The sequence below is a fragment of the Bufo gargarizans genome, chromosome 7 (genome assembly GCF_014858855.1).
Source record: "Bufo gargarizans isolate SCDJY-AF-19 chromosome 7, ASM1485885v1, whole genome shotgun sequence".
Lineage (NCBI taxonomy): Eukaryota > Metazoa > Chordata > Amphibia > Anura > Bufonidae > Bufo > Bufo gargarizans.
The window spans coordinates 159,830,168-159,959,644 of NC_058086.1; the positions used below are offsets into that span (position 1 = coordinate 159,830,168).

Consider the following 129,477-nt stretch of genomic DNA (forward strand, 5'->3'; position numbering starts at 1 on the left):
ACCTGGACACAAACTGACTCCCCCGATCCGACACAATCTCCTTGGGCAAACCGTGCAACCGGAAGACCTCCCTGGCAAAAATCGTGGCCAACTCTTGTGCAGAGGGTAACTTCTTGAGAGGAACACAGTGGCACATTTTGGAAAACCGATCCACAATCATGAGAATGACCGTATGGCCTCGGGATGCAGGGAGGTCCACAATGAAATCCATCCCCAGGTGTGACCATGGACGCTCCCCGGTGGCTATGGGTTGCAAAAGGCCCAACGGAAGGTGCCGAGGGGACTTACTCTGGGCACAAACGGAGCATGCCGCTACATATGCGGCGATGTCGGAACGTAGAGAAGGCCACCAGAACAGACGTGAAACAGCCCAGGACAGCTGATTCTTTCCAGGATGCCCCGCGGCCTTGGAGTTATGGTAGGTTCGCAACAACCGAGTGCGCAACTCCTCAGGCACAAAACATCTGCCGTTGGGTCTCCCAGAGGGAGCACCAGATTGAGCCGCCAAAATCTGCTCACCCAGGGGAGAGGTCAGGCTGGTGCGAATGGCGGCCAGGATCTGATTCGGAGGTATGACCGAAGTCGGAATCGACTCCTCCCCGGACAGCTCGGAGTACTGCCGTGATAAGGCATCTGCTCTGATGTTCTTGGAACCGGGTAGGTAGGAGACCACGTAATTAAAACGTGACAAGAACAGAGCCCATCTGGCCTGACGTGGTGTCAATCTCTTGGCCTCAGAGAGGTAGGTCAGATTCTTGTGGTCCGTCAGGATGAGAACCGGAACCACCGAGCCCTCGAGCAAGTGCCTCCATTCTTTAAGGGCCTGCACGATGGCCAATAACTCCCTGTCACCAATCTGATAGTTGCACTCCGCGGAAGACAGTTTTCGGGAGTAAAACCCACAAGGAAGCAGAGGACCCTCTGGTGTTCTACGCTGAGACAGAAGGGCGCCTACTCCTGTCTCAGACGCGTCCACCTCGAGAACAAAAGGCAACCCAGGGTTGGGATGCGACAGAATCGGAGCCGACACAAAGGCGGACTTTAGAGCCTCAAAAGCTCGGATGGCCTCGAGCGGCCAGACCTGGGGATTACTGCCCTTCCTGGTCAGATCCGTGAGAGGCTTGGCTAGCATGGAAAAGTCCCTGATGAACTTCCGATAATAATTGGCGAAGCCCAAAAAGCGCTGCAGGGCACGAAGACCACTGGGCTGGGGCCACTGTAAGACAGCCGAAACCTTCTCAGGATTCATGGAGAACCCCTCAGCGGAAATGATGTAACCTAAGAAGGTTACCTGGGATCGGTGAAATTCGCATTTCTCAAGCTTACCGAACAGCTTGTTCTCTCGTAACCGTTGCAACACTCGTCTGACATCCAGAATGTGGGCCTCCATGGATTCAGAATATACCAAGATGTCATCCAGATAGACCACCACACACTGCTGCAACAGGTCACGGAAAACATCGTTGATGAATTCCTGGAAGACTGCGGGCGCATTGCACAACCCAAAGGGCATAACCAAGGATTCATAATGACCGGTCCTGGTGTTAAACGCGGTCTTCCACTCATCGCCCGCCTTGATCCTTACCAGGTTATATGCCGCCCTCAGGTCGAGTTTGGTAAAGACCGTGGCCCCTTTGAGGCGATCGAACAGCTCGGAAATCAAGGGTATCGGGTAAGCGTTCTTGATCGTGATGCGATTGAGACCCCTGTAATCGATGCAAGGCCTCAACTCACCGCCCTTCTTTTTCACAAAGAAAAATCCAGCCCCTGCCGGGGACGAGGATTTGCGAATGTGTCCGCGTGAAAGCGCCTCCCTCACATACTCCTCCATGGCCTCATTCTCCGCTACCGACAGTGGATAGACCTTGCCACGAGGAGGAACGGCACCAGATTGTAACTCTATGGCACAATCGTATGGGCGGTGCGGAGGTAGGGCAACCGCACGCACCTTATCGAATACATCCCGGTACTCCTCGTATTCAGGAGGCAACAGAGAGTCCGAGGAAGTACACAGCAACTTGACAGACCCATGGATGCAACTAGCCCCACACTGCGGTGACCACGAGAGGATCTCGGCCGATCTCCAATCGAAAGTCGGATTATGCTTCTGGAGCCAGGGGTACCCCAAGACCACCGAGTAGTGTGGAGACGAAATAACCTGGAGACAGACCGACTCTCTGTGAACGGCACCAATGGCCATCCCCACTGGAAGGGTCTCATGAGTCACGTGTGGCGGCAGAAGGGGTCTGCCGTCTATCGCCTCAAGAGCCAGTGGGGAACCTCGAGGCTGCAGAGGAATGGAATTGGCGGCAGCGAACACACTATCAATGAACAAACCACCAGCACCAGAGTCCACCAACGCCTGGGTCGTCACCGAGCCCCCGACCCAGGAGAGGACAACAGTAATCAGTGGTTTGTCAACACGGGAAACCGGGGACGAGGAGACTCCACCCAAGATCTGCCCCCGACAGGATCTCAGGTGCGAGCGTTTCCCGGACGGTTCGGACATGCCAACCGAAAATGCCCACCGAGACCACAGTACATGCATCGGCCCTCGCGTCTCCGGAGTACCCTCTCCCCCTCGGACAGGCGAGCAAACCCCAGCTGCATGGGTTCACCCCCAGACAAGTCATCCCCAGGAGGCGTGGGAGGAGAGGGAGGCACGGGTGGGACAGCAAACGTAGGCGCCAATCTGTTAGAAGACCTCCGCAGGCTCTCCTTAAAGGAAGGTCTCTCCCTGAGTCTGGTGTCAATCAAAATCAGGAAAGAAATAAGAGACTCGAGCTCCACTGGTAGGTCCTTAGCTGCAACCTCATCCTTCAAGGCATCCGAGAGACCATGAGAGAAAGCAGCGACCAGAGCCTCATTATTCCAGCCCACCTCTGCTGCCAGGGTACGAAACTCAATGGCGTATTTAGCTACGGATCGTGAACCCTGTCTGATGGACATAAGGAGCTTCGCAGCAGAGGCAGCACGAGCCGGCACATCGAATACCTTCCGAAGAGAAGCAACAAAACCGGAAAACTCGGCAACCACCGGATTGTTGTTCTCCCATAAAGGGCTGGCCCAGGCCAAGGCCTTGTCCGAGAGCAGCGAGATCAAGAAGCCCACCTTTGATCTCTCAGTAGGAAAGGCATGTGGCAGCAACTCGAAATAAATGCCCACCTGGTTAAGGAAACCTCGGCACTGAGTTGGCTCTCCCCCAAAGCGCTGTGGAAGGGGGGCAGAACCGGTCATACCCCGAAACACCGCAGGCGCAGCAACAGGTGTCGGGGTAGACTCTGGCGCAACAACCGGAGCGGCAGTAGGAGCGGGCCCAGGAGCGACAACCGACCCATCGGCAACGGAAGCTAAATGAGCCGTGCGTTCAAGCAGGGTTTGCAACGCCACAGCGAACCGACCCAACAGGTGATCCTGCTGATCAAGTCTGGCAACCAGCGTAGGTAGCGAGGATGGCACTGTACCGTCAGAATTCATGGCTTGGTCCTAATGTCATGGAACCATGAGCCAGACGTACAACAAGAGATAAGTGGAAATAAGAAGGCTTTATTGAAAATCAAGCTGTAAGGCAAAAGTCCAAACGGATGGCTAAACCGAAGCAGGGTCTTGCGAAGCCAGAGGTCAGGAACCAGAAGGGTAGTCAGACGAAGCCTGGATCAGGAACCAGCAGGGTAGTCAGACGAAGCCAGGATCAGGAACCAGAAGCAGCAGCAGTCTTGGAAGCATGTGAACACAGGAGGACCAAGCAAGGAACTGAAGCCACAGACCTCCTATATATATGAGCTAGGCATCCAGCTCCTCCCAGTGGGAAGGAGAAGCCGCAGGGTGGGAGGCTACAAGAAACCCAGAAACCAAGATGGCCGCCAGCACATGTCAAACGAAGGAGAACAGCAAGAAGGTAAGACCATGACACCTGCAGACACGCGCCTAAAATCTTTTACAGGGTCAACTCACCTGCAGGCCCTCACCTAATTATACCTAATAGGTAATTTGTGCGCATACTGCCTTGCCTGGATGTGGTAGACGTAGCCGTTTTTCAGGCTCCCTTTCCAGAATCGCACACTGATTCACCTTTACCAATGGTCACCATGGTTTGCGCTGAAAAAAATTATCGAAAGTTGATAGGGAAGACATCTGAATGGATCGTTGCCGTCACGGGGACGTGCGATCGGCCAGAGGTTATCTAGAGTCACCAAAACGGCAGCAGGCCTTCGCCCATAATGTTTTAGATGGTCAGATCAGCAGTCCATCAATCATAATTTTTCAAGGCTGTGTATGATGCCCTCCTTTATGTGTAACAAAGGGTGTATTGGAGTGCCGATTCCTTGTAATTTTTGGCAGCCATTTCACTTAGTGCATAGGCTTTATGTGTGTAGGAGTCCCACTGCATGAACAATTGTACCACAATGTGAATAAAACCCTCCTTTATGTGATATACAGGTTGTATCGGAGTTCCTCTTCCTTGTAAATTTTGGCAGCACTTGCACTTTATATACAAGTAAATATATAGGAAAGAATGTTTCCTAACAATTTTTTCTCTAAAATCGATTTTATCGATTATTTTATAATGTTTCAGTCTGTAAAAGTGGCGTACTACTTGGACAACATCGTTCCCAGCAGAAATCTGGGAGTCCAAGATGCATCCAGTCATCCTCCCCATGCTTTTCCCGAACCATTTCGGTGGTGTTTCCATCAATTTCTGACCTTTTCCTATAAACCAGGCACCCTCCCCTCTTCAGAGCAGGGGGTGCCTGGTTTAATGCTCGGGATCTCCCATTGACTTCCATTATACCGAGCACCCGAGCATCCCGATTTGTTTGGCCAGAGCACCCGAGCACTTTTGTGCTCGATCAACACTACTCCTGTACTTTCACTGCGTTTATCACCTCTGTACTATGGCATCACTGTTTTTTATACTTGTACAGTGACATTACTTTGTGAAATTACCCGTCTGCCGTGCCATTTTTATTTTACTCATCTACAGTGACATAAACATGTCTCTCTGTCTCTCTGACATCCCTGTATATATAGTGCAGAAATAATCAGTCAGCACTAAAGGTGGTACTCGTATCTTGGGTTGCAGGCCCATACATCCATTTAGAAGAAACACTCATTTTTTAAAAGCAATAAATCTTTACTCTATTGCCATAAACAAAATACAGGCAGTTACATGTTTGTTTAAAAAAAGGTGTTTAGCCCAAACGTGTCTGTATTTTGTTTATGGCAATAAAGTGAAGATTTATTAGCATCAAAAAGTGAGTGCTGATCCACTTCTTTAACCATAATGTATTTCTCATACACTCCAACACTAATGCATTGGAGTGTAAGAGAGAAGCTATCTGATGATTGCTTGTTATAGATCCAAATGGGAACTACAGAAAAGTGTGGAAAAAAAAAATAATGTTTTAAAAATAAAAAATATAAAAATTCAAATCATTCCGCTTTCTGCATAATGTAAATAGTAATATGTAAACGAAAAGAAATACACATCATGGGCATCACCACATGCGACAACGACCATAGTATTAAAATATAAAAATAATTATCCCATACAGGAAATATCAAAATGGCCAATTTATTATTTTTTGGTCACATTACCTCCCACAAAAAAAAAGTGATCACAAAATCATACACACCCCAAAATGGTATCAATGAAAAGTACAGATCACCCTGCTAAAAATGAGCTGAAAATAACTGATCACTAACAACTTAGCAACGTTAAAACGTAACTTTTAATACAACTTTATTTAAAAAGGTGTAAATCAAAAGACAAAGTACATAAACAAACTGTAAAGTGAAGTTTTTAATTGGTTCTTCCCCTTTAACTTAATGAAGCTATTTAGTGACGTTTATACCTGCCCACTTTTCTGCAGTATGAGGTAACTGTACATGCCTACTGACCTTTAGTTTGAGCTAGGAGGGGGCAGGAGAGTAGAAAACACTTAGTTTTGAAATAGAGAGCTCAGCTCCATTGAAGACATCATCAGGGTAAGATTTCTGGCTACCATCACCTCTTTTTGTATCATATGGTATTGGCCGAGTGTCATGTTGGGTGCTGGTCGACCTGAAGTCTGTCCATCTGTCTCATGACTTGCGGTGACTATTACTTTACTTTATCTTTGTATATCTATATATATATATATATATATATATATATATATAGATAGATAGATACAAATATATATATTTCTGATCTCACAACATTTGGTGTCAGAAGTGATATTTGGGCAAAAAATACACTTATTGTTTATGAAATGATACAAAGAGTTGGTATGGTCTGGTTATCTATGGATGGGATCTTGGGCAACCATTAGACAAAGGAAATGTGACAGTTTAGGCTGCCACATGGGATCACTACAAGTGGCTAAATAAATATACGTAGAGATCATTGACGCAGTCAGAAAGTCTGCAGGAACTTGGGCAGTTGAGAGTCGGCCCGTTGTAGATGTTGTTCATCCAATAGTTAATAAGGGAGCGTGCCCAGATGTTTAGGAAATATCATGACGCATCTGTGTATTTTTAAGCTTTTATTTTCCTAGTGTAGTAGATCCATGACTTGCACTAGAGACTGGGAAAATGTAAATATTAATACAATTAAAGATTTAGAGAAAAATAAGGGTTAAGGGAAAAGTGTACAGATCCCTTTAACTGTGGGTCCCTTTAAGCAGGGCTTTGGTTGTTCATATAGGTAAGCTGCCAGCCTCTCCCAGCTTCTGTGCTGAGTTGATACGAACACACTTATATTTTGGTTTTTAGAATGTGCAGTTATACCTCTTTGTTCAGAGAAAAAAAGAGGGGGAGAGAGTGTGGGGAAAAAACAAAAAATATGCTGATATAAGAGAAAATGTAGTGATGAGTTAAGTAAGTTATTAACTCCTTAAGGACACAACCTTATTTCACCTTAAGGACCAAGCCATTTTTTGCAAATCTGACCAGTGTCACTTTAAGTGGTGATAACTTTAAAACGCTTTGACTTATCCAGGCCATTCTAAGACTGTTTTTTCGTCACATATTGTGCTTCGTGACACTGGTAAAGTGAAGTAAAAAAAAAAACATTTTTATTTATAAAAAAATACCAAAAGTTGTAAAAAATTCCAAGTTTCAATTTCTCTACTTCTATAATACATAGTAATACCTTCAAAAATAATTATCACTTTACATTCCCCATATGACTACTTCATGTTTGGATAATTTTGGGCATGATATTTTATTTTTTGGGGATGTTACAGGGCTTAGAAGTTTAGAAGCAAATCTTGAAATTTTTCCGAAATTTTCGAAAACCCAATTTTTAGGGACCAATTCAGGTCTGAAGTCACTTTCTGAGGCTTACATAATAGAAACCACCCCAAAATGACCCCATTCTAGAAACTAAACCCCTCAAGGTATTCCATTTTTTCCAGTAACAAAGCAAGGGTTAACAGCCCCCAAAAATGCTATATTTATTGCCCCGATTCTGTAGTTTGCAGAAACACCCCATATGTGGCCGTAAACTACTGTACGGGCACGCAGTAGGGCGTAGAGGGAAAGGTGCGCCGTATGGTTTTTGGAAGGCAGATTTTGCTGGACTGGTTTATTTACACCATGTCCCATTTGAAGCCCCCCTGATGCACCCCTAGAGTAGAAACTCCATAAAAGTGACCCCATCTAAGAAACTACACCCCTCAAGGTATTCAAAACAGATTTTAAAAACTTTGTTAACCCTTTAGGTATTGCACAAGAGTTATTGGCAAATGGAGATGAAATTTGTGAATTTAAATTTTTTAACAAATTTTCCATTTTAATCCATTTTTTCCAGTAACAAATCAAGGGTTAACAGCCAAAAAAATGCTATATTTATTGCCCTGATTCTGTAGTTTGCAGAAACACCCCATATGTGGGCGTAAACTACTGTACGGGCAAACAGTAGGGCGTAGAGGGAAAGGAGCGCCGTGTGGTTTTTGGAAGGCAGATTTTGCTGGACTGGTTTATTTACATCATGTCCCATTTGAAGCCCCCCTGATGCACCCCTAGAGTAGAAACTCCATAAAAGTGACCCCATCTAAGAAACTACACCCCTCAAGGTATTCAAAACTGATTTTACAAACGTTGTTAACCCTTCAGGTGTTGCACAAGAGTTATTGGCAAATAGGGATGGAAAATTTCCCAAAACATTTTAATTCTCAAATTTCTTTTTAATCAATTTTTTCCAGTAACAAAGCAAGGGTTAACAGCCAAACAAAATGCTATATTTATTGCCCCGATTCTGTAGTTTGCAGAAACACCCCATATGTGGCCGTAAAATACTGTACGGGCACACGTTGGGGCGTAGAGGGAAAGGGGTGCCGTGTGGTTTTTGGAAGGCAGATTTTGCTGGACTGATTTATTTACACCATGTCCCATTTGAAGCTCTCCGATGCACCCCTAGAGTAGAAACTCCATAAAAGTGACACAATTTTGGAAACTACGGGATAAGGTGGCAGTTTTGTTGGGACTATTTTTAGATAACATATGATTTTTAGTTTATCTATATTACATTTTTGTGAGACAAGGTTACCAGAAATAGAAATTCTGAAATTACATCTCCATTTGCCAATAACTCTTGTGGAACACGTAAAGGGTCAACAACGTTTGTAAAAATCAGTTTTGGATACCTAGAGGGGTGTAGTTTCTTAGATGGGGTCGCTTTTATGGAGTTTTTACTCTATGGGTGCATCAGGGGGGCTTCAAATGGGACATGGTGCCAAGAAAAAAGGCCATCAAAATCTGCCTTCCAGAAACCATATGGCATTCCTTTCCTTCTGCGCCCTGCCGTTTGTTCATACAGCAGTTTACGACCACATATGGGGTGTTTCTGTAAACTGCAGTATGAGGGTAATAAATATTAAGTTTTGTCTGGCTGTTAACCCTTACTTTGTTATTGGGAAAAAAACTGATAAAAATGGAAAATTTGCCCAGAAATAGCTTTTTTTGCACCGTTTTTATTTTTTAGTTTTTACCGTGTTCATCTGAGGGGTCAGGGGGGTATTTTTATAGAGCAGATTCTTACGGACGCGGTGATACCTAATATGTCTACTTTTTTTTTATTTATTTATGTTTTACACTATATTATCTTTTTATAAACCAAAAAAAAAAACATTTTAGTATCTCCATCCATAGTCTAAGAGTCATTTTTTTTAGTTTTTAGCCGATTATCTTAGGTAGGGGCTAATTTTTTGCGGAAAGAGAGGACGGTTTAATTGGCACTATTTTGGGGGGAATATCACTTTTTGATCGCTTGCTATTACAATTTTTGTGATGCAAGGTGACAAAAAAACCTTTTTTTTGCACCGTTTTTATTTTTTTGACCATGTTCATCTGAGGGGTTGGGGGGTATTTTTATAGAGCAGATTATTACGGACGCGGCAATACCTAATATGTCTACTTTTTAATTTATTTTAGCTTTACAAAATAATATTTTTGAAAAAATCATTTTTTAGTTTTAGTGTCTTAAGTCTGAGAACCAGTTTTTTATCCGATTGTCAGTGGCTAAATTGGGATATGAATTTAGTGCTCCATGGAAGTGTGGTACTCCATGAAGCAACCGTCAATGCAGAGCCCCGGATGATCGGGGCACGTGTCACACTGACTAGTGGTGTCCTTTCGTATTCCCCTCCTGCGACACACTCTGCACTTTTTTTGGGTCCGCCCCTTCTTTCCAGTATGGGGGACCACACCTGGAAAGTGTTGGCCAGGGACGATCCGGGCGCCTCCAGTTCCCGAGGTACTCCAACCTGCTCTTTCCCTGTCAGAAAAGATCAGGTCCTTGAGGACTGCCTCATAGAACTGAAGGAATTTTCCTGTGATGCCAGCGCTCCGGGACATCACAAAAGAGTTGTACAAGGCAATCTGCACCAAGTAGACCGCAACTTTTTTGTACCATGCCCGGGTTTTGCGCATGGCGTTATATGACTTGAGGACTTGATCAGAGAGATCAACTCCTCCCATATACCGATTGTAGTCGACGATACAATCAGGCTTGAGGACCGTTGCCGCGGTACCTCGCACAGGGACAGGGTTGATGCCGTTACCATAAGTTGTGGACAGTACAAGGACATCCCTCTTGTCCTTATATCTGACCAGCAACGGGTTTTGACTGGTAAGGGCACGGGTCTTACCCCTGGGGATAGGTACCTGGAGGGGGTGGGCAGGGAGGCCGCGTAGATTTTTCTGCACGGTTCCACAAGCGGACATGGATCTGGCGGTGAGGGACTGGAACAAGGGGATACTAGTATAAAAGTTATCCATGTACAGGTGGTAACCCTTATCTAGCAGTGGATGCATAAGGTCCCACACAAGTTTCCCGCTAACACCCAGAGTGTTGAATACGGGAATACTCTCACAAAGTTTGTACAGCTTCACGCCATACCTCGCCCGCTTTGAGGGAACATACTGGCGGAAAATGAGTCTCCCCTTGAACGCAATAAGAGACTCATGAACCACGGCCTCCCTTCCAGGTACATAGGCCTGTACAAATTTGGCCCCAAAGTGATCAATGACCGGCCTGATTTTGTACAGGCGGTCATAAGCAGGATCACCTTGGGGGGGACATGCTGCATTATCTGAATAATGCAGTCATTTCCAGATGGCCTTAAACCGGGTACGTGTCATGGCCGTACTGTAAAGTGGGGTCTGGTAGAGGACGTCCCCACTCAGTAATGCCTGACACTAGGTTTCTTGACTAGGCCCATGTGCAGCACGAGGCCCCAAAAGGTCATCTCGGCTGCACTGACCGGGGTACAGGCACAGGGCCTAGCCAAAAAGGAGCCCGGGTGTTGAGCAACAAACTGTTGGGCGTACAGGTTTGTTTGCTCCAACATTAGATATTCAAAGTGGTCACTGAAAAAAAGACTAAAGTAGTCATATTAACTGAAGCCCACTGTAGAAATCTGGATTTCTGGTTGGCCTACAAAATCAGGCATCACGGGCTCAAAACGCTCTGGGGTACACCATTCACCGGCAGGGGGCTCCGGTGGATTTAACTGGTGGGCCGGAAAACTAGTACAAGCCCCAGAGCTTCTCGTACTAGGGTGGGCCACAGGGTCCCTAGCATGGCGGTCCCATTGCTCCGGCTGGCGGTGTCTCTGCCGCCTTGGGGGCTCATCATCATCTCTAGATGATGAGGAGGACATGGATGACAACAGGAAAGTGGGGTCATCCTCATCCTCACTAGAACTCTCGGACTCGGAGGCAAGCTGGGCGTATGCCTCCTCGGCCGAGAACATCCGGCGGGCCATAGGAGAGTGTGTGTCTGTGTGTGTGTGTGTGTGCGTGCGTGTAAATATTTATTCAGTGTGCGTGTGTGTGGGGGCACCTAACAGACAAAAAAAAAAAGACTAACTAAAAAAAGGGCAAAAAATGAGAAAAAATAAAAACCGCTGATCAACCGTACGAAGTTCATCAGCAGTGGGGTGTGCGAAGCACTAACAGTGGCCGGAAGCTAAAAAAAACTGCCTGCGCCCCAAAAAAGTTGTGGGGGGTAGGGGGAAGGAAGCTGCAGCACCCCTGGGGGGTCTAGGGTCACACAGCTGTGCTGTGGATCCCAGACACCCGATTTAGGGTGATGCAATCACAAACTTTTTTTTTCTTTACTTCCACTAACTTTCCCTTTATATCCCTGCCTAACCCAACCTTTCCCTAAGTACCTGATTGAACAGATGGGGGATGCTGGGGCACAGATCGGGTGCTGGGCACAAATGGGGTGATGTCTGGACAGATGGGGATGCTGAGATCCGACGACATGCAGCGCTCCTCTCCTCCTCCTTTTGTGTCCGGGGAGCAGAGGAGAGAGGAGCGCTGCTCTAATTTGAACCTCCCGCCCACCCACCTACCAATGAGAGCGATCCTGAGAGGTGATGTCAAGATCACCACTCAGGATCTAAGGATGGTGATTGGTGGTGTATTATCACACCACCGATCACCATCCTGTTCCGGGTTATCGGGTCCTCAGAGACCCGAATAGCCCGAAAACGGAGCAAACCGCAGGTCTGAATTGACCTGCGGTTTGCTGCGATCGCCTACACGGGGGGTCACAGAATCCCCCGGCTCATTGGCCCCGGGTGCCTGCTCAATGATTTGAGCAGGCACCGGGTTCCGATCACCACCCGCCGCGCCGCGGTGATCGGAAATAGACAGGGCTAAGTACAGGTACGCCCTGTGTCCGTAACAGGTTAAGGCTTGAAATATTGCATGGTTAATTGTTTTCCTTTGATTTAATACAGATTATACACAAGAAGAAACAATGTAAAGATTAATTATAGTTTGCTTTCTTTCACATACAAGGCTACATTCTTATCTCTTTGGGACAATGTGCAGCATATATAGGGGAAAAAAAATTACTTTTATATGTTTGCTTAAATAATAAGTGATTTTAATGATGATTGGTTGTAAATAATATGGGATATCCCTTATATAAGGATTAAGACCACGTGGCATTGTATTGATTTTGTTATTCTGTTATATGCACTTTTTAGTGTTTTGTCTTGAATTATTGGCTTTGCATCTGTTTGTATAACTTTCTGTTTGTAGGAGAGAATGTGCATTATTAGCCAGAAACAGGCAATTGAGTTTATCAGATGTTTCTCTCTCTGTGTTTCTGGAAGCTATGAATAGCTGTGTGTGAATGCATGTTGAGTTACAGGAAAGTTGGGTACTTATATGAAATAAAGTAAAGTGTGTACATACTAACAATGATGCATATTAATACAAAGGAAAATGAATGCCCAACCAGGAGGGGTGGACTTAGATGACATAGAGGAGAAAGAAGAGAAAAGGTGGACAACACAGGACCCAAAGACAGCTTCTGCTTCTCATTTAACTACAAGCCACCCCCATGAAGAAAGAAGTTGTTGTTTTCTTGTCTTTAAGGATGTGTGTTCATTGAGTATACGCCTGATATGGCATATACACTCAGATATGTGTGCCAAGTGCTTTGTGAATTATTGTATGTGTTCTTATGGAAAAGGACAAAGCTTTTAACTAATGATATAACATAGGGAAACTGGGTACATCTGCAAACAAAATACCAAAGGATACGAAGTATGAACCAATATACAACACTGAGCATATTAGTAAATTCCTGAATAAATGCATAATCATGGCGTTAATTGCTATTATCAATAATCAAGGGTGTATAATTAAACTGATATTGCTGGTGAAAAGGTTTACACTAAAGATATCAAAAGGTTTATATTGAAGAAGATATCAACAAATGAAATGACATTCAAACAATGTTTTATGAGTAACTAAAAGGAAGTGAAAAGACCACTGAAAAAATATTGATTGCCATTGTTTATTTAGTGTGTGAAGAATAAAGATGAGGACCACAACCTACTTTATGAATAAGTATTTACTTTGGAAATGTTATCACATACTGGGTCAAATACTAAACAAATAATTGAGAATAGTATATGTATGAAGGTGTACAATGAGATTTAGGTATAGAGTTTAGCAAATGTTTTTACTTTGGCAGGAGACCTCTTGGTTCAATTAGGCAATGTTATTTAAAAGCAGTGTTGGACCCACAAAAGTCATAATAGGACATTTTTTTGTTTTGTTTAACCCCTTAGGGACACAGCATTATTTCACCTTAAGGACCAGGCCATTTTTTGCAAATCTGACCAGTGTCACTTTAAGTGCTGATAACTTTAAAACGCTTTGACTTATCCAGGCCATTCTGAGATTGTTTTATCGTCACATATTGTACTTCACGACACTGATAAAATGAAGTAAAAAAAACCATTATTATTTATAAAAAAATACCAAATTTACCAAAAAAAATTAAAAAATTGAAAATTTCCAAGTTTCAATTTCTCTACTTCTATAATACATAGTAATACCTACAAAAATAGTTATTACTTTACATTCCCCATATGTCTACTTCATGTTTGGATCAATTTGGGAATGATATTTTATTTTTGGGGGATGTTACAAGGCTTAGAAGTTTAGAAGCAAATCTTGAAATTTTTCAGAAATTTTCAAAAACCCACTTTTTAGGGACCAGTTCAGGTCTGAAGTCACTTTGTGAGACTCCCATTCTAGAAACTACACCCCTCAAGGTATTCAAAACTGATTTTACAAACGTCGTTAACCCTTTAGGTGTTCCACAAGAGTTAAATCGCAAATGGTGATAAAATTTAAGAATTTAGATTTTTGGGGCAAATTTTCCATTTTAATCCATTTTTTCCAGTAACAAAGCAAGGGTTAACAGCCAAAAAAAATGCTATATTTATTGCCCCGATTCTGTAGTTTGCAGAAACACCCCATATGTGGCCGTAAACTACTGTACTGGCAAACAGTAGGGCGTAGAGGGAAAGGAGCGCCGTGTGGTTTTTGGAAGGCAGATTTTGCTGGACTGTTTTTTTTACACCATGTCTCATTTGAAGCCCCCCTGATGCACCCCTAGAGTAGAAACTCCATAAAAGTGACCCATCTAAGAAACCACACCCCTCAAGGTATTAAAAAAACTGATTTTACAAACTTTGTTAACCCTTTAGGTGTTGCACAAGAGTTATTGGCAAATGGAGATGAAATTTGAGAATTTACATTTTTGGGCAAATTTTCTATTTTAATCAATTTTTCCAGTAACAAAGCAAGGGTTAACAGCCAAACAAAATGCTATATTTATTGCCATGATTCTGTAGTTTGCAGAAACACCCCATATGTGGCCGTAAACTACTGTACGGGCACACAGTAGGGCGTAGAGGGAAAGGTGCGCCGTATGGTTTTTGGAAGGCAGATTTTGCTGGACTGGTTTTTTTGACACCATGTCCCATTTGAAGCCCCCCTGATGCACCCCTAGAGTAGAAACTCCATAAAAGTGACCCCATCTAAGAAACTACACCCCTCAAGGTATTCAAAACTGATTTGACTAACTTTGTTAACCCTTTAGGTGTTCCATAAGATTTAATGGAAAATAGAGATGCAATTTCAATATTTCACTATTTAGGCAAATTTTCCATTTTAATAATTTTTTTCTAGTTACAAAGCAAGGGTTAACAGCCAAACAAAACTCAATATTTATGGCTCTGATTCTGTAGTTTACAGAAACACCCCATATGTGGTTGTAAACCGCTGTACGGGCACACGGCAGGGTGCAGAAGGAAAGGAATGCCATACGGTTTTGGAAGGCAGATTTTGCTGGACCGATTTTTCTGACACAATGTCCCATTTGAAGCCCCCCTGATGCACCCCTAGAGTAGAAACTTCAAAAAAGTGACCCCATTTTAGAAACTACGGGATAGGGTGGCAGCATTGTTAGTACTAGTTTAGGGTACATATGATTTTTGGTTGCTCTACATTACTGTTTTTGTGAGGCAAGGTAACAAGAAATAGCTTTTTTGGCACAGTTTTTTTTGTTATTTACAACATTAATCTGACAGGTTAGATCATGTGGTATTTTTATAGAACAGGTTGTCATGGACGTGGCGATACCTAATATGTAAACTATTTTTTTATTTATGTAAGTTTTACACAATGATTTCATTTTTGAAACAAAAAAAAAAATCATGTTTTAGTGTCTCCATAGTCTGAGAGCCATAGTTTTTTCAGTTTTTGGGCAAATATTTTGGGTAGGGTATGATTTTTGCGGGATGAGATGATGGTTTAATTGGCACTATTTTGGGGTGCGTATGAATTTTTGATCGCTTGCTATTAGACTTTTTTATGTAAGGTGACAAAAAATAGCTTTATTTACACCGTTTTTTTTGTTTTTTTTACGGTATTCACCTGAGAGGTTAGGTCATGTGATATTTTTATAGAGCAGGTTATTACGGACGCGGCGATACCTAATATGTATACTTTTTTTATTTATGTACGTTTTACACAATTATTTCATTTTTGAAACAAAACAAAAAAATCAAGTTTTAGTGTCTCCATATTCTGAGAGACATAGTTTTTTTCATTTTTTGGGCGATTATCTTAGGTAGGGTCTCATTTTTTGCAGGATGAGGTGACGGTTTGATTGGTACTATTTTGGCATACATACAACTTTTTTGATCACTTTTATTACCTTTTTTTGGGAAGTAAGGTGGGCAAAATTTCAATTTCATCATAGTTTTAAATTTTCTATTATTATTACGGCGTTCACCGTTCGGGTAAAGTAACATGACCGTTTTATAGATCAGGTCGTTAAGGATGTGGCGATACCTAATATGTGTGGGGAATTTAATTTTTTTCATTTTTTCAGTGATAAATGTGTTTTTTGATTTTTACTTTTTTTTTCACTTTTTTTTGTACCCAGACCCACTTGGTTCTTGAAGCTCCAGTGGGTCTGATGTCTGTATAATACAGTACAGTACACTATATAGTGTATTGTACTGTATTTTACTTACACTTTGTCTGAATAGATCTATGCCTTTAGCACAGATCTGTTCAGCACCATGGACAGCAGGATGCCCGAGAAGGCGTCCTGTTGCCATGGGAACCTTCCCTGTCTGCCACAACTGAGCAGACGGGGAAGGGGAAGGAGGGGAGCTGTCTGGGGGATCCCTCCCTCTGTGACCCCATCCTGTCTGGGGGCTGCAAAGGCACAGCAGCCCCCCGATGGGAGAGGGAGGGAGCTCCCTAACTGTTATTAACCTTTTCCATACAGCGGTCCGTACGGACCACGGTATGGAAAGGGTTAAACGGCTGACATCGCAGCACAGATGTCAGCCGTTTATACCAGAGTGTCAATAATGTGCTGACACTCTGGTATAACCACTGCACACCAGTGAATATTCAAGAGGAGACGGGCGGGGGATCGCAATCCCGCCTGCCGCACCGCCTGCAACACCCCCCCTGCACCCCCGAATAATCATTCGGGGGTGCAGGGGGGGGGGTGTGAAAAATCGATATCTCCCGCATTTTAAAGTTTCTGATCCGCGGGGATCAGAAACTGCAGAAAAGCGCAGCAACACCCCCCCCCCCCTGCACCACCCGCCGGCATAATAATCATTCGTGGGTGCAGGGGGGGTGAAAAATCTATATTTCCCGCATTTTAAAGTTTCTGATCCGCGGGGATCAGAAACTGCAGAAAGCGCAGCAAACCGCAGGTCTGAATTGACCTGCGGTTTGCTGCGATCGTCGACATAGGGGGGTTACAGGACCCCCCGGTGCATCTAGCCAAGGTGCCTGCTAAATGATTTGAGCAGGCACCGGGTTCCGATCACTGCCCGCCGGGTGGTAGTGATCGGAACCATACATGACGTACCAGTACATCATGTGTCCTGAAGAGGTTAATCTATCTGAGGCGGGGGTGCTGGGAAGTAAATGACACAAGGAAGTTTTCAAAGGTACTTCACCACATCAATGGCTCAAATTGCCATAGACTGGGTGTTTTTAGACTTAGTTGAAACCCATGGACTGATTTAATCCCAAACGGAATTTATTTTGAAACATTATTCCTTCTAGAATAAGTGGAACTCTTCAAGTTTATATTCAATTCTTTACTAAGTGCAGGCTGTATCAGCTGTTTAGCAGAGCCAGGAGTGACAACCTCAGTGGTGCCCAGGAACTGATTGACAACCTCAACAGTGCCCAGGTGCTGGCCAAGTTAACACCAGGTCTGGTGAGACACAGCTTATGGTGGCCTGCCTGCCACCCAACAAGAAAAGACTTCAACCACCGGATTGACATGCAGAACAAGACCTTGCTGCTCACACTATTGTTGTCCAGGGGTGGACCGCAAAGGTAATCATCTGCCCAAGACTTCCTGCAGTACACCAAACAACCAGCAGGGCTGATAACCTTACAACAACCTGCAGACCAGTGAAGGGGGGAGCTCCCAGCATCACAGCTCCTCCCAAGACAATGTTATGGATTGTCCTACAACCACTGAAAAAAGGCTTTGAAACCCCTCATACATCAACACGTAGGGAGGAGGGGTAAGAGACTGTGTTAGACAAAGTCACAAAGACTCGACTTTAGGTAAAACCAGGAAAGTTCACATCTATATCCTGGTATGAAATGCCAGAACCAAGAAATGGGGAATTGACTTTGATACTTGTGACTGTTGGGAGAACCCTTTAATTTGGATGGGCTGATGCCACTGCCTTTAACGAAAATGAGATGGATGAGAGGAGGATTCTAACATCAAGATCAAGATGCGGCACCAGAGACTGAGCATTTAAGAAGATCAGAAGTAAATAGGATCTTAATTAGTTATGCAGATTCTTGTCATGTAACTGCATTGTTAGTTTTGCTCCTAAAATGTTACATTTTAATTATTTTGTTAGTATTTTGTAAATCCACCTTTGGCTTTCAACACTGCATGAATGCTTCTGGACATGCTCTCGATCAGATTCAAGCATGTCTCAAACAAAATGTTTACCTAGGTCTCTTCTACATGTTCTCAATGTCGGTGCATACTAGTCGGCTCATTTGGCTATGAATACCGCTTTTTCCTCAACTCTACACACGTGTGTTCAATTGGGTTGAGGTCTGGGCGCCAATTCAGCACCCTGAACCATTTCTTCGCCAATCTTGACATATGCTTTGGTATGCTGCTGTAAGACTATGTTGTCCCTTTTCATACTCGAGTCTACGAAATAACTCACCTTGTAGGATATTCACATATACAGTGGATATAAAAAGTTTACACACCCCTGTTAAAATGTCAGGTTTCTGTGATGTAAAAAATGAGACAAAGATAAATCATTTCAGAACTTTTTCCACCTTTAATGTGACCTATAAACTGTACAACTCAATTGAAAAACAAACTGAAATATTTTAGGTGGAGGGAAGAAAAAATATTAAAATAAAATAATATGATTGCATAAGTGTGCACACCCTTAAACTAATACTTTGTTGAAGCACCTTTTGATTTTATTACAGCACTCAGTCTTTTTGGGTATAAGTCTATCAGCATGGCACATTTTGACTTGGCAAGATTTGCCCACTCTTCTATGCAAAGACACTTCAAATCTGTCAGATTGCGAGGACATCTCCTGTGCACAGCCCTCTTCAGATCACCCCACAGATTTTCAATCGGATTCAGGTCTGGGCTCTGGCTGGGCCATTCCAAAACTTTAATCTTCTTTTGGTGAAGCCATTCCTTTGTTGATTTGGATGTATGCTTTGGGTCCTTGTCATGCTGAAAGATGAAGTTCCTCTTCATATTAAACTTTCTAGCAGAAGCCTGAAGGTTTTGTGCCAATATTGACTGGTATTTGGAACTATTCATAATTCCCTCTAGCTTAACTAAGGCCCCAGTTCCAGCTAAAGAAAAACAGCCCCAAAGCAAGATGCTGCCACCACTATGCTTCACTGTGGGTATGGTGCTCTTTTGGTGATGTGCAGTGTTGTTTTTCCTCCAAACATAACTTTCGGAATTATGACCAAAAAGTTAAACCTTTGTTTCATCAGACCATAACACCTTTTCCCACATGCAGTGGCGTTGCGAAGGGGGGTGCAGAGGGTGCAGGCCGCACCGGGTGAGACACCACCAGGGCCGGCCGGCAGCACCCTGCCTGTGTCACAACTTGCACGCTTCTCATTTACGAATCCCAGGCATAGTCATCTGTATTGTCATGCTTAGGAGAGGGAGATGTGTCTGGGATTCAAACTCACAACCTTCTGTATCAGAGTCAAAGCACTTAACCACACAGCTATAAGAGCTGCATTGCCATTGGCTGAAAAAATATGAGACTTCTACTGTAGACTCTGTTATAGCTGGCTAAGTGTACATCTATACACATGACAGCTACCCCAACACACCCAGCACTGCTATATCTCAGCTGTCCCAGCACACTCAGCCCTGCTATATCTCTATATATGATAGCTGCCCCAGCACACCCAGCTCTGCTACATCTAATACACAGGACAGCTGCACCAGCACACTCAGCTCTACTATATCTCTATATATGACAGCTGCCCCAGCAAGGCTGAGTGTGCTGGTGCAGCTGTCATGTGTATTATATGTAGCAGAGCTGGGTGTGCTGGGGCAGCTATCATATATTGTCATGGTCTAACCTTCTTGCTGTTCTCCTTCGTTTGACATGTGCTGGCGGCCATCTTGGTTTCTGGGTTTCTTGTAGCCTCCCACCCTGCGGCTTCTCCTTCCCACTGGGAGGAGCTGGATGCCTAGCTCATATATATAGGAGGTCTGTGGCTTCAGTTCCTTGCTTGGTCCTCCTGTGTTCACATGCTTCTAAGACTGCTGCTGCTTCTGGTTCCTGATCCTGGCTTCGTCTCACTACCCTGCTGGTTCCTGATCCAGGCTTCGTCTGACTACCCTTCTGGTTCCTGACCTCTGGCTTCGCAAGACCCTGCTTCGGTTTAGCCATCCGTTTGGACTTTTGCCTCACAGCTTGATTTTCAATAAAGCCTTCTTATTTCCACTTATCTCTTGTTGTACGTCTGGTTCATGGTTCCATGACATTAGGACCAAGCCATGAATTCTGACGGTACAGGGCCATCCTCGCTACCTACGCTGGTTGCCAGACTTGATCAGCAGGATCACCTGTTGGGTCGGTTCGCTGTGGCGTTGCAAACCCTGCTTGAACGCACGGCTCATTTAGCTTCCGTTGCCGATGGGTCGGTTGTCGCTCCTGGGCCCGCTCCTACTGCCGCTCCGATTGTTGCGCCAGAGTCTACCCCGACACCTGTTGCTGCGCCTGCGGTGTTTCGGGGTATGACCGGTTCTGCCCCCCTTCCACAGCGCTTTGGGGGAGAGCCAACTCAGTGCCGAGGTTTCCTTAACCAGGTGGGCATTTATTTCGAGTTGCTGCCACATGCCTTTCCTACTGAGAGATCAAAGGTGGGCTTCTTGATCTCGCTGCTCTCGGACAAGGCCTTGGCCTGGGCCAGCCCTTTATGGGAGAACAACAATCCGGTGGTTGCCGAGTTTTCCGGTTTTGTTGCTTCTCTTCGGAAGGTATTCGATGTGCCGGCTCGTGCTGCCTCTGCTGCGAAGCTCCTTATGTCCATCAGACAGGGTTCACGATCCGTAGCTGAATACGCCATTGAGTTTCGTACCCTGGCAGCAGAGGTGGGCTGGAATAATGAGGCTCTGGTCGCTGCTTTCTCTCATGGTCTCTCGGATGCCTTGAAGGATGAGGTTGCAGCTAAGGACCTACCAGTGGAGCTCGAGTCTCTTATTTCTTTCCTGATTTTGATTGACACCAGACTCAGGGAGAGACCTTCCTTTAAGGAGAGCCTGCGGAGGTCTTCTAACAGATTGGCGCCTACGTTTGCTGTCCCACCCGTGCCTCCCTCTCCTCCCACGCCTCCTGGGGATGACTTGTCTGGGGGTGAACCCATGCAGCTGGGGTTTGCTCGCCTGTCCGAGGGGGAGAGGGCACTCCGGAGACGCGAGGGCCGATGCATGTACTGTGGTCTCGGTGGGCATTTTCGGTTGGCATGCTCGAACCATCCGGGAAACGCTCGCACCTGAGATCCTGTCGGGGGCAGATCTTGGGTGGAGTCTCCTCGTCCCCGGTTTCCCGTGTTGACAAACCACTGATTGCTGTTGTCCTCTCCTGGGTCGGGGGCTCGGTGACGACCCAGGCGTTGGTGGACTCTGGTGCTGGTGGTTTGTTCATTGATAGTGTGTTCGCTGCCGCCAATTCCATTCCTCTGCAGCCTCGAGGTTCCCCACTGGCTCTTGAGGCGATAGACGGCAGACCCCTTCTGCCGCCACACGTGACTCATGAGACCCTTCCAGTGGGGATGGCCATTGGTGCCGTTCACAGAGAGTCGGTCTGTCTCCAGGTTATTTCGTCTCCACACTACTCGGTGGTCTTGGGGTACCCCTGGCTCCAGAAGCATAATCCGACTTTCGATTGGAGATCGGCCGAGATCCTCTCGTGGTCACCGCAGTGTGGGGCTAGTTGCATCCATGGGTCTGTCAAGGTTGCTGTGTACTTCCTCGGACTCTCTGTTGCCTCCTGAATACGAGGAGTACCGGGATGTATTCGATAAGGTGCGTGCGGTTGCCCTACCTCCGCACCGCCCATACGATTGTGCCATAGAGTTACAATCTGGTGCCGTTCCTCCTCGTGGCAAAGTCTATCCACTGTCGGTAGCGGAGAATGAGGCCATGGAGGAGTACGTGAGGGAGGCGCTTTCACGCGGACACATTCGCAAATCCTCGTCCCCGGCAGGGGCTGGATTTTTCTTTGTGAAAAAGAAGGGCGGTGAGTTGAGGCCTTGCATCGATTACAGGGGTCTCAATCGCATCACGATCAAGAACGCTTACCCGATACCCTTGATTTCCGAGCTGTTCGATCGCCTCAAAGGGGCCACGGTCTTTACCAAACTCGACCTGAGGGCGGCATATAACCTGGTAAGGATCAAGGCGGGCGATGAGTGGAAGACCGCGTTTAACACCAGGACCGGTCATTATGAATCCTTGGTTATGCCCTTTGGGTTGTGCAATGCGCCCGCAGTCTTCCAGGAATTCATCAACGATGTTTTCCGTGACCTGTTGCAGCAGTGTGTGGTGGTCTATTGGATGACATCTTGGTATATTCTGAATCCATGGAGGCCCACATTCTGGATGTCAGACGAGTGTTGCAACGGTTACGAGAGAACAAGCTGTTCGGTAAGCTTGAGAAATGCGAATTTCACCGATCCCAGGTAACCTTCTTAGGTTACATCATTTCCGCTGAGGGGTTCTCCATGGATCCTGAGAAGGTTTCGGCTGTCTTACAGTGGCCCCAGCCCAGTGGTCTTCGTGCCCTGCAGCGCTTTTTGGGCTTCGCCAATTATTATCGGAAGTTCATCAGGGACTTTTCCATGCTAGCCAAGCCTCTCACGGATCTGACCAGGAAGGGCAGTAATCCCCAGGTCTGGCCGCTCGAGGCCATCCGAGCTTTTGAGGCTCTAAAGTCCGCCTTTGTGTCGGCTCCGATTCTGTCGCATCCCAACCCTGGGTTGCCTTTTGTCCTCGAGGTGGACGCGTCTGAGACAGGAGTAGGCGCCCTTCTGTCTCAGCGTAGAACACCAGAGGGTCCTCTGCTTCCTTGTGGGTTTTACTCCCGGAAACTGTCTTCCGCGGAGTGCAACTATCAGATTGGTGACAGGGAGTTATTGGCCATCGTGCAGGCCCTTAAAGAATGGAGGCACTTGCTCGAGGGCTCGGTGGTTCCGGTTCTCATCCTGACGGACCACAAGAATCTGACCTACCTCTCTGAGGCCAAGAGATTGACACCACGTCAGGCCAGATGGGCTCTGTTCTTGTCACGTTTTAATTACGTGGTCTCCTACCTACCCGGTTCCAAGAACATCAGAGCAGATGCCTTATCACGGCAGTACTCCGAGCTGTCCGGGGAGGAGTCGATTCCGACTTCGGTCATACCTCCGAATCAGATCCTGGCCGCCATTCGCACCAGCCTGACCTCTCCCCTGGGTGAGCAGATTTTGGCGGCTCAATCTGGTGCTCCCTCTGGGAGACCCAACGGCAGATGTTTTGTGCCTGAGGAGTTGCGCACTCGGTTGTTGCGAACCTACCATAACTCCAAGGCCGCTGGGCATCCTGGAAAGAATCAGCTGTCCTGGGCTGTTTCACGTCTGTTCTGGTGGCCTTCTCTACGTTCCGACATCGCCGCATATGTAGCGGCATGCTCCGTTTGTGCCCAGAGTAAGTCCCCTCGGCACCGTCCGTTGGGCCTTTTGCAACCCATAGCCACCGGGGAGCGTCCATGGTCACACCTGGGGATGGATTTCATTGTGGACCTCCCTGCATCCCGAGGCCATACGGTCATTCTCATGATTGTGGATCGGTTTTCCAAAATGTGCCACTGTGTTCCTCTCAAGAAGTTACCCTCTGCACAAGAGTTGGCCACGATTTTTGCCAGGGAGGTCTTCCGGTTGCACGGTTTGCCCAAGGAGATTGTGTCGGATCGGGGGAGTCAGTTTGTGTCCAGGTTCTGGCGCGCCTTTTGCTCCCAGTTGGGGATTCATCTCTCTTTCTCCTCGGCCTACCACCCTCAGTCCAATGGGGCCGCAGAACGATCCAATCAGGCCCTGGAGCAATTCCTTCGTTGCTATGTCTCCGATCACCAAGACAATTGGGTTGACCTCCTGCCTTGGGCTGAGTTTGCCAGGAACACGGCGGTGAACTCTTCCTCTGGGACGTCTCCCTTCATGGCCAATTATGGGTTCCAACCTGCCGTGTTACCGGAGGTATTCTCTCCCCAGGATATTCCGGCTGTGGAGGATCACCTTTCCGTCCTACGTGCTTCTTGGGTACAGATCCAGAGGTCCCTTGAGGTCTCTGCGCAGCGCCAGAGACTCCAGGCTGATCGCAGACGAGCGCCCGTTCCTTCCTACCAGGTCGGAGACCGCGTATGGTTGTCCACCCGCAACCTCAACCTTCGAGTGCCCACTCCCAAGCTGGCGCCTCGCTTTGTTGGTCCCTTCCGAGTGCTTCGCAGGGTAAACCCGGTAGCCTATGCCCTTGCGCTTCCTCCTGGCATGCGGATCTCCAACGTGTTTCATGTCTCCCTGTTGAAGCCACTGGTGTGTAATCGTTTCACTTCCTCGGTTCCTCGGCCTCGTCCGGTCCAAGTGGGCAATCGTGAGGAGTATGAGGTGAGCAATATCCTGGACTCACGCCTGGTCCGCGGTCGGGTGCAGTTTTTGGTCCATTGGCGTGGTTATGGTCCAGAGGAGCGTTCCTGGGTTCCCTCCGCAGATGTCCATGCTCCTGCCTTGCTCCGAGCCTTCCACGCACGCTTCCTCAGAAACCGTTCTTTACTCCGCGGAGGAGGGGCCCTTGAGGGGGAGGTACTGTCATGGTCTTACCTTCTTGCTGTTCTCCTTCATTTGACATGTGCTGGCGGCCATCTTGGTTTCTGGGTTTCTTGTAGCCTCCCACCCTGCGGCTTCTCCTTCCCACTGGGAGGAGCTGGATGCCTAGCTCATATATATAGGAGGTCTGTGGCTTCAGTTCCTTGCTTGGTCCTCCTGTGTTCACATGCTTTTAAGACTGCTGCTGCTTCTGGTTCCTGATCCTGGCTTCGTCTGACTACCCTGCTGGTTCCTGATCCAGGCTTCGTCTGACTACCCTGCTGGTTCCTGATCCAGGCTTCGTCTGACTACCCTTCTGGTTCCTGACCTCTGGCTTCGCAAGACCCTGCTTCGGTTTAGCCATCCGTTTGGACTTTTGCCTCACAGCTTGATTTTCAATAAAGCCTTCTTATTTCCACTTATCTCTTGTTGTACGTCTGGTTCATGGTTCCATGACATATATAGAGATATAGCAGAGCTGAGTGTGCTGGGAAAGCTGTCATATAGAGATATAGCAGTGCTGGGTGTGTTGTGGCAGCTGTCATGTGTATAGATGTACACTTAGCCAGATATCACAGAGTCTACAGTAGAAGTGTCATATTTTTTCAGTCTTATAGCTGTGTGGTTAAGAGCCTTGCCTCTGATACAGAAGGTCGTGGGTTCGAATACTAGCAGAAACTTTTCTGAAATACTGGCTAAATTTGATTACACAAACACTGACTCCATATCCAGCGTGGGACACAGGAAGAGGCTGCATCGCATCGCTGACATGGAGGTAAGTATAAGTGTTTTATTTTTATTTTTTATACCCGACTGTTACTGCCACATGGGGGGGGAGCGGGAGGCACTTGATACAGGCACATGGGGGAAGGGGGGGTTGGCACCTGATACTGGCACATGGGGGGGTGGCACTATGATACTGGCACATGGAGAGGAAGGAGAGAGGCACTTGATACTGGCACATTGGGAGAGGGGGAAGTGGCACTATGATACTGGCACATATGGGGGGTGTCAAGGAGAGAGGCACCTCATACTGGCACATTGGGGGCCAGGGGGGGAGATGGCACTATGATACTGGCACATGGGAAGGGGGGGAGAGAGGCGCTTGATACTGGCACTTTTGGGGGGAGACGGCACTATGATACTGGGACATGAGGGGGAGGAGAGAGGCACTTGATACTGGCACATGGGGGGGGGGTTGGCACCTGATACTGGCACATGGGGGGTGGCACTATGATACTGGCACATGGAGAGGAAGGAGAGAGGCACTTGATACTGGCACATTGGGAGGGGGGAGGTGGCACTATGATACTGGCACATATGGGGGGTGTCAAGGAGAGAGGCACCTCATACTGGCACATTGGGGGCCAGGGGGGGGGGGAGATGGCACTATGATACTGGCACATGGGAAGGGGGGGAAAGAGAGGCGCTTGATACTGGCACTTTTGGGGGGAGACGGCACTATGATACTGGGACATGAGGGGGAGGAGAGAGGCACTTGATACTGGCACATGGGGGGGTTTGGCACTTGATACTGGCACATGGGGGGTTGGCACTATGACACTGGCACATGGGGGAGGAGAGAGGCACATGTTACTGGCACTTTTGGGGGGAAGGGAGATGGCACTATGATACTGGTACATGGGGGGAGGAGAGAGGCACTGGATACTGGCACATGGGGGGTTTGGCACTTGATATTGGCACATGGGGGGTTTGGCACTCGATACTGGCACATGGGGGGGTTTGGCACTATGATACTGGCACATGGGGGTTGGGAAGGAGAGAGGCACTTAATACTGGCACATTGGGGGTGGGAGATGGCACTATGATACTGGCACATGGAGGGTGGGAAGGAGAGAGGCACTTAATACTGGCACATGGGGGGAGATGGCACTATGATACTGGCACATGGAGGGTGGGAAGGAGAGAGGCACTTAATACTGGCACATGGGGGGAGATGGCACTATGATACTGGCACATGGGGGGAGAGAGGCACTTGATACTGGCACTTTTGGGGGGGAGATGGCACTATGATACTGGGACATGGTGGGGGAGGAGAGAGGCCCTTAATACTGGCACATGGGGGGAGATGGCACTATGATACTGGCACATGGGGGGGTTTGGCACTCGATACTGGCACATGGGTGGGGTTTGGCAATATGATACTGGCACATTGGGGGGGAGATGGCACTATGATACTGGCACATTGGGGGGGGGGGAGATAGCACTATGATACTGGGATATTGGGGGGGAGATAGCACTATGATACTGGGACATGTGTGGGGGAGGAGAGAGGCACTTGATACTGGCACATGATGGGGGCATCTATGGGGACACTTACTGGCACATTATTGGGGGGCATTACGGGGGACACTAGGCCGGCAGCCTATCAGAGGCAGGACACTGAGGGCATCTACTGGGGCACTATATATGGGGCATTTTATACTGGTACATTATGGGGGGCACTAGCAGGAAGGGGGGAGAGGAGCACTATGGGGGAACTTACCTGGGGCACTATATAGGGTTATTTTATACTGGGACATTATGGGGGCACTATGGGAACATTAGCTCAACTGGGGGCATTACAAGGGGGTATTTTTTGCACTGTCACATCAAAAGGAGAATTATTTCTACTGGGGGGCATAATGGTGGGCTTTATTACTCCCCCTATGGTATGACCCCCTAGTAGCAGCACCAGCCTCTCCCTGCTCTGCTATCCATCTGCCCCTTCTCCAAATCCTTATTATGAAATCTTTCTCATTAGGATAAAACACATCAGCTCCACCGAGCTCCCGGCCAAAGTGTGGAAGTGGCGTCCGAGATCCCCAAGGGCCAAGCCAAGTAATTGTAAGTTTTCATGTGAAATATGTTTGTTATACACATATAGCATACACTACGCCACACAATATACAGTATACCTCTACACTGTATAGTCTGTTCTATAAGCACCATTGTTTTGTGGCAAGAAAATAATCTGGAAGTGCCCCTCCCGAGACCAGGCTCTGACTGCTAGGGGGGGGGGGGGTCTGCTGAGCTAACGGATTCCCCCCTACGGCAGTAGCACCACCATAGCCCACATATATGGCTAAAAAATTATTGCTTCGGGAGGGGGGGGGGGACACACCATTTTCTACCGCACCGAGTGACACCAGACCTAGCAACGCCACTGCCCACATGCTTTTGGGAGACTTCAGATGTGTTTTTGCAAAATGTAGCCTGGCTTGGATGTTTTTCTTTGTAAGAAAAGGCTTTCGTCTTGCCACTCTACCCCATAGCCCAGACATATGAAGAATATGGGAGATTGTTGTCACATGTACCACACAGCCAGTACTTGCCAAATATTCCTGCAGCTCCTTTAATGTTGCTGTAGGCCTCTTGGTAGCCTCCCAGACCTGTTTTCTTCACGTCTTTTCGTCAATTTTGGAGGAACGTCCAGTTCTTGGTAATGTCACTGTTATGCCATATTTTCTCCACTTGATGATGACTGTCTTCACTGTGTTCCATAGTATATCTAATGCCTTGGAAATTCTTTTGTACCCTTCTCCTGACTGATACCTTTTAACAATGAGATCCCTCTGATGCTTTGGAAGCTCTCTGTGGACCATGGCTTTTGCTGTGAGATGCGACTAAGAAAATTTCAGAAAAGACCAACTTGAGCAGCTGAACTTTATTTGGGGTTAATCAGAGGCACTAATAATAGCAGGTGTATGCTGACTCCTATTTACCATGATTTTGAATGTGATTGCTTAATTCTGAACACAGCTACATCCCCACACTTAGTTTTTTTTTTTGTTTTCTTCCCTCCACCTAAAAGATTTACGTTTTTTTTCCAATTGAGTGGTACAGTTAAAGTTCTAAAATTATTTATCTTTGTCTCATTTTTTTTACAGCACAGAAACCTGACATTTTAACAGGGGTGTGTAGACTTTTTATATCCACTGTATCTTGGCATTAAGACCACCATCGATCCTGGTCAAGTATCCAACGCCTTTGGCTGTGAAACAACCCCATATCATCAGGCCTCCTCCACCAGAACTTGACAGTTCCTTCAATTTCTTGATATGTTAGCCCCCTTTTCCCTTGTTTCTTCCAGACCCATTTGCACCCATCAGAGCCCAGTCTATTAACATTCATCTCATCGCTCCAAATCACCCATTTCCAATCTTCTACTGTCCACTGTTCATACTTTTTTGAAAACTCAAGCGAACACTTCTTATAACGATATTGAAGTCGAGGTTTCTTCTTTTTCGGGCCACCATTCCAGACCTGTGTAATGTGCATTACTACACATTATACTCACAAAAAGTTAGGGATATTTGGCTTGTGGGTGAAACCTAAAATGCACACTATCCTTTACAGTTGAACTTAATCTGATCTGTTCAATGTTTCAGTACTTTCTGCACAACTTTGTGTTCTCTAACAAGGAGCTTAACGGCAAAATTTCCAACAGGTGTTTGGTCCATAAATCGCCCAATAAATTTCAAGGTTCAATTAGAATTGGTATTTAAATAGTCATCATCATGCTGTTCATATTTTGACATCATGAGACCAAGATGTCACCTAACAATTGATCAACAGCACCTCGCCATTGCGAGGCTTCAAGAAGGATGTTCTCAGACAGAAGTGGCCACTGAGCTTAGAGTGTCACAGAGTGTCATCAGCAGGTTACAAAACAGATACATAGAGACTGTAAGAGTCACAAAAAGGCATAAAAGTGGAGATACTTTGGCCACATCCCCCACTGATGACCTCTCCATTGTGAACAATGCCCTGCGAAACCGGATGATGAATGCCACACAACTCCATGCACATTTAAGGGAGGTAAGAGGAACCCAAGTGTCACATCAGACCATTCGAAACTGTTTACATCAGCATGGTCTGCGTGCTAGATGACCTGAAAGAGTACATGGCCACACCACCAGAGACATCATTATCTTACATGGACTAGGGAGTATCTACACTGGACAAGGGACCAGTGGGTATCAGTGCTGTTGATGATGGCTGCCAACGATGTTGGAGACGCCAAGGAGTGCGCTAGCATCAGCCAATGTTTGCCTTTGGTGATGGTAGTGGTGTTACAGTGTGGGCAGGTGTGACTAGTCAATACAGAACTGCCCTACACTTTGTGAATGGTACAGTGACAAGCCCATACTACTTGACAACATCATTATTAATCACCACTAAGTAATGGCTGCTGGAGACTGGGGTACCTCAAATGGAGTGGCCTGCACTTTCTCCAGACCTGAATCCCATTGGAAATCTATGGGATTAGCTGAGTCGCTTTGCAAAGGCTCGTAACTCTGAACCCCAGAACCTCAATGACCTGAAGGTGGGATGCCATGCCTTAGCAGACAATAAGTCAACTTGTGAACAGCATGATATGTCGTTGTCAAGCTGTAATTGATGGCTCAAGGCCACATGACAAGTTATTGAGACACTGACATTTTTTGTGGGCTTTTTTTTTTTTCAATAAATTGTTTGAGATGAGGAAATCACCATTGCATGCTTCTACTTAAAAGACCTACTTTCATGATATAATATCGCTGTAGCGTGAACTTTTTGCATTTTCCATAGATTTCACCCAAACTGCTAATATCCCTAACTTTTTTCAGTGGTCTGCTGCCGTACTGAGGTGGACGAGAAGGGGGCGTGTCTGAGCGTGGGACGCCACGACAGAAAACCTCCCGCAGACCTAACCGAGTGAATTCACACGGGAAACAGTGAGTAACATTAACTCAAGTGGAACCATACTGAACCGCTGTACGCAAGGCGGTATATGCACGGCGACATCAGACGTGCTGGACTAGTGACTTTCTCACCTCCAGTTTACTCAGAAATTGAGATCACTATAGGTGATGGATAATTGAACTCAGCTCACCTTTAAATACCTTTTCTCTACCCCATACGGTGGCACAAGATTTTATTTACATGCATTTAAGCTTATGTGAATTTTATGTGAATAATACCTGCGACTATTCCAAGCACAATATTCAATAAGCTCTGTGTAGCTCCGTCACGGACGACTGTGATCCAACAGCCTACCCAATTGGGGGGACACGGATGCAGCCCTCTGTGCGTAGCACTTCAGACCTCTGTGCCTTAAGAAAATTCCACTCGCTTGGCTAACACTGAGATATATGCTTTTTATTATATTTTTTATATATTTTATATGAATCTTACCTTGGTGCATCTAGTATATAGTGTTGATTGTTTAATAAATTTTTATTCAACTTCCACGTGTAATCCGATTGTTTTGAGTGCCGGTTCCATCCAGTCTATATCTTTTTTCAGTAGTGTATGTGTACAGTATGTAGTGAAACTGAGTAGACAGTATATAGCACTATTATATGTGAGCATACATGAGTTTTTATTTCTTTTCTCTGGATCAACTTGCAGGATAACACGCTGAACTGGATGGACAGATATCTTTCAGTAGTGTTGAGCGAGCATGCTCGGCTGAACTGCTGTTCGGCTCGAGCATCGCTATGTTCAGCACATCGGAGTGCTCGGCCGAATACTGCGGGTGCTCGAGTACAATTTATTACAATGAAAGTCAATGGGAGACCCGAGCATCAAACCAGGCACCCCCTGCTCTGAAGAAGAGAGGTTGTCTGGTTCACAAATAAAGGTTCAAATTTGATGGAAACCCTATCAAAATGGTTTGGAACCAGCATTAAGATGATGGCTGGATGTATCTTGGACCGGCGCAGATAAAATGTGTTTAGCACTCTCATCCTGGAGTGCTTTGCGTTTACTGCCATCATCATCCCGAAGTCTTTATTCTGTGTCAGATTTGCCCAGTGTTTTACTATTTACGGTAATACATAAATGTACATTTTGTTTTCTCAGCCCAAGTGCATGCCCTTACTGTTGTCCCCATGTGATGTCAATTTATGTTTATATCTTCAATAAAAAAAACATTGAAACATAACATTCATAGTGCAGTCACAGTATAGGCTATTAATTGATGTCACAGCACAGGGCTAATGAAAACAATGATGTTACATTACAGTACAGATGTAATAATCAGTGAAGTCACATTATGGGGCTAATAAACACTGTACAAGGTTAACAACAAACTAAAGTCACAATACAGAAGTGATGCGTGAAAATCACAGCTCATGTGCACAGCCCCATAGAAATGAATGGGTCCAGATTCAGTGCGGGTGCAATGCATTCACCTCCCGCATTGCACCCGCGCTGAAATCTCGCCGGTGTGAACTCAGCCTAAATTTCAGCCAACATGTTTGCAACTCTGCAGAGTGGGTGGTGAGACTCAGCAAGACGATGTAGTATACTGCACACCACCCACAACGTGTATGTCCTGACTTCATCCTGTCACTGTGGACTGAGAAGCTGCGACGTAGGTTTTCAAGTTGAACACTGCGCTGACGTGATCAGTGCTGCGCTTGGAATCTTGCAAAGGGAAGGGTTTGGGCTACTGCTGCACTCACCAGACCATAGGTGCAATGGGTAGGACCATGACCGTTGGAGACAGGGAGCCATTAAAAAAGAATGAGTGAGGCTACTGAAAAGAAAAACCTGGAGGTGTGTTAACACTACAATGGTAAATTGCAGAACCAGATCCAGGCAACTACTGTCCAGGCGAATAACATGGTGGGAGACATCAAACGAGGCATACAATGCCTTGCAAAAGTATTCTACCCCTCTGTCTTGTTGTTTTCACTTTACTACCGGAATTAATGGAATGGACCTGACAAATTGTTACAATGGAAAGAATATGCAAAAAAAAAAGTATGAAGAGTGTATGAACCCCCTAAAAAAGGTCTGGTTCAACCAATCAACTTCAAAAGTCACAATTAGGCTCCCTGTGTGCACCCAAAGTTTCACATGATCTTTAAAATGATGTGAAGGGATTTAATTTTGACCTCAGATTTTATTAAAAATTTATTTAGAAAGATAATAAATCTGGCTACTCATAAAATTATCCCTTTCATTTTAATCCCATATGAACGAAAACCAGTAACAAACCCTCGCAAGGACATGGATTCATGATGACAACGCTGACAAGAACAGAGGTATTGAAGCCACAGAGGCTGCCAAACGTAATTTATGGTGCAATGCTGTGCCCTCCAGTTTGCAGAAACTCCTGTCCTATTTCCTTCACTATCATCAAAACGACATAAGGTAACTAAAAAGCTAAGATTCAGTACTATTGGCGACATTTGTCCCAAGCTAAGAAAAACATCAGAGAACATTTCCTAACTATAAATAAAAGGATTTCATTTTGTTTTTTTCTCAAGGATACTGCGATATAAATGGAAAGGAAAATGTAGTGTGACATTTGCTGAGAAAATATTACTGTAATATTACCTAAATATGTAACGGTATCCATATATGGTGAAATACCGCATTTTAATTTGGTAGATTGTGCTGGTATGATTGAGCACTTACAGGTGCATCTCAAAAAATTAGAATATCATAGAAAAGTTAATTTCCGTAATTCAATTCAATTGGTTGGAGGACACTGGTCCAGCCACCACCAAGTGGTCTCCCCATAGAATTGGAATGGGAGCGCACCGCACATGACCGACCACTGCTCCCATTTGCTTCTATGGGCCTGACGGAAGTAGCAGAGCAAGCACTCAGCAATTTGCGCCAGCCCCATAGAAAATGAATGGCGGGTGGATGTGTATGCGTAGTGCGCCCTCCACCACTTTCTGGGCTCCATTCTCAATATAAGTGCAGTTCCAGTGGTGGGACCCACACCTATAAAACAATGGGGGCATATCCTAGCAATATGCCCCCTTTGTCTGAGAGGAGACAACCCCTCTAGTATAATGACTGTGGCAATGAGAGAAAGGAATCTCAAAATACTGTATAAACGCATCTTATATTGCTTATCAATGGTACTTCTGAGGCTTCCGAAAAGTACGCCACCTTATTTTTGAACACAACTTCAACTGACTTTTTCTGAATCATGATTCCTGATACCCTGTACCAAAAATACAGGCGTCCTCTATATGGGTTAACGTACTTTGGCCATCCAGCTGTTGCAAAACTACAACTCCCAAAATGCCCTGCTGTAGGCTGATAGCTGTTCAGGCATGCTGGGAGTTGTAGTTTTGCAACAGCTGGAGGGCCGCAGGTTGAGCATGCCTGGCCTACAGGTATCAGCCTACAGCAGGGCATTGTGGGAGTTGTAGTTCTACAACAGGTGGAGGCCGCAGTTTGAGGATGCCTGAGCTATATGTTTTGTAATGTGTATTGTACATCAGTGTTGTATATATGGCATTTTACATTGTCCCTGATGAACCGTTGCCTAATGTGAAAACACATTGGACTTTTGGAGTAGGATACTCAAAAACTCTGCAGTTACTGTAAGTACCCACCCAATCACTATATTACTTGTAATAATTGTGGTTTGTATATTAAATGCTTGCTTTGACGACTGACTAGTGGGGTCTCTGTGTGTTTATCCACTAGGCCAAGCATGGCCAACCTGCGGCTCTCCAGCTGTTGCAAAACTACAACTCCCACCATGCCCTGCTGTAGGCTGCTAGCTGTAGGCTGTCTGGGCATGCTGGGAGTTGTAGTTTTGCAACAGCTGGAGAGCCTGGGGTTGGCCATCCCTGCACTAGGCAAAGCCTCCTACTCTAGGGATTTCTTTCTTGTAATTGTCATCATTACATCAAGAACTATATGCAGTTTACTCCCTTTGGAGATTAGTGACCGTGATCAGTGCAGAATGCTTTAGGCCTTTTCTTTATCCATGGGGACACAGAATACTGGATACTGAATATCGGGTTCAAAGGGGTATTCTCATCTTATAAAGTGATGATATATTGTTAGGTATGCCATAAGTGCAGGCCTCTTTCTAAATTAGGCACATCCTCTGCCAGGCCATGCGCCTAAACTGAAATCTACTCCAGCCCCTGAATGGAGTAGATTTCAGTCTTCATTTACACCAGGAATGTGCTGGGGCTGGTGGCCAGGCCTCCGCCATTCCCACGTGTCGTGGACAGAGTAAAAACGCAGAATGAGCCTAAATTTAAAACACTCAGGCATTCAAATATTGCACAATGAGGACGTGCAACTTTTTTAATGCCAAGCACTGGCATAAGGAGCAATGGTAAATGACCCCCAATGACTTTTGGAACACATCTATAAACATTCAACATAGAATATGATTAAAACACATTTTACATTTCAAACAGGTACATAGCAGCAGTTCAAAGTTATTATTCACAAAAAACCCTGTCAAATGATGGGGGGAGAAATAGGTCACAGGAGGCTTGACAAAGCGCAACACAGCGCGAAACAGCTGTAGCCTATCCATTCACCTGTGTTCTGTCCGCGTCCACGATGTGCATTAAGAAATAAACTGCAAACAGCAACTTTGTGACCAGTGGTGAGTACCGGTGCTTTCTTTCTCATGCTATTATCATTATCACTGTATCACCGATAGAGCACCACCGTGAAGGTTCGGGATCCTAGTGTTTAAAGCGCTTCAGTGACTATATAGGCACATGTAGCAGTGCCGGTTGTGTTATTTTTCTCATTCCTTATGTCAAATGTTTGTCTTCAGTTGAACATCTTAGGGTAGATGCACACGTTCAGGATTTATGTGAGGACAATCCACACTGCAGGTGTGCAGATTTTACTGTCCCCAGGAAATATAAAATAAATTGACATGCTGCGGATTTTAGAATCAGCACAGAACAAATCTGCATCGTGTGCATGAGAATTTAAAATTCTTATAGAATATAATGTATGTGACCTACATGCAATCCTGATCGTGTGCATTTACCCTTAAAATCTATGAGATGGAATTACTGAGAGCCAAAAGGTTTTAATTTCAAACTTGAAATTTCCTAAAGGGGTTATCCCAAGAAATGTACTACTAAGCAAAGAGGGCATTTAAATGAAGTATTATTATATGCAAGCAATAAAAATCCTGTTCACTTTTTTACGTACATTACATTTCACTCTGTTAGCGCTCCATGCTCTTTATCCTTCTGGTTCACCTTCTCCTGCATCCAGTGGAGGACTAACATGCTCAGAAGCTTTTCTCCTCAGTACTGGCATTGTGATCTCATATTGAAGCAGATGATGTGGCCCAGACATCTTTGTACTATATAGGCATTGTAAAATTACTACCACCACCACCACCATCCTGAGCTGCTCTTAATGGGTGTACCAGCCTTCTATGCAGGGCAATATACGCAGCTATGTATAATATACTAACATAGGCAATGTAATATTTTTAGTAGAATATTACAGGCCTAGCACCACCACCAGTCTAAGCTGCTTGTCATTGGGAGTACAATTGGTTTTGTGACATTCATTTCATAAAGTGAATTGCAAAAACTGGAAATTTTTTAAAATCTCAGTTAATAAAAAAAAAGGTTATACTTTTGCTTTTATCCTTCTAACAAAAAAAAACTATGCAGTGACAAAATATAGAGATAGCTATCTCATATGTACAGCACTATGGAATGAATGGCGCTTTCATAATAAATAATAATAATATATGCCAGCACATTATACATGTGAAGAATGCAATTTAGTCACAATTCTTCAGTTGACAAAAGTAGTCTGTGGCTCACTGGTAATAGTTTCTGCCTCCCATTCAGTGCGTCTCGGGTTTGAGACCTTATGGACACAATCTCAACGTCAAGACAGAATAAAAATATATACAGTTGTATCTCCAAGCACTGCCAGAATGCTGAAGGGCCTGTCCCACCCCATTATTGTCAGAGTGCAAACCCCACAAAAGATTGCTAAGGCTCAGGTAGGACTCCTTGTCTCAATACACTCTTAGTATTCCTTAATTTTCTATACGCAACACAAGTTTTGGCATGGATCAGTCATATTGGTGGCAGGGAGCATTACCAAGTAAATCTTACCTGAAGACATGGCTGAAGCCAGTGACGTTTGTTCAGGTTTTCGAGTAAGCAGCTCCCGTTTTTGCCACTCAACCACTAGAAGGAACAGCACACTGCTCACCGAGTACTGTGCATGGGAAGACACATGCTGTAATAAAGTGCCTCTGTCTTCTCTTGTAGATGGCTGGTGGCCGTTTGATGGTAGCACACAATATAATATAGCACAGGCTTAAAAACCACAACCTTTATGTTCAAAAGGTTAACATCCTTTGGAAGTCAAAACCATATATATCCATGAGGTCAACAACAACTTTTTGAATTATTCACTTTGCTGGTTTATTGTTTGACTATTTAACGTCTGAGATTTTCAGAAATTTGTGACTGTCCCAAGCAGGAATCCATGCGCTTTCCTCCAAAACAACCCATTCAACAACAAATCAGCCATGTGTGAATATACCCTAAATCACTGTTCCCCAAGATTCAGCTCTTGAAAAGATAAAACTCTCTTCATGCTCTAACAGCATTTAACAAGGCTTGATGGAAGTTATTTAATTTTTTCCAACAGGTTGGAGTTTACTGACCTATATGTTCATTTGTGGTCGGATCGGCTATCAGAAAGGTGAACCTAACCTATCTACAACAAGCAGTAGAGATATGCCATAATTGCTGTGGTAGGACAGCCCAAAGGGGGCCACCCTAATGAGAAGTGACTCTAAGAAGGTGTGGGTGGGTGAAATCAGCTGAATCAGCGTTAGCCTGGGCCCACAGGTGCCTGTAAATAGCCTAGTAATCAGCCAGCCTGGGCCCACAGGTGCGTATAATTAGCCTTGTAATCAGCCTCCCCTCCCACAAATGCAGCAATACATTGCTTAATACTTGTGGTCGGATCGGCTATCAGAAAGGTGAACCTAACCTTATCTACAACAAGCAGTAGTTATGCCATAACTGCTGTGGTAGGGCAGCCTAAAGGGGCCAAAAAGAGCAGACCTTAGTTTAGAGTAATATATACATACCGTTACGACACCAGATTTTGAACGGAAAAGATCTTTCACGATAAGGGTGCGGAATATACAGTATATATCAGTGACTTCCATCTACCTTACCTTTTTGTTATGTGCACCACCACATCGTTCTTGGAGATGGTAAATGCTGATGCGATTGAAAGAGTGGCCAGTAACCAGGAACGATTTACTCCTATGTTGACTAACATATGACCCTATAACGAGAAGGTCTGAATCCTGAGAGCTGCAGACTGAAACAAACAATGGTGAAACTGTTGGAAGGCCTAGATCAGGCATGTCTAAACTGCGGCCCTCCAGCTGTTCCAAAACTACAACTCCCAGCATGCCTGGATAGCTTACAGCTATTAGAGCATGCTGGGAGTTGTAGTTTTGCAACAGCTGGAGGGCCACAGTTTGGACATGCCTGGCCTAGATGAACTCCAACCATCCGCCAAAGGCCCTGATCAGGCACCAACTGTTCCTGGTGGCAAAATACTTACCTCTACTTATTCCCCAGGCCACACTTTCTATTAAGGGCCCAAAAGTTAGAACATGGCGTCTTCCATCTTACTGTAGTAGTAAATTAAGTGAAATGTGTAAACTCACCAGGCCTGGGGAACCATACACAGGAATACATGGCTGTTTCGATTAACGAGCTAATGTTGCCTGTAATAAGGACAGAACGTACACATAATACCTGCAGTTGTGACAGAAAATAAGCTTAAGGTCGTGATAAACTATGTATGCTGCGCCTATAGTGGTGATAGGACTTGTGTCTGAAGACATGACAGACTTCGTAAACTGCGCCTTAATACTATTCCTCCTACTGGAAGACGGCCAATACCCAAGACTTAGGACGGACACCAACACCCTCGGCCCAAGTTTGTAGATGAAGTAAGCATGCCTGGGAGAAGATAATGTCCGCAAAGGCAGGCTTGGGATGACTGTTTATAAACAAAACAATAAAAACCCAACAACTCAGAAAATAAAAGTCAGGTAAAACAATAACGTGAGTGAGACTCTAATGGCACGCATGAGCCAACACAAGTATTGTATTGTGAGCCACAGATGACCGAGCAATGGAAGCGGGTCCGAAGGCAGAAAAAGACATGGAACTTACTTGTTGTGGGACCACGCAGCCGGCCTCGAATGGCGGAGTTATGTGCGTAAAATTTAAACGGAGAAGCCATACGTGAGAGACTCTAATGGCGGAGTCATATGTAACACTAAAAGGGAGAAGCCATACATGAGAGACTCTAATGGCGGAGTCATATGTAACACTAAAAGGTAGAAGCCATACGTGAGAGACTCTAATGGCGGGGTCATATGTAACACTAAAAGGGAGAAGTCATGCGTGTGAGACTAATGGCGGATTTATAAAAAAAAAAATATATATATTTTCTTTTTTTTTTTTTAAACCACTTATGCAGCTCCAGTATGACTTGAGAACTCACATAACCATGACCCTCTCCGACAATAAACCTAGGATGCTAACCAGCCTACAACCATATTGTACCCCTAACAAACAACATGAAGAACGGTCATCGGGCCCCCGAAGCCAAGACACTGACCTGGATGACCTTACAGTGACGATAAGTAATTAAAATGTGAGCCAGACCTAATGGAAAATGCATAGACATTAGAGATCCGAACCACTTGCATGAATGAAACATTAAATCAACCGCGAAATTGAAACAGTCGGGAGAAAAACAAGAGCCAGAGGCATTGCAGATCGCTAAGAAAAGACCCTTTGTCGTGACAAACGAATGAACAACTGTGAAAACATAGTAGGAACTTACTCCTATTGGCCCACTGACCGCTAGGGAGCTATTTGGTTAACTGGGGCGGGAGATCAATCTGAGTGACTGCGAACCAGAAGTAAAGGAGACCAGTCTGAGTGAATGCAAACCAGGACTAAAGAACACCACCCAAAAATTTTATTTTTTTATTATTATTTTTTCCCCCCTCCCCCCAAGTAAACAGAAAAGGTAGGCCTAAGGACTGTAACAAACCACTGGGGAAAGAACCGTAAGCAGCTCTGTTTATCGGAAGAGCGGTATGCTGATAGCCCTAGTAAGAATACTGAGTAACCATTATGTAGCAATGAAAAGAAATGCAGATTTAAGTGGAAGCAGAGTATAACACATGATGCAAGAACAAGTGGGTAAATGCAGCTCTGGATGTGAGTGGTGCCTAAAAACATGGTATGGGCACAGCTCTGAGTATGAGAAGCATGGTATAAAGCAGCCGTATGAATGCAATCTGAAAGTGAGCAGAGTATTAATGTAACGTGTAGTGGACGTATGACCGCAGCTCTAGTAGTGAATGGTGTATAGGACAAAATGTGAACGCAGACACACGGACGTAGCTTTGAAGGTAACCAAGTCCGATGCTACCGTGAATGCCAGCACTCGCCTGGCACCTTCTGCCATTGCCCAGGCGCAAACGAACCTCCACATGATGCTGCAGGATTCCCCCCCCCCCCCCCATTAATCCATGACCCTTCCAAAAACACAGCGTGCGTAGCTTGGAGACACGCGTCCCGTATGTAACAGATATCAGAACATGCGACCATACCTATTCTATGTTAATGTACGTTTTTTTTTTTGTTTGTTTTTTTATCGACCATTGGTTCAATGGTCGATAAAAAAAACAACCATCACTTAAACCCAGCACGCGTGCTTGAGCCAACTGCAGACACGCGCCCCGCATGTAAACCAGGTATCAGAAAACATACATACAACCATGCCCACTCTAAGCACCGGCTACCCCAATGACTGTATGCAATGGCCCCACCAGGCCTCTGAATAGCCAGGCAAAAAATACAAACAACCATGGTTCGACCATTAGCGCCCAAACTCTGCTTCATCCCAGAGCACTACACGTCGCGGACCGCAGCGTTGGTCCCGTGCAAACAACTCTGATCCTACCACGAATACAAGTAGTACCAGAAAGTAAGCTTTGTCTACTTATTCGCACACTTTGCTCAGTTTAGCTACGTCCAATAAACATGCATGTTGGATGTGTAAAAGGATAGCTCTTAAATCATGGATATTTACCACTCTGAAGTACCGTAAAAAAAAAAAAAAAAAACATTTTTTTGAAGTTTCAACAAAAAATGAAAATCAAAAAAACCTTTCCATCATATAAAAAAATATATATAACATTGGTATTGCTGCATGGTTTAGAAGTCCAAATTGTCCCCGATTTTTTCCAATATAGTGATCACTGCCAGAATTAGTTGCTCACCCCCCTCATAAAAACTGATAGTCATATGTACCCTAAAATGGTACCAATAAAAATAAAAAATAAAATTGTGTTTCCTACTACAAAACAAGCAGTCACACTGCCCTAAAAGAAAAAAAATACATTTTTTTTTTTTAAAAGGAGTAAAACAAAACTTTACAGATTTGTCATAATTATGGCATAATTTTACAGACACTCAGAATAAAAGTTAACTCGTCACTTTTACAGCATAGTGAATGCTGTAAAAATAAACCCCAAAAGACAATGGCAGAATTACAGTTAATGATTTTAAAATCCTTCTGAGGGGGTCTGTGAAAGAAGAAGAAAAAAAAAAAAGAAGTGCCACTGACCAATGCTATTAAAACACCAAATAAAAATAATGCGTTTGTGGACTTTTCACCGTTTTTACTTTAGACTCTAAAAATCTAGGTACAGTGTTTTATACAGTTAATAGAACCTGCAAAGAAGCCAAAAGAAACTCATGTGTGACAGGACCTGGAATCACTTTTATATGTTTATGGTACATACATGCTATAGGTTATGAACACAACTGCATAAATTAATCTGTGTAATGCAAGCTAATAATAAGTTGGATAAAGAGTGAAAAAAACATTTTAATGTTGCATGATGAATCACAAGAACATGATCAAAAATAAAAAGCGCTGTACAAGAAAAAAAAAAGAATAAAAAGTAAGGAAGAGATATCGCATGATCACGGTTATAAAACAAAATGACAAGACACTGCATTTTTAATCTTCCATATAGTAAAAAGAAAGTTTGAATCTCAATTTGCAGAGCAAAAGGAAAAAAAAAAAAAAAGGGCAGGGACAGAAAAAGCCCAAATCAGAGAAGAGCTACATTCAGTTTCCAAACGATTCTAAAATATTAACTATAGAAAATGTGCACTGGTAACTTGCGCACCAGTCTCAGAACTGCTCAGCAGGAATCATTCATTCAGTATTGATAAGACCAACACACATCAGTGATCTCTGTATTAGCTACAACATTGTAGTACTAGGAAGGACACCCCCAATTCCTTGAAAGTCTGGTAAATGCCAACACAATGACATCTTGTTTTTCTGCAGAATTCATACTGTGAAACTCCCGTTCCATCAAGAATGCTCTATACCAGGGATGGTCAACCTGAAGCTCTCCAGCTGTTGCAAAACTACAACTACCAGCATGCCCACACTGCCTAAAAGCAGGGCATGGTGGGAGTTTTACAACAGCTGGAGAGCTGCAGGTTGGCCATCCCTGCTCTATAGGACTGAGATCTGGGACTGCAGACCACAGTCATCTTCTAATGCCAATACCATGTGGCTGGTATGGGTATACTTTGGTCATAAAGGGATGTGCATGGTTAGCATCAATGCTTTGGTAGGTTGTGGTATTTAAAATAATGTCCGGTTGGTATTAAGAGGCCTAATGTGTGCTGTGTAATGAACGTTTCCCATACCATTACACTGCCACCACCAACCTGGAACGTCTGGTGGGCACAAAGCAGCATACGGCTAAAGGAGTCATCTGGTTTATGCAGACCTAAATTCGTTTTGACTCTTGATACTTCTTGGACATTTAGTCTCTGTCTCTGTATTCTCCGCTTCCAGTATAAAAGAGTGTAACCCAGTGTGATTTTCCACTGCCGTACGCTATCCACCTCCATACGATTTTGACGTGATGAAAATTCATGGTACCACTGTTGTACTGTATGGTTAATTGCCCGTCCGTTGTCTTCATCAGCCTGGAGCGTGCTGGCCTTTGTACCTTCCTCACAGTTCTTCCTTTTGTACATCAAAAGATCATGTCCTTGTCCTGGTGTGCAGACAGAACCTTTTTAGTACTTTTTGTTCAGGAAAGAGGAGGGAAGGGCAACAATGAATACACAGAAGTAGTTCAGATGCAACAAAAAAGCCGAGCACACCAATCATACAAATATTAACTAAACTACATTTTAAAGCCTCATTCATATGTCAGTATCTCCAGGGGCGTAGCTATAGGGGGTGCAGAGGTAGCAGTCGCTACCGGGCCCAGGAGCCTGAGGGGCCCAAAGACCCTTGTGCCACATAAGACACTGGCATTATAGAAAGTGCATGCTGGTAAATTTACACCTCTGCCAGTAGGGAAGGGGTTAGGTAAAGAATTTGGCATGAGGGGGCGGCCTTTCAATGTTTGCCTCAGGCAGCAGGAAGGCTACGTGCTCCCCTGCCCCTTGCCAACAAGCACGGAGGAAAGGGGGCCCATGCTGAACTCTTGCACTAGGGCCCATGAGCTTTTAGCTATGCCCCTGAATCTTGTTCAGCAATTTCCATCAGTGATTTTTAGCCAAAACCAGGATTGGAGCCTCCACTGAGATGAGGTATAAGGGAAAGATCTGTACCTGTCCTGTGTTCAGAGCCGCAACCTGGTTTTGTCTGAAAATAACTGAGGGAAATCACTGACCGAACACAGACGTGTGAATGAGGCATAAATATGTATTCCCATCAGTAGGATATGCCAGCGATGTCAGATAGGAGCAGGTCCCAGAGGTGGGACCCACACCTATCTGCAGAATGGGACCCCCAAAGTGAATAGAGAGCAGCCGCACATGCATGGTCACTCTGTTCACCACTGGTTCGGCTATTTCTGGCAGTCCTATAGAGGTGAATGGATGTGCGATGGGTGCTCTCCTTCCTATTCTGGAGATAGGAGCAAGTCCAAAAGGTAGGACTCACACTGATGGCATACGACAGCAATGTCTGAGATGCGAATACCCCTTTAAAACATATGAATGATTGGTAGTTTTCTAGTGATGTTAGCACCTCATTCATTTAGTGTTGGTAAGGCAGCCAATACACGCTCCTAACATTTCCCAGAATCCATAAAGGTGACATTTAGAACACTTGAGGTCTTCTAGGTACAATATAAGAGCAAAATAACCATTTACATGACATAAAATCATGAAAGTACTTTCTCTGAGTAACCTAGTATATTGCGGATAAAGGCATGTGAATGACAAAATTCCATCCTCACGACACATTTATTTCATTATTTCTGTAGGCCCTTAGCACGAGCATAGTGTTACACGGTTTCATACACAATCACATCCAAAACGAGTTCTAAAATTTCAATTGTAAACATTCTCATATGTTGAAATATCAAACGGTTTGCTAAAATGCTCAAGTGCGGAGCGAAACTGAAAAAACAAAAAAAAAAACAACAAAAAAAAACTGTGGTGAGAAAAACTACTCGTACAGAAATTGGTTTAATAAAATACTAGGGATGGGAAATGACGTAAGAGAACATTAAAAAGAGAAATGAATAGGTGACTTATCACTATTTAAAAAAAAAAAATTTTTTTTTTTTATATATATACTGAAATTCTACATTAAAAAGAAATGTCATCGGGTAAATACATCTTTGTTGACAAAGTAGGAGGTAGCATGGATGCACCAGTTAGTGAGAAACGCAACTGAAATAAAGAGTTTTTTTTCCTTACAACAAATAATTTCCAGTCCTATTTACACTTTGCAGAAATATCAGTAAAACAATTCACCCTCCACTTTTTTTTTTTTTAGTACAAAAGCATCGTGTAATAAAAACGAAAAAAAAAAACAAAACAAAAAACATACATTATCTGTACAGAAACGTACTGAGTGCCCTAAGTTGAATGGAACAGTCTTCAGAACTCTGCAGATTATGGTAATACTTAATGCCCTAGATGAACCGATACAACATCAGGAATTGTCCGTGATCTTGTAGAAAATGCACCGTATAAATATAATTTTCATATCAGTGATTTCATGACTATGGACTCGTGTTTCTAAGCTTTTCTAACAAGTGGGGGGAAAAAAGGCATCTATGCAAGGATTACGTTGTGCTTCGTCCAAGAAGCAAAGTGTAAAGATAGTGAAGTCTGCAGGAGCTCGCGCTAACGTTACGGCACATCAGCATTTTTGTTTGTCCTTTGTATTATAAACAGGTATAACAATGTGGTCTTTAAAAAGGAGAGAGGGTGAAAAAAAAAAAGTTAAAAGGAAGGGGGAAAAAAATTCAAAAAAACAAGAGAAAATAGTCTAATATACATCCAAATAACCATTTTGATTTGCATGGCATCTGCTCTTAGGAAGCCGCCTCTGTCATTATTAAGGAGAAGTTTGTTTCACTGATTGAAGGGGTCTTCTTTAGTAAAGGTTCCACTTCAACCATGCCTGCTCCTGTCCGTGGAAGATTTGCATTGACAATGTGGCGTTGCAAGTGCTTTATCCAATCTTCTTGTACAGACAAAGGTCCTCGAAAGACAAGCCCACAAAACCTGTTTAAAAGAAGAAGAAAAATTAAAGTTTTACAAAAAAAAAAGTTAATAAATTAATTAAAAAGGGTTGGCAAAGGATAAGTCGCCGATGCCCAATTGGCAGGGGACCGATCGCTGTAGCTCCAGATGGTCGTTAAAACAAAAGGGCATAAATGGTCAGTCAAAGATCCCGCCGATCAAATAATTATCCCCTACCCTGCGAATAGGGGATAACTTGATATCACCAGAATACCCCTCTAAAGGTACTGCAAGTGTTGGGGGTGCATTATAGAGATGTCAGGTTCCCTTTAAACATGTTGTAGGCGTACAATGCTGATAATTTCAAAGTGTAATGAGTAAAATATGAAATATTCCCGAGCAGTAGTAGTCATTATAGATTTTAGCACAGTCTGCAAACAATGCAACAAGATTGAGGTTACTAATATGAGAATAATGTAATTTATTATTTATTTGCGGTAATAAATTTAGGTCACTTACATTATAATAAAAAACCAAAAGCCTAAAACAAACCTGCATCTCAAGATATAAACTTCCTCAGTGGTGTGTGGCAATGGCAATACTTTCTTCTTACTCCCAGATCGCGATCTTGACTTTTTTTGCTTGCAATCTAATACTAATGTACAAAGGAAAACAAATTACCATACACACCACTGTATAAAACAAGCACAGTATCTGGATCAGAGGATGAGCTGCAAACATTGCTCAGAGTGGACAGGAAAACGGCATTGAACAGGAAACAAACATCTACGACCGTATTTTTGGTCCGCATTTTTTGCGAATCAGATGCTGACTTGTTGATTTCAATAGAGCCTCAAAAGATGCGGACAGCACACTGCGTGTGGTCCGTATCTGTATTTCCGATCTGCTGACTCGCAAAAAAGATAGAACATGTCCTATTCTTTTCCATTTTGCAGACAATAGGCATATCTAACAAAGCGGAACGTGCGGGGATGCACACAACCGGTATCAGCGATTTAAAGACTGCAAAATGGATACGTTTATGTGAATGGGCTCTAAAAATTAAGGACATTCCAATACATAGGTGCTCTGTACCCAGCGTTTTCACAGTCAAAGCAATGGCAGTCTATATGGTATGTGTGCTGTCCAGGCTCAGCACCCAGGCCTTTAATCGTCTGAATATGTAGAAAGGGGCCAAAACCCTTAATACATTATGAAACAGAGGGCTGACTTATAATAATGGGAAATCGTGGGTATGCAAAGATCATGGCCGTATGGTATGCTAAAAGAAAAAAACGGCCTCCTCTGGAGAGACGTACCTGTTCCAGTCAAAAGCCCAGCGCTCTTCTTCCTTGAATAAGCTCTCATATGGTTAGACAGGCTAACGCCACTAGAAAATGTAGTATTGCAATTCACACACGTCTTGTGCTTCGCAGACATACCTAATAGAAAGAAAGAACGAACATGAAAACTACACATCTGGCCTGAAAGAACATTGATTCCAACTAATGGATTGGGAGGTAGACGCGATATTAGTGTTGGCCCTTACATGAGCTTAAAGCCGCAGAAGGTGCGACTACATAAGCCATTCATATTCACATATTTTAAGCAATGCGATCTTGCCAGTAAATAGTACACAGGCGTCTCGATATTCATGAACAGAATTAAAAGTCTAGTTGACAAAGTGGTAATTAAAGTGTTTTTTACCCACAAGACTGTAAAAAGGCGCAGCACTAAATTAGGTTGCTGATGAAGACTGGGAGAAAAGGTGGTATAACACACCACCAAACAGCTGTTAGACAAAACACTTTATTCAGTGCCTTTTATGTTCATTACTCTGGATGCGCAACTAATAATGAAAGTTAATGATTTGAAGTTTCTTGCAAAATTCTTTGTGCTAAGCAAATGATCAACAAACTACCAACGTTTTCTTCTGCAATGAGCAAAGATGGCAAACTATGAAACAGACACAAGACTACTCAATGCACACACTTCGTATACGAACCTGTGAAGATAAATATTAACCACCTCCCGACCGCTGTACGCGTATATGCGTCCGGGAGGTGGTTGCTTTACTCCTCCTGGACGCATATACGCGTCTTCTCGCGAGACGCGAGATTTCCTGTGAACGCGCGCGCACAGGCGCGTGCGCTCACAGGAACGGAAGGTAAGCGAGTGGATCTCCAGCCTGCCAGCGGCGATCGCTCGCTAGCAGGCTGGAGATCCGAATTTTTTTAACCCCTAACAGGTATATTAGACGCTGTTTTCATAACAGCGTCTAATATACCTCCTACCTGGTCCTCTGGTGGTCCCTTTTGTTAGGATCGACCACCAGAGGTGGTCAGTACAGTCCCACCAAACACCACACTACACTACACTACACCCCCCCCCCCCCCGGTCACTTATTAACCCCTTATAAACCCCTGATCACCCATGATCACCCCATATAAACTCCCTGATCACCCCCCTGTCATTGATCACCGCCCTGTCATTGATCACCCCCGTCAGGCTCCGTTCAGACGTCCGTATGATTTTTACGGATCCATGGATACATGGATCGGATCCGCAAAAAGCATACGGACGTCTGAATGGAGCCTTACAGGGGGGTGATCAATGACAGGCGGGTGATCACCCATATACACTCCCTGATCACCCCCTGTCATTGATCACCCCCCTGTAAGGCTCCATTTAGACGTCCGCATGATTTTTACGGATCCGATCCATGTATCCATGGATCCGTAAAAATCATGCGGACGTCTGAATGGAGCCTTACAGGGGGGGTGATCAGTGACAGGGGGGTGATCACCCTGATTACCCTGATCACCCCCTGTCATTGATAACCCCCCTGTAAGGCTCCATTCAGACGTCCGCATGCGTTCTGTGGATCCGATCCATGTATCCATGGATCCGTAAAAAATCATGCGGATGTCTGAATGGAGCCTTACAGGGGGGGTGATCAGTGACAGGGGGGTGATCACCCTGATCACCCCCTGTCATTGATAACCCCCCTGTAAGGCTCCATTCAGACGTCCGCATGCGTTCTGTGGATCCGATCCATGTATCCATGGATCCGTAAAAAATCATGCGGATGTCTGAATGGAGCCTTACAGGGGGGGTGATCAGTGACAGGGGGGTGATCACCCTGATTACCCTGATCACCCCCTGTCATTGATCACCCCCCTGTAAGGCTCCATTCAGACGTCCACATGCGTTATGTGGATCCGATCCATGTATCCATGGATCCGTAAAAAATCATGCGGATGTCTGAATGGAGCCTTACAGGGGGGGTGATCAATGACAGGGGGGTGATCAGGGAGTCTATATGGGTGATCACCCCCCTGTCATTGATCACCCCCCCCTGGTAAGGCTCCATTCAGACATTTTTTTTGGCACAAGTTAGCGGAAATTTTTTGTTTGTTTTGTTTTACTTACAAAGTCTCATATTCCACTAACTTGTGTCAAAAAATAAAATCTCACATGAACTCACCATACCCCTCACGGAATCCAAATGCGTAAACATTTTTAGACATTTATATTCCAGACTTCTTCTCACGCTTTAGGGCCCCTAAAAAGCCAGGGCAGTATAAATACCCCACATGTGACCCCATTTCGGAAAGAAGACACCCCAAGGTATTCCGTGAGGGGCATATTGAGTCCATGAAAGATTGAAATTTTTGTCCTAAGTTAGCGGAAAGTGAGACTTTGTGAGAAAAAAAACAAAAACAAAAAAAAAAAATCAATATCCGCTAACTTATGCAAAAAAAAAAAAATTCTAGGAACTCGCCAGGCCCCTCATTGAATACCTTGGGGGGTCTTCTTTCCAAAGTGGGGTCACATGTGGGGTATTTATACTGCCCTGGCTTTTGAGGGGCCCGAAAGTGTGAGAAGAAGTCTGGGATCCAAATGTCTAAAAATGCCCTCCTAAAAGGAATTTGGGCCCCTTTGCGCATCTAGGCTGCAAAAAAGTGTGACACATCTGGTATCGCCGTACTCAGGAGAAGTTGGGGAATGTGTTTTGGGGTGTCATTTTACATATACCCATGCTGGGTGAGAAAAATATCTTGGTCAAATGCCAACTTTGTATAAAAAAAATGGGAAAAGTTGTCTTTTGCCAAGATATTTCTCTCACCCAGCATGGGTATATGTAAAATGACCCCCCAAAACACATTGCCCAACTTCTCCTGAGTACGGCGATACCACGTGTGACACTTTTTTGCAGCCAAGGTGGGCAAAGGGGCACATATTCCAAAGTGCACCTTTCGGATTTCGCAGGCCATTTTTTTTACACATTTTGATTGCAAGGTACTTCTTACACATTTGGGCCCCTAAATTGCCAGGGCAGTATAACTACGCCACATATGACCCCATTTTGGAAAGAAGACACCAAGGTATTCCGTGGGGGGCATGGCGAGTTCCTAGAATTTTTTATTTTTTGTCACAATTTAGCGGAAAATGATGATTTTTCATTTTTTTTCTTTTTTCCTTACAAAGTCTCATATTCCACTAACTTGCGACAAAAAATAAAAAATTCTAGGAACTCGCCATGCCCCTCACGGAATACCTTGGGGTGTCTTCTTTCCAAAATGGGGTCACTTGTGGGGTAGTTATACTGCCCTGGCAATTTAGGGGCCCAAATGTGTGAGAAGAACTTTGCAATCAAAATGTGTAAAAAATGCCCTGCAAAATCCGAAAGGTGCACTTTGGAATATGTGCCCCTTTGCCCACCTTGGCAGCAAAAAAGTGTGACACATCTGGTATCGCCGTACTCAGGAGAAGTTGGGGAATGTGTTTTGGGGTGTCATTTTACATATACCCATGCTGGATGAGAGAAATATCTTGGCAAAAGACAACTTTTCCCATTTTTTTATACAAAGTTGGCATTTGACCAAGATATTTTTCTCACCCAGCATGGGTATATGTAAAATGACACCCCAAAACACATTCCCCAACTTCTCCTGAGTACGGCGATACCAGATGTGTCACACTTTGTTGCTGCCAAGGTGGGCAAAGGGGCACATATTCCAAAGTGCACCTTTTGGATTTCACCGGTCATTTTTTACACATTTTGATTGCAAAGTTCTTCTCACACATTTGGGCCCCTAAATTGCCAGGGCAGTATAACTACCCCACAAGTGACCCCATTTTGGAAAGAAGACACCCCAAGGTATTCTGTGAGGGGCATGGTGAGTTCCTAGAATTTTTTATTTTTTGTCGCAAGTTAGTGGAATATGAGACTTTGTAAGAAAAAAATAAAAAATAAAATCATCATCATTTTCCGCTAACTTGTGACAAAAAATAAAAAGTTCTATGAACTCACTATGCCCATCAGCGAATACCTTAGGGTGTCTACTTTCCGAAATGGGGTCATTTGTGGGGTTTTTCTACTGTTTGGGCATTGTAGAACCTCAGGAAACATGACAGGTGCTCAGAAAGTCAGAGCTGTTTCAAAAAGCGGAAATTCACATTTTTGTACCATAGTTTGTAAATGCTATAACTTTTACCCAAACCATTTTTTTTTTTTGCCCAAACATTTTTTTTTTATCAAAGACATGTAGAACAATAAATTTGGCGAAAAATTTATATATGGATGTCGTTTTTTTTTGCAAAATTTTACAGCTGAAAGTGAAAAATGTCATTTTTTTGCAAAAAAATCGTTACATTTTGATTAATAACAAAAAAAGTAAAAATGCCAGCAGCAATGAAATACCACCAAATGAAAGCTCCATTAGTGAGAAGAAAAGGAGGTAAAATTCATTTGGGTGGTAAGTTGCATGACCGAGCGATAAACGGTGAAAGTAGTGTAGTGCCGAAGTGTAAAAAGTGCTCTGGTCATGAAGGGGGTTTCACCTAGCGGGGCTGAAGTGGTTAAAAGGGAACTTGTCAGCTCTCTCACGCTGCCCCCTTATCTAAGGGCAACAGAAAGTCACTTATGGGTTAATGTGGAATGCCCATCGGCCCCATTTGGTCCAGCAGAGATCTAGACTCAATCCAGCAAATATGCCGAGAATGGGCCTGACAGACACTGTGCACACTTAATGGGGCCGGCGGACATTCAGTCCACATCTGACAGTGCCGGATCCGTACAATTGCCGGAATGCTGGAATTGACAGTGCCGGATCCATACAATTCCAGCAGGCTGTTCTGGGCCCGGTAGAGAATTTAAACAGGTCCTCTTTAATCCACATAGAGCACAGCAAGCCAGGAGTCTGATGTGAACTCCCCCTACGGACAGCAAGATGGAAAAGTCAGCATCTTATGAATACATCAGACTCCTTGCTGGCAAGCACTATGCACGCAATGCGAGTACAAAGGCCTCCTGCACACGGACCGTTGGTGTCACGTTGCCGTATTGCGGACCGCATTCACTTCAATGGGTCCGCAAATTCGGAGATGCGGAATGGAAGCATGGAACGGAAACCTACAGAAGCACTATTTCGTCCCGTACTTCCATTCCGCAAAAAGATAGAACATGTCCTACCTTTTTGCAGAATGGGCATATCGCGGATCCATTAAAGTGAATGGGTCTCTGGTCCGCTGCGGCTGCCCCACAGTGGGTGTTCGGGCAGCAGGGCCACAGGGCGCACATCGTGTGCAGGAGGCTTAAGGCTACCTGTACACACTGCATATTACGCCTGTTTTTTTCAGTGCAGGCAAAAAAATTGCAGTGCAGTACAGTAATTTCATGTACACTTTTTTTTACGTGCGGAAACTGATTTGCTGTGTGAATTTTTACATCCATAGCATGCCAATTCTTATGTGCGCATTACACCCTTTTCAATGCAAGGGTGAGAAAAATCTGCATCAAGTCTGCACCAAAAACTGCAAGTAATATGGTTTTTGCTTTGGATATGGTGCGGAAACTCACAAATGCAGACAAAAAAACAATTTGTGGTTAATCTGTTTTGACGCCCGTTCTCATGTGCAATAAAAGGGTTGTCTCTCTTCAGCAAGCGGCATTTATCTAGCCACTTACTAATGAATTGTGATAGTCCATATTGCCTCCTTTTCTGGCTCCATTCATTTTTCCATCACTCTATACACTGCTCGTTTCCAGGGGTTACAACTACCCTGCAATCCAGCAGCGGTGGCAGTGCTTGCACACTGTAGGAGAAGGAGCCTGCCTCTATGGTGGCTGGGACCACAGGAATGTGCTTAGGTCGGAGATTTTTTCTATGGCGTGTGAGCACAACCGCCACCGCTGCTGCTGGATTGCAGGGTGGTCATAACCCCCTGAAAACTAGCAGGGTAAAGTGATGGAAAAATAAATCCAGTCAGCAAAGGAGGCAATATTGGCAATCACAATACATTAGTAAGTGCCTTGTATTCACTTCCTCTACATGATAACTAATTTGCTGAAGTGAAACAACCCTGACATGCCTGTTTTAATAGTTTCATGCACCTCCATGTAGTAACCATTCTAGAGCATCTGTTCTTATGACTCTTATTTTGTTTAGGCACGAAGACTGACTATCCATGCAGATTTTAAACTCCACAGCATGTCAATTGTTTGTGTGAGATATAGAGAGATATAGAGAGAGAGAGAGAGATATATATATAGAGAGAGAGAGATATATAGAGAGAGAGATATACATATACACACACATATATACATACATCTATTATATAATATACATTTTAGTGGGTTTTCCCCATAGACTATAATGGGGTTAAACAGAAAACCTGCAGGATAAATAGCACGTTTTCATGTGCAGTTTTTGAGAGCACAAATACGCAGTGTGTGCAGGTAGCCAAAGGGAGCTGACTGGTTTTAAACCTGGTTCAGATGGCCTTATTCAAAATTGTACATTTTACTTCCAGAACACCAAGATGATTTTGGGAAATTTATATGTTTTGGTAGGGCACTGAGCTGGTGACTGCCGGAGACAACTGTCTCGAATGGTCTGCCAAGGCATGAGACATGGACCAAAGTAGTGCATGACCTGAGTATCTGCGCAGGGAGGTCTGAAGTGTGTAATTTAGTCCTATGGGTCTGTGTGAATTAGACCTTAAACTGGGCGTCACTGTTGCAGGCAGTGATACCTGGTCTGGTGCACGACTGTAGGACATACTTATAAAACCTGTATGTTCTTTTTTTATATACTATATACAAAATTTTTGTATTTGGAAATTGAATAACCCCTTTAATAGGCTGCATAAGGATTTGACCAGTTAATTCAGACAAGGAACATTGCCGGGGTAGGGAGGTTGGAAATTAATGCAGAAACTGCACTTTTCTTTAAAAATATTAAAGTCATGTTAAAAAATTGAATGTTAAAAAATTATTGGGGATAAATTACTCACTAAAGATTACCCCACTATGGGGGAATATAAACTTAGGCGAGTTTCAGAAGTTAGAGGATTATGTATTTTGGGAAAAAAATGGTATTAAGTTTATTTCACAGATTGAGATAAAAGGAAAGCTTAGGACACTAGAAGAATTAGGACTTAGTATAAAATTAGATACCCTTACACGCTTTAGATATTTTCGGTTAAAACACGCATTTGACAGCACTGAGAATAAATCGTACTTAACCACTAAATATTCAGAATTTGTAGAATTTTGCTGTCTCAATAAGGGGACCAAAATATCAATATCACAGATATATAAAATAATTAAAAGGGGTTTAGGGGGAGTGATAAAGTTTATTAGTGAACAAAAATGGGCACTAGAAGTTGACCCCAACACGCTAGATTGGAGATGTATCTATAAAAGTATAAAAAGAAGTACGGTATCGAGTAATTTCCGACTGATACAGTTCTTTATTGTCCATCGTACCTATATCACCCCATGGGTGTTGAGTAGGAGGTATAAAACAAGGGATGCTAGATGCTGGAAGTGCAGGATGGATAATGCGGATTTCACCCACTTGATCTGGCACTGCCCCCTAATGCAGGATTACTGGTCTCAGGTTTATCGGGAGCTGACCAGATCAACTGGGTGCTCAGTCCCAATGGAGATCGCTACAGCGGTGCTTGGATATATCAGGAAAATAGGTCTCGATATAGAAATAGAAAGGAAATGGGCCAAAGGATTAATGCTGGCGCGGGTAGTAGTGGCTAGGGAGTGGGGGGCGGACACACCACCAAACATCGAAGCATGGAAGAACTTATGTGGGAGGGTATGTAGATATGAATATGTCGGTACCCATAAATAAATGGAGGATGTGGAAGAGAGAATGAAAATCTGTGGTATCCATCAAGACAACCATGGGGGGGGGGGGGAAGGGGAGGGGTTATATTGTTTTTCTTTTGTTTCCTCGTTTTGTACATGATATGAGGAAAGAAACAGGACAGGGACATATTCCTGATGTCTAAGGATAAGCGAGTAACAAATGTATGTGTATATACAGGAATTAGCATTGTTTATGCCCTGCTGTATTATTGCCTAATGTTATGTCTTGTTTCTGAACTTTTTATATATGATGAAGGAAAAAATAAACTAAAAGTATTTAAATATAAAAAAAAAATATTAAAGTCATACCAGTCGTCACTGTGAACATAGTCAATAGGTTTTTATTCTGAAGACCTACCTGACTGTAAAGCGAAGTCCATGCTTCTGTGGGAATTGCACATCAAAGAACAGTCTTCATTGAGTGGATGAAGGCATTTTTGGATGAACCTCTTTCTTGCAGTTTGATTGATCTTTTGAGAAGATTCTACATTCTTCTCTTCACCTGATTTTTTCAATTTAAGTAGTTCAATTAAGGAAACAGGTTTATCCTTCTCGCCATGTCCACCTGCGTCATCACATTCACTTAGGTGGACCCCTTCCTCCATCTGTCCAGAAAACGTTTCAGTTTTTAGGCCATTACGGTGTGCTTCAAGATGTACAGCATTGGACTTTGAGTCATTACTGGAAGTTTTGTGAGTGGAGTAAGGCCTGTGAACAGTGCGCCTATTATTAAGAACCTTGAGGAGTTGCTCGTACTTTTCCTCGTTTTGCAGCATTTCATTCAGGACACAGATGGGCGATTTGTGTGCATCCCATTTATTTTTGCCTAGTCTTTTCAGGTGACCTCGAACATGATTTGACAATCCAATTTTTGTATCAAACCAGCCTCCACAAAGCGCGCAAGTGTGCTCAGACGGACTCTCCGACTTCTCTACAACTAAAGTCATAGAAAACAAAAGTAATATTTCTCAGCTATACAAAAATTGCAGAAAAGAAATATGACAGGAATAATTGTAAACTCATAATTGCAATACTAGCATAGACTAGATTTACTGCATGTTTTACTTTAGGATTCACTTTTTCCCCATACTAATGCGAAAAAAACCTAGGTATGTGTTATGATTAGTTGTATCTTATAAAGCAAAAAATACAGTGTGTATATAGATATAGCAGATGTGTACCTCTGACACTGGCTGACCTGCTGCACGTGCGCTTGGCAGCTAAAAGGCATCTGTGTTGCAGTTACACCTAGAGGCTCTGCTCTCTCTGCAACTGCCACGTCCTCTCCACTTTGATTGACAGGGCCAGACATGGTCATGTAAATGTGGTCATGCCTGGCTCTGTCAAAGTCCAGAAGGCAAGGTAGTTGTAGAGAAAGCAGAGCCTCTAGGTGTAATGGCAACGCCCCCATTGCTCCTAGAGGCTCATATGCATATATTAAAACACAAAAAAACATGAAAAATGGGACCGAGAGATGCCTTCAGCTGCCATGCGCAAATGTTACAGGTCAGCCAGTTTCATAGGTTCAAATCAGCTGACGCATGCTCTTTAAGCTTGCCATACAAATTAGATGTATTTTGGCTGAATGCGCCGAGCATCTAATATGTATGGTGGCCTCTCCTCAACAGATGTCAGGGAGATCGGGTCAGACTACTACTGACTACAGCCCATCTATCTGTTCTCAGCAGAGATAGCTAGCGTGCGTGCGTGCGTGCGCGTGTGGATATGGCCAGCTTTACTTCCAGGGAATAATCTGCCTTGTGGAAAATATGCGTTCAGGTGATTACACTTTAAAACCCGCAATACATGTGATAACTTCCAGTAAGTGTTCATTCACACGGCTATGTGTTTTGCGGATCCGCTAAACACTGACACCGGCAAGGTGCGTCCCCGCACATCACCGGCACTTTCATAGAAAATGCCTTTTCTTGTCTGCAATTGCAAGAATAGGATATGTTATATTTTTTTGCGAAACAGAAGTGCGGATCCGCAAATCCGTACCGGATGCAGACCCATTTTGCAGATGTGTGAATTGCCCCTAAAAGGGTCATAAAGACCGCGCAGCTCCAGATAGATACAGAGCCGACTAAATTGTAGTAGATAGACAACTGTCTCGGTATAGTCAATCACTGTTATGTCAAGCGTGGACTCCACAATAAGGCCCCTTTCACACGAGCGAGCACTCCGCGCGGGGCAATGCATGATGCGACCCACTGAATCCGGACCAATTTATTTCCATGGGTCTGTGTACATGAGAATTGGTTTTTTAACGCATCACTTGTGCGTTACGTGAAAATCGCATCGCATCTGCACTTGTTTTTCACGGATGGTTGCTTAGAGATGTTGTTTGTAAACATTCAGTTTTTTATCACGCGCATGCAAACACCCGCGCGATAAAAACTGAACGCGATCGCATACAAAGCTGAATTAACTTGCTTGCGAAATCGTGCAATTTTTCACTGAACGGATCCGGACCTAATCAGCTCACGCTCGACTGCAAGGGGCCTAACTCTCGTCTGCACCTCCTCTATTGGAAAGGACAGAATGGCCAAGAATAGTGAAGTACCGATAGCACTTGACATAACAGTGATTGACTATACCGAGACAGTTCTACAATTTGGTCGGATCTTGGTGTGAATTGGACTTCCAAGGGTGCCCATATGTGGTGTGGTCTGGCTGATAGGCTGCACCTGTACTGATATATATATATATATAAAATTTATTTATATTAGTGTGTGTGAAACGAGTGGGGTGGGGGAATAGTACGATTGAAAAGGGATGACAAAATATTAAAATTGCTTACCTTTTCTTACACGCTTTGTTGGGGTCCCAGTTCTCTTGAAATGCTGCATTTTATCACTTGTTGCTATCTGTTCTGCTGACACCACATGGCGAGCTTCGTAAGTTAATCCAGCTCGATGCAAATGTCCGCGAACATGATTTGATAACCCAACCCCAGTTTCAAACGTTGCAGGGCAGTATGGACAGGACTTCTTTTCCAGAGTCAGGTCACTCCAGTGGAATATAGAGCTATTTCTTGGCAAGGAAGAGTCTGCATTTTCTGCATCAGCACCAGACAGGTCATGCAGATAATCCTCCTCCTCCTCCTCCATGTCGTCATAATACTCAAAATAAAAGCCATCATCATTGTTAAAATTTAGGTTGTCTTCACCATGGTGATTACCTTTAGATTTATCCTTGAAAATTGGGTAAACTGCCTTTTTTGGCGGACTGTTGTACGTATCATCCTGTGATTCTGTGCTATAATCACAAAGCTCACCATTTTCCCATGTTTCATAATCGTCATTTTTCTCTGTGGAGTCAAGTTTCTTGAGCACGACATAAGTCACTTTCTGGAGGAAATCAGGGTAATTGTCCATGTCTTCTTCTGTGACTTGCCTTTCGAGATCAGATTTGCGCACCCTTTTGACGGCTACCCGGTCTTTGAAGCCAACAAGCCTACCTGGATGGCGGTTATGGGGATCCATGATTAAGCATTCTTCTTGAAGGTCGGATGATTTCGAAACCAGATGTAAAGAATTGACTGAATCATCGTCCTCCTCTTTTTTTAAATTCAGTGGGTACAAATCACTTGATTTCTTTATGGTTTTGTAGCCATCCCATTTTTGGCTGTATCTGTAAGCGTGGTTTATCTTTGTATGCTTTTGCTTCATCGGATAAAACCTATGTTTTTGGTCATTGCTACTGAAAAGCAGGGATTTATTTGGAGACATTGCTGGACCACAGTCAATGGATTGGGCAGCACTTTTCCGAGCTTTTTGTATTTTGTGTTTTCGGTACAGCCTTGTAAAAGTGTTGCACTGGCCAAGAGCGCCATATGGTCTTTTCATATCCTGCTTCAAGACAGAATTCTTTGGAAAAGAAGGGGGCTGTTTTACAAACTCTTTAGCCTCAGCATCACTATCTACAATCTCATTATCTGAGAAACGTTCTTGTTTAACAACAACAGGACCATTAAACTGGTCCAAAGAGGATGACGAATGTGCATAGTCAATATGTTTCCTTAAAATATTGCGGGCATAGGTGGTAAATGGACACATCTTACAAATATAAGTTGTAGGTTTTTTGGACGAAAGGAAGTAAGAGTTTTTCAATGTTTTTTTCTGATATTTACGTTGGGGGAGATTGGCGTTCAGAACTGAGCATTTTACCACTGCCCCATGAACGATTCCTCTATGACACTCCAATTCATTTTCGGTAACGGCCATAAAGTTGCACTCTTCACAACAGTAGTATCTCTTGTCTTTCTCGTGGGTTTTGGCATGTTGAACAAAAGTCTTTGGGCAGTTGGTTCCAAACACACACTGTGGACATTGTAACCGTGCGCTTCTACCTTCGTCTTGGAGCTCTTTCAATTCACGAATCTCCTCCATCAGCTTCTGCCGGCGTTCCTGGTGGATAATCATGTGTTTAAGAAGGGAATTACGGTCTCTAAAGGTTCGCCCGCACTCCCTGCAAGCATACGGTCTTGGAACGTTTAGGTGGCGGAAGTGATTATTACCATCCAAATGATACATCATATGCCTATGAAGGTGTTTCTTCTCCCTAAAATTCACATTGCACTTGGTACAGGGATAAAATGATGGCTCTTGATCACTAGTGCATGTTGGGGGCGATTGAGAATCACAACTTTGCACGTCACCAGGGAAGAACGAGTCGACGTGAATGGGTGACGTTTCATCAGCATAGCCACAAACTGGATTATACATATAATGATTGATAGCTTCTATAGCTTCTTTTGGAAGATGTTCTTCCGACTCATCAATAGAAGACTCAGACTTAATCTTCATTAATTTATACTTGTGTGGAGCTACCACTTGCTCTTCATCACTCTGTTCCATGAGATCTAAATTTAATAGCTTTGATTTCTTGGAAACGTAATTCACATCATTATAAGCATCTTCAGAATAGCAACGCGTTATCTTACTACCATCCATTTTTCTTTTGCGCTTTTTCTCTACCTTTACAACACAATTCTTTTCAGTCTCTTCTGTGTTGCCATTATTTACCAAGTCTCTCTCGGTACTCAAATTAGCTTCCTGTCCTGCTACAGAACTATCTTCACCACCCCCAGAGCAACCTTGGGCCTGAATATATACCTCGTTCTCAGGTAACATCTTCCGGTCATTACACGCGTCGTCTACGGGCCCTACTAAAGTGCTATCCAGTCTGAAACTATTCCCATTAGATGTTTCACACCCAACAGTAGAGGAGGTAGGAGGTTTCTGTATGGAATGAGTTTCTTTCTTGGCATGTGCTACATCAGGTAGCAAGAATACAACTTGCTGACTTGACATCTGTAAAGTGTTCTTTGCAGGTTGCTGAAGATCGTAAACCACCTTCAAAGATGAACACAAACTGTTTTGCGGCCCCACTGATTGGTCTGCTGGTTAAAGAAATACTGTCTGTATTCAGATTGGAAGTCTTATTTGAGGGGTGGGAATCGGGTCCATTAATAGTTCCTTTAGGCAAGATACGATTTTCACTAGAGACCGTGGCAGCACCATCGCGTGTTAGGAAAGAACCCTGGACTTTGCTTAAGGCTTTTTCAGACCTGTCTCTCGATAGTTCTTCAGGCACAGTCAATGGACTACTTTTCTGAAAGGAGCTCTGACTTTCTGGAATTTTCTTAAACACTACATCATTGTCAGAGTTGAAATTGGCGTCCTCTTTCAGGCGTTCATTTGCATCAGTACTTTCAGCACTTATCTGGGACTCCTCCATATTGTTATTCTTCCCATTAAACAATGTCTAAAAGAAAACAAAAAAAGACACATTTGTAAAAATTCACGTAAGTACCTGCATGTGCTCAAGGTAACATATCCCATTTACACACAACATTTCAAGGCATTCTAATGACTTGATACCAAATACCTACCATTCCAACGAAGGGAAACTAAATATCAGCCTGAAAAGGCTTGCTCCTGAATATCGGAAAGTAGATAAAGATAAGTCCAATGTCAAAGGAAAGGTGTTAGAAAATGACTTAGGCCTCATGCACACGACCATTTTGTTTTTTTCCCGTTTACGGGCTGTTTTTTGCATTCCGTATACAGAACCGTTAATTTCAATGGGTCCACAAAAAAACTGAATGTACTCCGTATGCACTCCGTTTCCGTATTTCCGTCGAAAGATAGAACATGTCCTATTATTGCCTGCAAATTACGTTCCGTGGCTCCATTCAAGTCAATGGATCCGCAAAAAAAAGGAACACATACGGAAATGCATCCGTATGTCTTCCTTATCCGTTCTTTCTGGACCATGTATTTAAAATGTTATGCCCAGCCCAATTTTTTCTATGTAATTACGGTATACTGTATATGCTATATGGAAAAACAGAACAGAAACAAACAAAAAAACGGAACAGATCAGTGAAAAACGGACCACAAAACACTGAAAAAGCCATACGCTCGTGTGCGATAGGCCTTATTGTTTACAATGGCATTTTTATGTTTAACATATTTTTAAAGAATTTTTGGTGATACTATTTTTAATTATCAATGTTACTGTCTATATTTAAACAAAACCCAATAAATCCTGCATCCTGCTCGGCCAATTATCAGTGGCCCCATAGAAATGAATGGAGGGCGATATGCCCCCAGTTTATCTTCCAACTGATTTGCGTTCCTACGCTGTGATCTGACAAACCAGCAGTAAATGCATTGAGAGGACTCCTGAGCTCAGAAACATAATGGAGAGGACTCAAAGAGGAGTCCTCACAATGTATTTTACTGCTGGTTTATGGGAGCTCAACATCAGAATGCAAGCGAGTATGAAGATTAAAATGACATAATCCAACTCTGCGTCACTTATACTATAAACTGCTTACTCTAGTTTAGGGGGCTGCTTCAGAAAGAAAACACACACCAAAAACATTAAAGGTAGTCTCACCTCACCAAATCGGTAGGATATGCCCCCAATGTCAAAGTTGCGGGGTACCAGAGATGGGACTCGCACCTATCTTTAGAACGGAGTTTGCAAAGGCGGACGCCCCACACATGAGCAGCCGTCCCTGCATTCATTCCTACAGGAGAGCCAAAAATAGCCGAGAGCAGTGCTCAGCTATTTTTGGGAACAATTATATTGATACCACAGCACTCCAATGGTTAGAATCATCAACAATCGTTTACTAGTTCCATTCAAAAATTATATATAGACAATGACCAACGTTTCGGTCTAACCTGACCTTGTGCCCGGCCTTATTGTCATCAATGGCATCCTCCTTCTAAACATTTATCGATGACTATAAGGCCGTAAACAAGGTCTAGGTTAGTCCGAAACATTGGCCATTGTCTATATATAATTTTGGGATGTAACTAATAAACCATTGTTATTGATTCTAAGCATTGGAGTGCTATGGTACGAATTGTTCTGCAGAAATATTTTACCACTGAGCACCACCACAATGACTAGGAGTTCCAATCAATTCAGCTATTTTTGGGAGTCCCACTGAAATTAATGGGGAGCGCACTGAGCAAGTCCAGCCACAGCTCCATTCACTTCTATGGGGCTGATTGAAATAGCCACACCAGTGCTCGGCTATTTTCAGCGCTCTCATAAAACCTGACCAAAACCTGAACATGGTCTGGCAGCCTTCTAGGATACAGAGCAGGGGAAGCATGTGTTGACCATTAATAGGAGAGCCGGAAATGTGAGTAAACCCCCACAATACATTGCACTGGACGTAATGGCGGATTGCAATGGGGCTGGAATGTGCAGTCTGTATCCGCATTTGCGGATCCGCACAAAATAGAAACATGTCCTATTCTTGTCCGCAATTGCGGACAAGAAAAGGCATTTTCTATGAGAGTGCCGGCGATGTGCGATCCGCAAAACACATACGGATGTGTGAATTGACCCTAAATCTGGCTCATCTAAACTTGTCTAGAAAACAAATCCTCCAGTTTTCTACACTGCTTCACTACTGGAGTGGCTTTGGGGCTTAATTTTATTTTTCTGCAAATTATTTTTTTATTTTTTAAAGTTTGTTATAAATTTGGAGTGAAACTCTGTCACATAGCTAACCACGCCCATTTCCCCCACATACTTTTCAAAACTAGAGTGGCGTAAAAATGCAAAAATTATGGGCAAGTGACCAGAAAACCTAGCCATAGCCCCTTTGCCACTTTTTGAAGACAAAATTCGGAAGCACAGGGTGTGATGAAAATCTATGTTGTGCCTAGTTCAACAAATAATCTCCTTTTGACAGATCCCCTTGAAATAAAAGGCCATGGTGAACGCTACACAAATGCTAAACTAAAATGGCAAAAATAGCATAAGGAGGATAAAGAAACATTTTGCCATGTTAGCTCTGGAACACTACATAGCACTTGGCTTTCCTTATTAAAATTACTCTAATCAGGGCAACGCGTTGATTAAAGATATTTACGACCTAACCCTAATTAAATGTGCTAAAGGCACAAAGGAATTAATTTCTAGCGTGCGACTTGCCCAGCAGTCTACCAAAGGCATGTTTCCACAGTGACAAAAAAATAAGATAAAAGGGAATTTTAGCACCCCAAAATGGTGCTAAAGCAGCACCCAGCAGGACTGAAACGCAGGAAGCTGCTCACAGGGAGAGAGTAGAAACATTTCACAAAGAACTTAATTCATTAGATAAAGAAATAATAATAAAAAATAAAAAAAATCATATTGGGAACGTCTGTAAAGTGGCGGCTATAAAGTCTACGTCAGAACTTATTATGAGGCAGAGGTAGACAAATGTATGCACACTCCATTTGAGATTATATATTAGCGTTTCTCAACAGGAAGCAATGTTGCTAACGAAGTGGTAAATTCAGTGTTAATGAGTGGCTGCACTGCTACCACCTCAGAGGTAAAACCTTACATGCTCCATCCATCTGTTCTAGTGTGAGAGGTTGCAAGAGAGAACAGACGCTTCACCCATTTAAAACAAGTTTACTGGTGCCCCCCGAACAGCAGGGTGACTGACTAGAAGATGATCAGGTTTTCTTACCAGACACTTATCAAACTTGACGCAGCAAGCGAAAAATGAGAGATTACGGCAGGCGGCTGAACAAGAGGATAAAGCGAGGTTAAAGTTTTTCATAAAAATACAACATCCATATCATCTTTAGCAGAGCCTCATTTGTCCAGCAATCCTCCTCAGGTAAAGGGAAATCTTCCCCGACCACTCTCCTCACTGCCATGAGCTGGTGCCATTACTGTAACATGCCGACTGCAGTCATGAAAGCCCCTCTTCTCTCTGTCTGCACTCATTTGTGTGGGAGAGGAACTGTGGCTCAGGGGCTGTCACCCATAGACCTGAAGGCAGGCATTTATAAAATTAAATCCTTTGTCAACGAGTTTCGAGGGCAAACAGCCCTCTTCGTCAGACACATTACAAATATTGTAATAGTCGCCTCTTCTTGGCCTGTACAGATCACTTTACTGAAATTACCGGCTTATCTGTCATTCTAATCCTGCCTGTAATGATATCACCTCTGAGTATAGATAAGACAGAATCCACCATTCACAACAGGCGATTGTCACATCTTATCTATTCTTTCCTTGTACAATGACCTCTGCAGAGGTCACAGAGCATGCCTAGAAAACTCTCCTATAGAAGTTTCCCTCCTGACCATTGTGTCTAAAAAAATAAAAAAATAAAAAGGTTTTAACTGGCAAATAAAAATTTTGGTGACATTTCCTTAAAAGTCCACGTTACTGAGCCTGCGTGAGATTTCACACAGCGGAGGGGGCGTCGGCGAAGAGTTCGGGTGTAGGCAGTTACTTATGCTGGAAGAGGATGATTGCTTGGGCTCTAAAGGAAGCAGGCTGGGCACCAAAGAAGGGTAATAACGCCCCTCTGGGCACCTTGGACACTCATTTGCATAACAAAGTGTATTTTATCGCTAATGAAACAAAAAGAATGAAGACTACAGCAAGAAATAAGGCATTTTATTGTACATGGTAGTAGTAACACCTTAATATGCTCAAACCAGGTGACAGATTCCCTTTAAAAGTTTTTTTTTTTTTTTACCAATAGGTCATCAGTATCTGATCATTGGGGGGGTCTGACACTCAGGATCCCCGCCGATCAGCGACCACAGCGCTGTACACTGAATAGCAGCCGTGCTTGATATTATGCTCAGCCCCATTCACTTCTATGGAAAAGCAGAGAGTAGGCCGTGGCACACACAGGATCGCCGGTGCCTTCTCAAACTGCTGATTGGTGGGGGTCCTGGGTGTCGGACCCCACCGCATAAACTGATTACCTATCCTGAGGATAGGTCATCAGTATCAAAATCCCAGAAAACCCCTGAAATCGGCAGCTTCAGCCTACATTTAACTAAAGGGTATGGAAAGCTGACTGGCTCATGCAGCTTTATATCTGCTCCCCTATTCTCCCAAGATGGCTGGACCATTGTACAAAACGAGCAATTAACTTTTGTGTCACCCCTATCTCCTCATAGATTGTAAGCTCTTGTGAGCAGAGTCCTCATTCCTCTTGTTGTAATTATTGACTCGTCTGTTGCTACGTTATTTATGACTGTCTGCACATGAACCCCCTGAACTGTAAAGCGCTGCGGGATATGTTGGCGCTATTTAAATAAAGATTACTATTAGAATTAGAAAAGCTGAACTCTTCTGGTCAATGGCCACCAATTTAATTTATTTGATAACCCTAGAACTGCTTTTTACAACCCGCAAAGTCCTCTTAAATTACAAAATAAAGAAAAAGAACCCAAAGACAAGTAATACCCGTTAGGGTCCAGCATGCAGTCAGGTTCCCAAATGCAGTTTTAGATGCCGAAATCCAAAATGGATCATAAAAGCAGAGAAAGTATAAAACGACAGATCACTACTGGTTTTGGCTTCAGGAACCTCTGTGTGGTCGTACCATTAGACCTGAAAATATTACTGTAATCACAATGCAATTACAGGGGAGCCTTCAAGGTGAAATGTGAACTGTCCTTGAATGACAGCTCGGATGAAAGCTTCAAGCGATCCTTGAGGTTACCGCCAAGGAAAATTAGGTGATAATTGCATATTAACATAATTATTCTATAACGGCTCAAAAAAAAAAAAAAAAAGATTAGGTCATTTAAAAAGGGGGCTGCCAATGTCCCCCCATCATGGAGAGTTCAGTAATCAGAACAGAGTTCCCCTCCGTTCACTAAAGCAAAGTAAAGGGAGACCCACAGTCAGAATTGGGGTTGACTCAACTAGACAGTTCTGCATCATAGGACGATAACTTGCCAACCTATGGTACTGTGGTAAAGCTGTAAAAATGGACCTTTCTAAAAAGGTAAGGCCGAGTTCACATCAGCGTCGTGAGCTCCGGCACTCTGTTCTGGTCACAGTATATCCGGCATATATCCCGGCTTTCAGATGGATGGAGAAAAAAAAAAAAAAAGCAGCATTATTTGTCTGTCCGCAAGCAGGGGGTATATGCTGGAGCTTATTATAGTGAATGGGCGTCCGCCAGTGGATACAGTGAACTCCGACAGTCTGCCAGAATTCACAGTGAACGTAGCCTTGCCAAGGTATTTGCCATGGCATCGGATACCGGCCTCATTGATGAAGACGCTCAGATATTCATCCCCTCATCTGATAAGGGTTTAAAGAGGCTCTGCCACCTCATGTCTTAATTTTAAAAAATAATTCTTAATTTATGTGCTGCTCCGGTTATTCCTCCTGGAAATGAAGGAATGGACTTTGTGATTCCTTTGTCTGTGGGATGCGTACCTAGTCAGAACTAACTAAGCAGTGTCAGTGTTTGGGGACATACTGCTTTGACAGGCAGAAGGGCAACAACCAGTTAACATACATATTTCCAGGAAGGATAACTGAGGGAATGCACAGCATGGTTCTAAGAAGAGTTGTTCAAGAATCAATATATTATGGGGAAAACAAGTATTTACTACTACAGTGTGTTAGGAGAGGCCACAGACCTGGCCATGGATATAAAACATGCCCCAATACAACGGACGTGTCATACAACTCATTGGGAATGGCACATAGATGACCACTTTTTACTACAATACAACTGATTTTTCCTAAGGAATCACGTATCTTTATTTCAGGAAATGGCAAATTAAACGCTACAACTGCCACGTTAACCACCAAAGGACATGAAACATGATGATGTAGATTGGCAATGCAGCCCTTCCATGGTTATACCAAGCATGGCTAGTTGCATTGTACAGCGGTTTTCCTTGGTATTGCAGATCAGTCCGATTCACTTGAACAGGAGCAAGCTGCACGATGAGCATGTGACTAACGGATGTGACATCACAGGGCGAGGAAGAGGCTGCAGCGCTCAACACAACACTGTGGCTGCCTCCAAAACAGATGATGTGCCAGGCAAGGGTCTACACACAAATCACTGGGCCCCCATTATCAGCCCCTCCCACTACCAGTTCCTGGCCAGTATATACAGCAGTGTACCGATATGTAAGGTATAAATTAAAGCTCGTACCTCACATATATGTACACTGCTGTATATACTACACACACACACATTATATATATATATATATATATATATATATATATATACACACATATATATACATACACACATACACACATACATACATATAGTACAGACCAAAAGTTTGGACACACCTTCTCAAAGAGTTTTCTTTATTTCCATGACTATGAAAATTGTAGATTCACACTGAAGGCATCAAACCTATGAATTAACACATGTGGAATTATATACATAACAAAAAAGTATGAAAACTGAAAATATGTAATATTCTAGGTTCTTCAAAGTAGCCACCTTTTGCTTTGATTACTGCTTTGCACACTCTTGGCATTCTCTTGATGAGCTTCAAGAGGTAGTCATCTGAAATGATCTTCCAACAGTCTTGAAGGAGTTCCCAGAGATGCTTAGCACTTGTTGGCCCTTTTGCCTTCACTCTGCGGTCCAGCTCACCCCAAACCATCTCGATTGGGTTCAGGTCCGGTGACTGTGGAGGCCAGGTCATCTGGCGCAGCACCCCATCACTCTCCTTCATGGTCAAATAGCCCTTACACAGCCTGGAGGTGTGTTTGGGGTCATTGTCCTGTTGAAAAATAAATGATGGTCCAACTAAACGCAAACCGGATGGAATAGCATGCCGCTGCAAGATGCTGTGGTAGCCATGCTGGTTCAGTATGCCTTCAATTTTGAATAAATCCCCAACAGTGTCACCAGCAAAGCACCACCACACCATCACACCTCCTCCTCCATGCTTTACGGTGGGAACCAGGCATGTAGAGTAGCCCCTGGATTCAATGAAGGCCATTTTGGCACCACATAGACAAAAATCAAGGTGGCCCAGCACTTTCTGGATCCATGGTCGCTGTTATGGCACCCAACAGGTGAGTTTTAGTGTTAGGACCCTTCTTATAGAGGTCGCCTTGACGCCGGCAGAAGGGCTCAAATGATTTTGTACAAAATGCATTTGCCAAGCATCTCTAAGTTATTAGCATAGCACTTGCAAATGTAATATACCTTTGTACTTTACTTTTGGTTTGCAGAGTGCTGTTGCACCATGTTTGTCAGATATCTGCAGCCACAAGCAACGTGCACCTGCACATTGGGATGTGCTGACCCCTCCCCTTTTTTGTTTCTAGTATTATGTATAGGAGTTGTGGCTGACTCCCATGGTCGTGCACTCCCTCCTGCCCCTCCCCTGCCTCACAGGCTGATTTTAATTAGACTGAGTACATAGTCTGCTCAGCATGCATGCTGTTATTTGTAGCCCCTGGATTCAATGAAGGCCATTTTGGCTCCACATAGACAAAAATCAAGGTGGCCCAGCATGCATGTCTTTTACAACAAAATTGGCCACAGCACTCTGTTCATAGAATGGCAGGGGTGGGTGCACGTCCGGGTAGCGTTCTAAGGCTCCACCTCCAGAACTTGTAAGTGTCACAAATATTTAGACAGCACTCCTTTTTTTTAGTGATAATTAAATGATTTTATTTCATGTTATTTCAGCCGGAATAGGTGGGTTTTTTTGTCAGTTGCAACGTTTCAGGCGTAATAATCGCCCTTCATCAGGCACTCTGAGGACCACACTAAGTATACAGTCAGCATGCATGTGGGACCTGCACTTTCTGGATCCATGGTCGCTGTTATGGCACCCAACAGGTGAGTTTTAGTGTTAGGACCCTTCTTATAGAGGTCGCCTTGACGCCGGCAGAAGGGCTCAAATGATTTTGTACAAAATGTATTTGCCAAGCATCTCTAAGTTATTAGCATAGCACTTGCAATGTAATATACCTTTGTACTTTACTTTTGGTTTGCAGAGTGCTGTTGCACCATGTTTGGCAGCACCCCATCACTCTCAGTCATGGTCAAATAGCCCTTACACAGCCTGGAGGTGTGTTTGGGGTCATCGTCCTGTTGAAAAATAAAATGATGGTCCAACTAAACGCAAACCGGATGGAATAGCATGCCGCTGCAAGATGTTGTGGTAGCCATGCTGGTTCAGTATGCCTTCAATTTTGAATAAATCCCCAACAGTGTCACCAGCAAAGCACCCCCACACCATCACACCTCCTCCTCCATGCTTCACGGTGGGAACCAGGCAGGTAGAGTCCATTCGTTCACCTTTTCTGCGTCACACAAAGACACGGTGGTTGGAACCAAAGATCTCAGATTTGGACTCATCAGACCAAAGCACAGATTTCAACTGGTCTAATATCCATTCCCTGTGTTCTTTAGCCCAAACAAGTCTCTTCTGCTTGTTGCCTTTCCTTAGCAGTGGTTTCCTAGCAGATATTCTACCATGAAGGCCTGATTCACAGTCTCCTCTTAACAGTTGTTCTAGAGATGTGTCTGCTGCTAGAACTCTGTGTGGCATTGACCTGGTCTCTAATCTGAGCTGCTGTTAACCTGCGATTTCTGAGGCTGGTGACTCGGATGAACTTATCCTCCGCAGCAGAGGTGACTCTTGGGTCTTCCTTTCCTGGGGCGGTCCGCATGTGAGCCAGTTTCTTTGTAGCGCTTTATGGTTTTTGTGACTGCACTTGGGGACACTTTCAAAGTTTTCCCAATTTTTCGGACCGACTGACCTTCATTTCTTAAAGTAATGATGGCCACTCGTTTTTCTCTACTCAGCTGCTTTTTTCTTGCAATAATACAAATTCTAACAGTCTATTCAGTAGGACTATCAGCTGTGTATCCACCTGACTTCTCCACAACACAACTGATGGTCCCAAACCCATTTATAAAGGCAAGAAATCCCACTTATTAAACCTGACAGGGCACACCTGTGAAATGAAAACCATTTCAGGTGACTACTTCTTGAAGCTCACAAGAGAATGCCAAGAGTGTGCAAAGCAGTAATCAAAGCAAAAGGTGGCTACTTTAAAGAACCTAGAATATGACATTTTCAGTTGTTTCATACTTTTTTGTTATGTATATAATTCCACGTGTTAATTCATAGGTTTGATGCCTTCAGTGTGAATCTACAATTTTCATAGTCATGAAAATAAAGAAAACTCTTTGAATGAGAAGGTGTGTCCAAACTTTATATATATATATATATATATATATATATATATATATATATATATATATATATATATATATATATATATATATAGTGATTTGAGAAGGACAAAAGAAGCTTTCCAGGTTCTTAAATAATTTTTTGATGTTATGGACTTTCAGCTCAACATCATTGTAGAGATTAACGCATCAGTCAACCCTTTTTTCTTCAAGGCAAGGCGTTCAGCCGCCAGGGGGTCAGGTTGAGCCGATTTATCCTGGGATGAAATACTGGACCTTGGTGGAGAAGGTCCTGGGTAGCTGGAAGGGTCCAGAATACTCCTGCAGACAGCCTGAGCAGCAGGGGGAACCAAGACCTCCTTGGCCACAATGGAGCAATGAATATTAACTGGGCTCCTTCCTACTCTACCTTCTTTAGAGTTCGTGGAATCAAACTGAAGGGAGGGAAAGCATAAAGAAGAGCTTTCGGCCATGGTTGGGATAGTGTGTCTACCCATAACGGTTGGTCTTGTTGGTAGAGAGAGCGCAAAATCTTTTGATCTGCCTGTTGCCCCTTGTGGCAAATAGATCTAGATCTCCCCATTTTTTGCAGATTTGTTGGAATATTTGAGAATTCAGGGACCATTCTCCCCACTTCAAAGTCCGACGGCTGAGTAAGTCAGCTATTACATTGCCCTCTCCTTTCACATGAACAGTGGTTAAAGAAATGAGATTTCTTTCTGCCCAGAAAAAGAAAAAAGAAAAATGTCCCGACACTGCCCCTGGGGAACGGCTTCTGGTCCCTCCCTGCTGCTGTGGTGTTGTCCGATAACACCTTTATATGTGTTTTGGAGATGAGTTTGTGTGAAGAGAGACTATGGCTTTGTAGATGGCTGTGAGCACTCTTAGATTGGAGGAAGACTAACATTTTCCCCAACAGCCCAGGACTATTCTCCCTTCTGAATGGCTGCCCCATCACGAACAGCTTGAGTCTGTGGATACAACCATAGTTTTTTCTTGCCGCCAATAGACACCCGTCTGAAAGTTCTTTTCCACTTTCCACTACATCAAGGATCTTTTTACGGAATTTGGGATGAGAAGGCATTTTTTCTAGGGCTGAATTTGTTCCGTCCCAGGAGGATAAGGAGGATAAGAGGAAGCCTTGAATAATCCTCATATGACTTTGAGCCTATCTGACTGACGGGATTGTAGCCGTCAAAAGGCCTAGGATGGTTATAATGCTCCTGATGGAGGAGGTCCTCTGGCGGCAGAACTGAGAGACTTTCTGAACTAGATTGTTTCATTTTTTTTTCTAGGGGTAAAAAGGACATTAGAAGATGAGAATCTAAGACTACTTCCAAGAGGAGCTTCTTTCGGTCTGGAGATAGGTCTGATTTTTTGAATTTTATAATCCACCCCAGGGTGGTAAAGAACTTTGCATGAAAGAGGTGGGTACGTAGAACTTCCTCTGAGGGTGAAGCAATCAGGAAGTTGTCCAGATATGGAACAATCAGAATCTGCTTTAGATTTAGGTACTCCATGACTTCGGACATGATCTTCGAAAAAATCCTTGGAGCAGAGGAGAGTCCGAATGGGAGGGCTCCGAACTGAAAATGGTGTACTTGGTCCCCCACGATTCTTAAATACTTTTGACGAGTCTGACATATTGGGACATGATAGTAAGCGTCCTGGAGGTCCATGGTCGCCATAAAACAGTCTTGCGGGAGTAAATTGATGGCGGATCTTCTAGTATCCATCTTGAATTGTTTGTATATGATGGATCTGTTGTGGGATTTTAAATTATTAAAACGGAAGGTTCCCCCGACATGGCATGTGGCGTCATTGTGTGGGACGGGAGGAGTTTTCAGGATTGAATAGGATTTTTTTTCCTCTGCTCCTAGACGGCTGCGACCTATTTGACCCTTCTTCTGATCCAGCCTCGATTTTTTTCTGTTTCTGAAAGGACCGTCTTTGATGAAAGTAACGGTTTTCAAGGGAAAATCCTTTTTTCTTAATCGAGGCCCTTTCACAGGGGATCGAGCAAAGACGCTTTTTTTGTCCCGGTGTCAGCAGACCATGTACGAAGCCAGATTGCGCTACGAGCCGCATTGGATAGAGAAGCTGACCTGGCGGAAAATCTAACTAGTAAGGCAGACGCATCTGTTAAAAAAAAAAAAAAACTTTTTTTTTATTATAATACATGAAGGGAAGATGAGATTTCATCCCTCAGGGTACCAGCTGCTAAGTGCTCTTCTAACTGATTAGCCAGAGAGATCTGGCTGTTCAGGTAGAAGCAATACTGGAACGCAGCATAGCAGTATTTGTTTCCCAGGCCTTCTTGAATAAACTTTCAGACTTCTTGTCCATGGTATCTCGCAAGAGACCCATGTCCTCGAACGGCAAAGAGGTCTTTTTTTTAAATGCAGGCAACCAGGGCATCGATCTTTGGCGTTTTGTCCCACGGATTAGATTCGGTGTCCGCAAAGGGATATTTCCTTTTAAAGGAATTTGTCACAGTTCTTCTTTCAGGATCTCTCCATTCTTTGGATATCAGGGATTTTATGTTGTTATAGATGGGGGAAGACCCTGTCTTCTTCTTTCCCCCAGCCCCTGGAACATTTGATCCTGTACGGATCGAGTTTCTTTCACCTCCTCAATGTCCATAGTGGCTCTTAGGCCCCTTTCACACGGGCAATGCGGGAAAATGTGCGGGTGCGTTACGGTAACACCCGCGATTTTTAAGCGCAAGTGCAAAACACTGTAATGCGTTTTGCACTCGCATGCAAAAAAATCGCGCATGTTTGGTACCCAAACGCGAACTTCTTCACAGAAGTTCAGGTTTGGGATCGGGGTTCTGTAGATTGCTATTATTTTCCCTTATAACATGGTTATAAGGGAAAATAATAGCATTCTGAATACAGAATGCATAGTCAAATAGCGCTGGAGGAGTAACAAAAATATAGAAAATTATTTAACACACCTTAGTCGACTTGTTCGCGTAGCCCGGCACCTCTTCTGTCTCCTTTGCTGAACAGGACCTGGGGTGAGCATTAATTACATGAAAAGAACTTGTGATCACATGGTCCGTCACATGATCTTTTACCATGGTGATCGATCATGTGAGCAAAGGAGACAGAAGGAGATGCCGAGCTACGCGAACAAGTGGACTAAGGTGAGTTAAATAAATTTATTTTTTTTAATCCCTCCAGCGCTATTTTACTATGCATTCTTTATTCAGAATGCTAATATTTTCCCTTATAACCATGTTATAAGGGAAAATAATAATGATCAGGTCTCCATCCCGATGGTCTCCTAGCAACCGTGCATGAAAATCGCACCGCATCCGCACTTGCTTGCGGATGCTGGCGATTTTCACGCAACCCTATTCATTTCTATGGGGCCTGCGTTACGTGAAAAACGCAGAATATGGAGCATGCTGCGATTTTCACACAACGCACAAGTGATGCGTGAAAATCACCGCTCATGTGAACAGCCCCATAGAAATGAATGGGTCGGTATTCAGTGCGGGTGCAATGCATTCAACTCACGCATCGCATCCGCGCGGAATACTCGCCCGTGTGAAAGGAGCCTTATGGTTTTTAAGAAGACCGTCAGTCTCTTCAAGCAGAAACAAGGGTTTTCCCTGAGCAGTCATCCCCAGCAGAGTCCGGATCAGATACAAGCTCTCCTTTATCCAGCTCAAGCCCCTGAGATAGGTCTGATTTAGTCAGAAGTAAAAGGTTCTATGAGACGTGGATGGGCGTGGGGATTGAGGAGTCATCTTTGATTCCACCGCTGCATTTACTTCTTCCTTAATTATAGCTCTCATGAAATCAAGGAAGGATGGTGACCTGATCTGTGACCACCTTCTCGGTACATTTTGGACATAAAGACTTTGGTTTTAGAGGAAAAAGTCTTCCTGCAGATGGCGCACTTCATGCATCCCGAATCTCCCCCAGCTGGTTTAGGTGCCATGGTCTCTAGGCCCCAAGGAAAAAATAAAAGGGACTGTAGGGGCAAGAAAATTAAAGGACCATGACCTACACCAGGGGTGAAATACTGGGAAAACACCACTGCCACCATGAAATGAAGAAGCCAACTGCAGTGCATAATCATTAGGCATATAGAAGAGAAAAATAAAAGCAGGGAGAGAAAAAAAAAAAAAACACTGGGGAGGAGGCTTACCGGGCTGAGGGCAGAGATAGTAGGATCTCCAGGCTTCCTTGCCGAGTCCGCATCCCCCGGGGAAAGCATACTGCTGGCAGTGATAGAGGAATAGAACAGACTGTTCCTTACTCCTTTTAAACTTCCCGCCGGCTGCGGCACCTGGAAGTAGACGCTAGAGCGCGAGATTCTCTTGCCCAAGGAAAATCTCGCCTGGTGATAGCGCATCAGATCGCGCGCTGACTTCTCCCCTTACCCAGGAGTATCACGAGCCCGGGGCAGCCTGCACGCAGGGCTTACACCTAGGAACGGGTAAGGGAGGCGGTGTGTCCCCGGGATTTCTGTTTCCTGCTCCAGCCCTCCCACAAAGTGTGGGGAAAGGAATCAAGGCTGGGGGATAAGAAATCATTCCTGGCACTCCAGGAGAGGCTTCCACGCATCCCGAGGACAGGAAACAACAACTGAATAGGTAAGGGCAGGAGGCCTCTTTACACCCTCCTGTGAGTGTTGTTGTGGAGGTGCCAGGGACTAATAAATATAATATATATATATATATATATATATATATATATATATATATATATATATATATATAGCAAATGAAGAGGAAGGAGGACCTCCTCTTACAGCTCCATTCTAGTCTCACTGGAGAGCTCTTCCTGCAGTTCTTCTCCAATCTGCTGGGGGTTAAAGAACCTGTGAAGATGCTCTGCAGTTCCTTTTCTAGATGTACGGGACTTGTCATGACATCACAGGTCCTTTAATTTTCTCCACTAATGATAGGGACACTATACTGGAGCTGGACAGTAATGAGCGTAATTAGGGGGCGGGTACTTTGGTTCACTACAGGACCTTTTTCCCCACGGGCCCCATAGCAGCTGTGTGGTCTGCTTCTATTGGAGGTACGCCACTGGTGCCAGGAGTTGGACCTCCACCTATCCGGATACTGATGGCCGAACTGAAGAACAGGTCCATCAGTACTTAAAGGGGTTGTCTCATCTTAGACAACGGGGGCATATCGCTACGAGATATTGAGAACGCAGCGCCGAAAGTGTAGGAGGGCACACTGCACATGCACAGCCACCCTCCATTTATTTTCTAGGGGGCCATCGACAATAGCCGAGCACTGGCTCGGCTATTTCCGTTGAGCCCATAGAAGTGAATGGGAGTGGTGGCCAGTCATGCACTGTGCGCTCCCATTCACTTCTATGGGGAGAGCGCTTGGTGGTGGCCGGACCGGAGTCCTGCAGCCACCACTTTTTGTGGCTCCGTTCCCTATGCAGGTGCATCCCAGTGGCGATACCCACACCCATAAGACATTGGTAGGATAGTGATATGCCCCCATTGATGAGACAACCCCTTTAACTATAGAAAAACTGTCATAAAAGGTATAGCAACGTCTACGCCCAGGATTTATAAAGTTATGTTGAAAGCTGAATATTCAATTGAAGGGTGTGGCTGGCCAGTAAAAATTTTAAGGTTCAGAAGGCCATATTAGATAGATAGATAGATAGATAGATAGATAGATAGATAGATAGATAGATAGATAGATAGATAGATAGATAGATAGATAGATAGATAGTCTCTGACCAGGTCAATATCTCTAGAAATTGAAAAGATTGCGACTTAAAAAATATTAGCATCTCCCAGTTTTTACGCCACCCTCCCCACTTTCCATAGAGGGGGTGTGACAAGGAGCTGGGACAAATTTATATTAATTTACGCCAGTTGGCTTTTGCAAATGAAGCCAGAAAGACTTCGGTTTTGATGCACGGACTGCTGGAGGATGTCCCCAGTTTATGAGAAGTCGTGCACCTAGTCATAAGTTAAAGGGAGTCCGTCACCAAAATATGACATTATACACCACTTACATGGCTCTCTAGCATACCTATCCATGATTCAAATGGTACCTTTGTAATTTTTTTCTGACTTTAACCAGCAGGAAAAACGATGTTTAATCCATATGCAAATGAGGGCTCGCAAGTGCCGGGGGGGTGTTCGGTGTTTAGGAGCCCAGGCTGCTGCTCTGCCTTCTTGAAACATAACTACTCCCCAGCCTCTTCCTTGGCCCGCCCTGCAAGTCCCTTGCTTCATCTACAGGACCGGCCGATATCCCGCTCGCGCGTACATGCGCCAGCAAACGCCGTAAAACCAGTGACAAGGGGGCGGACCAGAAGCAAACAGGAGGACTGGAGGCCAGCGCATGCCCGGACCAGCGGTGCACTGCACACGCGCGGGATATCGGCCGGTCCTGTGGATGAAGCAAGGGACTTGCAGAGCAGGCCAAGGAAGCAGCGTTTTGCAGTCCGCTTGACGAAACTGAGCCAAACGGATCCGTCCTGGCACACAATGTAAGTTAATGAGGACAGATCCGTTTTCTCTGACACAATAGAAAACGTATCAGTCTCCCATTGACTTTCAATGGAGTTCATGAGGAACCGTCTTGGCTATGTTACAGATAATAAAACCAGATGCGTTCATGACTGATGCATGTGGTTGTATTATTGAAACTGATCAGTTTTTTTTCAGATTCATGAAGGATTCGCTCAAAACACGTGTGAAAGTAGCCTAAGGGAATCTGTCAGCTGGACTGAGGACCACTATTGAGGAGTCCGGATTGACATGTTTGACCCTCATACTGCCCTCACATTCTCATTGGCAAAGCTCTGCTGAAGTACATTGTCCGGACTGCTGAGCTGCGCAAATATAATGGAGAACCTCCCGAGCGTGAGCTCAGCAGTCCAGACATTGTATTTCAGCTGAACTTTGTCAGTGCAGAGGGGGAAACAGGGACACTATGGAAAATGTTAACTACCAATTCAGACTTCACCTGCAGTACTACTCCTGCACTGCTGCAAATAATATTCCTTTAATGTATTCTGAGAATTTTTTTAAATGTTTTTACTGTCCAGTCAAAACCCTGGGAAGCCACCTTTAATCTGGTACCTGATAATTCGGAAACACTAGAAGCAGAAAATTTATTAGAGGGGGCCAACCGTAAGGTTCTATTGGGGATTTATGAGCAATTTTGTACCCTATCCGCACCAAAATTCACAATTTATGGGACTTTTTTCTGTCTTGATCAGATGCGGTTTTTCCGCAGATCTTACCCTTTTTTTTTATTGAAAAAGAGTTAAATCTGCAGCTTAAAAATCGCAAACATAATTCACATGCTGAGGATTTAGAAATTTTGCACGACAGGTCAATTTCCGCACAGAAAAAAAACTGCGAAGTGTAGGTGAGATTTATGTAATCTCATACACGTTGCTAGTACTGTACTACGCTACGGTTTTTCCACACAGGAACCTGTGTGGAAAAACCTTGCATATTCAGCAACGTGAGCAGGCGGCCTAGAAGTTGAGAAAAACTAACATTTACCCAGAATCATTAGTAAGCATTTTTTTTTTTATCACATCTTAACAAATGAATACATTTTTCCTCTAGCTGTGATTCAACACTCATTAAAGCTGCTAACAAGTTTTTGCTTATTACTACTCAATTTTAAAGTTACATTTACCAGCGCAGAGACATCCGTTAAGAATACACTTCAATAATTACCAACTCACACATTTGTTTGAAAATAAAATAAGCCACGTACGACCCACTAAACCCTAAAGATTCCCATTCATACTTGCACTTTCAATGTGACCATATTACAGTTTTAGTGGCTATTTACACAACCTTATCCGCAAAACACAGATACCGTCCACCCTTGTCCCACATTTTGCGGTCCTGCACATTCAGCTCTTTGTTAGATCCGCATTACAGAAAAGATTAGGACATCTTCTATCCTTTTTGCGGGGGCCTCGGAACGGATGTGCGGATGATGACAGCACATTGTGTGCTGTTCACATCTTTTGCTACCCTCATTGAAATAAATAGGTTTGCATCTGATCCACAAAAAATGCAGATCGGATGTGGATGGAAAATACGGTCATGAGAATGGACCTTTACACGACCTTTGTTGCATTGAGCTAAAAAATGACACTCCAATTTCCATAGGACTGTACTGTCCATACCTCCTGATGCCTTGGCATGGAGCATGCTCCACAGTAGAAAACCCTCAGTGAAACTGCGTTGTACACTATGGGGGTAATTTATTATACAGAAATACGCCAATATTAGGAGGATTTTAAGCGCAGACTACAGTTAGTTGTGCAGCACTCAGACACTTACATTTAAAACTGGCGGAGGAGCCTGCGCCTCTTCATAACTCCGACGGATCCACTGCCAGCTTAGGACTTTATTAAGACAGGCATCTAAAATGTCGGTCTTAATGAATGTGCCCCTATGTGTGTTACAAAATTAAAGAGGAGCTTTCATCTGTTTTACTTATAGGAGCTAAATACCTGTACTTGCGGGGTAATTTATTTATTTTTTAAACATGGCCCCTAGGCCCCGCTGCGCACTCCTGAAGTTCTAGCGCTCAGTATCTAAATACTGTGCATCGATACAGAGAGGAGGAGACACCAGGGTTTCTCAATGGGTGTCTCCTTCTCCCTGGCTGTGCCGCGAAGTACAGGTATTTAGCTCCTATAAGTAAAACAGATAAAAGGTCCTCTTTAAGCTTATACCAAGATGATGTCCTTTTGGCTTCACTTCATAAAACGGGATTCAAAGGCTGACTAATGCCACTGTATGCTTATACGTTGGCATATGTCGGCAGTTTCCATCAGAGGTATAAATCAAGGAAAGCTCCTTATGCATGTCTCAGACGGACTCTTCAGCCCTCCAGCCTCAATCTTACTAGGGGGGCACAACTCACCTGCAGCTGAGATCTGACACATGCCATTTAGTTTGCCTTCACACATGGCAGACATTGTTGGAGAGATTTTCTGTGACTGAAAATCGGTTCCCTTCATCTGAATGGGTCTTGAAGGTGCTTGCCCCTATTCAGATGAATCAAAAGTGTTTCTCCGAAATTTCTGCAAAAAATAAAAATTTAAATCTGCTGTGTGTGAAGGCACCCTTAAAACGCCAAAAGCTTTTCCTAAACATGTGTAGAAAAAAATAACCTTTGTTATAAACACCACATTATGAGAAAGTAGCATATTGTCATAAGAATGCTAAGGAGCAGCTGTGTAACTTTTATTTAGGAGTAAAATGAATGTTTAACATAAAAAGTAACTGTTTTAAGGGAACCAGTTCTTGGATTTCCGCACCCTAAGCCACTGGCATGTTATACTGCTGTGCTTTACAGTACGAGACATGTAACACGTATAAAAGGTTCACACGCCATATGTGCGGTATGTCAGTTACCAGAGTCAGCGCAAATGTAGATGAAGCGGAGGCCAGTGCACCGCGCATGGATACCACCGGACTCGTCACACTTCTCTGGTAATTTACTTTGTATGTGAACTTTTTATATGTAATACTTTAATATGTACACTATAGTTCTGATGGTTGGTCAGAGCCCCAGCAATATAAAGGACATGCAAGACGGCCAGTGACTGGCTCTGATACACAATTGTGTAATGGAGGATACTTTGCTGAATTGTCTGTTGTACCAATATAGTTATTCCACGTTTTTCTCTACATTCACAGACAGTTGGTTTTCAAGTCCCTGCAGACGGTCCTTAAAAATTGCAGGTTATCTTCTGCCATCTCCCACAATGCACTGGTAACAGGAAAGTTTACAATTTAGCCTTAGCGATGAATGAAGAATAGATCACTATAGTGAAGTGTGTACAGATTAAGTAATGCATTTGGAGATTGGTGTTGGAGGCTCCACTGCAGCTAAACAATGGGACCAGTTTAGTAGAATTCAGCGGGCACCGGCACGGTCATCTGATGAACTGGGCATAGCATGGTGGCTTCTGCCAGCCACAAAGCGGATGTGAACAGAGCCTTAATAATCAAAGACAAAACCTACATTCTGACAGCTTTACAATGGAATATGACAATCAATCTCAGTAACACAAAGCTTTTCATATTAATGGTCTATAGTGCCACCAAGTGGACAATAAAAGTAGAACAGAAGTCTAGTTTTAAATATAATTCTTGCTTTTAAAAGGGTTGTCCCATTATGACAGGTTATCCCCTATCCTGTGGTGGTGTCTGACCACGGGGGCCAGGCCACCAACTTTCACAAGAATGTGGGTCTGTGCTCCTCATTTGAATGGAGCGGCAGACATGACACATGAGTGTCTGCTGCTCCATTCAACACTATGGGACTGTCAGAGCTGGTGCTCTGCTATTTCCTGCAGCCGCATAGAACTGAAAATTGCAGAAGCGGGCATGGTTGACCACCACTCTGTTCAAACTGGGAAGCACAGGGCCCCTTTCCCATTATTGGCAGGAGACCCAACGATCAGACCCCTATCCCGCATCTCGCGCAAAGAGGATAAATTGTTGTAACGGAACAAACTTTTAGTCAATAAAAATCTGAAGAAAATTTTGGTGGGTGTGAGTAAGCTGAGGCACCAGGTACCACCAAGGACCTGCGATGGCTACTCTGTTCCAAGGTGATGGGACATGGCATTTAGAGTTTCGCTAGCCCAGTCTTTTACATAGTAATGCTCGTTGGTGATCATCTAGCAGTCTAATACTGCCGCCAAAACGCTTGTTCATTGACAGGTTAAAAAAAAAAAATTGTCTGCAGGCAGCAGCTTGTGGTGTGTAATCATGATCTGCTGCCAGCAAACAATGATTCAGTGTAGGGAAGATCAATGGCATTAATGATCGCTCCGCCCTATACCGAGGAGGAGATTGCTGCATGTAAAAGCAGCGGTCTCCTCCGCTAGCAAGCAAGCGATTATCGGGAAGGAACACTTCCCTCTCGCCAATCGCCTGTTAAATTGGCCTTTACTGTGGCCTGGGCTCCCGGACTAAATGCGTCCCCCCAGACTCATTTTGATCTTTAGTGACTGCTCTAACATCTATCCAGGAGACCGCTAGAGCTGGTTCCACTCTGTAAAATTGCTAATTAGACCAACTAAATTGCAAAAAGGACTAAACCACATGCAGATCTACTGGCTAAAGGCCACCAAAAATCTTTCAACTGCATCAGAAATCTGCTGCCAGCAAACAAATAATTCTCTATGGGCAAAAGCGAGCAGAGATTGCTTGTCCCTATACAGATGAGATCGCTACATGTTAATGCAGCTCTCACCTCTGCTTAACCAGAAGCCATTCTTGTTCCCGATAAATGCCTCATCAATCAGCTTGTGTAAAACTGTCTTAAAGGGAACCTGTCACCTCTACTATGCGACCTTCACTGACGGAGCCAAAGATTTCAGCAGGCGGTCACTTCTGGCCTGGCAGTCACTACTTTTAGAGAACCGACATTCTGAACCCAGCAGAGCACGCCACAGGGAGAGGAGTCCGATGGGGCCCTCTGTCCCCACCCTGCCTTCTGAAGATAAGTTACAGGTTTCCCCTCTTGCTGTGCATAGGAAAGAAATCTGCTACTCCATTTTGGGGGTGGGGAGTGGGGTCAGCGAGCTTTATCAGACCCATCTTCCCTGGTGCAAATTGCGGGGTTCAACCTGTCAGTATGCTAAAAGTACCACTGCTGGTCCAGAAGTGACCGCCCCACTGAAATCAGCGGACCAACAACTACACTATGCTGCCTGAGGTAACAGGTTCCCTTTAAAGTGGTTTTGCCATCACAGACAATGGGTACATATCGCTAGGATATGCCCCCATTGTCCAATAGGTGCAGGTCCCACCTCTGGGACCCGCACCTACACAGAGAACGGAGCAGGTGAAAGTAGTGGAGGGCGCATGGCACGTACGCAGCCGCCTACATTCATTTCTATAGCACTGGCTTGGCTATTTGTCGGCCCCATAACAATTCACTTGTATGGGAGCAGCCCTTGATGTTGGCCGGACCCTGGGTTTCCCAGCCACAACTCTTCCAGCTCCGTTCTCGATGTAGGTGCGGATCCCAGAGGTGAGACCCGCTCCTATCAGACAATGGGAGCGTATCCTAGCAATATGCCCACATTTTCTGTAATGGGAATACCCCCTCTAAGAATTGCCTTAATTTTCATAGTGCTGATCTAGGAAATGTGATAAGCTTTATACATGCTATACCATATAAATGCATACACATAAGAAAGGGTCTACTGGAAGGAACAGGGAAGGAGGGGGGGGGGGGGGGGTGAGGCTTGGGATCAAGTCGCTAAGAAAAAAAAAAAAAGCGGTCAAATTACTGATGGAGTCACAGGCAACCTGGTCATGACATGGATTCAAGTGGTCTTGGAATTAGACAAGCAGATCATCCGGACGATTATGCGAAAGGAAGCGCCACTTGCCAGGAAATCGCTTGCTCGTCAGCAAAGGAGACCTCCGCATTCACATGTAGTTATCTCCTCCAAAGCATGGGGAGGGGGCAATCGCTAATGCCATCGCTCGTCCCCATACTGAATCATCATGTCTGCCGGCAGCAGACTGTGATTAGACGGCACAATCTCACAACAGCAAACAATTATTTTTAAACCTGCTGAAAGATTCCAATTACCCGATGAACAAGCGTTTGCTAGTTGTCTGGTACCACGGATCAGAGCTCAAGAATCCCCAGGTTTCTTAACTGGAAGAACAGAGAGCAGGTCTGCAAGTCTAGGCCTATTAATAAGGGATACCTATGTCAATAAAATAATTTAAGTCATTTTACGGCTTTGTCCAAGATTATAAAATGTTCTTGGATAACCCGTTTGAAAAGGTGTTGTCCACCTTTTATTAAGTTATGGCCTACCCTATGTCCAACACCCTGCACCCCTACCAAAAAGATTTTCGGCAATAGCTTCAGCATCAGAAGCAGACAGGTCTATCCACTTTGTAATGGCCAATGCAGCGTGCTGCCCCCCACTGACTTCAGCAGAGCTGCAGTGATGATCTCAGACTACTACGTAGTAGATGGAGCCGTCTGCTCTGGGAGCCTACCAAAAACGAGAATGAAGGGGTTGCAGTGCCTATTCATCCCAGTTCACAGTTTTTCCCAGCACACTGGTGCTGCCGGTCATGCAGGGAACTACAGCCGTCCCCAATAAGGCTCATGCACACAAACGTATTTTCTTTCCGTGTCCATTCCGTTTGTTTTTTTTGAGGACCGTATGCAGAACCATTCATTTCAATAGGTCCGCAAAAAAAATTATAATTCAGTTTTCGTATGTCCGTTCAACAAGTGGTTAGAACATGTCCTATTGTCCGCATTACGGATAATGATAGTACTGTTCTATTAGGGGACAGCCGTTCCGCAAAAAACAGAATGCAAATGGACGTCATCTGTATTTTTTGCGGATCCGGTTTTGCGGACCGCAAAATACATATGGTCGTATGAATAAGCTCTTAACTTGATCAGAGTTCAGTTGCAGATCCCCTGCGTAGCGAGGGTCAATAGGAGCTACTGTGGGACCTTTGCCAGGTTTTCGGTAGGATGGATACATGTGCCTCTGAGGGCTGATTCCACCGTGCTCAGTTTGGGACGGACGGCAACTCCTCTGGCCGAACTATCATCATGTTAGTACAGTACAATACACTCACAAACTGGTAGGAACAGACTGCATATTAAAACACTATCGTGCAGTCAGTTCGGGTCAGGGGAGCCGCGGTCAGTCCGGGAAATGCCGCCAATATGTAGACTGTTTCCCGGTCTGACCGCAGCTCCCCTGACCTGACTGCATGATAAAAGTTTTATGATTGTTCCTATCAGATCAAGAGTCTACTGTACTGTTCTCACACGGTTGTGTGAATCAGCGGATAAAGTTTATTTCAGGAAAAAGGCAGTTTACTGTAGTTCAGGAAGGTTGAGAGATACTGCCTAAGAGTTTTTGAAGGTGTAAAGCGAGCAGGGTCAAGGCTCGTACCATGGGTTGTAGATTCAATGGCAACCTACACTTCCCTTACATAAACTGAAGAAGAATATCTGCAAAATCAGCAGTCCCGCCATGATCATCCCAAACAATCAATGGCATATCCTAGCTATTTAAAAAGACTAGATAAAACTCAACATTTTACTATATGCTGATGTAAATAAGAGTAGCGATTAATCACGTTTATATTTTTACATCCACACGAGCAGACGACCAAAGTATATACCGTACATGTTCATTCTGAATACATAGAAACGTGTGAACCGCTTCTCTTCCCCCTCTGATTCCAGGACTCTGAAGGCTCTCCTTTGTTACAAAGTCTATGTTACACGAGAATTAGAAGCAAACAGAAATTTACCATCACGAGTAGCCAGTGCAAAACAAGTGTCATGCAAGTAAATTACGAATAAACTTCACTTACAATGGTTTACTTTTGAAGTCAACCAAATTCAGATCACTTCTGTCAGAACCTGCGAACAAACAGACAGAAACATTAGGTTGTGTACAGCGTAATAAATGACAAATAAATCATCTCCATCAAGTGTTGCTTATGTGACTGCGCACCATCTCCCAAAGAAAAATCCCCCTCCCCCAAATGCATGATCGATTAAATCAAACCATAAAAGATTGATAATTTACCTGTACCTGCATTCTCACTAGCCAGTTCTCATGATCACTCAGAAATGAGGGCATCCTGAAGATAACTGGCCAGTGTAAATGGGGCCCCTTTACTCCCAGATGCCTCCTGTTCAGTGCAGGAGGCACAGCCCGTGCGCCGGCAGCTTCTCCCAGACCGCCGGCGGCTCCTCTGACCCAAACTCATTGCATCATAGTGATTTATAAAGCAGTGTGTTCCTATCTGACCTTGGGTCTATTGTACTGTACTCACATGGTTATGTGCACTAGGTGTACGGCCACACGGTCAGGTTTCTGCACACAGTTTTGGAATCCAAAACCAGGTGTGGATCATAAGTGGAAGTATACAAGACAGATATGCCTTCTCTTTTTCGAATCCACTCCTGGTTTTGGATCCCAAAATCTGAACGTGTGGCTGTAACTCAAGTGTCCTATAAAGTCCTTTTATGGTGATCTTCACTTTTTATACAGTGAGAAATAAAATAAAAAAAAAAAAAGATTGCCAATGCAAATCTATCCAACATAGGCCAAATTGAAACCATTTCAACTTGCTCTTAGATATCCATGGACACGTTGAGCACCAGGGAATAGGAAGCCATCTTTCTTTAGGAAGAGTAGATTTGAGATCATAGTTACAACGGCAGTGGGGGTCGGACAACCCCTTTAACTGCAGTATTAAAGAGGTTATCCAATACCATAAACTGCCCCCCCCGTTCCGGGCCCCTCACAGGGAATACACTTACCCTGCTCCCCTCCTGGTCCCCACGCACTGATGAAACATTCCTATCTGCTATTGGCTGCTAAACATTCCTATCTGCTATTGGCTGCTAAACATTCCTATCTGCTATTGGCTGCTAAACCCCCAAGACACTGGATGTTTTCATCGGCGCACAGGGAGAAGCAGAAGCGGCTGAAGTTTATGATATTGGATAACCCTTTTAAAGACAGGAAATTCACATCACTACATTTTACTCATATCCCCCTTTCCCATTGTGAACCCTCAAAGCTCGAGTGGATTTCATTGTCTGGACAGCGGAGCTCACACCCATCGCTCTGCAGTGTTCAGGGTGCACAGTGGGGTCTGGGGTAGAGCAGGAGAATAAAATAAGAGGTCTGGACTCCCTATCTGCAGTAGTAGTACTTCCTTTATTAGGGATAAATCAAAGTGACAAAGCCCCCTGAGTAAAATAAAAGCCCAAGAAAGCGCAGACCGGGTCATCCATTATTTTTCATCACACATGCTGCATGTACTGCGGCCGCACAGTTTAAGAACTCCAGGGATCCTAAAGCTGTTGATATGAAGCAGAAGAGACCAGCCTTATTAGGTATAGGATGAGTGGTGAGGACCAAGTATAGAGAGCAGCAAGGACGGCTCTGGAATGAATATATAGATCTGGATTCTATTCACTTGTGTCTACAGAGTGTGAAATACACCTTGGTGCACATCAGCGGCACTCCAGAGGCCTGATGTACAAGGGGTTAAAGCAAACAGACATATGTGCCGTCTTGGAATAAATATTTCAAGGACATGCATTAGGACATTCTAGAAGGATCAGACGTGTCCAAGAAAGAAGAAGAAGGAGGTGGAAGTGCCAACAAACGCAATTTATCTACCAAAACCAATGTCTTCCATATCATCAATGTTTTAACCCCTGAAGTATGCAACAATTTTTTTTAATGTCCACATTCCAAGAGCTTTTTTTTTCCCGGCAGGATTTAATTTAATTTTTTTTAGTTTGTGTAATTTGTGTTACATATAATTTATTTTAGAACCTTTTCTTTTTTTATCTTTGTATTGCAGTGTATGATGCATGGAGTTCTCCAGGGCTATATGATCGCTATTGAATGTGGCATCTGCGGGGGTTAAACAAATGGTCTCTGTGTAATCGCCAAACCTAGCCATAGCGGCCAGGTGCCACCACATCCTGCCCCATACAAGCCCTTGCTCCAGGGGTGGCGCAGTTCTGTTCATTTACGATAATTGGGGCTGTGTTACAATTTTAATTAAATTGTCGCATCTTCCGGTAGATGTGTGCCGTTTCACAAACATAAACCGTGTAAATGGCTGTGACTTTTTATTTAATATGTGACTTTTTGATGATCATTTGCACCTAATTCTTGAGTTGACCAACTAGTAGTCCAATTGCACACAATCTGCGCTATGACGAATAAAAATACACCTCACCTAATTCATTGCTTGCTGCGTTAAATAGTGACTGACAAATCCACTACGCCTGACTAATCGCACAATAAAAATAAAAAAAACACCTCAGACAAACAAAATAAATGACCCCCATTGACTGTGTGCCTAAGGACTCAGTGGGGGTCATTTGTAAAGTATGCTACATCTGTTTACATAAATGTTGGCAAACACTGCTCCACTTGGGGCGCGGAGTGTTTTTTCTCTCCGGGCGCACGGCTTCCGTAGAGTGGGAGTGGTTTTTCAGGCGAAGTGCACAGCTTCCGTAGATGAGTCTAATGATAAATTAGCCTCATTATATGGCAGTGCAGAGAGGCAAAGCGAAGACTGGCATAAAAAAAGCAGGACTTAGAAAATGGCCCCAAGTGACTTTACGTGGTCTCCACTTGTGGACGAGATGCTGTGGTTCCTGAAAGCTTCTACTTTACAATAAAACCACTCACAGTGGATGGTGAAATATCTAGGAAGCAAGAAATGACACAACATGCCTTGATGCAACAGTTCCATCCTATTACAGGACCGTGCTGAAATTCAGTGAGCTCCTAAGGGTATGCGACACTGGCTGGATTTTATCTTCACTCATGCAGAGATCACATTCATTTCTTCAGGATCACTGCTACTCTGGATGTGACGTCGTGTGACCAGTGCAGTCGTACCCAATCCTTTACAAAATGTTTGTACAGGCAGACTGCCTGGCTAAGTGCTGGATTTTATACACCTGTGGCAATGAGACACCTGAACTCAATAATTGAGAGGTGTGCCCCAAAACTTTTGTTCATACAGTGTAAGGGTAATTGAACACTAGCGGCAGGACGGATCCGACAGGCTGTTCACCCTGTCTGATCCGTCCTGCCACTATTTCGCCATGACGTCCCCATTGACTATAATAGGGACAGGGGCGGAGCTCCAGAGCAGCACGGCGAGAGGCCACCGGACTAAAAGCACTGCATGTCCGACTTTTTAGTCCGGCGGCCTCTCACCGCACTGCGCCGGAGCTTCGCCCCCGTTCCCATTATAGTCAACGGGTACGGAGCTACAGTCCGACATAAAAACCCATTTATGCTGCGTTTTCTTCCAGCAAGGGAAAACATACGGCAAACTTGAATTACAGTAATGTAGCTAAATTTTATAATAACAAATGAACCTTCCTGTTTGTAATTGTTTTTCCCCCTCTCTTTCCAACATTCTAGGCTTCATGCACATAGCCGTTTTTCGGGTCCACATCTGAGCCGCAGTTTTTGCAGCTCAGGTGCAGCCCAATTCACTTCAACGGGGCCTAAAAAGACTCAGTGTGCTGTCCGCATCCATTGCTCCGTTCCGAGGCCCCGCAAAAAAAAAAAATATATATATATAGCCTGCAATATTCTTGTCCGTTTTGCGGACAAGAATAGGCATGTCTACAATGGGCCGCCCGTGGTTTGCGGACTGCAAAAAAAAGGGCACGGTCGTGTGCATGTAGCCTTAGGCTAAGTTGACATCAGCGTTCAGCCTTTCCGTTCTCCTGCTCCATTATAGGAGCACGGAAATGACAGATTCGGCACCCGAGCCTAAAGGACCCTATAGACCAGGCATGCTCAACCTGCGGCCCTCCAGCTGTTGTAAAACTACAACTCCCACAATGCCCTGCTGTAAGTTGATAGCTGTAGGCTGTTCAGGCATGCTGGGAGTTGTAGTTTTGCAATAGCTGGAGGGCCACAGGTTAAGCATGCCTGCTATAGACTATAATGGCGTCCATTAGGTTTCCGCTCAGAGGAAGATTTCTGAAGCAGAGACAAAAGTTGAGACTTATCTTCTGAACTCAGCCTTACAGCACAATATAGTCGACTAACTAAAAAGTGGGCTCTGGTAAATTTCAGATCTATAGTAATTAATATTAATTCTTAAAGGTCTTCTGTCACCCCACATTGTGCAATTTTCATTAGCCGACATTAGCTATTTGCAATCATACATGTCCTACCTTTGTCTGTGGCTTATTTCTTGTAAAAATCATACTTTTATCATATGCAAATGTCTTCACTACCAGCAAGTTGGGCGTGTACTTGCTGGTAGCCGCCGCCTCTGCTGCTTCTAGACACGCCCTATCTCCTCTTGATAGACAGGGCCAGCGAGCGCTCTCCTCCTCCCGCTGGCCCCGCCTGCTGCCGAGTTCCTGCGCCGTAACGTTCCTTCGATCGGCGCAGGCGTACTGAGTGAAGGACGCGCATTTGCCAGCTCCTTCCTCAGTGCGCCTGCGCCAATTACATCACACTACACCCAGAAGAGAAGACTGCCGGCAGGTGTCTTTATATAGGTTATTCCGTCTACAGGAGGGGCCCGGGCCTTGTGGGGGTATTTGTGCTATTGGATAACCCCTTTAAGAAACCATAATGATGTAATAATTATTTGTTTTTAGGGTTTTTTTGGTAGCTCCACGAAGCAGACAAGAATAGGACATGTTTATTTTTTGCGGGGCACAGAACAGACAGCCCATGGTGTGCTGTCTGCATATTTTGTGGCCACATTGAAATTAATGGATCCGCAAAAAAAAAAAAAAAAAAAAGATGCTGACCGAAACTATTGCCATGCGCTCTGAAAGTGTAAAACCAGAAGCAGAGATCGCAGTAACGCCTGTACAAGCACCATAGACACCTGTTCAGGCCATTTTAGTGCCTAAATAAAGTCTCATGCGTACCAATACGCATTAGACTTTTCCCTGCCATTCATAAGCGCAGGGCGCCCTGTGAACGCACAGGCAGCGCAGCAATGCTGCTAGGCCTGAAATAACCAATAAAGCACCGTACAGCAAGGAGCTTTGTTATTGGTTGGGAGGGCTGCCGAAGCGGTGTCATGCCGTGCAGATGGGGGCAGCTGGCAGGAATAATTGCTGTACTTGAAAGAAGGAGGGGTGAGCTCCCAGGCTGTTGCTGAAGGAAGGGGAGAGTAGGGAGGAGCAATGAACATGGCGGCAGTGGAGTTTAAGTGGATTCCCAGAGTGGTGGATAACTGCAGCCCCGCTCAGACATCCAGTTTGACAGCGCAGCGGGCCATTGCCGGCGTGCAGTGAATGCACAGCAAGCTGTTATGGCCAAGTGATCAGGGAAGATACACTATATTGGACTGTACTTCATCACATGCCTATAATTTACTTGCAGTGCATTCACTCCAGACGCCTTCCAGGGACTCATTAGCCCTATGCTGGAGAGCGGGGAGTGAGACTATTTACATGGGACTGTACGTTGGAGGTGCAGGAGAGAGGGTGGAATGTTATGTACGTGGGACTGTACATTGGAGAAGATGACGGGAGAGAAGAGATGCCATTTACATGGGACTGTATGCTGGAGAAGATGACGGGAGGGGAGAGGTCATTTACGTGGAAGTGTATGCTGAAGTGGACCGAACAGAGGGGAGAGATGTTAAACTAGTAATGGTTCCCTTGCATAAATACCAACCTCTTGGGGCACTTTAACACCACCGCTATTTATTTCTGTTCTTCTGTCTTTTAGATGAACAGAACAACAAAAGTACCGAATCGGGCACATAACTGACCCGAATACAGTTCAATGGACTCCACTGACTGATGGAAGCGGGATTGTGTCATTTTTTTTTTTTTTACCAGACCTAAATACAAGAAATAAATAGAGCGACTGAGTGCACGCCTGACTGGCTGCTCCAGTTTTCCTACTCAACCTCCTACTGGAGTGAGATTATGACGTTTAAAAAAAAAAGTTTCATTGATAAATTTGGAGTAAACTCATTAAATAGAGTCTTTCACCTAATCTGAGCGTTTTAGACCGCTCAGATCAGGTTATACTCTTTAACCCTCATTACGATCATACCTTTCTCTTATGTGTACCTCGCCCAGATAATGAAAATAACACTTTTTAAACTTATGCAAATTACCTTCTGAAGGTGCCCAGGGGCGGCGTTACTGGGCGATGTGCCCAGAAAAACACACCTCCAGCCGGCGGACTTCACGAGCGGCACCAGAGGACGGCGGGCTGGGAACTGGCCCACACCTGCGCACTGCTCTGCCCATTATGGGCAGAGAAACATCCTTTGGGTCCATTCACACGTCCGTTTTTTCTTTCCTGATCTGTTCCGTTTTTTCAGGAACAGATCAGGACCAGATCTGGACCCATTCATTTTCAATGGGTCCTGGAAAAAATCGGACAGCACAACGTGTGCTGTCCGTTTCCGTTGTGCCGTTCCGCATGTCCGTTTAAATATAAAACATGTCCTATTCTTGTCCTGAAAAATCGGATCCTGGTACAATACAAAGTCAATGGATCCGCAAAAAACGGATGACATTCGGATGTCATCCGTTTTTTGCGGATTCCGTTCCTGGAAACACAATTTTTATTATTTTTTTTCTTCAATTTTTTTCAAAGAAATCCAAACAACTTTATTTGATTATTGAAATGTATACATGTTCCCGTTTTTTGCGGATCCGCAAAAACGGATGACATACGGATGACATACGGAAACATTTTCAGGAACAACGGATCCGCAAAAAACGGACCGTTTTTCAGGATGAAAAAAAACAGGACGTGTGAATGGACCCTTTCATATTGCGCATGCGCCGGCCGGCCGGCCGTCTGTAGTTGGCCGGCGCATGCGCAATATGAAAAACTGTTCATCTGCCCATAATGGGCAGAGCAGTGCGCAGGTGCGGGCCAGTTCCAAGCCCGCCGTCCTCTGGTGCCGCTCGTGACGTCCGCCGGCTGGAGGTGTGTTTTTCTGGGCACATCGCCCAGTAACGCCGCCCCTGGGCACCTTCAGAAGGTAATTTGCATAAGTTTAAAAAGTGTTATTTTCATTATCTGGGCGAGGGACACATAATAGAAAGGTATGATCGTAATGAGGGTTAAAGAGTCTATAACCTGATCTGAGCGGTCTAAAACGCTCAGATTAGGTGAAAGACTCCCTTTAACCTATTTCAAAACTGGAGTGAGGGGTGTAAAAATGCAAAACAGTAACAACATTTCTGTGCAAGTGCGCCCAAAAATTCGTAAAAGTACAAAATTACAATTTTGCTACTTTTTCCAAGTCAGAATTGTGGTGTGAAGGCATGACAAACCAAGACCCAAGTCTGTCGTCTTTTCACGTTTCCCCTGTGTTCGGGGTAGAAGAGAACTCCCAACAGGCTTTCTTTAAGTCCTGCCCTGCTTAACAGAAACGGTACAGATCTGTTTTGCAGCCCATAGACTTCTATTATGACAGAATGAACGGAATAACCTAAGGATGTCGTCAATATTATACCTTTAAATAAAATAATTTTCCATTAAAAGAAAAAAAATAATACACACGCATATATATCACCATGTTAGGCTACTTTCACACTCACGTTTTTTGCGGATCCGTCATGAATCTGCAAAAACGCTTCCGTTACAATAATACAACCGCATGCATCCATCATGAACGGATCCGGTTCTATTATGTCTTCTATAGCCATGACTGTCAATGGGAGACGGATCCGTTTTCTATTGTGCCAGATAGAACGGATCCGTACCCATTGACTTACATTGTGTGCCAGGACATATCCGTTTGGCTCCGCTTCATCAGGCGGACAAGAAGAAGCTGCAAGCTGCGTTTTGGTGTTCGCCTTCAAAGCGGAATGGCAATATTATGAGTGTGGGACAATAGCCACGCGGGCAGCCCGATGCGCACATTATCATAGTAACCTATGATACTGTGCGCTCCCGTGCACACGATGTATGCCACTCCAGGACATATGGCCCGCTCACGGAACGTATGTCTCGGAGGGCATACAGTCGTGTGCATGAGCCCTTAGGCTACATTCACAGGAACGTATTTTGTTTCCGTGTCCTATCCACACACAAAAAAAAAAAAAAAACACGGAACGGGTGCGGACCCATTCATTTCTATGGTCTGCAAAAAACGCGGACAGCACAATCTGCGCCATCTACGTCCGTATGTCCGTTCCGTGGCCCCGCCAAAAAAATAGAACATGTCCTATTCTTGTCCGTTTTGCTGACTAGGATAGGAATTGCTACAACAGATCCGCACAAAAACGGATGCCAAAAGGGCGTCATCCATATTTTTTGCCGATCGGTGTTTGTCGGACTGCAAAACACATACGGTCGAGTGAATGAAGCCTTATGTGACCACATCAGCCGTTGCAGGTTCATCAGGTGACCGGTGATCTTTACAAAGGGCAATTATGGGGAACGAGCAGTCATAGGAAAGCTCCTTGCCCAGATTGTTGTCCCATGTAAAGGCTTTTTTATGTAGTTTTTGGAAGCCAAAACCAGGACTGTATTATAAATAAAAAAGTAGACATGTATCTGTCCTTAATACTTTCTCTCCTTTTATGGTCCACACCTGATTTTGGCTTTAACAACTGTATGAAAAAACCTGAATGTGTGGCAGCACCCTACAAGGGTTGTTTGGGCTACAGGTATTTATGACCTATCCTCAGGCCTCTTGTAGTCACCAATACACACTAGAATGGGTTGTGCAGTGCAACAATACTGATGACAGCCTCAAGATAAGTTAGTAATATCAGATCAGAAAGGGTCCAACTCTCAGCAACCCATCGCTTGTGCAAGCGCAATTTCCTCTTTAAAATTACCTTTGCAGAGATAACATGTAGGAAATCTTATAGAGGAAGTAGCACTTGCACAAGCTGATTGGCAGGGGTCCCGGGTGTCAGACCCCCAACTATTTGATATTACTAGTGTTGAGCAAAGCGAGCTTTGGATGCTTCATCCAAAACTTCGGAATAATACTGTATCAGATCCGTCTCCGTACAGTATTAGAATGTATGGGCTCCGATGAGCCGAAGTTAGTTATTCGCGAAGTCACACGCAAAGTCATTGAATAACTTCAGTAACTGATTTTTAAATGGAAAAACACTCTAAAACTTGAAACCGAACTCTGTTTGGTTCTGAGGCACAAGTCGAAACCAAAGCAGAGTTTGGTTTCAAGTTTTTCACTTAAAAAAAAAAATACCCTTAGTTATTCAACAAAGTCACGCGCGACTTTGCGACTAACTTCGGCTCATCGGAGCCCATATAGTCTAATACTGTACAGAGATTTGCTTTACTCAACACTATTGAGGACCTAACCTGTGGATAGGTCATCAATATTGTAGCACTGCACAACCCCTTTAAAGTCAGTGGGTTCAATTTGAATATGTTAAACGGGTTGTCCAAAGATATTGATGACCTTTCCTCAGGATAGGTCATCATCATATCAGCAGGGGTCCGAGTCCTGGCACCCCTGCCGATCAGCTATTTTTAGGTTGCCACCGGACTCACCAGAGCTCTGATGAGCACAGCTGGCTCCTGGCAGCTTTCCAGGCACTAGGGCTGTTTCAGGTATCGAACTTTCGATACCCAGTCGAAACTTTTGTCCCGGTATCAATACGATACAGGGATTTGCCTTTTATCGATACTAGCCCAGTATCAGAGGACATGAGCGCGCTGAGAGCAGCGCGGCCATGTTCCCTCAGCAGCACAAGGAGAAGGAAGCAGTCTCTCCCTCCCCCTGTGCCGCACCTGAGGGGTTAACTGCCGTTGATCGCAGCGCCCTGTCAGATGCCGGGTGTCGGCAATGTGTTTCTGCCGCCGACTGTATTTGTATATTAAACGGTAATTATCATTAGTGGCGCAGGGCACCCCACCCAACAGTATTAAAATCGTCGGTGGCAGTGGCCACAGAGTCCCCCCACCTCCTCTCATTGGTGGCAGTTGTGATCGGAGCCCCAGCAGTGTAATCCTGGGGTTCCGATCGGTTACTATGGCAGCCAGGACGCTACTGAAGCCCTGGCTGCCATAGTCAGCTCCCTGCTGCTGTGTGTACTATGCACAGGGCAGCAGGGAGCTTGTGAGGTCCTATGGTCCTATTCACCTTAATAGAGTTCTATCAGGGTGAATAGGACAAGGGATTAAAAGATCCCAGGTTCTAGCCCCTAAGGGGGGAAATAGTTATTAAAGAAACTGTAAAAAATTCAAATAAAATACACCAATATAGTATAAATTTCACAATTTTACATATAAAATATATAAACAATAAATAAAATCATATTACATATCGCCACATCCAAAAAGTTCAAAATATTTAAAAAAAATATGGTGTACACCATAAAAGAAAAAATATAATTTTTTTTTTAGTCAACTTGTCCCCCCCCCCCCCAAAAATAGGATAGGACTGTTCGATCATGGGCCGGACGTTCCATAAAATGGCTTTTTTTGCGTGGTATCAAGTATCGCAATACTTTTTTACGGTATCTAAACAGATAAAAAAAAATTGGTATCGAAACAACCCTACCGTGTACAGTGCTGTACGTCATAGAGGCTGTGCTTGATATTGCGGCTCAGCCCCATTGACTTCCACGTGGCTGAGCTGCAACTGGACTATCTGACGGATGTACAGTGACATCACATGGCCTAGGACAGCTCATCAAAGTAAATTACCACATGACCCCTTTAACAGCTTCTAATGGAACCCATGGACTTTCATTAACATTTTAATGGTGATTACAAGAGTCTTTGGCACTGTCCTAAACAAGGACCCCGGCACACTCTTCGCACATCATTGAGGGGGCATTCCTGTGAACAGTATGCGAGATCTCTTATAATGAACACTAGATTAGCACCTGTGACTTGAAATCTATTTTACATTTGTTAAACCACTAATGTGTCCCCTAGGTATAACGCAGGCACCTTCAATAGTGTGCTTTTCAGCACATTATTCACACACTCACTTAGGACTCACACCCGGTGGCAGTATTACAGCTATAAGGCCATACTACACCTCATTTTAGGAGTTACACACATGGATTCACATAAAATTGAGCTTTTAGGTGAGAATATGATACATTACAGAAATTAAGTCAACATCTAGGACCCAAAGGAACCCCAACCCAGATTTACTAATGTGTCTGCACCTAGAAAGTCTAAAAAGTGGCGCCTCAGGTTCCTACAGTTCCAGCAGAGAAGGTCTAGCCGGATACTGCCGTTCACCGCCAGTCCCCATTGCATAAACCTTTTTTTACTGCCCGAAAAACGGCACCTATGCGGGAAAGTGGCCAGGTCTCCACTGGATCCCATTATAGTCAAAAGGGTCCAGTGGTGAACCACAGTATCCAGCTAGGCCAGTTCCAGTGAAGTCCGGCAGGCTGTTCGGTTAAACGGAGGTGTGAACCTACTAGGGATGTCCCGACCATTTATTTATTTATTTTTTAGACCAAGTATCGATACTTTTATTTACGTACTCGGGGATACCAATTATAACAATGAAATAACATTTATTTTGTGACCACTGACCAAACAATTTAATTTAGTTATAGGGGAGATTTATCAAACCTTGTACAAAGAAACAGCAGCGCAGTTGCTGATAGCAATAAAAAAAATGAAAGCTGGAATTTGGTTGCTATGGACAACTGCTTTACTTTTCCTTTGTACAAGGGTTAATTAATAGGCATATAACAGTGTTTTCCAACCAATGTGCCTCCAGCTGTTGCAAAACAACAACTCCCACACTGGTTGGGAATCACCATTATATGCCCATTCCTCCCCCCCCTTTCTTTATAGTCACCGTTTGAACATGAAATGGAGAGAAATTAACAGAATTTCTCCTCCATTTCATGCACCACCATACCCGCCTGGCCTGCTGCAATCCTTCCCATACTGGGAGGAAGTGGCTTTAACCTCCTCCCAGTGCTAGGCAACCGCACAGGACTTGGGAGCTGCCGCACAGAAGTCCCGCTCCCACACCAATCAGCTGGGACCTGCTGCCGTCCCCACGCTGATCAGCTGGGAGCGCTGCTGCCGCGGAAACAGACGCGGGACCCACAGCCAGCATACCCACCGCTGATCATCTGGGACACGGGACCTGCCGCTGCATGGCCATCAGGTATCGGTGACATTTGCACGAATACAAGTACTCCGGTATCGGGACATCCCTAGAACCTGCCCATAGTCAAGAAATAGTTGGTATAGAGCTAGACAAAAGAGTGCACCAGATTTACCATCCAGCCTGAGCCCCTGTGGTAAATCTGGTGCAGGTCTAGACAGCAGGTCTAAGCTTCCACCATCTCCAGGATTAGTAAATCTGCCCGTGCGCGCGGCAGTACAGGGTGCAAGCACAAGACAATGCTATTATCTCCAGTAGTGAGCACTGCACTGACAGGCACACACATCGCTGCTCCTGCCCACAGCACATTGGCACAGGACACCCTGCACTGATGTGTTACGCCATGCTTTAGCAGAGCAAGGACAGGAAGGAGCGCTGCATAGCACATCGCTGCTCCCGTCTGTCCTCGCAAAAATTGGTGGAAATAGGTGAAAATAAGATCTCTAAACCTAGATGCACCGCATTTTGTCTCACTTTACACCAAAATCTACATACAGTTACATTAGTAAATTTCAGTCAGTGTCTGTGAGCAGCACATCGTCCTGTGCTGCCATCTGTATGGGGATGAATGATTCTGTTATAGATCGCTCATCCCCATACAAAAGGTGATGATTGCTGCAATCAGGCAATAAACAGAATAAGGCCTCCCTCACACAGTCAGTATTTGTAAGCCAAAACCAGGACTCTGCCCAAAACACAGAAGAGACACATCTTTCTATTATATATTTTCTCTGTAGGTTCCACTTCTGGATCAACTTGCAGGATGACAGGCCGAACTGGATGGACAAATGTCCGGGCAAATGGAGCGGCCCCCAGGAAAAAAAGTAAGCGCTATTAGATCCCTGCTTTATGCCTTACATAACGTGCTACTTATTTTATGTCTGGACCGATGAAAGGTCCTCTTTAAATGGATCCTAATACTCTCCAGTCTTCCACTGCTCCCCAGTGCCCCCACTGGTTTCTGAATCCTGGCCTCCATTGAAAACATTTCTACAAGTCACTGCCTGCAGCAGTCACACGTCAATGCTGGAAACCAGGATACACAGACGAGATCAGGAACTCCGAAGCGATGGGGACTGGTAAAGCAGGTACTACTCAGTTTATCTTATAACAACCTGTATATTATGCTTTGGGAGGGGGGGGGGGGGGAATAAAAAAAAAAAATCAAGGGGCTCAACAATTTTTTTTAAAAGCAAAGATTTTCATCAAAAGACTGTATACAAATCTTAACGGATTCTCTCCATTTGAGAGAAGCCATTTTACAACAGCCAGCCTCTACTGCTCCAGAGGCATAATTCAGGCGGCCATAAACAGCATTCTCCACTTTATCAATGACTGGACGAGACTGGGGGTCATTTCAAAGGACTATTTATTACTACGGGGAACATGTAACTATCACTTTCAAGACTGACATTTCATACGCCAATCTAAGGCTAGTTTCACACTAGCGTTCGGCTGTCCGCTCGTGAGCTCCGTTTGAAGGGGCTCACGAGCGGACCTGAACGCAGCCGTCTGGCCCTGATGCAGTCTGAATGGATGCGGATCCGCTCAGACTGCATCAGTCTGGCGGCGTTCAGCCTCCGCTCCGCTCAGCAGGCGGACACCTGAACGCTGCTTGCAGCGTTCGGGTGTCCGCCTGGCCGTGCGGAGGCGTGCGGATCCGTCCAGACTTACAATGTAAGTCAATGGGGACGGATCCGTTTGAAGATGACACAATATGGCTCAATCTTCAAGCGGATCCGTCCCCCATTGACTTTCAATGTAAAAGTCTGGACGGATCCGCTCAGGCTAATTTCACACTTAGCTTTTTTTTGCTAATATAATGCAGACGGATCCGTTCTGAACGGAGCCTCCGTCTGCATTATTATGATCGGATCCGATAGAACGCTAGTGTGAAAGTAGCCTTTAGGATAACACAACTGGCAGAATTCGTTAAAAATTGGACCTGGTTGTATTATCTCTAAAATGACCAAGGCGGATCCGGCACCAAAATCATTGTAAGTAAATGGGGGACATATCCGTTTTCTTTTGAGTCTGAGAAAATGGATCCGTCCCCATTGACTTACATTATTAGTCATGCTGGATAAGTGTTGCTCCGCATGCCAGGACGCACTCATGGGAACGCAATGAAACTGAACGCATTCTGGTGCACTTCGTTCCGTTCCCTTCAGTTCTATCCCCTTTGACAATGAATGGGGACAAAATTGAAGCGTTTTCCTTCGGTTTTGAGATCCTATGACTGATCTCTATACCGGAAAGAAAAAGCGCAGATGTGAAAGTAGCCTAAGCCGACAAGGAAGTTTCAAGCATACGTTATTCCAGTTTTCTGGTGTAACTATGTCAGACATGCCTCCTGCCACTCATTTTTAGCTGGTTAGCGATTGCCAAAACGCCTTTTTTATGGCCCAGTGTAAGCGCTACATGGGTCTCTCCTGTGCAGCATTAAGAGCTCGGCTCTCACATGACAGACAAGGCTCCGGCTCTAACAGCCGAGATTGGCACTTAGATGCCACTGTCAATAGCATGACCAGTTTGTGTTGTTAAAAACACTACATGCATTTGGTATCGATATAATCGTACTGACCCAGAGAATAAAAGTACGTTATTTAGGGTACTTTCACACTTGCGTTGTGAGGATCCGGCATAGTATAGTGAGGATAGTGTGAAAGTACCCTTATGCCGAAAAATGAATGCCACAAAATTTATAACATAAAAACCCCAGAAAGAGTTAATAAAAGTTAATTAATAAGTTAGGGTACTTTTACACTAGCGTTTTTCTTTTCCGGCATAGAGTTCCGTCCTAGGGGCTCAATACCGGAAAAGAACTGATCAGTTTTATCCTAATGCATTCTGAATGGAGAGCAATGGAGAGAGATGCATCAGGATGTCTTCAGTTCAGTCTTTTTGACTGTTCAGGACGGAGAATACCGCAGAATGCTACGTTCTATCTCCGGCCAAAATTCCGGAACACTTGCCGGAATGCCGGATCTGGCATTAATTTACATTAAAATATATTAGTGCCGGATCTGGCATTAATTTACATTAAAATATATTAGTGCCGGATCCGGCATTAAAAATACCGCAATGCCGGATGCGCAGACCGGAAAAAATAAAATAAATGCTGGATACGTTTTTCCAGATAACACCGGAAAGACAGATCCGACATTTCAATGCATTTGTAAGACGGATCAGGATCCTGATCCGTCTTACAAATGCCATCATACATTTTGACGGATCCGGCAGGCAGTTCCGATGACGGAACTGCCTGTCTGATTCCTCTGCCGCAAGTGTGAAAGTACCCTTATAAGTACTTCAAAATGGCACCATTAAAAACCACCCAAAAACTTGTCCTGCAAAAAATAAGCTCTATACATCTACATCGATAGAAAAATAAATAGGTTACAGCTCTTGGAATGAGACAAAAAATATATAAAAAAATTGCCTGGTCACCAGGGCCCAAAATAGGCTGGTCACTAAGGAGTTAGAAGTCTGGCACATTGGGGGTAGCACCAAGTAGTGCCAGTCCATGATTTCAGCGCTGGCTCACTTCCTTGTCATTATAGCCATAATATTTGCATTCAGAGATGTCCACAAAACATGGATGCCGCACCTATGCCTTCCTCAATTTGCGGAACGGGTAGCCCATTATAGGCCATTCTATATATATATATATATATATATATATATATATATATATATATATATATTTTGCAGGGACGCGGAACGGGTGCGCAAAATTGTGGAACGGATGCGGACCCATTCATACGGCTGTGTGAATGAGCCCTAAATATATAGAAGGATCTTCTATGTTCATGCAGCAGGATGTGTGCCGACGTCACCACGTGGTGAGAGCGATTACGTCAAAGGTCTTTTTGCAGGTCCTGAAAGCAGACAAAAGACGACAATGCCGGCTGCGCAAACAAGTGGATGAGGCGAGTTACGGTAATTGTTTTTATTTATTTTTTAACCCCTCAATCCACATTTTACTAAGCATTCTGTATTACGAATGCTATTATTTTCCCTTATAACCATGTTATAAGGAAAATAATAAAATCTACACAACACCGAACCCAAACCCGAACTTCAGTGAAGTCCGGGTTCGGGTCTGGGTACCACATTCAGTTTTTTTATCACGCGCGTGCAAAGTGCATTGCTCCTGCGCAATCAAAACTGAACACCACAATTAAAACTGACTGAAATTGTGTGCGCAATCGCGTGGGTTTCTATCTGAAAGAGGCCTAAGTGTTTTGCGGTCCGCAAACTCCGCATCTGCAAAACACGGCCAGCCCTATGATAGAAATGCCTATTCTGGTCTGGACAAGAATAGCACAAGCTTTTTTTTTTTTTCCGGGTCCACATAGAGTGCTGTCTGCATCTTTTGTGGCCCCATTGAAATGAATGAGCCGGTACCTTTTCCGCACAATTGCAGAACGGTTGCAGACACAGAAATACGGTTGTCTTAATGGACGCTAAGGGCACTAGAATGATTTATACATGACCCATTAAAAAGAGAGAGATCCTTTCATCACTCCTGACATGTCTGTTTGCATAAATAAGCACCTCTTCTGTAGTGCTGTACCTCTATTATTCCTACAAGAAGTTAATGAATGAATTGCCAACTAGGTGTTACCAGTTCAGGGTATGTCCCTACAAAGTCTGACATTATCCAATCAGTGCTGTCAGTGGCAGACTGTGCATGGACTCACCCCCAACTAGTACAACTCGGTAAGCAATTCCTTCCGTGGCAGATACACTGAGGATTTTCTGCCATGAACGGAGGGAAACTTTGCAGTGTACTGCAGTCCCAGCAAAGTGGATGACACTTTACAAAATCCCATCCACAAGCTGCAGTGGAAACTGACCAGTGTAATCCGCATGTCAAGGGACGCTACCTTTTGAATTCACAGGGCGGAATCTGCTGCAAACTGTGACAAAGCCTCAAGCCATATTATGCTCCGGACTGGCCGCAGAAGCAAAATCAGGGTGGAAAATCTGTCCTATGTCGCCGTGTTTGGTCCTCATGCATTTTGAATGGAAACAGATCCATTCAGGATGCATCAGGAAGTCTTCCGTTCCGCCAGCATGCCACTTTGTGAGCAGACACAAAACCGGAAAAAAAATTGAAGTCAGGCTGAGTTCACACTTCCGTTATTTGGTCGGTTATTGTGAGCCAAAACCAGTAGTGAAGCTACTCAGAGGTCAGGTGTAATGGAAAGATCTGCACCTGTTCTTTGTATTTGACCCGCACCTGGCTTTGGCTCACAGTAAATGATAGAAATAACTGATCAAATAACAGAAGTGTGAACTCAGCCTCAATGTTGACTCCATAAAAAACGGATCTGTCACCTATCGACATTCAATGTATTTAGTGACGGATCCGTCCCCCCCCCCCCCCCTTTTTACTTAACACAAATGCATCCTGACGGAACAGATGCACCCTGATGTGCAAAATCAAAACAAATCCGTTTAATTCAGGCATTGAGATCCTCTGCCGGATCTCAATACCGGAATTAACAACGCACATGTGAAAATAGCCTAAGGGATCATTCAGACGACCGTAGTGTTTTGCAGATCTGCAAAACAAGGATGCTGGCCCGTGTGCGTTCATAGAAAATGCCTATTTGTGTCCGCAATTTCAGACAAGAACAGGACATGTGCTTTTTTTTTTTTTTGTCGGGCCGCGGAACAGAACTTCGGATGTGGAGAGCACGCAGTTTGCTGTCCGCATCTTTTGTGGCCCCATTGACATGAATGGGTCCGCACCTGTTCTGCAAAACTGTGGAACAGGCGGGGAGCCGTTCACACAGCCATCTGAAAGGGCCCTAATAGTGGAGATCACAGGTGGACGTCTTCCAGTAAACCAGGTCTTGTTTCCATCTGCACAGCTACAAACTCACTGGGGGAGATCTATAAAAACCGGTGTAACGTAGACCTGGTTTAGTTGCCCCTAGCAACCAGACTGCTCCTTTCACTTTTCACAGCTCCTCTGGAAAATGAAAGGTGGAATCTGATTGGTTGCTAGGGGTAACTAAGCCAATTCTCCCCCTCTGTAGCTGAATGCCCTCTATTGTTCTCTGTGAGCAGTCACTTCACTGTAGTGTCCTTTATGGGACGATGGACGAAGTCCAGGAAAAAAAATGTCTGCCCGTGTGATCACTACTGAATTCAGGTATGAGAAGTCCCGGCAGATAAGGCTCAGTGCACACCTGTACTGTGTGATGACAGCGGTCACATCTCCACATCATGAGGCCCATACAATGGCGCAGCCATGTGAGCGCCAGCCACCTCCCCTCCCCCGGCCTGCACAGCTCTCAGCCGGTACAATGTCACACACGTCCGGCCCTCACCCACCCTTTCCTGCTGGCTCGGCCAGTGAAGGCCAGACAGACTAGGCCGCACATTGCACCTCGACCAAGAGCCCAGTCGCCGGGGGGAGGGGGACCCGGAAAAAGCGCTCCCGACCCGGGACACCAGAGCGACAGCTTCACACAGCGCGGCATTCACACGCAGCACTTACTTCTCGTCCCCCCAAATATATGCAGCAATGGCGGCCGCCTGGCTCCCCGTCCGCCTGGTATTTCTACCCTTCTTGCCGAACGTGCGTGCGGATTGGCTGCGCCGGGGTCACGTGACTAAACAAAACCGTCACCAGCTAAACCTAAAATGAACCCTTTGTCCACGGATAATTGCGGGCGGCCGCTTTGTGGCGAGAGGCCCCGGATGGAAGTCGGGGCGGAGGGGGGTGTTCTCCGTTAGAACCCCGCACAGGGCCAGGAAGCTATCACCTCGACTCTCCGCACACCCCCTCGTCCTCCCGCTGCACTGCTCCTGCAGACGCCATGTTGCCCCGTCCAGCCAAAAAAAAATGCGTCGCGTAGGAATCCTCTCAACGGCCAGCGAAGGGTGTGCGCGAGCCGACAGACGGCGGGAGGCCATTAGCCGGCCGGTACGGTTAACCCTTCGTTTACCGGTGATAGGAGCAAACGCAGCGCGCAAGGAGTTAAGCGGGCGCGTGAGGCCCAGTAGAGGGCGGGCACTCACCTGCTCGGCGCCGGCTCCACACGGCACAGGCCCGGACACCCGCTTCACTTTTTTTTTTTTTTTTTTTCTTTTCTTCAGTTTAAACCAGAGGGCTAGACGTGGAGACAGACGTCCCCCCACGTGACCGGCTCCGGCCCCTCCCACTGTGATTGCCGGGGGCGCGCCAGCTGGGGAGTGGGCGGGGGCGCGCGTCTAGCAGGCGGGAGCGCGGGGAGTCCGGTGTGGCCGGAGGAAGGTGCTCGTGACTGTAGAGAACCTGGGAATGGTTTATTTCTCCTAGGGACAAGCCAAATGCAGTGAAAAGGAATACAAATGTTATAAAGCAGGGAAGATATTAAAACAATAGAAAACAGGCTTTTTCACAGCAAAGTGTTTTGCATCAGTGATTGGGAGCAAAAACCAGGAGTCAGGGGCAGATCGGGAACTTAACGTGGCCCTGGAAAAAACTAAAAGTGGCCCTCCAGGAGGAGGGGCAACAGAGCTAGGCGGAGCCAGCAATTTCATTGTTCAGTACAATATACCGCCCCAGCAGAACCAGATACCACAGCGCAGCATGAAATACTGCCCCAGCAGAACCAGATACCACAGCACAGCACTAAATACTGCCCCAGCAGAACCAGATACCACAGCGCAGCACTAAATACTGCCCCAGCAGAACCAGATACCACAGTGCAGCACTAAATACTGCCCCAGCAGAACCAGATACCACAGTGCAGCACTAAATACTGCCCCAGCAGAACCAGATACCACAGCGCAGCACTAAATACTGCCCCAGCAGAACCAGATACCACAGCGCAGCACTAAATACTGCCCCAGCAGAACCAGATACCACAGTGCAGCATTAAATACTGCCCCAGCAGAACCAGATACCACAGCGCAGCATGAAATACTGCCCCAGCAGAACCAGATACCACAGCGCAGCACTAAATACTGCCCCAGCAGAACCAGATACCACAGCGCAGCACTAAATACTGCCCCAACAGAACCAGATACCACAGTGCAGCACTAAATACTGCCCCAGCAGAACCAGATACCACAGCGCAGCATGAAATACTGCCCCAGCAGAACCAGATACCACAGTGCAGCACTAAATACTGCCCCAACAGAACCAGATACCACAGTGCAGCACTAAATACTGCCCCAGCAGAACCAGATACCACAGGGCTGCCATCAGAAATGTTGGGGCCCCTTACACAGCTCAAGGCCTGGGCCCCCCCTCCTACCCCGCCCCTTTAGAATCCGTCCCGACTCCACCTCTTCTCCACCCCCAATGACCTACCCCCAATTTCATTATTTTTTTACAACTATAAAGACAGTAAATAATGATAATCAGCGATTTCAGTAAGGAATTATTTTTTGACCAAATAATATGAAGCCTGCTACCACGACAAGGTAGACTCTTTTAAGCAGGACCCTCCACTAACACTAACTACACTACCTGTTCTAATCTGCCCTAGCAATCTTCCCCTGGCACATTTAAGAAAAAACACCTTAAAAGCACAAGGTTTACTGTTACAGTGTTATGGGGGGATCTGTGGATGACTTACTGTTATGGGGGGAATCTGTGGATGACTTACTGTTATGGGAGGAATCTGTGGATGACACACTGTTATGGGGGGAATCTGTGGATGACACACTGTTATGAGGGGAATCTGTGGATGACACACTGTTATGGGGGATCTGTGGATGACACACTGTTATGGGGGATCTGTGGATGACACACTGTTATGGGGGATCTGTGGATGACGAACACTGTTATGGGGATCTGTGGATGACACACTGTTATGGGGGATCTGTGGATGACGAACACTGTTATGGGGGATCTGTGGATGACACACTGTTATGGGGGATCTGTGGATGCCGAACACTGTTATGGGGATCTGTGGATGACACACTGTTATGGGGGGATCTGTGGATGACGAACACTGTTATGGGGGATCTGTGGATGACACACTGTTATGGGGGATCTGTGGATGACACTTTCATGGGGGATCTGTGGATGACACTTTTATGGGGGATCTGTGGATGACACTCAACCACTCTCAAACCCAACTGGTCAAACTTGTTAAATGGATCCCAAACATAATATGCACAATAACACCCCCCACCCCCTCCAACACTTAATTGACCCCTTCATGGCCTAAACATTTTTTTCAAAGCAGAACACAAAGCTAAATAGGGCTGGGTGGGCTGGCAAGGGAGGGGTTAATAACAATAAGTGATGGAGGATCCTGGCCCTGTGGGATAATCCAGAAAACAGCTTTGCATTTTACCCCTGAGCAAAGACCACACAACATAGCGCTGCCTAGCCAAGTAGACAACATAAGGATCAATATGAAAATAAATCATTTGGAGCCTTTGAAATAGCTCAGCTCAGTATGCGGCATAGGCTACTGTCACACCTGCCGTTTCTGCGTCCGCCTGTGAGATCTGTTTCAGGAATCTCACAAGCAGCCCCAAACAGACCAGTTTTGCCCCAATGCATTCAGAATGGATAAGGATCTGTTCAGAATGCATCCGTTTGGCTCCGTTCCGCCTCCATTCTGCTATGGAGGCGGACACCAAAACGCTGCTTGCAGCAGACAGGCAGGCAGCCTGAGGCGCGCTAATCTGAAGGCGGCGTCACGGCATGAGGCGGCAGCAGGCAGCGACAGCGTCTGACGTCACCTGCCGCTGCGCAGCTACATTCCTCTGCGCAGCGGCTCAGAGCCTTTTAAAGGGGAATGCAGCCGGAGCCGGTATACCAGGTATAATACGGTAAGGGCAAGGAATAGAGATAGGAAGTTCGGATCTTTCAGATCAATCGGTTCATTTGAATCAAATGAACTGATTCATGAATCGGATCTTCGGTTCATTTGCTAAGTCTACTGACTGAAGAGCTTAGGTGGTGCGCATGCGCGGATGCTTCGATTCACTTGCTGACTCGCTAAGTCGGCTCTTGGTGCATTGTCTGAGCTCTGACTGAGTGAGTCAGGAATGAAGGGAAGCGGACAGGAGGACTCAGTCACTCAGGAGCTGTGTGGTGGGCATTGTTGTCTGTTGTGCATGCAATGCATTGTTCCCCACAGTGACAGCAGTACAACTAAGTGAATGCACAGGGAAAACTGGATGTGATAAGGTGATAACATTAACACTGGCTGATAATAAAATAGTCCCCACAATCCCCACAGACATCACTCAGGAAAATAACTAGTGTTCAATTTGTGCACGATTTTCTAATAAACCTGAAGAGAGCTTGTCACCCTGTCGGATCCGTCCTGCCGCCGCTCCGTCCCCTTTGACTATATAATGGGGACGGGGGTGGAGCTCCGGCGCAGTATGGCAGTTCGCGGTGAGAGGCCAGCGGACTAAAAAGTTGGACATGCAGTACTTTTAGTCCGGCGGCTTTTCGCCATGCACTGCCATGCTGCGCCGGAGCTCCAACCCCATCCCCATTACAGGGAGTGCAGAATTATTAGGCAAATGAGTATTTTGACCACATCATCCTCTTTATGCATGTTGTCTTACTCCAAGCTGTATAGGCTCGAAAGCCTACTACCAATTAAGCATATTAGGTGATGTGCATCTCTGTAATGAGAAGGGGTGTGGTCTAATGACATCAACACCCTATATCAGGTGTGCATAATTATTAGGCAACTTCCTTTCCTTTGGCAAAATGGGTCAAAAGAAGGACTTGACAGGCTCAGAAAAGTCAAAAATAGTGAGATATCTTGCAGAGGGATGCAGCACTCTTAAAATTGCAAAGCTTCTGAAGCATGATCATCGAACAATCAAGCGTTTCATTCAAAATAGTCAACAGGGTCGCAAGAAGCGTGTGGAAAAACCAAGGCGCAAAATAACTGCCCATGAACTGAGAAAAGTCAAGCGTGCAGCTGCCAAGATGCCACTTGCCACCAGTTTGGCCATATTTCAGAGCTGCAACATTACTGGAGTGCCCAAAAGCACAAGGTGTGCAATACTCAGAGACATGGCCAAGGTAAGAAAGGCTGAGAGACGACCACCACTGAACAAGACACACAAGCTGAAACATCAAGACTGGGCCAAGAAATATCTCAAGACTGATTTTTCTAAGGTTTTATGGACTGATGAAATGAGAGTGAGTCTTGATGGGCCAGATGGATGGGCCCGTGGCTGGATTGGTAAAGGGCAGAGAGCTCCAGTCCGACTCAGACGCCAGCAAGGTGGAGGTGGAGTACTGGTTTGGGCTGGTATCATCAAAGATGAGCTTGTGGGGCCTTTTCGGGTTGAGGATGAAGTCAAGCTCAACCCCCAGTCCTACTGCCAGTTTCTGGAAGACACCTTCTTCAAGCAGTGGTACAGGAAGAAGTCTGCATCCTTCAAGAAAAACATGATTTTCATGCAGGACAATGCTCCATCACACGCGTCCAAGTACTCCACAGCGTGGCTGGCAAGAAAGGGTATAAAAGAAGAAAATCTAAGGACATGGCCTCCTTGTTCACCTGATCTGAACCCCATTGAGAACCTGTGGTCCATCATCAAATGTGAGATTTACAAGGAGGGAAAACAGTACACCTCTCTGAACAGTGTCTGGGAGGCTGTGGTTGCTGCTGCACGCAATGTTGATGGTGAACAGATCAAAACACTGACAGAATCCGTGGATGGCAGGCTTTTGAGTGTCCTTGCAAAGAAAGGTGGCTATATTGGTCACTGATTTGTTTTTGTTTTGTTTTTGAATGTCAGAAATGTATATTTGTGAATGTTGAGATGTTATATTGGTTTCACTGGTAAAAATAAATAATTGAAATGGGTATATATTAGTTTTTTTGTTAAGTTGCCTAATAATTATGCACAGTAATAGTCACCTGCACACACAGATATCCCCCTAAAATAGCTAAAACTAAAAACAAACTAAAAACTACTTCCAAAAATATTCAGCTTTGATATTAATGAGTTTTTTGGGTTCATTGGGTTCATTTGGGTTGTTGTTCAATAATAAAATTAATCCTCAAAAATACAACTTGCCTAATAATTCTGCACTCCCTGTATAGTCAATGGGGACGGAGCGGCGGTCCGGCGAAATAACGGCAGGACGGATCCGACAGGGTGAATAGCCTGTCGGATCCGTCCTGCCGCTAGTGTGAAAGTAGCCTTACAATCTCATGGCTTCTGAGCAACAGATTGCGTGGCCTTCACAGTCATCTGTCACTTCTCTTATCTCTCTGCTCCTGTCCCTTAATCTTATCACTGCTGCAAAAGCATCAGCCGACAGCCTCAGTGTTCTAGTGACTCACGGTTCTTTTAACTCAAAGAATCGAATGAGTCTCTAACTAAGGCCTCATGCACACGACCGTTGTGTGCATCCGTGGCCGTTGTGCCGTTTTCCGTTTTTTTTCGCGGACCCATTGACTTTCAATGGGTCCGTGGAAAAATCGGAAAATGCACCGTTTTGCAGCCGAGACCGTGATCCGTGTATCCTGTCCGTCAAAAAAATAAGACCTGTCCTATTTTTGGGACGGACAACGGTTCACGGACCCATTCAAGTCAATGGGTCCGTGAAAGAACACGGATGCACACAAGATTGGCATCCGTGTCTGTGATCCGTGGGCGTAGGTTACTTTCATACAGACGGATCCGAAGATCCGTCTGCATAAAAGCTTTTTCAGATCTAAGTTTTCACTTCGTGAAAACTCATACCCGACAGTATATTCTAACACAGAGGCGTTCCCATGGTGATGGGGACGCTTCTAGTTAGAATACACTACAAACTGTGTACAAGACTGCCCCCTGCTGCCTGGCAGCACCCGATCTCTTACGGGGGCCATGATCAGCACAATTAACCCCTTCAGGTGCGGCACCTGAAGGGGTTAATTGTACTATCATATTCCCCTGTAAGAGATCAGGGCTGCTAGGCAGCAGGGGGAAGACCCCTCCCCAGTTTGAATATCATTGGTGGCCAGTGCGGCCCCCCCCCTCCCTCCCTGTATTGTAATAATTCGTTGGTGGCACAGTGTGCGCCCCCCCCCCTTCGTCCCTGTATTGTAATAATTATTCGTTGGTGGCACAGTGTGCGCCCCCCATCGGTCCCCCCCTTTCTCCCTGTATTGTAGTAATTATTCGTTGGTGGCACAGTGTGCGCCCCCATCGCCCCCCCCCCCCCCAATCATTGGTGGCAGCGGAGTTCCGATCGGAGTCCCAGTTTAATCGCTGGGGCTCCGATCGGTAACCATGGCAACCAGGACGCTACTGCAGCCCTGGTTGCCATGGTATCTTAGCAATAGTACAATAGTAAAAGATTCATACTTACCTGGGAGCTGTGATGTTTGTGTCCGGCCGGGAGCTCCACCTACTGGTAAGTGACAGCAATGCGCCGCACAGACCTGTCACTTACCAGTAGGAGGAGCTCCCGGCCGAACACAGACATCGCAGCTCCCAGGTAAGTATGAATCTTTTACTATTGTACTATTGCTAAGTAACCATGGCAACCAGGGCTACAGTAGCGTCCTGGTTGCCATGGTTACCGATCGGAGCCCAAGCAATTAAACTGGGACTCCGATCGGAATTCCGCTGCCACCAATGATGGGGGGGGAGATGGTAGGCCGCACACTGGCCACCACCAATGTTGTCCTGAGTACGGCGATACCACATGTGTGACACTTTTTTGCTGCCAAGGTGGGCAAAGGGGTGCATATTCCAAAGTGCACCTTTCGGATTTCACCGGTCATTTCTTACACATTTTGATTGCAAAGTTCTTCTCACACATTTGGGCCCCTAAATTGCCAGGGCAGTATAACTACCCCACAAGTGACCCCATTTTGGAAAGAAGACACCCCAAGGTATTCTGTGAGGGGCATGGCGAGTTCCTAGAATTTTTTATTTTTTGTCGCAAGTTAGTGGAATATGAGACTTTGTAAGAAAAAAATAAAAATAAAAAATCATCATCATTTTCCGCTAACTTGTGACAAAAAATAAAAAGTTCTATGAACTCACTATGCCCATCAGCGAATACCTTAGGGTGTCTACTTTCCGAAATGGGGTCATTTGTGGGGTAGTTATACTGTTTGGGCATTGTAGAACCTCAGGAAACATGACAGGTGCTCAGAAAATCAGAGCCGTTTCAAAAAGCGGAAATTCACATTTTTGTACCATAGTTTGTAAATGCTATAACTTTTACCCAAACCATTTTTTTTTTTTGCCCAAACATTTTTTTTTTATCAAAGACATGTAGAACTATAAATTTAGCGAAAAATTTATATATGGATGTCGTTTTTTTTGCAAAATTTCACAGCTGAAAGTGAAAAATGTCATTTTTTTGCAAAAAAATCGTTATATTTTGATTAATAACAAAAAAAGTAAAAATGTCAGCAGCAATAAAATACCACCAAATGAAAGCTCCATTAGTGAGAAGAAAAGGAGGTAAAATTCATTTGGGTGGTAAGTTGCATGACCGAGCGATAAACGGTGAAAGGAGTGTAGTGCCGAAGTGTAAAAAGTGGCCTGGTCATGAAGGGGGTTTCACCTAGCGGGGCTGAAGTGGTTAAAAGAATCTAAAGATCCGACTTAGGCCTCATGCACACGACAGTATTTTTTCACGGTCCGCAGGTCCGTGATCCGTGACTGTTTTTTCGTCCGTGGGTCTTCCTTGATTTTTGGAGGATCCACGGACATGAAAAAAAAGTCCGACTGGCCGTGCGGAGCCAAACGGATCCGTCCTGAATTACAATGCAAGTCAATGGGGACGGATCCGTTTGACGTTGACACAATATGGTGCCATTTCAAACGGTTCCGTCCCCCATTGACTTTTAATGTAAAGTCTGGAGTCCCTTTTATACCATCTGATCGGAGTTTTCTCCAATCCGATGGTATATTTTAACTTGAAGCGTCCCCATCACCATGGGAACGCCTCTATGTTAGAATATACTGTCGGATATGAGTTACATCGTGAAAACTCATTTCCGACAGTATATTCTAACACAGAGGCGTTCCCATGGTGATGGGGACGCTTCTAGTTGGAATATACTACAAACTGTGTACATGACTGCCCCCTGCTGCCTGGCAGCACCCGATCTCTTACAGGGGGCCGTGATCAGCACAATAAACCCCTCAGGTGCCGCACCTGAAGGGGTTAATTGTACTATCATATCCCCCTGTAAGAGATCAGGGCTGCCAGGCAGCAGACCCCCCCCCCAGTTTGAATATCATTGGTGGCCAGTGCGGCCCCCCCTCCCTCCATCTATTGTAATAATTTGTTGGTGGCACAGTGTGCGCCCCCCCATTCCTCCCTGTATTGTAATAATTATTCGTTGGTGGCACAGTGTGCGCCCCCCGCTTCCTCCCTGTATTGTACTAATTATTCGTTGGTGGCACAGTGTGCGCCCCCCGCCCCCCCCCCTTCCTCCCTGTATTGTAATAATTATTTGTTGGTGGCACAGTGTGCGCCCCCCCTTCCTCCCTGTATTGTAATAATTATTCGTTGGTGGCACAGTGTGCGCCCCCCCTTCCTCCCTGTATTGTAATAATTATTCGTTGGTGGCACAGTGTGCGCCCCCCATCGCCCCCCCCCCCCTTCCTCCCTGTATTGTAATAATTATTCGGAAAAAAGAGAAAAAAAAAAAATCATCATATTCCACTAACTTGCGACAAAAAATAAAAAATTCTAGGAACTCGCCATGCCCCTCACGGAATACCTTGGGGTGTCTTCTTTCCAAAATGGGGTCACTTGTGGCGTAGTTATACTGCCCTGGCAATTTAGGGGCCCATATGTGTGAGAAGTACTTTGCAATCAAAATCTGTAAAAAATGACCGGTGAAATACGAAAGGTGCACTTTGGAATATGCGCCCCTTTGCCCACCTTGGCATCAAAAAAGTGTCACACATCTGGTATCGCCGTACTCAGGAGAAGTTGGGGAATGTGTTTTGGGGTGTCATTTTACATATACCCATGCTGGGTGAGAGAAATATCTTGGCAAACGACAACTTTTCCCATTTTTTTATACAAAGTTGGCATTTGACCAAGATATTTTTCTCACCCAGCATGGGTATATGTAAAATGACACCCCAAAACACATTCCCCAACTTCTTCTGAGTACGGCGATACCAGATGTGTCACACTTTTTTGCAGCCTAGATGCGCAAAGGGGCCCAAATTCCTTTTAGGAGGGCATTTTTAGACATTTGGATCCCAGACTTCTTCTCACGCTTTAGGGCCCCTAAAAAGCCAGGGCAGTATAAATACCCCACATGTGACCCCACTTTGGAAAGAAGACACCCCAAGGTATCCAATGAGGGGCCTGGCAAGTTCATAGAATTTTTTTTTTTTCGCATAAGTTAGCGGAAATTGATTTTTTTTTGTTTTTTCTCACAAAGTCTCACTTTCCGCTAACTTAGGACAAAAATTTCAATCTTTCATGGACTCAATATGCCCCTCAGCAAATACCTTGGGGTGTCTTCTTTCCAAAATGGGGTCAGTTGTGGGGTGTTTGTACTGCCCTGGCATTTGAGGGTCTCCGCAATCATTACATGTATGGCCAGCATTAGGAGTTTCTGCTATTCTCCTTATATTGAGCATACAGGTAATGAGATTTTTTTTTCCGTTCAGCCTCTGGGCTGAAAGAAAAAAATGAACGGCACAGATTTCTTCATTCGCATCGATCAATGTGGATGAAAAAATCTCTGCCAAAAAAAAAAAATGGAGGGGAAAGGCGTCTGCCAGGACATAGGAGCTCCGCCCTACATCCATACCCACTTAGCTCGTATGCCCTGGCAAACCAGATTTCTCCATTCGCATCAATCGATGTGGATGAATAAATCATTGCCGGGATTTTTTTTTTTTGATATATATATATATATACAAAATGCTTGCCAAAGCATAGGAACGCCGCCTCCTCCTCAGCTCGTATGCCTTGGCAAACGTATCTGTCACTGCAGAGGAGAAAATCCCGTCTTGCAGCGCCGCATACACCGACTTGTGTGTAATCTGACAGCAGCGCAATGCTTCTGTCAGAATGCACATCGGTGCTGCAGCTAGTAGATCGGTTGGTCCACCTGGAAGGTAAAAAGACAAAAAAAAAAAAAAAAAGAAAAAACCAGGCCACAACGCAATAATTTTATTAACTTTGGAACAGAACATGTAACTTTAACTTTTGGAACTAAACATTAACCTGTTTGCTTACCTGTTTTTTTTTTGTTTTTTTTTTTTGTTTTTTTACCTTTATAGAACAAACCTCTCCTTCCCCATGGGTCAATGTGCAAAGCGCAAATCGCCCAAAGATGTGGCGAAGTGCGTTATGCACTTTGTCCCATGTGAAAGGAGACGTTTGCAGCAGCTGTGAGTGAATGGGCCCTAATAGCCCTGTGTGCCTATCCTGGTGAGATGTGATCCCTATGCTAGGTGTACCTGTGTGTGGTACTTTCGGAAACACTCCCCTAAGCATAGGGCAGGGTGGTCGGGACAGTCAGGACAGAAATAACGGGTGTCACGCCTTATTCCACTCCTGCTACAGACACGACATTTTTTTGGGGGTGGCGGTCGGTTTGAGGTACCAGCAACGACACTGGGGAAGTGTCGCTCGTGTAGACGGCTAACTACACTGGTGGATGGGGCCACGGAACCTCCTGGATACAGGAGGTTCGCGGTGATCTCTTCCTGAAATTTGAGGAAGGATCCAGTTCTCCCAGCCTTACTGTAGAGAACAAAACTATTGTACAGAGCCAATTGAATTAAATATACAGACACCTTCTTATACCAGCGTCTGGTGCGTCGGGAAACTAAATACGGAGCCAACATCTGGTCATTGAAGTCGACCCCTCCCATGTGGAGGTTATAGTCGTGGACTGAGAGGGGCTTTTCAATGACACGGGTTGCTCGCTCAATTTGGATTGTCGTGTCTGCGTGAATGGAGGAGAGCATGTAAACGTCACGCTTGTCTCTCCATTTCACCGCGAGCAGTTCTTCGTTACACAGTGCGTCCCTCTGCCCCCTTGCAAGACGGGTGGTAACGAGCCGTTGGGGGAAGCCCGCGCGACTTGTTCGCGCGGTACCACAGGCGCCAATCCGTTCTAGAAACAAATGCCTAAAGAGGGCCACACTTGTGTAAAAATTGTCCACATAAAGATGGTACCCCTTGCCGAATAAGGGTGACACCAAGTCCCAAACTGTCTTCCCACTGCTCCCCAGGTAGTCAGGGCAACCGACCGGCTCCAGGGTCTGATCTTTTCCCTCATAGACCCGAAATTTGTGGGTATAGCCTGTGGCCCTTTCACAGAGCTTATACAATTTGACCCCATACCGGGCGCGCTTGCTTGGGATGTATTGTTTGAAGCCAAGGCGCCCGGTAAAATGTATTAGGGACTCGTCTATGCAGATGTTTTGCTCAGGGGTATACAAATCTGCAAATTTCTGGTTGAAATGGTCTATGAGGGGCCGAATTTTGTGGAGCCGGTCAAAAGCAGGGTGGCCCCTGGGACGGGAGGCGGTGTTGTCGCTAAAGTGCAGGAAACGCAGGATGACCTCAAATCGTGTCCTGGACATAGCAGCAGAGAACATGGGCATGTGATGAATTGGGTTCGTGGACCAATATGACCGCAATTCATGTTTTTTTGTCAGGCCCATGTTGAGGAGGAGGCCCAGAAAAGTTTTAATTTCGGAAACTTGGACTGGTTTCCACCGGAAAGGCTGGGCATAAAAGCTTTCCGGGTTAGCGGTGATAAATTGTGTGGCATACCGGTTTGTCTCTGCCACGACTAAGTCTAAAAGCTCCGCAGTCAAGAACAGCTCAAAAAATCCCAGGGCCGAACCGATCTGAGCCGTCTCAACCCGAACTCCAGACTGGGCGGTGAAAGGGAAAACTACGGGTGCGGCTGAAGTTGGGGACTGCCAATCAGGGTTTGCCAGCACCTCTGGGATTCTAGGGGCTCTACGGGCACGTCTTTGCGGTGGCTGCGACGGGGTCACTACTGCACGTGCCACCGTACCAGCTTCAACTGCCCTTCTGGTGCTCGCTACTTCACCAGGTTGTACGGCAGTGCTGGTACTAGGTCCAGGAAGGGCTGGGCTGCTGGTGTATGCCTCACCACGTAATCCGACAGCACCAGCCCCACTCTGCTGCTCTTAAAGCGGATCCTGCGCAACCTGCGGTCTAGCGACACGGGGCCGGGTACGCCTGGTGCTATCAGGGACCTCAGCCTCCTCGTCCGAACTTTGGGTCAGAGAGCCACTGCTTTCTACAGGTTCGTATTCTGACCCGCTGGATTCATCAGATGAGGGTTCCCACTCCTCATCCGACTGGGTCAGAAGCCTGTAGGCCTCTTCAGAGGAATACCCCCTGTTGGCACATGTGGGCAACTAAATTTAGGGGTATTCCCTGAGACTACCCAAGAAAAAAAAAGCAAGCCTATCTTACAAAGGGGAGGCTAGCGAAGTACCGGAGGCTGCTGCGGTTGATAAAAAATATCAAAACTGATTTTTTTATCGCCGCAGTGCGTGTAAAGTGAATGTGCAGTGATCAAAAAAAAAAAAATTTTTTGTCACTGCGGTGGGGCGGGTGTGGGCGAACGCACGTGTGGGCGACCGATCAGGCCTGATCGGGCAAACACTGCGTTTTGGGTGGAGGGCGAACTAAAGTGACACTAGTACTATTATAGATCTGACCGTGATCAGTTTTGATCACTTTCAGATACTATAAAAGTACAAATGCTGATTAGCGATACGCTAATCAGCGAATAACGGACTGCGGTGCGGTGGGCTGGGCGCTAACTGATCGCTAACTACCTAACCAAGGGACCTAAACTATACCTAAAACCTAACGGTCAATAACAGTGAAAAAAAAAAGTGACAGTTTGCACTGATCACTTTTTTCCTTTCACTAGTGATTGACAGGGGGGGATAAAAGGGGTGATCAAAGGGTTAATTGGGGTGATCTGGGGGCTAAATGTGGTGTGGTGGGTACTCACAGTAAAGATGTGCTCCTCTGCTCCTCTGCTGGAACCAACCGACCAAAAGAAGGAGCAGAGGAGCACAGCAGCCATATAACCCCATCATATTTACTAATATGTGGGGTTATATGGCTGCTGATTGGATTTTTTAAAAATCAGCAGCCTGCCAGCCAATGATCGTGGCCGGCAGGCTGCTGACGAAATAGTCTTCTGCGAAATGCCGGCCCGCGATGCGCATGCGCGGGCCGGCTGTGACGTAATCTCGCGTCTCGCGAGAGGACGCGCCGATGCGTCCAGGAGGAACTAAACAACCACCTCCCGGACGCATCGGTGCGTACAGCGGTCGGGAGGTGGTTAACCTGAGACTCATTCGATTCTTAGACTCCCTGTACTTGTGTCAGTGACTCAGAGCTGCTAGTGCTTGCATTGCCTCAGCTCTGATTGGTTGGTGGGCGGGGAGGGGAGGGGCTGGCAGAAGCAGCTTCCACTCTAGGATCAGATTACACTCCTCCCGAGCCCCTCCCCTCCCTGCTGCCAGCGGCTCTGCTATTGTGTGCTAGGTCAGACTGAGCTGTTTCAGGCTCCTTTCACACCTGCGTTCAGGTGTCCGCTCGTGAGCTCCGTTTGAAGGGGCTCACAAGCGGCCCTGAACGCAGCCGTCTGGCCGTAATGCATTGTCAGTGGAGGCGGAGCCACTGAGAATGCATCCGCCTGCCAGCGCTCAGCCTCCGCTCAGTGAGCGGACACCTGAACGCTGCAAGCAGCGTTCGGGTGTCCGCCTGGCCGTGCGGAGGCGAGCGGATCCGTTCCGACTTATAATGGAAGTCAATGGGGACGGATCCGCTTGAAGATGACACCATATGGCTCAATCTTCAAGCGGATCCGTCCCCCATTGGCTTTCAATGTAAAGTCTGAACGGATCCGCTCAGGCTACTTTCACACTTAGAAAATTTTTCTAAGTTATAATGCAGACGGATCCGTTCTGAACGGAGCCACCGTCTGCATTAATATGAGCGGATCCGTTCAGAGCGGATCCGATCGAACGCTAGTGTGAAAGTAGCCTCACTCGGATGAGCTCAGTCAGAGGAATCTACTCCTCCGGTTCAGTGAACTGAATCGATTCAAATGAACGATTCGTTCATGAACCGGACATCACTAAAGGAATAATCAATTGCCCCCCTCTAGCGATGCAATAAAGTTCAACTCAAGTCACTGACAAATGGGAGGGGGGGGGGGAATTATTATTATTAAATTTTTTATTGGAACTGTCCGGGCCCCCCCCAGGGTCCGGGCCCCTTACTGGGGTATTGGCTGTACCCCCCTGATGGCGGCCCTGAGTGCAGCACTAAATACTGCCCCAGCAGAACCAGATACCACAGAGCCGCACCACCGCTAGGACCCTCACCTACAATGAGAACTGAGCCGTAAAATGAACACCCTTTATTCATTTCTATGGGGCCGCCGAAAATAGCCAAGCACTGGCTCGGCTATTGCCGTCTGCCCCATTGAAATGAATGGGAGCATGGGCCTCGCAATTCGTGGTGCGCTCCCATTCACTTCTATGGGAGCAGCACTTGGTGGTGGACGGACCCTGGGAAATCCAGGGGTCCTCCAGCCACAGCGCTTCCCGCTTCGTTCTTGCTGGGACCCGCACCTATCAGAAAATGGGGGCATATCCTAGTGATATGCCCCCATTGTCTGAGATTGGAATACCCCTTTAATGCTGAGAGCATCAGAGCTTTATGTAGCCCACCAAGAGGAGGGCTTGGGTGGCCCATTGGGCATCGGCCTATTGGAAAATTTCCCTGTAGGGTCAAAGGCCAGTCCACCGATGCCAGGAGTGAAAGAGGTTATTCAAAACTAAGGTGTGTTAACAGACCTTTTCAGAGTGGCTTGACTGATGGTGTGGTTCATATTTACCTGCTCCCGTGACCCAGTGCCGTTTGTTCCGCATGAATCTCACCACTCTGAAGAGGTCTCTTAATAAAACCTTAGTTTTTTGGATAACCCCTTGAAGCCTACACAGAGATAAGCTATGATGGAAAGATTTTCACCTGTTCTGTGTTTTAGACCTGAATCTGGTTCTGGCTCACAATGATGTAAAACACTGACCAAAGCACTGACATTTGAGTAACCCCCCTCTGTGCTAGCGCCACCGCTCTCAGATGCCCGTGTACCACATTTGATCACCATAGGCCATATACCACTGGTCTAAGTAGTATATGGCACAAGACTGTTAAGGCCAGTGATTGGCTGCCTAGTAGCATTTGATATATGGTCCTGTCACCGCTGCAGTCATGTAAACAAAGCTCAGATTAGAGTCTTGCGTGTGTGCAGATTGAACAGGTTAGTATAGCTACTTCTATACCTCCCAACTGTCCGGATCCTGTGGGACAGTCCCGGATTTCAGTGGCTGTCCTGTGGTCCCGGAGAAGGGGAGGTATATCCCGCTCTCAGGCAGCTGTCTCTGCTTGTATAGGACGCAGAGACAGTTGCCTATAATGATGAAGCAGAGGGCCATCTGGTACCGGCTTCATCATTCCTCCCCCTGTTGCCGCTCCACACTGCTGGTCTGTGCAGGGGGCGGGGCCGGGAGTCAGCTGTGCTCCTCCTCCTACACAGACTAGAAGCTTCGTGTGTATCTTGCTGCTGGGGAGATCTCATCGGAGGAACCAGGTGAGTATGTAGAGTTTGTTTTTTCCTGTGAAGGGGGCATATACCTGGGTATAATACTGTGAGGGGTCACATAACTGGGCATATTACTATGAGCGGGTACATAACTGGGCATATTACTGTGAGGTGGCATATATCTTTGCATAAGTACTGTGAGGAGACACATATCTGGACATAACTACTGTGAGGGGCACATATGTGGGAACAACTCCTGTGAGGGGGCACATATCTAGTATAACTACTGTTAGGGGGCACATATGTGGGCATAACTACCGAGGGGGCGCATATCTGGTATGACTACAGTGAGGGGGAACACATCTGGACATAATACTGTGAAAGGGGCACACATCTGGACATAACTACTGTGAGGGGACACATATCTGGGCATCCCTATTGTGAGGAGGCACATATCTGGGCATTGCTACTGTGAGCGGACACATATCTGAGCATAACTACTGTAAGGGCACAAATCTGTCATAACGACTGTAAAGGAGACACATATCTGGGCATAACCTGTAAAGGGGGCACAATGTGGGCATAAATACTGTGTGGTGGCATAAAAGGATAATAATTTCTATGTGGGGGCATATAAGGGACTAGGAGGGATTAGGTGTATAGTTATGTTTTGGGTGGAGTTAGGAGTAGTGGCCTAGTGCTGAAGAAAATTTGCCGCGGCATGCAAAGCGCGCCGCACATAGTCTCCCTCTTCCTTCTTTTCAAAAGTTGGGAGGTATGTACTTCTATTTTCTTTTTGCATCAAACAACCCCTTTAAATAAGTTTTTCAAACTTGGCATGTCTACTTCCTCAGTGCTCCAGCACCCTCCAGAGTACCATAGATAACGGCCACTCTGTAACAGCACATCCACAGTACTGGGAGTAACAGCCACACTATAACAACACCATCCACAGTACTGGGAGTAACAGCCACACTACAACAACACCATCCACAGTACTGGGAGTAACAGCCACACTACAACAACACCATCCACAGTACTGGGAGTAACAGCCACACTACAACAACACCATCCATAGTACTGGGAGTAACAGCCACACTATAACAACACCATCCACAGTACTGGGAGTAACAGCCACACTATAGCCAAACCATCCACAGTACTGGGAGTACCAGCCACACTACAACAATACCATCCACAGTACTGGGAGTAACAGCCACACTATAACAACACCATCCACAGTACTGGGAGTAACAGCCACACTACAACAACACCATCCACAGTACTGGGAGTAACAGCCACACTACAACAGCACCATCCACAGTACTAGGAGTAACAGCCACACTATAACAACACCATTAACATCCGCACTATAACAACACCATCCACAGTACTTGGAGTAACGGCTGCACAGTCTCAGCACCATCCTTAGGGGCAATCACTCAGAAACAGCTGTCAGCAAATAGGTGCTAGCTTACTTAATATCTAAATCATGTCTCAAGGTCTATTTAAAGGGTTGACTTATGGGATAGCTGTCTTACATCTGGTGGCGTTAGAGGTTGTTAAGAGGTCATTTGTATCCCTTTCTTCCTAGTACTAGGAGAAACATCCACAGTACTTAGAGTAGCAGCCACACTCCCTGACCACAGTGCACATTGAGAGGAGTAATAGCCACACTATAACAACACTATCCACAATGATAGCAGTAACAGCTGCAGTACCTCAACACCATATACAGTATTAGGGCTCATGCACATGACCGTGTTTTGACCTATTCACTCCAATGGGGCTGCACAAGCTGCGGACAGCACATCGTGTCCCATATGTATCTGTATGGCCGTTCCGTGGCACTCACAAAAAATTACAGACAAAGATAATACTGTTCTATAGAGGGCAGAACGGTCCTTAACAGCGATTTCCACAAGGGTGTTGTTGAAATCACTGTTAAGGAGACGGGGTACTGTGGAGGTCACTAATAAAGGGGCGGCCATTGTGGAGGTCACTGTTAAAGGGACGGGTCGCTGTGGAGGTCACTGTTAAGGGGACAGGATGCTGTGGAGGTCACTGTTAAAAGGGTGAGCACTTTGGAGGTCTCTGTTAAGGGGGCAGGTAATGGCAGAGGTCACAGTTAAGGGGACGGTCAGTGTTAAGGGGCGGAGTGCTGTAGAGGTGGGGTGTTGTGGAGGTCACATTTTAAGGGAAAGGAGTGTAAATCACTGTTAAGGAGAAGAGGTACTAATAAAAGGGGGGCCACTGTGGAGGTCACTGTTAAAGGGTAAGGCGCTGTGGATGTTACTGTTAAGGGGTCAGGCCGCTGTGGAGGTAAATGTTAAATTGTTGGACACTGTGGAGGTCACTGTTAAGGGAGAAGGGGACTGTAGAGGCCACTATTAAAGGGGCAGCGGGGTACTGTGAGGTCACTGTTAAGGCAGCTGGTGTCACAGTCCCTCCTGTGAGAGAGGTGAGAAGATCAGATAGACTTGCTGCACGTGAGGCTATCTGACGGGTCTCTCTGTTTTCCTCTGTGTATGTCGTTGTTTGGCAGGATCTCACCTCTCCTCAGGTGCTGCTCAGGCACAACAGTTATCAGTGATGAGGCTCTATTTAGATCCGCCTCACACTGCTGACCATGTGGTTGATAGTTTCTGCTTGTAGTTGCTAGTGCTGGTTTTAGGGCTGCAACGATTAATTGACGTTATCGATAATATTCGATAACGGGATTCATTGTCGACGAATCCGGTTATCGAATAATCGTCCGATTCGTTGCTGAGCGGGTGGTCAGGCGCTATGCCTGCGGGTCCTTGAACTTGGAAATCAACGCATCTCTATTACCTTACAATGAAGCTCCAGTAACAGGCAGAGCGGGCGGCGGCGTAATGTCACTCACTCACATGACGTGCCTGCTTCATTCATAAAGTGGGTGGAGCAGGCGCGTCACGTGAGTGACGTTACGCCGCCACCCGCTCTGCCTGTTACCGGAGCTTCATTGTAAGGTAATAAAGATGCGCTGAGTAAAAGTTACTGCCAGAATAGTCTACTGCTGTGAGCGGCGGGGCCAGGGCTGTTATGGGGAGGGGGATCTGTGAATGGCACTGCTATGTGGAGGGGGATCTGTGGATGGCACTGCTATGTGGAGGGGGATCTGTGGATGGCACTGCTATGTGGAGGGGGATCTGTGGATGGCACTGCTATGTGGAGGGAGATCTGTGAATGGCACTGCTATGTGGAAGGGAATCTGTGGATGGCACTGCTATGTGGAGGGGGATCTGTGGATGGCACTGCTATGTAAAGGGGGATCTGTGGATGGCACTGATATGTGGAGGGGATCTGTGGATAGCACTGCTATGTGGAGGGGGATCTGTGGATGGCACTGCTATGTGGAGGGGGATCTGTGAATGGCACTGCTATGTGGAGGGGGATCTGTGGATGGCACTGCTATGTGGAGGGGGATCTGTGAATGGCCCTGCTATGTGGAGGGGGATCTGTGGATGGCACTGCTATGTAAAGGGGGATCTGTGGATGGCACTGATATGTGGAGGGGGGTCTGTGGATGGCACTGCTATATGGAGGGGGATCTGTGGATGGCACTGCTATGTGGAGAGGGATCTGTGGATGGCACTGCTATGTGGAGAGGGATCTGTGGATGGCACTGCTATGTGGAGGGGGATCTGTGGATGGCACTGCTATGTGGAGGGGGATCTGTGGATGGCACTGCTATGTGGAGGGGGATCTGTGGATGGCACTGATATGTGGAGGGGGATCTGTGCAATCAGATTGTTGTTATCTTCTAGTGTTGTGTGTTCCCCAATTCTGTGTATAGGGAATAACTTTAGAACTTGGGACAACCGTTTTAAGTAAAAGTTATTATTTTTACATCAACGTAGCTGTATGAGCTAGTTTTTTCTGCAAGATTACTTTTTTTTTAGGTGATATTTTTCAATACACATAAGTGGAAATGCAGACAAAAAAAGCTACTATATAATTTTTTTGTTCCATTTTCTGATCACTGGTAATATTTTTACTTTATAGTACTGGTTGTTATGGGAATACCAAATATGTCTGTTTTTCCCCGGCGCCTCCACAGCGGCACTCCAGGAGGGTGTCCCCGCCTCCCCAGGACAGGAAACAACATAGAAGCTCAATCTTAAAAGGCCCCCTCCCCTTACCTGCTTCAGTTTGTTGTTTCCTGTCCTCGGGATTGCATGGAAGCCGCTCCTGCTATGTCAGGAGTTCATGGATCGCACGGCCTAGATAATATTGCCCCATTCGGGAAGGCCGTGCAGAGGTCGGAGGTCTGGATCATTCCCTGTCCCCGTTCCTTTGGCGTAAGTCCTTCCATGAAGGTAGCCCCGGGCTTCCGTTCCCCTGCTTACTCATCGCGAGAACGAGGGATTGCGCGCATGCGCACAGGCTGGAAGTTCCGTTGCCAGGCCTCGGTGTCACTTCCGGTGGCGGGTGTCGTCAGAGTACTGGCGGATAGGAGGCCAGGAGAATGAAGTACGGCATTCCAGCATCGCTGAGTGCCTAGCACAGGGATGGGCAAACTGCGGCTCTCCAGCTGTTGTAAAACTACAACTCCCAGTATGCCCAGTCTGCCTACAGCTATAAGCCTACAGCAGGGCATGATGGGATTTGTAGTTTTACAACAGCTGGAGAGCCGCAGTTTGCCCATCCCTGTTCTAGCATGTCGGCTCCCCTAGAAGCTCCCTGCTGAAGGGGGGGGAGCACATTATTATTTCTCTCACTGGTGTGGTGCTGGTGTTTTTAAAAGAGTCTCCCTTGTTAAAATAGTTTCTGAGGAGTCACCCTCTTTCCTTAAATCTATCAGAGGCATGATTAAAGGGGTTATCCCATCATAATGATCACTGTTAAATCTGGTAATGATTTGACAGTGATCATTTTTGTAAATATATTTGATTAAGCCATTCCCACCGTTTAGGAGAAAATTAATCCCCACTTACCTCATTGTTCTCCGGAATCCCAGTGGCCGCGCTTGCACAGAAGACTCCTTATTTTCTCCCGGCCGGGCCGCTCGCTGTCCTGAACGCGCAAGCCGCCGCGCATGCGCGATGGTGACTTCTTCCTGGCCAGAATAGTACAGAGCCGCGCACGCTGGCTCTGTACTATACTGGCCAGGAATAAGTCACCATGGCACATGCGCGGCGACATGCGCGTTCAGTCCAGCGCGTGGCCCGGCCGGGAGAAATTTCAATCAAGATGAAGCCCGCCCCAAGCCAGAATCCAGGAAGTGAACGGCGCGCTGGCAGCAGCTATGAAAATGCAAAGTGGGATAACCCCTTTAAGGAAGAGGTTAAATCAGTGATTGACACAAGGCTACCGCCGTGTTCTCCTCAGCCCTCTACCTCACAAAGATCACAGATGTCGGACCTTCAGTTGGAGCCTGACTCTAAAGAGAGAGAGATATTATCACTCGGAGAATCTGAATCCTCTGATGATGAATCAGGGAAGCCCCTTTGTAGCACAGAGGATACGGAAAAGTTATTAAAAACTATCAGAGCTACGATGAAAATTGAGGAAGTTAAAGAGCCTCAGTCCATCCAGGACAGAATGTTCCAGGGGCTGGGAGAGAAGAAAAGGAAGGTATTTCCCGTACATAATAACATTAAAATGTTGATTAATAAAGAATAGAAAGATCCGGAGAAAAATAATGTAATTCCCACTTCCTTTAAGAGGAAATATCCATTCAGCACTGTGGGACAAAACTCCTAAGATTGATGCGCCTGTCACCCGCATATCTAAGAAAACGTCTCTCCCATTTGAAGACATGGGCCTTTTAAAAGATCCTATGGATAAGAAATGCAAAGGTCTTTTAAAACGGGCAAGGGAAACAAACACAGCCATGCTAAGACCCAGTATAGCTGCCACCTGTACCTCAAAATCCCTGTCAGTCTGGTTAACACAGCTTGAAGACCACTTGGCGGCAGGGACGCCAAGGGAAGAGATCCTAGCCTCAATACCCACCTTAAAGCAGGCTTGTAACTTCTTGTCGGATGCATCCGCAGACCTGGTGAAACTCTCTGCCAGATTCTCAGCCCTCTCCAATTCAACAAGTAGAACTATATGGCTCAGATCTTGGTCCGGTGATGCCAGTTCGAAAAGTCAGCTATGCTCTATTCCGTGTGAGGGGGATAGGCTGTTCGGGTCAGTCCTTTAAGACATCTTGGATAAAGCATCAGACAAGAAAAAGGATTACCTTCGCAGTAAAAATTCTATCAGCAGCGCCGATCCTTTAGAAATCAAAGGAAAGCTAAACCAGACCAGAAAAGGAAAGACAGTACTGGAAGATGGCAATCCTCCAGAAGAAGCGGGAAGGGGTTTCTATTCAACCCTGAATCCACTTCAAAACCTGGCCAATGACGCCAGGCTTCAAGTAGGTGGAACGTTAAAAATGTTCTCTATGGCCTGGGAAGAGATTTCATCCTCCCCATGGGTTATAAATACCATAAGCATGGGGTACAAAGTAGAATTCGACACGCCTCCACCGGATTTTTTTCACCGTCAACAGGCCATTAAAAAGATCAGAAAAACAGCAAGCCTTAGAGATAGAAATATCTCTCCTAAAAAAGGCGTAATTGTTCCAGTCACAAGATACCAGGAAGGGCGAGGGTTTTATTCTCCCATATTCCTTATTCAAAAGCCAAACAAGTCCTTCAGACTAATCAATTTAAGGAAACTAAACAAATATGTGACCTACAAAAGATTCAAAATGGAATCGATCAGATCCACAGTGAATCTCCTATCTCACAACTGTTACATGGTAACTATAGACCTCTCGGACGCGTATTACCACGTTCCCATACACAAAGCATACCAAAGGTACCTCAGGATTGCAATACTCCTAGGAGGTCAGGAGTACCACTTTCAGTTCCAGGAACTCCCTTTCGGGTTGTCATCAGACTCAAGAATATTTTGGGAAATTATGGCCAAGGTGACAGGATATTTACATCTCCAGGGAATAATAGTGGTCCCATATTTAGACGACCTTTTGATAGCAGGTTCATCTCTTCAGGACCCCCAGGGGCATCTGAAGACGTTGCAAAAAAAGCTGGTCGAGTTAGGCTGGCTAATAAATACCCATAAATCAGACCTGGTTCCCAGTCAGCACAAGAAATTCTTAGGAATCCTGCTAGATTCGCACAACTTTATGTTCTTTTTACCTCCAGAAAAGCAGATGGTGGTAAGTCAAAAAATCTCCTAATTCTGCGAATCCAGAAGAGTGGCCATCAGGGACATCATGAGACTGTTGGGACATCTAACATCCACTATATCTGCAGTCCGATGGGCCCAGCATCATACAAGGACACTGCAAAGGTTCCTTCTGAAATCCTGGGTGTCACCGCCACTTCTGTGAAAAGGTCTGACAGACGTCCTTTTCTACCTCTTGCATGATGTTATTTGTTTTGGTTTCACTTTGTCATCTCATTTCCTTCTCCCAGGTGTCACCTATTTAGACTAATCCTCTTTCCTTTATATTCCCTCCCATACTGCCTCACTTTGTGGTTTATACTACTTCCTGGATTGAAGTGTTCACTGCTGGAGACTTCTGTCGCTGCTTGTTCAGATAAGTCCTTTCATGTATTGTGTTTCCTTGCTGGCTTGATTCTAGGTGACCCTAACTACCTCCATATTAAGTGCAGGGAGCCGGTGGTTGTGTCTCCTCACTATTATAGGGTTTTCAGGTGTCACACAGTCTAGGTACGTGGGCATGCAATTGTCTACCTCTGAGACCCTTGTGCTGCTTAGCAGTCAGGGTGAGCTCTTAGGGTTTTATAGGGGTCACCTTTATGCTCATTAGTTTGGGATCAAGCCAGTCGGATGTTTATTCATAACTTCCAGCTATCTGCAACATCATCCGTGACACTGGGACGGAAATCTGAATTCTCTAAACAGGAGGGTGAAAATTCCAGAAAAAGTGAAGATGTCTCTCTTCTGGTGGAAGATAAAGAAAAATCTCCAAAGAGGAGTTTTTTGGCGACCGGCAGATCAGATCGTTATAACAGACACCAGCAGCTGAGGATGGAGAGGCCACACAGGAAATCAGGTGGTCCAGGGCACCTGGAGCCCAGGGATGTCTGCTGCCTTTTCGAACATGAGAGAACTGGCGGCAGTCTTGAAGGTACTTATGTGTCTTCATCCATCTGTAAAATCCCATCACATAAGGATATTGTCCGACAACGCTACCACAGTAGCCTACTTAAATCGTCAGGGGGGTACAAGAAGCAGAGAACTACAACAACTGTCAGAGAAGATTTTCGGTTGGGCAGAGAAAAATATAAAATCCCTGGTAGCTTCCATCTAAAGGGTGAGGAAAACAGAGTGGCGGATTATCTCAGCAGAGTAGATCTAAGAGTGGGAGAGTGGTCATTGGATCCCAACATGTTCAGACAGATATCTCTCAGATGGGGGTTACCAAAAGTGGATCTCTTCGCAAATCAGAAGAACAAATAACTTGATTTATTCGGTCCCCTCTCCAGCAGGGATCAGCCACTAAGGGTGGATGCCCTGTCATGTCCGTGGCCAAAGGATGTCCTGTATGCTTTTCCCCCTTACAGTATAATTCCAAAGTTATTAGTAAAGGCAATGAAGGAAGAGGCACAGTTAATACTGATTGCACCCTTTTGGCCGAAAAGATCCTTGTTTCCCCTCCTCTACAATCTGTCGGCGGGTCAATTCTGGTCTCTCCCATCGTATCTGGGACTACTACGTCAGGGTTCGGTGTTCCATCCAGATGTAGCGACACTACATTTAACAGTATGTGCTGACTGACCCCCTTTTTGGTTTTTCTTTACAGTCTGTATTGGAGGTGTGGCTGCCTCCTCAGTCATGCACTCCTGACCACCCTGTCTGCTCCACAGGCTGATTTTAATTAGTGTTAGTACATAGTCAGGCCTGCTCCCCCTCATTCACTGAAGCCATGGCACCAGGAGTGGGACTCTCACTCCTTGGTAGCTGTTTGGCGCCGGTGGTGTTGTGGAGTGGGCCTGCTGTGTAACCTGCACTCCCTGAAGTATATGGTAGCCGTCATGGCACCTAACAGGTAGTATTCAATGCAGGAATGTGGAACCTACACTCCCTGAAGTGTATGGTAGCCGTCATGGCACCTAACAGGTAGAATTTAGCGTAGGAACCCGTCTAACAGAGATCGCCTTGACGCTCGGCAGACGGGCTCAAATAATTTTGTACAAAACGATTTGCCAAGTATCTCGCACTTATAGTGTAGCACTTGTTATTATTATGCAATTTTGTACTTTATATTGCAGTTTATTGTCGCATTGCATGTTTCTGTCTTTTAATGTTGTTCCTTGCCATTGCAATGTGCTACTGCGGTTTGGTATGTGCTGACTGACCCCCTTTTTGGTTTTTCTTTGCAGTCTGTATTGGAGGTGTGGCTGCCTCCTCAGTCAAGCACTCCTGACCACCCTGTCTGCTCCACAGGCTGATTTTAATTAGTGTTAGTACATAGTCAGGCCTGCTCCCTCTCATTCACTGAAGCCATGGCACCAGGAGTGGGACTCTCACTCCTTGGTAGCTGTTTGGTGCCGGTGGTGTTGTGGAGTGGGCCTGCTGTGTAACCTGCACTCCCTGAAGTGTATGGTAGCCGTCATGGCACCTAACAGGTAGTATTCAATGCAGGAATGTGGAACCTACACTCCCTGAAGTGTATGGTAGCCATCATGGCACCTAACAAGTAGAATTTAGCGTAGGAACCCGTCTAACAGAGATCGCCTTGACGCTCGGCAGACGGGCTCAAATAATTTTGTACAAAACGATTTGCCAAGTATCTCGCACTTATAGTGTAGCACTTGTTATTATTATGCAATTTTGTACTTTATATTGCAGTTTATTGTCGCATTGCATGTTTCTTTCTTTGAACTGGTCCACTTAAAACAAAGGGGTCTATCGGAATCTGTAATATCTACTTTGCTTTGTAGTAAAAAGGACACTACCTCCCGGATCTACAGGAGAACATGGAAGGCATTTTTGGAGTTTGCAGGAGACCGACTGTACTGCAGCCAGGATCCCAATATTCCACTCATACTGGACTTTCTGCAGGCAGGTATTGACAAAGGTCTCAAGCCAAATACCCTCAAAGTGAAAGTCTCAGCATTGAGTAGTTTTCTCGAAGTAAAGCTGTCAGACTTGCTGTTGATAAAGCGGTTCATAAAAGGAGCATTGAGAAGATGCCCATTTGTCCATTCTACCATTCCTCCTTGAGATCTGAATCTAGTATTAGAAGTATTAATGGACGCACTTTTTGAGCCTTTGCAGGAGATCTCACTTAAACTCCAGACTTTAAAAAACACATTTTTACTAGCAATAACATCAGCTAGAAGAGTAGAGGAGATCTAGGTCTTCTCCTGCAGAGCACCCTATCTCACAGTGTTGGAAGTCAGTATTATCCTTAAACACACCCCGATGTTCCTACCTAAGGTGGCCTCAAAATTCCATCGCTAACAGGAGGTGTCGCTTCCATCCTTCTGTGAGAATCCAGGTTCTGCGTTAGAA

General features: G+C 45.1%; 1 protein-coding gene across 1 annotated transcript; it reads right to left on the minus strand.

Moving 5' to 3' along the window:
* Window positions 1–44,044: 44,044 nt before the first annotated feature.
* LOC122943552 (zinc finger protein 644-like) lies at window positions 44,045–103,565 on the minus strand. The gene is given in 9 exon segments (XM_044301382.1): window positions 44,045–45,113; window positions 45,624–45,726; window positions 46,391–46,513; window positions 54,602–55,180; window positions 57,047–59,648; window positions 59,650–60,015; window positions 78,648–78,807; window positions 84,119–84,167; window positions 103,433–103,565. Coding segments are annotated over 7 exon segments (3,993 nt in total). The 5' UTR covers window positions 78,675–78,807; window positions 84,119–84,167; window positions 103,433–103,565; the 3' UTR covers window positions 44,045–44,920.
* Window positions 103,566–129,477: the final 25,912 nt, after the last annotated feature.